This window comes from Xiphophorus hellerii, chromosome 2, assembly GCF_003331165.1.
Source record: "Xiphophorus hellerii strain 12219 chromosome 2, Xiphophorus_hellerii-4.1, whole genome shotgun sequence".
Classification (NCBI taxonomy): Eukaryota; Metazoa; Chordata; class Actinopteri; order Cyprinodontiformes; family Poeciliidae; genus Xiphophorus; species Xiphophorus hellerii.
In genome coordinates, this window is record NC_045673.1 from 22,346,013 (window position 1) to 22,490,191 (window position 144,179).

General features: G+C 39.4%; 1 protein-coding gene across 6 annotated transcripts; it reads left to right on the forward strand.

The window, feature by feature from the left end:
- The first annotated feature begins 4,250 nt into the window (after positions 1-4,250).
- cntn1a (contactin 1a) lies at positions 4,251-80,564 on the forward strand. Of its 6 annotated transcripts, none has more exons than XM_032588542.1 (25): positions 4,251-4,393; positions 8,372-8,464; positions 46,297-46,425; positions 48,001-48,039; positions 56,648-56,777; positions 57,884-58,062; positions 58,311-58,406; positions 60,244-60,450; positions 60,915-61,014; positions 61,872-62,053; positions 62,188-62,312; positions 62,719-62,836; positions 63,986-64,133; positions 65,118-65,245; positions 66,948-67,120; positions 67,778-67,901; positions 70,981-71,142; positions 71,544-71,693; positions 72,234-72,304; positions 73,633-73,867; positions 75,194-75,297; positions 76,106-76,295; positions 76,436-76,548; positions 76,642-76,837; positions 78,316-80,564. In XM_032588542.1, exons 3-25 carry the CDS (start codon positions 46,377-46,379, stop codon positions 78,390-78,392), a joined length of 3,096 nt encoding a protein of 1,031 aa, XP_032444433.1. In that variant the 5' UTR covers positions 4,251-4,393; positions 8,372-8,464; positions 46,297-46,376; the 3' UTR covers positions 78,393-80,564. The 6 variants fall into 6 exon arrangements, with proteins under 6 accessions (XP_032444433.1, XP_032444423.1, XP_032444415.1 ...); XM_032588524.1 differs by lacking the exons at positions 4,251-4,393; positions 8,372-8,464 and adding an exon at positions 13,998-14,040 and having other exon boundaries at positions 76,642-76,789; positions 76,823-76,837; XM_032588532.1 differs by lacking the exon at positions 8,372-8,464.
- Positions 80,565-144,179: the final 63,615 nt, after the last annotated feature.

Below are 144,179 nucleotides of genomic sequence, written 5' to 3' on the forward strand. Positions count from 1 at the left end.
CAAAGTGATTATTGCAACATGCAACAAGTAACAATAAAACTAGAACGGAAGCGGGCCACAGCAAAAATTGATGCAGAAAAATCTTTGAAAGAAAAGACTGAAAGACTGCTGTGGCTTACTAGGGAGAACGACGAATTGAATAAGGAGATCGTGTCTTTAAAAATCAAGATAGACAGAATGGAATCCAGGGTGGAAAAACACAAGATTGAGCCACAAATTCAGGAGGAAGAAACCCCAAAACTGAACGTATTCCAGAGAGTTGGGCTTGTTCTTCTTCACATGTATAATTCGGGACCGCTGGGGTACTGGGTGCCACCCTGGATTTTTTAATTAATGAAAAAAAGAGCAGAGAGGGGAGCTTGGGGGGTTGCTGGTACCAGAATGTTTGGGGATAGCGACAGCAGAGAGGGGAGCTTGGGGGGTTGCTGGTACCAGGATGTTTGGGGATAGCGACAGCAGAGAGGGGAGCTTGGGGGGTTGCTGGTACCAGGATGTTTGGGGATAGCACCAGCAGAGAGGGGAGCTTGGGGGGTTGCTGGTACCAGGATGTTTGGGGATAGCGACAGCAGAGAGGGAAGCTTGGGGGGTTGCTGGTACCAGGATGTTTGGGGATAGCGCCAGCAGAGAGGGGAGCTTGGGGGGTTGCTGGTACCAGGATGTTTGGGGATAGCGACAGCAGAGAGGGAAGCTTGGGGGGTTGCTGGTACCAGGATGTTTGGGGATAGCGCCAGCAGAGAGGGGAGCTTGGGGGGTTGCTGGTACCAGGATGTTTGGGGATAGCGACAGCAGAGAGGGGAGCTTGGGGGGTTGCTGGTACCAGGATGTTTGGGGATAGCGCCAGCAGAGAGGGGAGCTTGGGGGGTTGCTGGTACCAGGATGTTTGGGGATAGCGCCAGCAGAGAGGGGAGCTTGGGGGGTTGCTGGTACCAGGATGTTTGGGGATAGCGCCAGCAGAGAGGGGAGCTTGGGGGGTTGCTGGTACCAGGATGTTTGGGGATAGCGCCAGCAGAGAGGGGAGCTTGGGGGGTTGCTGGTACCAGGATGTTTGGGGATAGCGACAGCAGAGAGGGGAGCTTGGGGGGTTGCTGGTACCAGGATGTTTGGGGATAGCGACAGCAGAGAGGGAAGCTTGGGGGGTTGCTGGTACCAGGATGTTTGGGGATAGCGACAGCAGAGAGGGGAGCTTGGGGGGTTGCTGGTACCAGGATGTTTGGGGATAGCGCCAGCAGAGAGGGGAGCTTGGGGGGTTGCTGGTACCAGGATGTTTGGGGATAGCGCCAGCAGAGAGGGGAGCTTGGGGGGTTGCTGGTACCAGGATGTTTGGGGATAGCGACAGCAGAGAGGGGAGCTTGGGGGGTTGCTGGTACCAGGATGTTTGGGGATAGCGACAGCAGAGAGGGGAACTATCATTGTTTCCTCAAGAAATGCTTTACAAATGTCACAGTTAAGACTTTTAAGACATGCATATTAAATGTGCAGCTATTCACATGAAGTATTTAAAATAAGTTATGCTTTATGATATTTTCTTTGCAGAAAAGACAATAGAACAATAGTTAATTGAGAACTTTCTAAGCTCTTCTGGATGCCATATTTACCATATATTTATTTCTCTGTTTTCTTAATTAAGTAAGTGGGAGGAGACATTAGAGAAGGAAAAGTGGAAAAGACAGAATTATTAAAGTAGAAGTTTAAAGTATACCGTTGTCTTTCTCATTCACCCAGATTTCTTAGATCAGGGGTCACCAACCTTTTAGAGACTGGGAGCTACTTCACGGGTCCAGAGTAACACGAAGGGCTACTTGTGTGATACAGACATAAATTTTCTTATATATATATATATATGATATTCTGTGCAGAATATGGACTGGAATCCCGAGATCAAAGTGGGAAACACCCCCAAAGGTGGCGGAGAACGCCAGAGCTAAGATCTTGTGGGACTTCCAGATCCAGACAGACAAAATGGTAATGGCGAACCAACCAGACATTGTCGTAGTGGATAAACAACAGAGGAAAGCCGTTGTGGTAGATGTAGCAATACCAAGCGACTGCAACATCAGGAAAAAGGAGCACGAGAAACTAGAGAAATACCAGGGCCTCAGGGAGGAACTGGAGAGGGCCTGGAAGGTGAAGACCACAGTGGTGCCTGTGGTCATCGGGGCCCTCAGGGCAGTCACCCCCAAACTGGACCAATGGCTACAACAGATCCCAGGAACAACATCAGACATCTCAGTCCAAAAATGTGCAGTCCTTGGCACAGCCAAGATACTGCGCAGAACCCTTAAGCTCCCAGGCCTCTGGTAGAGGACCCGAGCTCAGAGGATAAGAACCACCCGCGGTGGGTGAGAAGGGAATTTTTTTTTTTTTTATGATTACATGCTGCCTGATCATGTTAATGTTAGGGACTACTGACAGTAGTTATCAGTAATAATTTACCATGGTAGCTATGGTTAATTGCTATTATATGATCAGAAGTTCTTAGTTCAGAGTTTTGAGTTTGATTCCCTTTTGGAGATTTTCTGTGTGATTCTAAATTGCCCACAAGTGACTGAGAGTTTGGATTGTTGCAGCAGCAGCTGTACAGCTGGACGCACTGAGAGATTTTCCTTTAAATTAAAAAAAGAAAAGTTATTGTATTTCTATTATCCAACCCTGTTTACTATTAACAAAATTATGGAGAAGAAAAAGTTCTTTTGTCCCAAAACATCTTGTATGTAGCGCACGTCAGTGTGAGTCTGTGGGGGTCAAAGGGCACCCAAAGCCTAAATCTTATTGGTCAGTTTGCTTTTTCTGTGAGCTAAAAATGATGAGTGGAGTTTGAACCTCCCGTAGTTCTAAGATCCCGCCAATCCTCCTCTTTCCGTGGATCTCACTGCTTCGCTTCAATGTCTTTATTATTTAGCATCGTTTGTGTAAAAAACAAGAAAAAAAAGGGTGCGCTGCTTTAGTGGTTTAGTTTTGTGCCGACGTTGGAGAGGTGGTTGTGCTCCTGCAGGTCAGGTGCAGTGATAGTTTTGTACCTTCCAGTCTGTCAGACATTTTTTTTTCGACATCTGCTTGTGTCAGCCCGCAGGTGACCCGTCAGCTGTTCAGTTCGCAAAATCACAAAAAAGCTAATAAACCGACAACCTGCCAGAACCGCGCACTGTAAAAAGCTCAAGCAGAACCTGAGGTTCAAATGATGAGTGGTTCAAACTCCAGTCATTCCCCACCTCACCAACTTAAAACTCTGAACTAAGAACGTCTGACCACAATATAGCAATTAACCATAGCTGTCCTTACTGATAACTATTGTGCATAGTCCCTAACATTAATATGATCAGGCAGCATGTAATCATATTTACTTAAATGAATTTTTGTTGTAAAGAAAATTTATGTCTGTATCAAACAAGTAGCCCTTCGTGTTACTCTGAACCTGTGAAGTAGCTCCCAGTCTCAAAAAGGTTGTGACCCCTGGTCTAAAAATAGCCAGACTTACCATGATTTTATGTAAAAAGAAATCAACTGTTAAGTACTATTTTAAAAAAAAAATGGTTTCCACTGGTATTTTAACCATTTTCTTTCTTTCCAACAAGAATCCAAACAAGTGTTTGTAGTTGGAAGTTCTCTTTTCCATGACATCATCTTCATTCCAAATTTCTAAAATCTTCAACTTTTCAAGGTTAGAAAATTTGCATCCCTAACCTTCTTGAAAACACTGACTTGCAAAGCAAGTCAGTCACTGCCTCCATGCATTGCATGGAAAGCACCTATTGTTCCACACCCAATAGAACGTCTCTTTATTGGGGCCTAATATTAGCCTGCATTATCTTGTTATGTCAGGTTAAGGCACTGGCTTGCGCAGATAATGCCTATCTATTAGCTTTAGCCTTTGACCTAATGCTAATAGATAGGACTACAAAAACGCCATATCTCCAGTTCTAACTAACACTCAGTTAAAACAGAGGGCTGAGCTGCCATTTAGAACTACTGGCTGTTTTGCCAGTAAATAACTCATTTAAACGACAACCATGGAGTAAAATCTGCTGATAGGACACAAAAGCATATTTTACTTGCAAGACGAATAAAAATCAACACTAATGTGTTATTGACAGGGACATCAAAAGCCGAAGCAGAACTGAACTGAATGAGAACTCATATCACAGTTAATGAGGAAAAACCCTGTGAGGCGCGCCGGACCCCACAGCGGGGACCGCAGCTCCGTGACCATGTGGGCGCAAGCGGGTCTAGCGCCCCCTAAGTTAACAAGCACAGCCCCTTCATCCAATCCGCTGGGACTGGACCGCGGCTCCGTCAGTCTCTCTGCCTGCTCCTGCTACTTAGCGCCCGGAGATGCGATGCCGTGCTGAGCAGGTGCGAGCATCGTGAAGGACACGCAGACGGACGCAGGAAGAAGGTAAGGACAAGGGGCTCCGAGGGCAGACCCGGGGAAAAACAATAACAGGAAAAAAAAAGATGTATTATTTCAGATTATTTCGGGGGAAGCTGGGCGCTATAATTTGAAAGCTGGGAGATCAGCGTTGTTTACTTTCGGGCTGAGTGGGAAGGAGCTTCATGCGACCCCTTCCGCATTGCAGATTTATATAAACGTTTAAGACGGGAAATAAACTAAAAATGATCATTTTCCGTGGGTCGTGTCGGATGCAGAGTGATGCGATTGCTGCCTTATAGTTGTAGCGTCAGATGCTGCACCTGCACATCCTGGAAGGCATTATCGGATTATTGGCTGTGCATGTTTAATCTGTCCATATGTTTCGTAGTTATATACTTTGATTTTTTTTAAAAATATATAGCAATAATCAAAACAAGCCGGAGGCCACCGTCTCACAGCGGCGCAAATACCGACGATGAATCAAAGTGCTGCCTGCCTTGCAGCCAGGAGATGAAGACGTCTGTAAACACTCGCATACGGAGGAACTAAAAATGCGTCTTCCTGCTCTCCTGCTGCTGAGTGATGCATAAGGTTCGACTCTGCTGTCATGTTTCCCCTCACACTGAGCTGTGATGTCTGGGGACGGGCCCTTTGCATCGGGGGTTCAGTCATAATATGAGGTTCTGCTGATAGGGGGTTTATGGGCGCGTCCTGTCTCGCAGCTTCAGTGGGAAGAGAAGCTGCTCCTGCTACGTGTTGGTCAAGTCATTCCCGGCCGGAGATGTCCGGTGGTCCTTGTAAGAATTTGGACTCAACTTGGATGTGATTTCAAATCAGAATCAGTGTAGTGACTGAGGTTTTCAACATGGATCCCCACTCCAGGGAAACGGCATGCTTAGAGTGTCTCTAAAAAGTTAATTTATGCCAGTAGCTCAGCTGAAAAACTCTTAGATTCATTTATGTGGAGCCTTCAGCTGTTTACGTTGAGCATTGCTCACAGATAACCAAATTACAGTAGACCAAGTGAATTTTTTTTTACAGAAATGTTTGCCTGCATAATGCACGGTAAATGCATACGGCGCTTAGTCAGGACTTGTTTCCATGAACCACAGCCTGAAGGTGTTGATCAGTTGATATGTCTGTGAATCGGAGCTCATAAAGAATATAAACACCCAGCCGCGGCGAACATCCCCAAAGAAAACATAAGTAATCATACTTTTCTCCTCATCATCTCAACGTCTCATTCCTTTTACTTGTGCATGTTTTTTTTTTCTACCACACTTCTTCCTTCCACTCAACTTTCCGTTAATGTGTTGGGGAAACGACAGTTTCTTTAGCAATTACTCTTTTGTGCTTTACACTCCTTGTGGAGGGTGTCGATGACCATTTGGTTTGAAAGTTGTCAAGTTAGGGGTCGTCTCCATGCTTCATAATTTAATAATTCTATGTAAAGCCTCTTTACTTGACTTGTGCAATATCCTAATTGAATATTCATAGAAACAGATTTGAAGGTTTTAATTAGTTGTGAGCCATAATATATATATATATATATATATATATATATATATATATATATATATATACGATATCTACTGAGAAAAGGACATTTTCTATAATTTCCTAACATTTTGAGAATCACCTGAATTGTATTTTATCTTTTGCATTTAAAGCTAAATTAATGGATCCCACTTCTGATTATACGTGATTTGTTCTTTTGTTCTGTTTACAAAAATGATTTTAAAACGAGCATCGTGTGACATTTTCTTGATCTTTTTTTTTTTTTTGTGGTTTCTCTGATACATTCAGGAAAGGGCAGTCTATGCAAATTCAAGTGCATTATGTGCTTTCAATTCTCAACCTTCCCGCCTTCAAAAATAGCACAAACTCTCATCATATTTTTATATTCGGCTCATATTCTAAGCAGCTGTGGATCACGTGGGAATTCAAGTAAAGAATGTGTCTAAAGCAGAAAAAAGGCTACTTGGTGCTAACAAAACATTGCCTGATAGATTCATTTTAACTTTGTGATGTAAATGTTTTACTATGCAGCTGAATGTGCAAGTTGTTGATCTTGGTGGGAAATTGTTCAGAAGATGATATTTAACAAAGAGATCTCTAAAAAAAATAGAGATTATACTTTTGTTTAATCAACATATGCCTGCCTGACTGTTCAGCTCAGGAGCGGCTACAGTATTCCACATGCTTGTGATGCAGTCAGTGGTGTGCAACACAAGCATGTAGCACAAGAAGATGTAACTTCTTCTAGTGATAGAAATGGAAGAAGTTAAACCTTGACTGTTTAACATATTCTTATACCCTCAGTGACCGCTTTCCTATACGTTCCTAGAATAGGGTTGGACCCGTTCTTGCCTTCAGAACTGCTTTAATTCTTCACAGCATAGATTCATCATAACTGTTGGAAATATTCCGGTCCATGTTTACAAGGCAGCTTCATAGATTAGATAGCATTTGCAGATTTGTTGTTTGGATATCAGACAATTTACATCCTAAAGATGACCTAGAGGCTTGAGAACTGGTGAATGTGGATTAGTTTGGAGTACAGTTGCTGTATATGCTACGTGTGTACTATGTTTGTACTATGTATGTAATAACTCAAAGGAATGGACATGGTCAACAAGAAAACCTGGACATGCTGTGGAAGTTTACCTCAGCTGGATCTTAGAGTCTTGAAATGGTCTAGGAAAATATCCCTCACACCATTTCACCACGGCAACCAGCTGAAATCATTGATGCAAGGCAGAACCAAGCTGTCTGTTTCAAAATTTGACTACTCCTACATCTAGAAGTAGTCAAAGTAGTAGCAGTTACAACCAACAATCTTGGTTACAATGATTGTTGTTGACACGTTGTTTTTAAAGTCACTTTAATCCCCTTCCTTCCCCGTTTCGATGGCTTGGTTTGAACCTCAGTCGTTTTCCACCTACACTACGATTAGGTGACTAAATGCGCTGAGCTGCAGCCCTGTGAATGATTTATAAGAAACTCAGCAGATGTAACCAATAAAGTGTCCATAGAGGATTCAAAATGTTTAATGAAGCAATATTATGTTCCTCTTATCTGCATAACATTGACGAAGTAATATCATCCTTAAAGTGTAGGAAGTCAAACAGCACTTAGGAGGGCAGAACCATCTGTCACACTTCTTGAGCCCAGGCTCCCAGCAGGGAGACTTGTCTGAAATATGAGTGCAACTTCTTTGTCAGCAATGTCGTCCACCCACCTGCATGCTCTTCCCGTCGTAGCCAGCTGCTGTAGTGGCAGGAATCCCAACCACCTCTCTACAAATACTTAAAAAGACATCCCGCATTATCCCCTGAATTGAAAGATATTAGTTGCCAACACCATTACCGTGTCCAGTTGGATTTAGAAAATGTATTGCGTAACTGGTCAAAAACCACCAGTTTCCCATTTGCAGGTTCAGATGTTACTGGCTGAAGTGGCTGGCTGCGTCCATCCTGTTAGCCACGGAGTGAACATTGGCAGGATAAAGCAATGACGTGGTCACTTCGTGCAAGTCAACAGTGCTGTAATTCCCGATCTCAGTAAAAAGCAGCTTTGGCTCTGGTCAGTTAGATACTCTGAAGTGGGATTTTTGCCAGTGAGGCTTATACATCCTCAGAAACTGATACTGAGATGAAGTACAGTCTTAGTTGTTGTGATGAGTGTTATTACAGAGCAGAGAGCTGACATTTAAACCGACAGAACTTCCTGCTGGGGGGTAATGAGCGATTCTTGGTGATTTTCTTCATGTAATCAGTCAGAACTAATCAGCGTCTGTCTGCCGTGTAGAGTTCCACAGGTATTTTCCTGTGGTGATGAGGGAGATGTTACATTTTTTCACACATTTCATCACATTTGTTTGACTGTCAGCCTCTAGCAGCAACTCTTAGCAGTTTCGCTGAGAGAATGAAGTGCCTTTCAACCCGGTGCACTTTTTGATTTCTGACCCAGATTTTCATGTTGGTTTTGTTTTCCCTTCAGAGCGGGTGTGAGATTTATGGCTGTGTAGGTTCTGGCTGAGTCTCCGCCCGAATGTTGCAGAAACGCCAGAGGAATTCCATCGTTGTCTGTCAGGTGAAGCGCTTTTATAAATCTTGTAAGCTCAGCGACGGCTAATGCATCCGCGTGCCGGGCTGTGTGCACCCTGAGGACAGAAACACTGCTAAGTGAATGAAATTACCTTTCTAAGAAACAAGCTAACCCTCCACGTGCAGGCTAGCTTTCTGCATCTTATCTCCTTAGTGTGCTTTAAACTGTGGCCTCATTTATAATTTCTTTTCTGAACGATGAGAACATTTTTATCCAACAAGTTGACATGAGGATGAAATGGCTAGTGATATAGTCTACATGCATCGCGTATTGGTGAACTCAAGTGTGCCTAACTGCACTCTTTGACCGTCTCTGGCAGAGATTGTGTTTTTCTTTTATCAGTTTGAAGATTTTTACTGCTGCTACCCTCTTTTCCATTTCGCCGAGACCTTTATTGACATTCTTAATTTAAGTTACAAGCCTTGGATGATTGCCCCCACGGGATTACAGCAATTTTAAACTCATTACAGCAGATTAGATTGATTTCCAGATGTCCTTCCAAGCGTTGGGTGAGGAATATCTTGTACAAAGAGTCAAAGCAAAATAGCCGGCTCGAGTGAGATGAATGTTTGAGATTTGAAAATGGTTGGCATCAGTTTGGAAAGTTTGTTAGGCATTCTCTTACCGTTACACTAAATGCACTGCATTCACACGGGAAGGAGTATAAGCACTTGCTTTGAGACAACCTCTGCAGATGAACTACCTTATGCAGAAACACATGCAGAAGGATGGGCTTTTATTACCGAAACACACTTGGCTGTCTGTGGAGGAGCTTCTTTGTGCCTTGCTTACAAAAAGTGTGTGTGTGTGGGGGGAAATAGCAGTTCTCTTGTGTTGATGCTTTAGATTGATTGCTCAGCAATTTACACACCAGCAATCAATAGCGAGATGCACTTATGGTACGGCTGAGAGACATGACGTCTATGGTGTTTGCCCAGAGACAGACCCTCCCCCCCTCTTCCTCTGTTCATGCCTGAGAAGGAGAAAGAATCCCAGTTCTTAGTTGCCATTTGTGAGTAGAGTTTTCCAGCAGTCATGCCATTGATTCTCCCACTGTGCACAGCTTTATGCTGTGTACATGCGCGCTTCTGCACGGTTCCCGAAGGCCAACAGAACTAATAGACAAAATCCTGATCAATTTGCATTTGTGTGTCCAACCTGCTCTGATCTGAGCGGTGGTATGAATTTAGCAATGTAAATAATAGGGTTGTAAGGGTACGTTCAACTCAGGAGGCAAGATAATGGACAATATTGGGTTCACAAGAAAGAGAAGAGGCAGGATTTTAGCTAAAATTTATGAAAAACTAAAAATCCCCATTACTTTTAAAAGTATAGTTTTCATAAACTGGGAAATGTGTTGTTGAAAGAATCTCTGCTCAGCGTATAAAACTGCAGTCCCAGTTTAACTAATCCACAGCTTCAAACAGGGTCCTACTGACTGAAATAGTTGAAAATCCGGACGTTTTGATTGCATATGAAGGTATGACATCATTAGTTGATAACAGTTAGCAGGAGTTTTTCCACATGGTTTGAATATTTTCCGTTAAATTTTCTTTTCTACCCGAAATGTTGCAACACACAGCTTAAACGTTGCTCGGTTCTGCGTCAAAGCATTTGTAACCTGGTGTTGTCAGCCGGGCGGTTCAGTCTGTTCAGTTGACTTTGTCAGCAAAACAGAGCGATTCAAAGAGGCCCACTTCCTCTCTTATATCAAAATTAGACGCCAGACAAAGTTTGAACTCCTGTAAGGGCTAACTGATGTCGTGGCATGCTACCTTGCCGAACCGGACGAGTCAATCTGCAGCGTGCCGAGAACTGATCGTATAAAACTGGTGGCTTTCATTGTGTACCTTAGAGACCTTCAAGCACTCATTTTCCACCCGGTGCTATCCTGCACAGTTCCCCTCTAGGCATGCTTTAGTGTTGCACTGCAGTCTGGATTTTTGAAAGCTCATTTGCGTGCAGGATATTGCTAATAATGTTGACTGATGAACTGCTAAAGGCAGCTGAAATAATGGAGCCATCTTTGGGGGTTTATGACAAAACTGTTTTGCGAAACAGACTTTGGATACAACTGGGGTCTCATAATAAGTTACTGGATGACCTTCACACTAAATACTGTGACTTTTAAAATTGTAGGATATTGTGCCACATGTTCTTTATTACTCGGTTAGTAAAAACTGTTATTATTCACGGAATACACAAATAGTTATTGCTCTAATCTGGACATCAGCAGTATCTATTGTGGGAGTCCAAACTGTTTACTAAACATCTTTTTTGTGCGCTGACTTTCATAATTTTTTAAATTGTACATACTCCGTACCTGGTTTATCAACCATCGCTTTGCGTGTGTCAAATAAATGCATGGATGTTGATCTTATCTGTCATCCGGTTCAAATAAAAAACAGCATGTATGAAAACAGCACATGGCCAAGAATAGATTTCTTTGATATCAGCTGCTGTTTTTTTTGTCTATTTATAGTATTAAAGGTTTCAGGTACAAAGAATAATAAAAAATGAATCTTTTTACTTGTAAAAACATTTTAAAAAATCCAACCAACATTCTAGAGGTAACCAGAAATCTGATGTACATTTTTATTTTTGCCTTTGCTAAGTCAGAGTGATTTAATCTCTTTAATACAGTGATAAGGATCCTCTGCGACTCATTCTGCTTCTCTGGTTTGTCTGTCTGCCAAAATGATGTCCCCTTGAAAACCAGGTTACTCGTTCTACATCACGATAAAGAGGTCAGGACAAGCAGTGATGTCTACCTCTGCCACTTAGAGAAGAAACAGAATGACATGGATCAATGTTATCAACGAGATATCAAAGATGGGGCAGAAGGTTCGGGGGCGAGAGCAAGGATTTGACTGCTGAAGAGCTCTATTGTTGCAAAAGAATAACTCAGATGAAGCTGAAAATGAGATTTACCTTCTTGAAAAAGTGATAGTGGTGAGTTTTATACAGTAATGCTATCTACAATGCATTATTATGAGCAGCCAGTGTACGGTCCCTCTAGCCTAACAAAAAAACATTGATGCCAGAAGGGAATAAATGTAAGACATAAAATGTCAGTGCTGAAACATCTGGGGCAATTTGAGTTTAATTGTTTCAATCTAAACCATCTTCATTTTTTAAAGTCTTTAATAAGATTTTAGTTGTTGATTGCGGCTGAATTTGAGTCCCAGGAAGGATTGGATTCCGGTGTCAGTCGAATTTCTCTCTTTTTTTCTTTAGACTTTATAATCAAAGTAAATCCTCTGGGATTTGTGGTCTCAGTTAAAAGGACATACAGATGTGTGGTTTTTCATGTTGGTATTAGGAATATCGGTCTTTAACTATCTGAGAATATTAGTATTTTATTTATCGTGGTGCCAGCCCAGTCTGGTTTGTAGAGCAGCAACAAAATCCTCTTTTAGCTGCACTATGAATCTAAAAGTTAAAGCAAGAGTTACTTGCTCATCAAATAACCAGTTGCAATTTAGTTATTGTTAGTTGGTGCTTAAGAAGCTAGTAATAAATGGCGATACCAAGCAGAAATGAAAGCACTTCTCCTTATTGAGGTTCACAAGTTCTTAGGACAATAACCCCTAATTAAATACTCAGTTTTAAGCATCCAAATGTGATTGGGTCTTAATTAAACTACCCGTCCAAGTGTTGGATTGCCTCTTGAGCATTTATTTACCGTTTCACTGAGCAGAGATGTTGTGTCGCACCAAATGGACCAATTTCTTAGGTGGGAGACTGTAGAACCATCTGTTTTTGCACCTCTGCAGGTGTGCTGATTCAGTACTTTCACTATGATGTTATTTGAAAATTAGCAAACTGTGTCTAATATAATTCCAAGGTTGGGGATGTAAATGCATACAGTTGTTTCACAAAGGACTTCCGAGTGTAAACTCTAGTTACAGTGTAAAAAGAATAGCTGTGGAATCTGTGAAATCTAGATTCAATGTTGTCTAACTTTGAAAACGTATCTTAACGTAGCTTTGGTTTGTCTATTTGTAGTACACTGACAAATTTGTATGAGTTGCGTTTTGGTAGAAAGAGAAAAATAATAAGTTATGCAAATAGAAATGACTGAGCTTGTTTTAATTTATCATGCGATTCGTTGATTTATTGTTTATTGTGTGATGGTGACCAATACAGGGTGTACGATTCGTCCGGTGAGCGGTGTCAGATACGGCTCTGACGCAAAGTCAGATTTCTTTTAAGTCAAGTTAGATATTTAGAGCATTTTCAACTGAAGGTAAAAGTTGTTTGATTGTGCTAGAAAATGACACCATATTCCTGGAAAATACAGGAATGTCTCAGAGAACCTTTCCCCCCCCCCATCTCTCTGGTTCCTCTGAACCAACTTTTAAACACATCACTAGTACAGAAAATAGTTTTTTTCACACAGTAGCAACTTTCCCACTGAGGAGTGTCGTTCGCAGTGTGACCTTGTAGCACCTTCCTACGGTGTGTTCAGTGATTAAAGAGAGGTGACCAGATGCTGAGACACTCAAAATGTAGATCTCTCTTTCGGTCCCATTTAAGCAAAAGAAAAAAGAAAAAAAACCCGGCTTCTTTCGAACCTGTCTAGGTTGTCATGATTTTTTCTCCAAGGTATTCTGGTGATGACGTTCATACGAAATGATATACATGTTTTTGACAGCTCAACTGTTGGGACATGCATTTATGTTACCAGTAACCTTTTGAATACAATACTGTTGCCTTCTATGTAAGTTTTAATATTTAATCAATCTAGAAAAGCTGTAGGTACTAAAATGTTTTGAGAAAATTCCTTATTGGTACGTCTCATTATAAGCTCATAAAAGCCGCTGCTGCCTTTGCTATTACCTTTTAGTGCTTCGGGCGGATGGGCAGCCAGATAATAAAAGGAACTATTACTTCTTGGCTACTTCTTTACCCTTCTTTTAAAAGGAATATAGGTTCTAAAGAGAGTTTCGAAGTGGATTCAGGCTTTTTAATGGTGACTTCGCTCGTAACCTGTTGCTATGGATCTGGGAGCATCTATAGATCTTAAAAACAGGCATTTATCCAGATATTTTTTTCTTATTCTAACTGACTATGCGTCTCCTCGCGGTAACGACAGATTCTGTTTTAGAGCTTTCTCAGGCCTGCTACCTTCATAGCATATAAAGCATAGTTATAAAGTCTCCAGCAGGGGGATGCTAAATAATATAACAGGATAAGAGTCCACGGGGATTGTTCCATTAATGAAAAGCGTCCTTGGTGAAAAGTGTAGTTGCGCCTTAGCAGACTGATCCCTGCACTTCTGGGTGAGGACGGTGGAAGTGTGTGAGGGGCTAATTGCCCAGAGGCGAAGTCTTCCTGCACATGGACGGAATACTGAGGAAGCAGGGCTCTTGGGAAGCTTCGTTATACATTTAGGGGAGTCCTGTTTTCCCTCTCTCTGGACAGCTGGGCAACTAAATTGTTTGTGGATCAATAGTTGAGCTTCCTATTTGCCTCCGTGCAGTAAGTGAAGTGCATTTAAGCCCGAGAAATCCCATTACCTTTGACAGAGATGCGGAAACAAAGCACTAAGACCCTCAGTAAGTGCCGCAGCGATGACCATTATGCCGTGTTTACCTGCATTGTCTCTCTGTGGACCACCATAAACTTGGTTGGATCTGACGTTGCATGTTGACATTTTGTTGTTGCTGTGTATTTGCGAATATCCCACGACGATTGTAGCTGTGGTATTTCTTAAATTCCTATTTGATTGCTGTCATTTCCTTCAGGCTGGACATGGCAGCAATATGCGACAGGATCAATTAAACATTATTAGTTTATGGTGTGATTGCCGGACGAGCTGATTGTATATTAATGCAGCTTGATGACTGGAGTCTGGCTGAAGCTCTTGCGTATTGAGCCAACTCTTCATAGAAAAAAAACAAAAAAACATAAACTTTTGTTTTTCGTTAGCAATGAAGCAAAGGGAAGAAAGAGGAGGAAAATGGGGGCGGGAAAGGGGGGATGGAGGCTTTACTAAAACAAAACTTTTGGAGCGCTCCCTTCATTCTTTAGATCAGTGTAACCACAAATAAAAGCCGGTGGTGCTGTAGGGCTCGTTCTGGCCGTGAGCCGCCGCTGTCCTCTCCTGGCTCCTCCACCGTTCTAACGGTGAATTCGTGTTTCGGTGGTCAGCCACTGAGCTCCTGGCTGCATCTTGACATGAAGAGAGACCATTGAGGTGGTCAGCATTAGCATTCAGCTGAAGCAGGCATGACAAACAGGTTGGGTTTCAATCAGCAAACATGTTCTTACTGGATCTTTTCAAATGGGCTCAACTCGGTCCTTTTATTGCGTCGCTAATGAGTGTTGGGGGGGAAAAAAAAAAAAGAGGTCGAAGAGCATTTAGTGTACGCTTCCTCTGTAACAGTTTATAGCCTGCTTTGTAAAAAGGAAAAGTGTAAGAAGAAAGGGAATGCTTTGGCAGCTGGTGTGTCAGAAAAGGGCTAAAAACGAGCCAAAAAATAAAATTTCTATAGTTAATTAAAACCTTTTTTAGCATTAAATCAAGAATTTTTATTTTTTTATAAAAGGTCAGTTTATGACCTAAAAGTGACCAATTGAAATTTTGGACTGAAAACCTGTTGTCACTGCCATGTTCTCAAATACCTGAATACTTTGACAACTTTGTGAAATTTTGTAATCTCATTAATTGTGAAACATTTGAGCTCCTCTGGTGCTCAGTGACCTTGTGGTTCCTCTTAGACCTGGAGATTTAGTAACTGGTTCACTGTTGTCAGTTTTTGTCATGAGGTGGTGTGGTGGAGTGGTGAGGCAGATGCAGCGGACCCAGGTATCATGAATATGATGATTTTAATTATAAATAAATCCAACAACGAGCAGCAGGCACAAGGAAACACTGACCACGACTAGACTGAACATTGACAAACATTGACGAAAAATTGACGAGGACCCGACGAGGAACAAAGAACACAGGTGTAGTTAAATACACGGGAGGGTAATCACAGAGACGAGACACACCTGGGAACAATCAAGGGGAGGACAGGACAACGAAGAGACGCAAGGACACAAAAAACTCTAAATGAACACAGAAAACACAGATCCTGACAGTACCCCCCCCTCAAGGGCGGCTACCAGACGCCCAAAAAAAAAAAACCACAACAAGGGTGGGCGGAGGGGCGCCGGATGGGGGGCCAGAGTCCAGAAAAAACAAAAACACAACAAGGGTGGGCGGAGGGGCGCTGGACGGGGGGCCAGAGTCCAGAAAAACAAAAAACAACCCACCATCGTGGGCGGAAACACAAGAAGGGCCAAGAGTCCGAAAACAAACAAAAAACTACCCACAGGGTGGGCGGAGGCAAAGGAGGCAGGAACCACGGAGGTGGTCCGGCGGTCGTCCGCGGCGGCGGGAACCACGGAGGCGGTCCGGCGGCCGTCCGCGGCGTTGGAGGCGGGAACCACGGAGGCGGTCCGGCGGCCGTCCGCGGCGCTGGAGGCGGGAACCACGGAGGCGGTCCGGCGGCCGTCCGCGGCGCTGGAGGTGGCGATGAGTCCCGGGGGCCGCCCACAGACGGCGACGACGAGCCCCCCGAGGCAGGGTCTCTGGTGGAGCACAGGGGGTCTCGGTCGGAACGCAGGGAGTCTCGGTCTCGGGTGGAACGCAGGGAGTCTCGGTCTCGGGTGGAACGCAGGGGGTCTCGGGTGGAACGCAGGGGGTCTCGGTCTCGGGTGGAACGCAGGGAGTCTCGGTCTCGGGTGGAACGCAGGAGGTCAGGGTCTCAGGAGGAACGCAGGAGGTCAGGGTCTCAGGAGGAACGCAGGAGGTCAGGGTCTCAGGAGGAACGCAGGAGGTCAGGGTCTCAGGAGGAACGCAGAGGGTCTCGGGAGTCGGGGTCTCGGAAGGAACACAGGGAGTCTCTGGAGGAACACAGGGAGTCTGAGTCGGAGCGCTGGGGGTCTGGGTCTCGGAAGGAACACTGGGAGTCTCGGAAGGAACACTGGGAGTCTCTGGAGGAACACAGGGAGTCTGAGTCGGAGCGCTGGGGGTCTGGGTCTCGGAAGGAACACTGGGAGTCTCGGAAGGAACACTGGGAGTCTCGGAAGGAACACTGGGAGTCTCGGAAGGAACGCCGGCTGGAACGCCGGCTGACTCGGCCTCGGGTGCGCCGGCTGGAACGCCGGCTGACTCGGCTTCGGGTGTTCCGGCTGGAACGCCGGCTGACTCGGCCTCGGGTGCGCCGGAGCGAAGCCTTGGAACCGGCCGCGGAGGCGAGCCGCAGCGAAGCCTTGGAACCGGCCGCGGGGGCGAGCCGCAGCGAAGCCTTGGAACCGGCCGCGGGGGCGAGCCGCAGCGAAGCCTTGGAACCGGCCGCGGGGGCGAGCCGCAGCGAAGCCTTGGAACCGGCCGCGGGGGCGAGCCGCAGCGAAGCCTTGGAAACGGCTGCGGAGGTGAGCCGGAGCGAAGCCTGGGAAACGGCTGCGGGTCCGGAAAGCGACGAGGGGCCGGGTGCACCGGCGGCTCACGTCGTTGTCTCCGAGCGGGCAGCGGAGGTGGCGGCTCCGGAAAGCGACGAGGGGCCGGGTGCACCGGCGGCTCACGTCGCTGTCTCCGATATGGCAGCGGAGGTGACGGATCCGGAAGGCGACGAGGGGCCGGGTCCACCGGCGGCTCACGTCGCTGTCTCCGGGCTGACCGTGGAGGTGGCGGCTCCGGAAAGCGACGAGGGACCGGGTCTGCCGGCGGCTCACGTCGCTGTCTCCGAGCGGGCAGCGGAGGTGGCGGCTCCGGAAAGCGACGAGGGGCCGGCTCCACCGGCGGCTCAGGTCGCTGGCTTCCCGGACGGAGGTATCGACGGGGGCCATATCCGGGGGGTGCCAACACCAGTCTTGTCCCCCGGAATAGCTCCCGCTGCAGGTCGGCGAGGGCTTCAGCCAGCTCCCTGTCCTCCCTGCCGGACCTCCGCCTCGGGCCGCTCTGCCCTTTAGGAGGTAACCTCCTGAATGCTGGGTCCATGTTAGCAGCCTCACCGATCGGTATGGTCGGGTCCTTCTGTCATGAGGTGGTGTGGTGGAGTGGTGAGGCAGATGCAGCGGACCCAGGTATCATGAATATGATGATTTTAATTATAAATAAATCCAACAACGAGCAGCAGGCACAAGGAAACACTGACCACGACTAGACTGAACATTGACAAACATTGACGAAAAATTGACGAGGACCCGACGAGGAACAAAGAACACAGGTGTAGTTAAATACACGGGAGGGTAATCACAGAGACGAGACACACCTGGGAACAATCAAGGGGAGGACAGGACAACGAAGAGACGCAAGGACACAAAAAACTCTAAATGAACACAGAAAACACAGATCCTGACAGTTTTAACATAAATTTAGGATTTATGTTATGTGTGATATTTTATTTTACTGTCTTATAAAATGTTTTATGTTGTTAAAGACATATCTGTGGGTGTGCATTGCAAATGAGCTATGAGGATTAATGTCATTATTGTTTAATATTTGCTTATACTTAACACTTGTCTCAATAAAACAATAAAGAAGAGGAAAAAGATGGAGACACCTGAAAGGTGGGGCTATTCAAGGAACCGTTACTCTTTTAAAAACAAAACAAAAAAACCCAACAACTTCTTCAATTATGAGTTAAAGGAAGACATACTGTAATTCTCCTAATTCATTTTATGCTTTGCTCAAAATCCAACACACCCGCCAAGTTCCTCAGGAGTCATCATCCATTATATGCGTGTCGGTCGGTAAAAGTACCGCCAGCGCTCACATCACGGTCCCTAGGCTTGCAATTAAAAAGAAATCGGTCGATAGACCAATTTTCTTTGCTGGCTCTATGGAATATTTGGAAAAGTACCTTAATGCTGTTATTGTATAGACGACAATGCATGAGACAGCAGCTTTGTTGATACTGTGCAAATAAGCCCTTGTCAACTTTTATCAACATCTCACACACCTTCCTGGAAAAGAGCGCCTCCACCACCATCAGCTTTTCTGATGATGTCATAACCTGCAGACGAAGCAAACACACACGAAAAAAAGTTCTTTAGACAAAAAAGAAAAAAATATGCAGATGCAGGTTTTTCATATAGTTTCGGTACTTTGATACAACAATGTAGTTTCATTATCAGTCTGGGACTCTGCAACTTAACTGACTTATTTTAATGTGCTGTGCAATTTACAGTGAAAAATCTGTAAAACAATGTACAGTAAATCATATTTAACAATTTACGCTACAAAGCAATTTAGTTACATAAGAGAAAGTGTTGGACACCACAATTTATGTTGTATTGTATATGCAAAGTATTTTGCAACTTATAGAACAATAGCCTCTTAAGCAAAAGAGAAAAATGTGTTTATTCAAGTTTTATGTCATTTTGTGAAATAAAACTAATTTAAAAAAAACAACTCCGGTAAGGACAAATTATTACAGTGATTTTACATTATTTCCATGCACTTAACAATTTTTCAGAAAAAAATTGGACAACAAACAAAAAAATTCTCTTTCACAATATGCTGTAACTTTAAAGCGTCACATTTTCTGCTCATTTGTCTCAGAGGCACACGAGGTGATGTAACGACCTACGTCATGTTTTCACCGACGCGACTGATAAACTCCGTCGAAAAATGTCCCTGGACTAGAAGTTCATGTTTTGTGTGGCCGGTTCATTTGTCCGGCCTACGCTGAGCGTTCTGTCGGGGCGAAAACTGCCTGACTTATGCATGAGAAGGGAGCTCTAATTAGGACCCAGATTTGGATGAGTTCATGGCTGCAGGAGCTTCTATTGCAGTCCGCTAATTCATGTTGCTGACATTGTTCTCGTGATTTCACTTCGCAACAACACTACGCCCTAATAAAGGGTCGGCTGTTCTTGAAAGGCATGAGAAAACACAACATGCTGCCTTTGTGTTCATTATCTTTTTTTGTTGCAATTGTCGTGAGTCAGACTGCTCGCTTTTGCAAGTAATCAGTGTGACGGGAAAAACAGGGAGGACTGTGGACGCCAGCTACCTAATCTTACGGTTTTTTTCTCCTCTTTGTCTTGTGGAGGAATTTATAAAAGCATAATAAAGACACGAGGAAAGGTTGCTCCTATTAGAGCTCGTCTAGACCGGCGGAGGTGCCAGCGATTACAACACGTTCCCTTGTCAAGCTGACAATTGCAGGGCACGGTGGCGGAGGCTGCACGTTTAGAGCTCCTGCACTGTAACCGTGCCAGTTATCCAGACTGGTGTCACTGGATGGATTATTTATAAGCAGAGGGCATCCAGAGGTGAATGTGACGGAGGGGAGAAGGAGCACTGAATCCTTTTCTTTCCTCTTGCTCTTTGTACACATGGCCATCCCCCTCCCTACTCGTCCGCCATGTATACACAGACTCTTATCTGCGACCCACAGCTCCACTCGTGCTGCACACACAGAGGACCACTGAGTGGAGGACAGTCAGAGTGAAGAGCAGAGTGTCACAGGACAGCAGGCAACCCCTCCCACTCCCCATAACATACTCACAAAAACACTCTCATATGCACAATGGATGAAAAAAGGAGGAGGGAGTGAAGCTACTCTTAAATCTTTGGAAATTGTGAACAAAAAATAATGCGAAACCAGAGGGAGGGAGGGGGGATGGGAGTAATTCTTTTTTGATGGACAGTAAAAGCGCACTGTGATCCATGACTATAATTTGCCCAAGTAGAATCATGCAACCATAATCTTCAAAAATCTATTATAAAAAATATTGTCTTTTGTTTTTACATAACCTTACAGTCTTAAGGTCGACTTTTGTCAACAGCTTTTCTTTTTTAGAAATGTTGTGCTTCATGGCGTATGTTTTCCTTCCGTTTTGCAATGATTTTAAAGTTATTTATTTTCTAAAGTCATAAGATGTTGCAACAATTTGACATATTTGAGACATTCTATCCACCTTATACCTCTAGCCATGTGTCACTATCAGTATGATTGGTATGCTGTGTTCACTGGTCAAAATAAAACAGGATTTTTGAGTTTCTGAACTGGTCCGATAAAGCTAAAAATCGGCCACTTTCCATTACCAACGTCTCACCACTGTACCTCCGGTTTGGAAAATTTCTGGCAAATTCTCGAAGATTGTAACTACGGAGAAGTCACGCTAACGTGTTAGTTTGAAGAGTAAACACATAAAAACACTTTCTACCATTTTCCTTTGCTACTGGAGGGAATCGTGCAGCCAAGAAGCGTGGGCTGTCTGAGTCGTAGCAACCCTTGAACTGTGTCCAAGCAGCTTCCCGGCAGTGAAGAGATGATTTTCTTATGCAAAGTGATAATCTTGTTATCCCAAATCCAGAGAGCTTCCAAACATCAGCGGGTCCTTAAATGACTTCGCTGAGTAATGTCATATTGAAGAGATTTATTTTCCCCTGCCAGCATTTGTTTTCGGTGCGACGCTCTGCTTTTCTTCCCCACTGTGGTTCTAACTGGGTCACCTGTTCTGTGTTCAGAGCCATGATCACAGTGTGGGACTTGGCCAGGAGACATGAGATGACTCAGGTCTTTGCTCAGACTGTTCTCATTGTGAGGCGGAGCACACGCTGCCGTTCAATAGGCCACCTGACTGTGGCCATGTGCTCGCTGCTAAACACAAGTGACTCGTTGGGCTTACATGGACACCCTGTTCCAGACGAGAATGTCAGTGGCGGACGGCCTGCAGTTACTGCTCCCATGCAGAGATGTAATACTGTTTTGGATATTAACAAAAAAAACAAAAACCAAGAAATCCAAAAAAAGCTTAAAATTCATATGTTTATGGAGTGTCATTAAAGGTTTCTAAGACCATATTCATGACTTTAGTAGCCTAGGTAAACCACAGTGAAGAGTGAAAACATGGAACAGGGGTGAAAATTGCTCCAGGAGAGCCTCAAAGGGAGATCACAAAAGAACCCAGAGCAACATCTGAAGCACTGACTTACCTCAGTCAGAGGCAAATCAGCAAAGAGACTGGCTAAAAAAAAAAAGGGGGGGGGGGGGGGGGGCTCAAGCTGGTACAGCTAAAACTAACACTGCATTTCAGAAAAATAGCATCATAATAACAGTAAAACTGTAGATGTAGTATAATAGTCTGGTCCTGCTAGGGTGCATTGACGAAAATCCTGCAGAAAAAAATCCCACAAGTAGTTTGTGACATTAAGCTAAATCACTCTTGGGTGACGCGGGTGGACAATAACCCAAAGCTGACCTCTGAATGACTCAGAAACCCTCCAGTGTGTGTAAATTTGACTTTTCTTTTCAATTTTTTTCTCCAAAGAGTTTTTGCGGCGCTAGTGGCTCGTATTTTTTAGACAGTAGGCAGACAGGAAGACATGCGGCAAAGGTCATCGGGACCGGGAGTCGAACCCGCGACGTCCGCGTCTAGGACTAAGGCCTCCAAACGTGGGCTGTGCTAACCCCCTGCGTCACCACAGCACACCCCTAAATTTGACTTTTCTACTGAAATATATATATCTTTTAATTCCCCTCAAGTATAGGACACGTAAATAACTGATTGCCACAGTTTGCTAATTTGTGTCAGTATCAGAAGAAATCTGTTAGGAAGCAAATCCTTTTTCACAGCGCTGCATAGTAACAAGATTGGGTTTCTAGCATTTAGAATAAGAACCTACGCTGACAGCAAAATTCTTCTCAAACGATATAAGAGCCAAATAAAAGGCGATTATTATTTTACACATAAATGCACCCAAATGAAATGACTGCTGAGCCTGCAGGGCCAAAAGTAAGAGTGAGGCCTCCTGATGGGTAACGCATGAATATGCATGCGGCTGCTTAAAAGCACGACACGCACTAATACAGTGTGTCAGTCGATTGGTTCACGAAGCTGAGCTTTGTCATGTCGGCTTTAAACTTTGGAGGCGGTGTCTCTTGTTTGAACTCCTCGGTCTTAAAGTGCCTCTGGAGAGATTTCAGAGATCTCTGATCTTCTTATACGAGGAGCGATATTTTGTGTTGAATACATTTGCTCACACGCCGCTTAATTACTTATTTATCAGTAAGATCATAGGGTGTCTGGAATCCTGCTTACCCTGGAAATGTGATATTTCATTTGGGATTCACTGAGCTGGAGTTACTGTAATGGTGCAGTTAGTAATAAGTTAGAAAAGTAAACAACTCAGCGCCTGCCATGTGCTTCAATGATTCTTAAAGCTCCATTTAAAGTCTCCTTCCGATTCTCTCGTAGTGCTTCAGACGTAGCAGGCAGTGCGTCTCCGTGCCAGTGCTGTTTCGCAAGAGGCAAGGGATTCGTTTCTCTTTTTTCATGCTCTGAAATGAGTTTTCACCCTATTCACTTCTGCCTAGCAGGGAATTATTGAAATATAAAACGGAGGCAAGCAAACCTCTGCGGGGCTTGGTATGTATTGAACTTAAAAACTGGTCAACACTGCTCTTGGCGAACAGGGCCGCTGCCGGATTGAAGAAATGGCATAACGAGGAGCCACAAAGGATTCGTCAAGTTAAAATATTCCTCAGAGCGTGAGCAGATCAGGACGCTGCTCTCTGTTCAACTAAAACTGCAAGGTTTCCATTCAAATCTACAAGTGAGGCAGTGCGGCGGGTTCCAGTTTATATAGGAAATAAACCGAAAGGGCAATGTTTATTTTGAGTCCTAATCAGATTCAAAAGGGCAGCATTCCCTGCAGTCAAACGCACCTTGATTAGACTATTAGCCTACTAAGTTTATTTGCAATGGCAAATTTGCCCTCATATCTGCTTGAAGGGCATTATTTTTTTTCTTGCTTGTGCTTGTACTACATAAGTAATAAGTATAAGATGCAATTTAGTGTTTTGTTACATTACAAACACCTTCCTGAACGTTTTATATGAATTTTAAGTGATTGGCCAACAGAAATGAGTGTATATTTGTAAAGAGGCAGGGGAATGACATGGGACTTTCATTATTTATCTATTTAGTTTTTAAATCTGTATAGATTGAAAGCTGTATGGGATGATACACCAGTGACTGGAACATGACTAGAGTTACATACATGACAGTTCTTGAAGCACACCTGTTACAGACTGCTAAACACTTGGGACTGCAACGCTAAACAGAAAGCCGTAGCGAAGCTCTTATGTTACAATGAACTTGTCAAAATCCAGACTAAAAATGTGGCAATATTTGAAAACTTGTTCTTATAGACGCCTTCCGTCGTTCAGGTCGACTGCTCTTGAGTTATTTACCAAGAAGAAAGACCTGCAATTTCAATGTCTGGATGTGTAAGTGTGTTGGAGGCATTTACGCTGGTAACGCATTGATCCAGGGAGTTTAAATACAAATGCACACGACACTTGTTTTTGTTTAGTTTCATATTTCTGTATTGCTTAGTTTGGGGATTTTATAAAATTCCATTGAGACACATTGATGTTTGTATAAGTGGACAAAAAAGGGGCAAAAGTACTTCCGCGCTTCGCTTTCAGCAGGCTTCTCTTTCATATCTTTCATTCTGTCTTATTCTGCTACATCCGCCCACACAGCTTCCCTTTCCCTGATTTGCTGGCTTTCAATGGGAAGAAGAAAAAAAGCTGGACTGTTTGTTTGACTGTGTGTCAAACCGCATCAGGGGGATGTACAGAATAAAGGTGTTACACACACACACACGTAAGGCTGGTAAATGTCCCTGTTAAAGACTCGTCTGCTCAAACGACGCCTGCAGTCTGTTCAAACAGTCCTCTGAGCGGATAATGAAGACAGCGCAGCCCAACGCAGAGATGTTGCCTGTGAAGAGGAAAAGAACGCTGCGTTCAGGCAGCTGGCAAAAGGCAGCATTTTCTGACACGAAGCTTTATTTCTCGGAAATAATTATCACTCTGCAGTTCTCCTTCCTGTTAGTTGTTGAGAGGAGATATTAAGGTACTTAAATACACCGGAGCAAAAAAAGAAAGAAAGGAAAAATGTCAAATTGTCTAAGGACGTAGTAACGAAAACACGAGTCCTGGGTCACGTTGTGTGACCTTGTTTGGAAACGAACTGTCAGAGCTATTTTTTTCCACTCCACAAAGAAAAAAACCCCCCTGGGTCTCTGGACTCTAGATTGCCACAAGACATGGAAACATTTATTATGTTGCACTTGCTCCGGGTTTCCGTTGTTTCATTTCAGAGCGGGGGGTGTGTGTGCGTGTGTGAACTCTGTTGTATCAGAAATGTGGCAGTTGCCATCGGGAATGCAGCCATATTGGTGATCAATTCTCATGAATACTGCATAAAGCTGAGGATATAGATGCAACCTGCAAAGATAAAAAACATTTAAAAAATGTTTATCTCTTGCTCAACAACAAAGAAAATGTGCAGTTTCAACAAAATCTCATTAATTTAGTTAATCATGTCTCCTATAAGAATGCCTGTGCAGAGTTTATTCTTTTTAATGTAAATGAATTTTGAAACAGATTGCATACAGTTCTTGTAAAGAAGAAATTTAAGCTATTTGCCTTTATGTTATGATTTAAAAAAAAAAAAATCATAATAGCTTGAAGTTTTCGTTTCCAGACATATTTCATCTTGTCTCTTCGCATCAAGTTTCCCTCTTTACATTCCGTTTTGTTCAGCGAGCATGAAATTTGTCCCATTTAACGATGCTCTCCCACGTCTTTCAGGATGCAACATCTCTGCAAGCGCCGCAAAACAACCTACTGACCCGTCCTTCAATAGCTGCTAACTCTATTAAAGGTGCCGCTTTAAGTGAGCAGCAGATTCCAACTCGCATTCCTGGTTCATCTCTATTGTGCTGAGCATTGTGATGTGCTATAACCCTGAAGGGGAAAATCAATTGTTGACCTGTCCTAAAAAGTACAGCATTATGAGCACGACATATATCAGTCATTGTAAGGCCGGTCTGACCTATAAGTAAAGGAATGGGTCAAAGGAGGTCAGAGCAAAGTGTGGCTATCTTTTTCAATTAGCCTAAATGTGGCATCCAGAGACGAGACATGAGTCAGACTGTTGCAGACTAAACCAAGCAGAAGGCGCTTCATGGTATCAAAGCCTTTTAGCTCTTGCACATTCTTGTCATGTTCACAACCAAAAACTGAATTTATGGCGCTATGATATCAGGAACTAGAACATTTGTGAAGAAATTTAAACAGGGCCTGCCAAAGTGTGCCCTTTGTTTGGAACCAAACGTTCCGATGCTAAAAATTAGCATCAATGCTAAAGTAAACTACGATGTACTCAATAGCATGTGGGCTAAACATGGCTAATAAATAAACAAAATAGCTAAAAAGCTTATTTTAGGGAAAATAACACATTAGCTATGTTTGTGCTAATGTTAATGCACTGCCTTCTGATTTTTACTTTTGCAAAAGTAAAAATCAGATGTTTATTTCGTGGCACTTGGTTACCAGAAAATGCGTTCATCTCTTAGCAACAGATTAACAACAAATATTGTTATTGTTCAAAAAACATAAGATTTCTTCTGCTCTTTTGAAATGCTACTTATCTTACACTATTTACTACTTAACAAGAACTGTACAGTTGGGGTGGTAAATACCAGAGGTGTGACCAAGTCACTGTGTTGCAAGTCTCAAGTAAGTCTCAAGTCTCTGTCCTCAAGTCCGAGTCAAGTCTCAAGTCAGGAACCTTTAATTTCAAGTCATTTCGAGTCGTTTTTATTTTATTTTTTTTTTATAATTTGCAATTATATATAAAATTCAAATATTAGACCATTTGTTCTTTTTAAAATATATATTTGAGGTTCATTTGTGATCCTCTTATTCATCTGGTATTCTTCAAATCTGTCAGAAGATTTCAGAAATAGATGTCAGAAAATAAATTACAGCCATTCATGAATTACATTTGACTTCAGTTTACTCCTTCTATTCATAAATAAACATCAACACTACAACAATCATAGTTTTCAAAAAATGAAACAAGTATAAATGAAGTTATCACAAGTAAACTCAGGAAGGTCTGGTGCATTTATTTTTCTGCTTTTATTTCTAAGTATGTTAGTTTCAGTCCTCCGTAAATATGGGACAGATATTCTAAACACAAAATTTATTTGGGACAGTCACTGTATTTGGTCTTTTTTTTTTTTTTTTTCCCAGCAAAGCTATACTACTTGGAAATGGGTTCTGTGCGACATGTGACAGTCACGCCGGTCAGTGCATTAAGTCAAAAACAGTTGACTTAATGCACTGACTGCAGTAAACAATATATTGTCAATATAATTTCCCAACGTAGATGTCTTCAAATACACCAACCATCCTTAGATGATACTAGACCCGGCTCATCATCATGATGGGACAGAGAGACTCTGTTCCCTGTGTTCAGGTCCAGAATCTGCTTTCTGTTCCGGAGCCCCGCTCACTATCCACCGGCTTCCTGAGCTAACACGGTGCACATTATTTGTGGAGGCATTTGAAGGACCGGATTTATGGTAAATCATCACCAATTTAACCCGGAGTACACATGCTAACACGAAGTTAGCTAAAGTCAACTATCTTACAGCAAAAGAAAAGTGCCACCTACCGATCTTTGTGAAGCTTCAAATGCCGGACAAAGTTGGACGTCGTGGCATCTCCATCCGATATTCTCTTCTTGCATGTTTTACAAGTTGCAGTTCGTTTTTTAGTCGAAAGTTCATAACCTATGTAGCCAAAAGAAATTACTCGCGGAAGCATATTCGAGCGGTTATTTCATATTTCGTTCCCTGAGCTCTGTAGCTTTGCCGCGTTTTTTTTAAACGTCCAAATCCTGTTAATTTGATTGGTTGTGCTGCAGCTACGTACACATACATACATAAGGAGAGAGGAAAACCATAGTGACGGTCTGCGCATATTGATACGGAATGAGTGAAATTAATTAATGACGCCACTTTATAAATAATGTGTTTTAAATTTTAAGACTTTGAGTAAAAAATATCAAGTCTTTTCAAGTAAACAGCTTCAAGTCGAGTCAAGTCCCAAGTCAATGGCATGAAAGTCAAAGTCAAGTCCGAGTCTTTGAGCATTTTTTCAAGTCAAGTCTCAAGTCGTGATTTTAACGACTCGAGTCTGACTGGAGTCCAAGTCATGTGACTCGAGTCCCCACCTCTGGTAAATACATTATAAAACAGACATTCAACACAAAAGTGAAAATCTGATTTATACTTTGTGGCAGTTTGTTACCAGTAAAAAAACAAAACAAAATGCTAATTTCTTAACAACGAATTAATAACAAGTAATATTATTGTTTACAAAACATAAGCTATTCTGAAATACTGCTTGTCTGCTTAGACACAAGACATTTACCGCTGGTAAATTTAGCAAAAGTAAAAATCAGATGTTTACTTCGTGGCACTTTGTTACCAGAAAACACGTTCATCTCTTAGCAACAGATTAACAACAAATATTGTTATTGTTCAAAAAAACATAAGATCTCTTCTGCTCTTTGAAATGCTACTTAACTTATACTGCTTACTACTTAACAAGAACTGTGCTGTTGGTGAATTTGGCAGAAAAGATTTATTTATTTTTTGTCATAGGTTGTAAATAGGTTATAAAACAGACATTCAACACAAAAGTAAAAATCTGATTTATACTTCGTGGCACTTGGCTACCAGAAAATGCGTTCATCTCTTAGCAACAGATTAACAACAAATATTATTGTTCAAAAACATAAGATTTCTTCTGCTCTTTTGAAACTTGCAGAAAAGTGTTTTTTTTTGGTCATAGGTGGTAAATACATTATAAAACAGACATTCAACACAAAAGTAAAAATCTGATTTATACTTTGTGGCAGTTCGTTATCAGAAAAAAACAACAACGGTCATGAAATTAATAACAAGTAAGATTATTGTTTACAAAACATAAGCTATTCTGAAATACTGCTTGTCTGCTTAGACACAAAAAATGTATAGTTGGTAAATTTAGCAAAAGTAAAAATCAGATGTTTACTTCGTGGCACTTGGGTACCAGAAAACATGCTCATCTCTTAGCAACAGATTAACAACAAATATTGTTGTTGTTCAAAAAACATAAGATTTCTTTTGCTTTTTTGAAATGCTACTTTATGGGGCCTGTCAGAGGGATGCATGGAGGGCACCTGTTGTTCTCCTCCCTTGTCCCTTTATTTTTCTGCCACTGCCGTTAATGCGGCTCGTACTGCTGCGTGCCCGCCCACAAAAGTATCAAAACGTGCTGCTTGATCCCGAGAAGGATGCTATTATTTTTATTGGGAATCAGAGTTACCATGGCAACGTAAATAGCGAAAAATGAGCGAAATTTCCAAATTCATCAATCACTCAACCAATGTTTGTCCTGTCGAAAGATTCATCCTCTCAAGCTGAATCATTGCAGCTCCTCCAGAGTTGCCGTTGTCCTCTGGACTGCTTTACTGATTTTTGTTTTGTTTTGCTTGTCAGTTTTTGTGCATCTCTTGGCAGGTTTGCAGTTGTGCGACACCCTGTGCTATTATGGTTCTTGATCTTCATGATGCTTTTTTATTTACAATCTTCCGAGGTCTTCGTAGATAAGCTAAATGAGTTTGTGGATTTTATTTAAGAGCATCAGAGTAAAGGTGGGCAGGAATCAAATGCCTGTCACAATTTTCAGAATTTTACTTACAAATCTAAAAACTATTCACACTACATTGTGTTGTTCTGTCACCCAGTTTCCTCATAAAATATTCTGAGGTTTGCGGGTTACAAAATGTGACTGGGACTGTACGGAGATCTTTAGTGAGTTGTTTGATCCAAAACAAGGGTGTTGTTGACTTGTGATTTTTAAATTCATACCATGCTCTTCTGAATGACATTGATATGCAACCAAACTACTCGCACAACCTGCTGTTCTAGCCCTTTTCGTTGCTTACCGTTTCACGATGGCTGGCAGATAAACGTCTGGACATCATTCAGCTCTAAATCAACAAATCCAGTTGGACAGGGCAGACAGCAGATGACAGAAAAAGATGGACCAGCTTCCTGAGGGGGGAAGGAGAAGATGCAGAAAGTCCAGTGAGACTCCAAACTCCCATTATCTATGCCTTGATGACTCCTCTGGTGCGGAAATCAATACGGCGTGACTGGCTCTGGGGGCACATGCCTCGGCAAGAGGATGACACCGTTTCCAAAATATCCATTGTGGGCGAAAGGATGGAAAATCAGTATAAAGAGAGATAACGGAAAAAGTAAGGGATATAACGAGTGACAGATATGTGCCACATTTTTCTATTTCAACTTCATCCTTTTTGTTTTTTCTGGCAGAGTTTATACTCCAATATTTCCAGCTGTGGAAACACAACTTTCATCCTTACTTGTTTTTTTTTTTTTTTAATGTGCAGCTCATTCCCATGTCAGTATCTTTGTGTCCTCCCAGGTCACTGCTGCTCTTTAAGTCAATATCTTATTATCACTCTTCATGTCTCTGTAAACACTCATGTGTCGCCCCCTCCCCCTCTTGCTGTTCCCATGCTTTCTTTCATCCTCCTGTTTCTTCTGCGTTTTGTGAGGTCACAGCTGGGAAGCCCTGTGATTTGACAGCCCCGTGTTTACATGAACTTGCATTAGTGTGTGCGCGTATGTGCAAACGTGACAGAAGGGCGCAGGATGCCATGGCAGAGGCTGCTAACAGTTTATCCTCAGGCACGCTCGTGTGGAGAGAAATGCAGCTGATCTGAACGCCGTCGACACAACGCTAAGGAGACTGCAGATGCTTGTGGGCGGGTTCACCTCAGGTTTGTAGGAGCTTTTGTTGGGCGGGCGTGTGTGTGTGTGCAGAGAGCAGCCAGAGTTGAGGGGAAAGTTGAGAAGTTTGCTTGCTGTTCTGCGGTTATTGTCGGCGTGTATGTTTGTGTGTTTCGCTCCACTCAGCCCTGCTGGCTCTGGGATTCTGTCCTCTTCAGAGAGAGAAGCTCATTATCTGTCCCAGAATGAAGCATCCTACCTAAAACTGCAGAGCTGCACATTCGGAGGAAGGATAAACCTACTGAAGCATTATGTGTGTCCAGCTGCAGCTGTGTAAATTGTTCGCTCTCAGAAAATGTCAAAATTGTATCGCAGTGTCTGTAATCAAATGACTCATCTCGAGTGAGCCTGCAAAAACTTGCTGCAAGTCTTGGCACAATTTTATTTTTTTTCTTGTGTTGGGTTGAGCTTTGAGATTCAGAAATTCAGGGATTTTAGCCTGGTTGAAAGCTCATTTAGACCCTTAGTTATGAATCACTGAAATCCATTTTAGAGAAAGACATTTTCACCACATTACCTAAGACACACAAAGGAAGCAGAAAAAAACAAAACAAACTCAAACAGAGCAATTTTACAGAGGCGAAGAATCTAAAGACAAAAATATATTGAAGTTGAATTTTAGAGATCGGCCAAGTCAAAGTCCTGAACATAATCCCGGTTTCTGAGCAAGAACCCAACATTCATGAAGGAAACCTATAAAACCTGATGGCTGAAAGTGTTCTGTATGAAGCAATGTGCAGCTGACCAACTAAAGTTTATTTAGATGATGTTTCTAGTGGAATAAATGATTGGGGGTTGCTGATATCTAAGCTTCAATAACTTAGATGTCTGATTTGTGCATGTTGGATGAAGGATTTTCAAACTTCCTTTGCCAAGGCAGAGTCGTGCCTTCCAGCCTGTTTAACAGTGAAGCCAGTGTGATATGAATGGATGAATGTACCTGCCTCTCTTACCAGCAGTGGTATTGTGACAAAGTGAATGTGATTGTTAATGTCAGCAACTCGCCCAGCCAACTTTCTGAAGCGTCAGTTGTTACTGACCTTCCATTAACATGGACTTCAGAACCAGAACGATGAATATACGTACATCATACGATTCAGGAGCGTTTAATGCTCTTAACTGTTTGGCAAACAGGAAGAGTTTTCTCAGAACTGCTTAGCTGTAATAAGAGCGATATTCCACAACCACGGGACTATTTTGTTTTCGTAAAAAGTTTAATGACAGTTGCTAAACCTGAAACTACTTGGCTATTGATTTGTTGAATTATTTTCACTTGACCGCATAATTACACATTTGGAGTAAGTGGAATCGGGGAAAATAGAATAGAATAGAAGTACTTTATTTATCCCAGCAGGGAAATTACTTTAAAACTTTAAAAGGGAAAAAAACTTTAAACGGATTTCTCAGGGACGCGCTTGTGAATGGAAGGAAGTCGGCATTTGTGAGAGACTGAGAGGAATATGGAGATGTCCGTCTCTTACGACCAACAAACAACTTAATCACCATGCCTTTCTTGAGATAGCATCATTTCACACTCGTCTGGGCACAGCAACATTTCTGCTCGGCTGTTTTCACAGAGACTTAAAATCTAATTACTCTAAACACTCAAATGATCATTGAAGCAGATTTGCATTGTGATGCGTTTTGAAGAATGATACAACAAACTGTGATATGTCCAGCCTTAAAGCCTTCATCCCCCCACACTCCTGTCTTTGCGCTAATCATTTGCCATGTTGTTCAGCCAGCTGTGCAGAGGTTGGAGACGAACAAGGCTTTGTACTCTCCCTTCCCCCTTTATGTGGCCCTTCAGGGTTTTCTGTAACCACACTCGGCCTCCAGATGGACATCACGTCTCCAACCCACCTCACAATGTATGCAACAGCAGTATCTAGATTGATATTGAATATTTTGTTGCCACACATTGCTAATAGTTAGTGAAATTGGTGAAAAATTACCTGTAATTTTGTCTGTTATCTTTTCTTTTTGCACCTCTTTTCTAAAAACAAGTCTCCCAACGGGAGCTAAATGCCGTTCAGGGTGCCTGCTTTTACCGAAACCTCTCAGCACAGCCCACATGAATATGCACACAAGAGCTCTTTTGGGCGCCTTGGGTGCAATTTGGTCTCTTCTCTTAAGTCAAACCCTCGGCTCATTGTGCCTCTGCTCTCTTCAGCTGACTCACTGAGCAGTAATAAAAGGCTGAAGGAACAATCGGCTCGACACTATCAAGAGCCATTTACTCTTCTCTTAATCAACGCATTTCAAGAAAGTTTTTTCTTTATATACTTTTATTTGGAAAAACAAAAGAAAGCAAAAGGAAAAACATGTTATTTATATAAAATGACGCAAATGTTAATGAAAGGTAAAAGAAGGAGGAATGAAGCCGTTTTTGTAAGTGTTACTCATAAACATGAGTCACTGGGTGCTTTTTATGTTCCTCATTTTTTATGCATCCAGCCACCTTATTATGCTGCTGATGTGGAGAATCGTATCAAGCATGATCAAAGCGAACAGAAACCGTGAGTTTGGCAGGTTTGAGAAGGCAACAGCACAAATCAGAAATTAGACGAGACACTGACGGCATCACCAGAGCTACTTCCTGCTTCTTATGTGGAATTAGTTTGGAGTAATTTGCTAAGTTGTCTGCATGATCAGTCATCTGCCGATTATAATGAGCAGAAAAAAAAAAAAAAAACCTCAAGAAAACTGATTTTTAAATTACTATTCTATTCCTAATTTCACTCCTCAGTCACAATTAGAATACTATTAGTCTATTGAACTAAAAAACATGAAGACACAAGAAACATGTCTTTTGCATTAAGTGGTTGGCAGCCTTTCCAAAGGAAGTAGTTGACTGAAAGACCTGTTTTTAAATTAATAAAAAAACAAAAAACATCTTCAGCTTTGATATGTTGGAGCTTCAGCTGAAGCGTCTTCTCTTTCTTTGGGAAAACAGTTTTTTTTTTTGTTTGTTTGTTTTACTTTTCATCAAATACGGCTGATTAAGACGCACCCACAATTACAAACATGTAAACAGAGGTCAGACTGACCATAGTGTAACTGTACTGCAGCTCTTACTTCAGATTAAAACGAGAGATCTAAGTTTTTACTTGAGGATTAGAGGAGTTGTGCTGAGTCTGAAATCCTGAATACCTCAGGAAGAAGTAAAATGAAAAATAAAGCCAGTTATTCTCTCATGCTCTATCCTTACACGCTTTGACCCGCTACTTGCTGTTAGCTTCCTGAGCGTTTGCTTTGGTTTTGATTAGCCAGGAAGCTCATAGTCTATGAATAACAGCAGAGTGCCTGATAAAAGGGATAATTTTCTACTTCTTTGCATAATTCTGCTGCCTGCTTGATCTAAGTTGAAGCCATCAGATTAGATTTGTTCCCGAGCACCAACTGCAAATCTCTTGACCTCATCCATTAGCCTAAATGACTCAAAGGTTAAGTGCGGACATTTGGAGGCGGCTGTTTTTATTGAGTACGTCCTGGCATCAGTCCAGTCTTTACTTCCTCACAAAAATGCTCTTCCCGTAACCTCTTAATGTCTGCTGATATTATTTGAAATCACTTTGTGGTGAATGACCAATGACTCTAAATCCTCACCTAAAAATGTTGTTATTAACTTCTCACATTCTGTCGGTTTTACATGATGTAATCAGGCGTCATCGGTGTATCAAGGCCAGTTAGGATTCCTGTCTTCCATGGTTGCAATGACAATTAGAAAAGAGCTGTGAACTTCACTGTCTTATTATACATCCAGATCTTACTTACTTCCCCCGTCCTCAATCTGTGCTGCACCTATTCAGCATCTTCTTTGTTTCTGCAGCCCAGAGGCTCCCAAACAGAGTGGAAGCCTCCTGCATCTGATTCCCTGCCATAGACTCAGTAACACCCCCCCCCCCCCCCCCAAAAAAAAACCAAACACCTTTCACCTGGGAATAACTGAATAAAATCATATTTTGCTGTTTACTCCTGGGTAACTCATGCTGAGAAGCTTTACGCATGCCGTCCTCCGTACTCCTTGTTTTCCGCTGTTCTCATCCTCTTGCATGTGGAGAAAGTGCTGCACGACTTGACGAACTTTTCAGGGAGCTGCAGTGTTTACTGTAAGTTTAACAGCAGCCTTTCTCCAAGCCTGGATATGGGCCAAAGCTGACGTCAATTCAGACCCAGTCTGAGGAAAATACAGATGGAAAAACTTGGAGGAGACAGCCAAGTGAGAAGAGACCTGAATGTAAAGCAGCACACTTGTATAAAACTGGTCGTTTTGATATTCAGGGAAGTTCAGCTTATGAACAGTCCGGTTTAGTTTTGTGCGCAAATTATCTATTTGAACCGGAAGAAAGACAATTGGTGACAAGATATCTCACACGAGTCATGGTGTAAAATTATGGAACAAGTTAAATGAGGAGTTAAAAGAAAGTCAAAATTTAACACAATTTAAAAGGAAATATAAGGAGGTTATTTTTGCAAGATATAGAAATATGGGTGAGAGTTAGCACCAATGTGTATATGTAAATTGAGGCCAACGCTTATGAGTGTGTGTGGGTATGGAGGTATGGATGCATGTATTTAGACATATGTAAATCCAGATAAAATTGAAAATTAATAAAGCTAGTTTTTAAAATTTATTATTTAATAATGAGAGTCCATCTGAAAATATTACATGAGTATGTGGGGTAGGAGTTCATAAATTTCTTACTTCTTCCTACTCCTTTTCGAACATGTTCAGATTATTGTGGTTGCAAAAATATGTGTCTTTTGCAGTCCTTGTTCATGTGTCTGATTTTATACTTCTATCATGTTCGATATAAATAAATTAAGAAATTAATTAATGATAATAGAGGATGAGACCTAATGTTTGACTTATTGCTTTCTGTGCAAATTCCTCCTTTGGCAAAAATCCTTAGCAGATCTTTAGCATCTTTAGCAGACTTTAGCCATGCACTGAGTGAGATACCTCCTCAGAAATGAACAATAAAGCCACATGTGTTTTAGGCAAACTGATATAGCAGCGCGAAACATAAAAACGCAAAAAAGCCCAAGCAGCAACCCCTTCCAATAACCCCTTGTTATTGACGGATTGCCAATAACAAGGCAATCCGTGTGAAATTCTAGGTAACATCTGACGGTTGTTAATTTCAAGGGAATTGCTTCTTAATTTTGAACAAATATGTCTTCTACTATTTTAGTTCAAGCAAGCTCAGAGACAACTGAATGATTTTTTTAATACCCTTGCATTAAATATTCTTTTGTATTTTAGAGTGCGAGAAATTCAGCCTGCTTAAACAACTCTTGTACAACGATACCATATTATGCTTCTTATCAATGGAGGAACTCTGCTGGACAGAAGGTTTTTATGCAACATAAGCCCTCTTTGCAGAAATAAGGGTGATGACGATATAGCTGATAATATGGGCTTAAGTCTAGGATGAAGGGGAGAGATGGTGAGAGTGGAGAAACCGTGTATGTGCCCCCCGTGTTTTCAATTTGGTTGGGGGTGTCCCTGGGTGTGTGTGTGTATGAGTAGGACAGAAGGATTTAAGAGATTAAACCTCGGCCACAGCGAGACGACCCCTCTCTGGGGCATTCCCACTGCAGGGAGGCTCGCTTACTGGTGTCCTATTTGCATGGCTCCCTGTCCTGCTCAGGGAATTGGCCTTTTTCCTTTCCCATCGTCCCTCCCTCCTGCTTTGCACCTTGAGAGATTGCTCCCATCCAGCAGCACGGCTTTTTTTTCTTAGGCAGACAATAGAGAGGAGTATTTAGGACACTTGGCAGGGTCGGCGTATTGGAGGGGATGGAGGACACGGGCCGCTAAGGGCCTTTGCATGGTTTCCACGTCCATCTGCGCGAGACCGCCGGGACTTTGCCGATGCAAATTCACTTTAGCTGTTTTGGGTCAGGACCTCACAAGAGTCTCTATTTGGTGATGACGAAGAAAAACTCTGATGATACATAGAGTCTTGCTGGACTATTCACACCCTCAATCTTTTTTTTGGAAGAATCACAAGGAACACAGCAGACAGGTCACGGATAAAGCTTTGGAGAGGTTTTAAACAAAGTTTGGTTGTCAAACAAAAATCTTAAGCTTTTAAAAACCAAACGAAATGTGTTCAATTTGTTAAATCATAAACAAAAGTTAATAAATTTAGAATATTACATCAGACCAATAGGAAAACATTTAGAATGGCAAAAAACACACTTAATGCCTGATTAAAAGCTGTTATTTTGATTAACTCTGCATAATTGATTGAATATGACCCTATAATCTGGTTCTACAAAGTATTGACTCTGGGGTCCGAACATTAATTTGTGATTTTCAGATTTTTATTTGAAAAAGCTATCAAAGACTTTGGCTAATTTCCATTTCTCTCTTGTTGCTCAGCCAAGAATATCCATCAAAAACATATTGTGTCACAATTCTTGTGTGTTTAGATTTAGATTTTTGTTTGTATGTGATCATTTCTGTGGAGGGTTTCTTATCTTTCATAGTTTTTTGTAATATTATGCAAATGTCCCTATTTATTGGTTTTGAAGGTGTTGCCATAGTAGTTCGTACCTTTATATTTTGTTTCTTAACTTATTCTTGTGTTATGTTTCTTGTATATTTGTGTTTTTTTCTCTTAAACTATTGTCTATTGGCTTCCCATTTTGAATTCTTGATTCCTTGAGTCCCAGTTCGATTCCTTTTGTAATAAATAGTCTCTCTGCCTCAGTTTTTCTGCTTCCTCCCTGCCATAGCTGTATCACATTTGTCACTTTCCACCCCTGCCTGATTATTTAGGCTCCTGATTTGTCATTCTTCTTGGCTGGATTCTCCTGTTTCATGCTCCACGCTCCTTGTTTACGCTGAGAAAAGACCTGGAAGTCTTCTTTTTATTAAACTTCCTAATATGCATCTTTCGAGGTGGCTGTTTGCGTCTTGGCTCTGCTTCAACCAAGTTCACTGGAGTTTGTAATGTGACAAAGTGCGAATAAGCTAAATTGAATTTGTTGTTTTCCAGGACGTTTTTGGACTCAATTAGTAATAAACGGTGCAAATTAGGACCATAACAAATCCTATTTCATAGTATCATCCTTAAAAACACAAACAACAATTTTGCTTTTTTTTTTATTCTGGCTTTCTCTTTATTGACCCCTTCATATTCAGCACACAAAGTCTGCTAGAACTAATACGATTGGTCAATAATAACCTTGATATTTACCTCTTATTTTTCACATTTAGTTGGTCAAAATAGTTCATGTTTGCATTAATGAATATAACAGTCTTCATGTTTCAAAGTGAAGTCGTGCCACACTCATTTTTTGTCTTATTACTAGAAAATTTGGTCTGGTTAATCTGTGATGTAGGACTTATACACTCTAATCTAGTAAGGAGGATAAAGAGAAAAGCCATTAAACCTTTCAATTAAATGCATACCGTTGTTGCTACCCAACAAAGCGTGGTGCATAAATAACATAGATTGTCTATCTAAAACCTGACTGTGTGTAAAATCTGTGGTTATTGATTGTTGTTTTTTCTTTGCGTGTGTGTAAATCTAGCTGCGTTAATTGGATCCCTTCAGCTTCCTGTTTCGTCAGTGCAGCTTTGCCTTTAAGAGTGAGCTGAACTCTGTCGTCTAGTAATAACTGATTTATGGGAGTTTACCGTAATGGTTATTGAGGACCGTGACATAAAGGTTTCAAAGCATGTTATTGGTTTTTCTGAAGAAACATCTTCCTTAAAGTCTTTTATTAGCCAGATGTGAAAGGATGTCATTACGCAGAGCCCTCTTCTCCTGATTGAGAGCAAGTTTTTTTTTTCCAGACCTTTGACCTTTATGATACAATAGATCATACCTAATGTGACACACTTTAAATAGCTTGACGCACATGTGGCGCATTTTGCTGAGCAGGATCATGTGGGTAAGTGTAAATCAGTCTTCCCTTCCTGCGCTGTGATAGAATAAAAAGGGTTTCTCCTGTGAAAAATGATTATTACCTGCAGGAGAAATTGTGTAGCGTTTGCAAAATGAAATGAAAGCTTTCCAGATCACCTCACATTTATTTATGTGCGGTACTCTTTTTCGGAATGTGGGAATTTGAAAATTGAAGAAATATTTCAAATATTCTTACTTGATGAATTGGGTACCCCTCTTGTCGGTTTGCTTAGTTAGAAAAGCTGACATATTTTTTGATTTAATAATTGTCTTTAATTTTAAGGCTGGATGTCCTTGTTTTGTTTCTTAGTTTTAGAAAGTGGAGAGAAAAAAAGCAAGTGATATTGACATAGACAGTTAATTATTGCAGAGTTTATTGTTGTAATTTAAAAAAAGAATTTTCACTATAGCAATAAACCAATGTTTTTAAATTTTTTTTGCAAAGCCCCCAAAAATGTGTGGCTGGAATCGGTACATTTTCTGTTTAACTACGTTTCCACTGTGGAGTTTATTAGAGCATGGAGTTATCATAGTACAAAACATTCCCCACCAATATTAAGAAAAAATATTTTCACTTTATACCATTTTTAATAAGAGCATATACTGTAGGTATTTCTAATAAAGACCAGAAAAATATAACAAATTCAAGTGTAACTTTGTTTTCATTACATTAATTAGTGCTAATGTTCCTTATATTCAGGTGTAGAACTAATTGGGAAAACGATGTGAGCAAAAAAACGGTCAATACAAAAGCTTCCCTGCTGTGTATTGCTGATAAGTTTGCATAAATGTTTTAGTGTGATTAGTCTATACTACCGGTAACTACTGGTTCTGACTAGTTTCTGCTGCTGCTGTCAGCCACAGTCTGGGTCCACCCTTTAAGACCATTTACCTGCTTTTGAGTTAGCCATGTTAGCTGCTAATTCCTTTACTACTTATGGAAAGGTAATTCATGGGGCTATTGCTAATCATTTTAGTAGAAGCCTCTACTAATCAGAGCATCAGCATCTAAATAAACTGAGTTAAGTGCAATTATTATGTGATGTAATCTTTTCACTAAGTTGATTTATTGTGGCTCCCTAGCCATCTTGTTGCTTGCCAAGAAAAAGGTTACGGCAATAACAATTTTTCAGAATGAGTGCTTGGCATCAAGCTTTTACGCTCGGTTACAGACACCGCCTGGTTTAAAGCTTAATGACATGCATGCAGAGGACCCAGCTTTGCTGTTCATGGACTGAATGACTGAGGTCATTGATATTCAAACCAGCTGAGGGTAGTGAAGCATTGTGGCCCTGGGTGGCATGGCGATAACAGCAGGGGTTTGGATAAATAGCTTATTTTAGTGTAGCTCCTTCTAGCAGGTGAAATGCAGAGAAAATGAGGCAGAAGGAAGTAGGAGGAGGAGGAGGAGATGGGCGAACCACTGAGCAATAACTGGGTGGTTTTGAGAATGATTACATCATGAATAACATTGATTTTGAAGCAGTGGGGAATATTTGCAGTAGATGTAATATCTTTTAGTTGAGACAGTCGCGCTACTAAATCCTTCAACATATCGAAACAAATCAGGGGCTGTGTTAGTAATCATATCCTGTGTGCTGCAATATCAGAGAGGTATGTACTTACAGCTGCATATGTAGTTTAGTAACTCATGTATCAAGCATGATTTGTGTATGAATTACAGGGAGCAAGAAAAACAAAAATCTATATTTCAGTTTGTAATACATATTGCAGAACTGCATGTTTTTACTCCCATTCCTGCTGCTTTCTTAACTGGAAAAGAACGTTTTAAATCACTAATGCTCACCATGCTGTTACTATTCATCATGATATAACTTAAAACCTTAAAGTTACTGCAGTGTAAAGGTGCGTTATTTAAAATTAAACTGACTTTCTCCAACATGAAGAACAAGGAAGAGCTGTAGAGATCCACAGCTCAGGATGGACGTTTAGCTGTGGGCTTTACGAACCTGAACGTCATGGTACAATGCAAAGAGAAAAGCCGTTTAGAAGCAACAGCAAACTTAGAAGAAGGTACTCGGATCACATAAAACCAAAATGTAACTTTTATGCATACATATAATCTTCACATCGTCCCTAAACACACTATCCACACATTAACAACTGGTAGTGGGAGCATCATGCTGTTGGAAAGCTTTACTTCAACATGCAGTCGAAGCTCCAATAGACTGATTTAGACCAAATAATATCTTAACTGATATGTGAAACTTTTAAAGGAAAAAAATCTGACTTTGTGTATGTAAGGATAATAACACGCCTATCGTCTTGAAATACATATTTTTATATGTTTTAATATGATATCTTTTGGACACACAATGCCATTTAAGGCAAACCTAATTTCTGATGGCATCTAAATAACATACAAGTACCTTTAGTGATCTATACAGGCAAGGTCTCTAATGTAATAAAATGTTTTTGCTGCAAGAAAAAAAAATAGCTGGTTAGTTTAGGTCATTTTCTTTTTTTCTGAACTGCTCAACAATTTCCTGTCTATGCAGCTCAGATTATTTTTCAAATGTTGTGTCTGTCCTGGTTTTAATGCTTTGTTCACTGTCCAATAGGCTAAGGTAACTGATGTGCATATCTTGTTCTTTACTGAATCACAGTGTTTTGGGAGATAAACATTACTTCCTGTAGAGTGTTTAGTCTTATTTCCCCTGGATACAGATCATCTTGGCTGCATGTTTCAGAGCAGGGAGTTCAAGTGACTAGCAGGCTGAGTGTGGCCTTTTTTGAAGCTTAAGATCAATAGTTTTTGCCATAAATAATTAATTATTTGTGGGAAAATAGGATTGATTCAGCATCAGTAAGGAATCCATCACAGCTAGTGTCTCATTCTGGAACATATGTACTCATATCAAGTGTATGAGGTCATGTTGGGTGAAATGGGTTTTTTTTCTCCCTCTGTCTCCATTTAGCAAAACAATGGGACAAAATACATTTCTCAGTAATTTTGACATTTTTGAATGAGAATATACTGGAAACTAATAAGCTGTCATTCTCTTTAACATTGATGAAATCACTGTTTCTCCAAACAGATCATGTCAGACTGAATATAGCTCTGTTTCATCTTAATTTCATCTTAGTCAATGCTGTTCTTTATCTTTGCTTCCAGTATGTTTGTCTAATGACATTGTCGGCTGAAATCTAAAAATAGATAATGTAATTTTATGGGCAGGCCCTATAGTCTGCAATGTCCTCCCTGTTTCAGTAACGCATGGCTCTGTATAATGCTGCTTGTAGCGCTAATTCAGTTTAAAAAGAAATTTCACATTGACCAGTTGTCCCAGTTACCTGCTTTCCTAGTTACCAGAGGAAGTAGGTAACCAGGGAAATGCATGTCTGGTGTTTTTTCTGAGAAAAAGATTAGAGGATCAATAATGCTCACAATAAGTAAATTAGAGCCTGGGGCCTGCCACAAAGCTGAACACAAAGACATGGAGCAGGGTTTGTTTTTGGACTTTAGCTGACTGCAATGATGAGGGAAAATAGGAAGGTTTGATTATTGACGTGCTGATGCAAGATGAAAGTATATTAAAGAAATTATTTGCATTCAGACACAAAAGAGCATCATGGAAATAATTAAATTGTTTAATCAAATACCAATATGCTCACGATCAGTAAAGTGTATTTTTCATTTAGTAATGAGACTTTTAAATCATGCATTTTTTTAAATGTAAGAATTTTTAATTGCTGAATTTTAATTGCTTGATTACCGAATGTCTCTATTACATCACATGGGCCACCTCTTCTTGCTTCTTTTTTTTTTCCAAGCTTTTTTTTAAATTATAATCCTAAGTTTTAGTGCACATGGGCTTTATGTCTGCCCTTTGTCCTTAATCCTGTTCATGCATCTAAAAGCATAGTTGTGAAAACAATGCTTTTATATCTTTGCTCTCTGAGTCTCTGCTTCAAACCAGGGGCTCCAATGTCATAGAAGGATGGAGAAAGAGATGAATTGATGGATTGAGTTTTCCTCCATAGTACGAAGCCCCAAATCTAATCTGTCATGGATTTAAAGTTCTTGATTTGCCGTCTTGTCTCCAAATCTCACCTGTAGTCATGACATATACAGTAGATGAGGAAAGCAACAATTTATAATGTTTTTTTATCTCCCAAAACTAAAGCTTCTTCTTATATTGTTCATTTTGAAATAGGCCACAACAAAAGTCACTTTTTTTTTGGACTCCTTGTGAGGTGGATGAAGTGGAAGGGGGGATGGTGTGGTTAGATTGACATTTTGGCAATATTTTCAAATCCAGACCCCTTATATTTCAGAATGATTAAAAAAACCAATTTCTAGCCACTTAGTTATGCTGTTCCCACCGGGACGAACACCGGAAGGCCTTTAGGAAACTTGTAGTCATAAAACAATCACTAATGACACTATCGATCCTCAGACTGCAGTTAAATTGTAAAATTAGCTCCCAAAGGCTTCTTCTGTCGGTAACACGTACAAAGCTTTCAGAGCAGTGAGGCTGAGCTTTGAAAGTGACGTAAGGACACAGAAGAACATTAAAATTCAGGGGGCAAAGCAAAGCTCAGGGTACATAGCCTGACAAAACCTTTGCTAAAATCAAGCTAACAGCAGTAATAGCTCTGCCGTCATCATGGGTATGATTTATGAAGAGAAGAAATGGCCTTGTTGAAGGGCTTTCATGTCCAGGGCCTGTAATACCTGGTGATAGATGGAGTATTTCCATCCCAGGCATTCAGGCCACTAAGTTAGCACGGAGGAAGTGCAAGGCGGCATTAATACTGATTATATAGACCTGCTATTTACTGGCCTGATGTGTTATCACTTATCAATCCAGTGACCATTCTTAATGGCATAGATGGGATTGATTCCTTCAACGCTCCAAGACTTTAATGGCGCTTCTTTTGTTTGCCCATAATTTCTTTAGAGTGGGGCCATTTAGGATTCACGAGAGACAGAAATAATAGCTACAGTGAGGCTATTTTTAAGTAGATGACCAGCTCACCATTGGCAGTCTTTCTACATCCATAGCATGTTTTTCTTCTTCAGATTAAAATGAGTTTTTGCATAGTATCATTGCTGGCTACAAAAGCGTCCCCCACCCCTGCAGCCACCAAACTGCTGCTTTTGAAAGGTTGGTTGCTAAGATACAGCCCCTCGTAGAGATGAAATCCCCACTGTATGGCTGTCTTACAGCTGTACAGCTTAGCCGTTACTCTATGTTCAGCATGGCGGACCCGTGGTGTGGGTTACGGTGTGTCTGCCTGTGTGCAGCTTATGCTGCAGTTCTTCTGCTGGTGTTATGCAAACTGCCAATTACACGTGCTCCCCTTCTTGTAATCTATTGTTGGCAAAATGACTCTATTTTTCCTGAGAGCTCTGAGATCTCACTCCTTCTGTCACACCTCTAAATCTCTCCCAGCTGACGCCTCAAAGGCGCTCATGGAGAATCAATAGTTTTTGCCTCATGTTCAATTACACTCCAATCAGGAGTCGCCAATCCAGCGTGAGCGGGGGGAACGAATGGACAGGTGCGGCGTTACTGATCTGATGCTCAGCGCTCAGAAACCAGAAAATAGCTAAATGTGAGTCTGACAACAGGCTGGTGAGAAAAATAGATGTTCAGATTGGGGTTTCTGACACAGACAGAAATCGCACCACAAACGAGAAAGCCGAGATGGAGTCGTTAAGGTTTGGAAAACGCATCTGCGTTGACTCTCAGGCTTTCATTTTCTGGTTAATTTCCCCTGAGATTTTGTTAAGAGGATGTTGGGTTGAAAAAAAAGTTCATGAATATGACTTTAAAGTTTTGGTCTGTCTGCCAGGTACCTTTTGCACCTCTGCTGCTGAAGCAGTAGAGATTATTATTTCAGTCTAAATATCTATATCTGAGCTTTAATTATATATCTTTCAGAAATTAGCTTTTTTAAAGCAAGCAGTCTGCCCTAATGCATTCAGTTTTACAGTTAATGTTGTTAATGCACCATGAAAAACTGTTATTCATTTTCTTGCTCTTCTGTTTTATCATTTCAATGAACTATTCAATTCTCACCGTATACATTTGATTAAAAAAAAACCCCCATAGTTTCACTGTGTTAGAATATTAACATGAAGGCAGAAAACAAAAATGCATGCAGCGGACCCAAAATTATTCTGCCACAGACGTGGCCGATTAAGATTTTACATTATTTTTATTCAATCAAGAAGTTTGTTTCTGATAGGAAATGAGATTGAAATATCCAAAAAGATAATAATGCAATGTAATAAGTGAATCAGTTATATAAAAACAATTTTCTATCTCTTTTCACTTAAATATTACAAACGGCGTGTCAAATCAGTCATACCATTTTAAGTAATCACGAAAAAATGTTTTTATTGACATCACAGCAATCAAATCCTTCTTCTTAGAATAGCTGAGTAGGTTTTTCTAATTTTCCACTGGTATGACAATGTATGTTTCACATTTCTTTGAGGTTGGAAGGTCTCCTTACCATCACCCTAATGATTAGGGTGATGGAGATGGAATCTGTGGAGAAAGTTAAAGAAAACGATCGTTTTCTTTAACTTTCTCCACAGATTCTCTATAAGATTCAAGTCAGGACTCTGGCTAGATAAGTCCAAATCTTTACTGCCATTTTAAGACAGAGAACAAATATTAGTAAAATTGAAAAATGATTAAAACCTAGATTTGTTATAAATAGTTTTGGACTTAGTTGTGGCATGATTTAAGTGATTTCATTTAAAAGACTAAAGTAAACGTTAGTTGAATTGTTGCTAAAATAACATTAAATATTCATTATGTTACCTAAATCATCTATGTATTGTTGCTTAGAGTTTGATACGTAGATTACAAATAAATGTACTCTATATTAGTTTTTGTTTTCAAATGCTTAGTGTGTAGTGTCTTACTTTAGCTCAATATCATGGCTGTCCATATATTAAGAAAAGGAAAATCTGTCAGATTTGTCTTTCTTGTGAGGAAAAGTGTAGGAGGCTTCTTTCAGTCAGCTATCCAGCAGTCAGCAGAGATGGTTTGAGTGAAAGTGGTGCTAAGCCCAGAAAACCTTTGGTACACTAGGCACTTTTTAATGTCATTTCAATAAAAGGACTTTCACAGAAAAATGTAGCACTTCTGAGACCCTCTGAAACCTGTGCACTGGTCACACGCTAAAGCCTACTTCAAACTGAAACAGCGTTTTGTTTCCAAACTGAGCTGCTGGGAGTGAGTGAGAGATTGTGCTATCATCTTTGGAAATGTAATTGTGCCCAGTCTGGGAATGTTCAACCAATTAGCCAAAAGTCAGTCATCAAACGTCAATCCATCACGAGACTGTGCCTTTGAGGCCGACAGGAAGCAGAGGCGTGTGTGTGCTAATGTGTGCCGAGAGACAGAGATTGGCTGCTGAAGCTTGATGAAAGATGCTGTTTGGTCCTGATATCATCCCCTGTCACAATGGTGGGCAAGTGATGGATGGATGGATGATAAATATAAAGGAAATACAGTTCATTGAATGTCTTCTAACTGTAGCGTAAGCATAGTCAGGAACTCCCAGCTTTTGAATTCTGTTTCTACTGCAAGGATAAATGGTCTAATATTAAGTCCACTATTCTTTTTTTAGCTTCATACTTTTCTTTTTTGCTATGAAAAACTGGAGCATGGCTCGTCAAAAGCCTGTATAAATGACACTGAATGCTTTCCTATAATTTGAGCAGAGGAAGATCACACAGTTCAAGGGTAATACAGACTCTGCAAGAACAGAGAAATGTGGTTTTCTCTCTCTCTCTCTCTCCTGGGGGTCCGAGAGCAAAATGACATCATTCTGTTCTTGCAGCTTGTTCCTGACACATATTCTGGGCAGTAGGGTTTTGTGTGGTGTCTGAAAGAAGAAAGTGGGTGAGAGAGACATATGAAGACTTCCCAGGAATCCTACACTCGAGTTCTTGGGAAGTATGAAATGTCCTGCATGTCTGCAGCTCTGGAAGAGAAAACATATTTGTTCTTGTGGAATATCTCCTGGCCTTTATTGGTGAACTGGTTAAAAAAAAAAAACTTTTACTAAGCAGCTAGCTAGTAAGATTTCTTTTCTTTTCAAAGCCCAATAGATTTTTCCCAAGAAAAAACAGCAAAGGCTATTAACTAAAGGTTCTTCTGCAGAGACTTTCTTAGAGGACTAAACAGTCTTTCTTTCTGTTTTCTTATCTCATTTAGGAAAACCAGGGGGTCCTGCTCATGTTTCATCCACCAGGTTTCTAGCTGTGACCCCACCAGGTGGTTCTCGCTTCAACACCATGCTGCACCTCGCCCTGCTCCTTCATCTCCTGGCCTTCTCGCTCGCAGGTTTCTATCAAAATTAAGTTTCAGGGGAAAAGCAATAAAAATAAATCACAGAAAAAGTAAAAAAAAACAAAACAAAGTGCTATAATGATCAAGCTTTTTTTGGGAAATTGAATTCTAAGTTTCTATTTGCTGTTGGCCATAATTAAAATCATAGGCAATAAACACATCGTTCTGTCTGTTATTGAGCTACCTAAAGTTTTTAATTTCTGAGATGATTTTTACTTTCTGAGTTGTCTCGTCTCAGAGATGGTCATTGAAATTGCAGCTATGAATTTGGCTTTGACGAGACGTAGAAATATGATGCCTAGATCAGAAGAAGTTTTCACAGTTATAGTTGCCTCTTTAAATGCTTTCGAGAAAGATGTAGAATTTTAAAGTATTTTGCTTATTTAGCTTCAGCTTGCTTTTTGCCCGTATCCCATCAAGTCAAAACATCCAACAACCAGCCATCTATTTGACCAAAAAAGAAAAAACATAGTGTCCTTCAGCAACTCCGCAAACAGGCTTATGAACGACTCTGTCAACAAAGCATGAAAATCCAACAGGTGGCTTGGATAGTCGCATACTTTTTTCTTCACAGCTGTCAGTTTATCCCTGAGCTGAAGATTGGGGAAGACAAAGTGTGAACAAGCAGCTGAAAAAGTGTTTGGTTTAGAAAATGAGATGCGGGGGAGGGGGATATGAATCAGGGAATAATTTGAGCTGCGTGGAAACGAGGAAAATCTGATGTTAATGAAACAGAAAAGTTACTTTTTTTTAAAGTTATGCTGTCATTTTTTTTGGTCAGTTTAAGGTAAATAAACATTCAATGGGTGACTAAGGAAGAATAAATAAAAAAAGCTTGAAATGTCCAAATTAGCGAGATTGATTATATTCCCACTCCATAAGTAATTCACAATAATTTTAGACTTATTTCACATGAAACAATAAAAGACAAACATGTGAATCTTCAAGATTTGGCTCTTGTTTCTCTTGATTTTTAATCATGACTTTAAGGCAGCACACTTCTTTTATATTTCTGATTACAATATAAAGACAGTGCATTCTTCACTTCTTTTACATTTTTAGGAACTTAAAAAAAAATCACTGCTGCAGTAAGAAAGACAGCAGTCAGTCAGCTCACTCTGGTCTTCACTTTAGCGAGGGGACATCGGCTTGACATGTTTGTTTAGCCGCAGCATATACAAAGTGTGATGTGACATTAACGCTATGACAGCTTGGGAAATGTCAAGCTCACTCTACACTACAGCCACAATATAAGGAGTGTGCATGTTTTCTGCGTTTGGTCCTTGGGAATAATTACTCTGCAACCTATTTGTGGTGCAACTCGCAGTAGCAGTCTTTAACATCACTCATCTTCCACAAAAGACAGAAACATTATAAATTGTATTTTTAATTTATGGTTTACAAATTTAATATTGTGTAGGTGGTTGGGAAGTTCTTAAGCCAAATGTACAGTATATGTATTTGTATCATTTTAAGCGTCGTTCTTTTATAAATGTAAAAGATCGGAGTCTTCTGCTATAACAGTGCAGAATATTGATTTGATGATTAACATTGAATTCTCTGCTGCAGATTCATCAGAGCAAGGGACTGTACTGGACCCTTTGGAAGGTAAGACTAATAATGCTCCTCGCAATTTGCACTTTAATCTACTTCTAATCGTACCGTATATTTTTTTTTAATTGTCATGCTAATTAAGGTCTGTGGTGTCTAAAATATGACTCTTTTAGTGTTCTTCTTTCTGTGGGAAGATGCCGAGATATCCACTCACCTGTGAATGATCTTTCTTACTGTGGAGTGATAAACTTTAAATTGTTTGGAAAAAGACAACAGTTTTTTTTTTTCCTCTACTGTCAATGCTGGTATTACTTCCTCTTGGCATTGTGTTGCACACACCCGTCATGTTCAGAGTAACAAACCACTAAAACTCCTGCTTTAGTACTAAAAGTCACTTCCTTAGATAACCAGTTGTCTACCAGCACTTTACTGCTTTCCCCCCTGTTAGATCCTAAGGCAGCACCCAGGATGTATTTATAGTCAGGAACAGTTCCCTTTTACCATGAATAAATTACCGTACATGCAGCCATTCCTTTCAACAATCAACAGACTGTTTTTTGTTTTTTTTTTCATTCGAAGCCTAGTGAATTATTTCTAGTAAACAGACTTCACTCTTCCCTACTGTTCATATGCAGAGAGGATTCACACACCCTAAAATCCTAAAACAATTTTGGTTTTCAAGATTTATGTTTAGCCAAAAAATGATTTCCAATGTCATTTCCTCTCACCTTAATACCTGGAAGACAATAAAACATGTCTCTTAAAAAGTTAGTAAGCTGAGTAGCAACCAACTATCATCCAATCTTTTATTTAATAAAAGAAATCTTCATAAAAAAGTTTTAAAGACAATGTTAGTGTGTTTATAACATAAACTAGAACCCTTCTCACTTTGTTGTCTGTTTTAGTAGCGTAAGTAAACATATATGAGAATAGCACTGCCTTACTATGAATTGGATTTATAAACAAGTCACAATATATAAAGAAACAGAATTACAGTGTTATACCTTATTGGCATTCCTACTCCCTCATTTCAAATAACCATGAAGAAAAACAGCTGCATTTTGAGGTTTTCTTCCGCTGGGTTTACCAGTTTTAAAGAAAGCACAGGGCTGGAGTCTCCTCATGTTTTCTGTGATGAGGTGGCCTTGGAAGAAGCCGTTATTTATAGTGAAGCCTCTGGGTGTTGACAGAGCTCCTCTTTAAGTGTATTATAGGTAATAATTGTTTAGCTCCAAGCATTATTCCTGTAGTTCTTGCATTAAAACCGGATATTTAAAAGAAAAAGCTTCAAATTTTGCTTGTTTATGTTCCTCATCATAGAATACTCTTTGAAACCAAGACTAGAAATATGTAAACTACTTATAGAGTTTATCACCACAGGGGATTAATAATTACAAACCCAGCAGAGGATATAGCTACACTGATAGCTAACAACATAACTGGATAATGGTATTTTGTGGCTACATTGACTGCCCAGTATTAGGAGGATGTGCTTAATAAAGTGGCTGAGGATTGTATGTTTATGATAGAATAATGAAAGAAAATATATTCATACAGTGCTATGACGTATGCAATATTTTTACGATGACAGTTGTTTCAGCGTTCAGATGATGAATCTCGTCGATATACTGTAATAATCCACAGCACTGAAGATATCACCACATTTGAAACTAATTGAAAACAATTATTGCTGTTATTGTTCTGTGTTTGTGTGCAGATAATATTCTTCAAACAGGCAATATAATGGCCACAAACATGCTTTATCAAGACAATCTCATCTGAAAGAAACCACAGTTGTCTCAGTTGCCCAGAGACAGCACCAACTCTGTCTGTGGGCAAGACAGAATTGGTGCTGTCTTGCCCAACTCTGTTGAAGTTTATGAAGTTAACTTCAACAGAGCACGGACAAGGAAGGAGGTTGCGGTCATTAAAATACTTCACGACAGCTTATTTAATTATGATTATATCTTAGACCATGCTAAGTTATTTGATGTTAAATATATTCAGCAAGCCACAAATATGGCAGCGGTTCGGCCATGTAAAAGCCAAATGAGTAAACAACCTGCTGTGGTCTCAGACTGACTCATTTGAGCTCGCTATGTTGCAAGCTGCACTCTGTGGAGGTTGCTGTGGCTACTTGAGGAATAACTGCGACTGGGCAAGAGATGGGCCAAAAATAACACTTATTGATTTTCCTCAAATTAACAGAAGAAATGTGTAAAAATAAAATAACTAAATAAAATTTGCAGGAGCATGTCAGAAATCAATTGCATTCTGTAAATATGTACTTTAACTCCAAGATGTATCATCTCATTTTACATTGTTAAGTTATTTTGTGTATTATTAAATGGGTATATCCATACAATTTCCAGCCTCAGTATGCATTACTTTTTCTGAAAAAAGAACAAAATGAATGCAATGTCATCAGGCTGAACTGGACGGTGTCAGGATCTGTGTTTTCTGTGTTCATTTAGAGTTTTTTGTGTCCTTGCGTCTCTTCGTTGTCCTGTCCTCCCCTTGATTGTTCCCAGGTGTGTCTCGTTCTGTCATTACCCTCCCATGTATTTAACTCCACCTGTGTTCCTTGTTCCTCGTCGGGTCCTCGTCAATGTTACGTCAATGTCCAGTCTAGTCGTCGTCAATGTTAGCGTCTATGTCTAGTCTATTCGTTGTCAGTGTGTCCTTGTGCCTGCTGCTCGTTGTTTGGACTGTGCTGTTCGTTGTTGGATTTATTTATAATTAAAATCATCATATTCATCTTACCTGGGTCCGCTGCCTCTGCCTCACCACCAACACCACACCGCTTCATGACAGACGGAGAAAATAAGTTGAGTTGTTGCCTGGGAACAAGCTAAGATCCTGGATGTAGGCTAATTAGTTGATGGGATGAATGATTGTCCTCTTTGATGGTCTTCTTTGTTGCCTGCTCAACCCCCACATTCATTTCTTTTTCCTTTACCAGGAAGCATTGGTTGTGTTTTTCCTTTGTAGAACAAAATAAATATGATGCTTGGGATCTATTTTTGAATCATATCTCACTTTGACAGGCAGTAGCTTTGGGCTTTTAAAGTTCCTGAGCCGTGGATGATCTCTGTGAGGTCTCGGTCAGATTTCCTAGGGTGCACCAAGCATACATTGTGATTACAAGTGAGCATCAGATTCTCCCAACGGTTCTGACGAGGCAGAAAAAATTTGCGTTGAGATCGCTATAGTTCATGATTGTGTTGCCAGGGTGTATGAGTCGTGGGTGCTGCGTGGAGTCAGCTGGTTGTCACGGCATTAGCTTATCTGTGCTGTCTTGCCCATGGTCAGATATGAGGCTTAGTCATTCTAGATATATATCACTGCTACTATTGCTACATTTGGCTGGACTTTCTCAAAGTAATATACTAGAATCACTTTGGTGCCATATTTGTACTGGATACAACAAAATTTATTTCACAAAAACATAAATAAGCTATTCTCTTCCTGCTTTCCACCCAAAAAATTGGATTGGTATTTTCTGTGCCATCTGTGGTACACGTCTCCAAATTGTGCAAATCTAAAATGTATTTGTTTGGCATTGTATTTGTGCTGAGGAGGGATTCGGAAGATAAAAATCAGGGAAAAGGAGAGAGGATGTCACTATGTGAAAATATCAGATGAGTATTTATTTGGTGCATGGCAGAGCACTTAAGTCATGCTCTGCATTATGATACATTTGTGTTAAAACCTTAACCTTTAATTCTGCTAAGCTGTGTAATATTTTTTTTTTCCTGTAACTGAAACTGATGGTGGAGGTTCAGAAACCTCCCACAGGAAAATTACACAGATTATCATAAAACATTTTACTGACTCGTGCCTGATTTCTGAAGACACAAGGAGTTTTGGCTCTTTTACTATACAAAAGTGAAAATCCATTGAGGACACTGATGTGGTTTTAGTTGTCAATGAATCATTTTATGCAAACTGATGCAGCATATTTGCACAGGAGTTGTGGTATGTTATGAGGCAGGTTATCACGCAGACAGTACAACATACAGAGCCCTTCCTTAATATCAATAATACTAACCACAAAGCAGAATATTTCACACTATGATAGACTATTATTATCATAATCCATTGTGGACTGTTTATCGCAATAAACAGTCCACAAATACATATAGCTACATGTTTTTGAAATTACAGTGATGCAGTGACTGACTGGGTTTTCTTAACCAAAGCAAATAGGTTTCAGTAGATTTAGTACAAGTAGAATTATTAATTGTTATATAAACAGAATAATAAAGTGGATCATCCCTACAGAGACAATTTTGGTTTGTTATTATGCCTCATTACATGGCTCAGGGGTATGTGGGTAATTATTACTACATTGTGTCTGTTTTGCCTCAAGGACACAATATGCTATCTGTCCCACTTGGACTCTCAGTTGGTCATGCAAAAAAAAAAAAAAAGAAATCATGCACAGATGTGAGAAATCACCCTCTGCACATAGAACGAATTAAAATTTAATTCACCAGAGAATTACACTGCTGTGGGATTTTAATAATCATGATTCCATGGGGATATTAAAACAAACCATGTGAACAAACAAATTTAGAAAGACACTTGACAATTAAACAAAGACATACTAAAATATTCAATAATAATGAATGTATGCTGCGTTAGTACTCAATGTCACTATGGAAAAAACCCTCTGAAAATAAACAAGTGCTGTATAAACTTCAATGCCATTGAGCTGCACAGGGCCGCCTGTGTTTGATAAAGAAGTATGTCCACTTCCAGCCGGCCCTGGTGACACACATTACACATTTGTTTTGCAGTTGTGGCATTCTCTGCTAGAGAGACTGTCCGGCTTCCTTTCTTTTTCTGTTAGGGGGACTCACAGTTGACTATTGTGTAATAATTACTCGCCTGTTAAGAAAGTCAAAGCCAAGTATCCACAGGCAAGAAACGCCAAAATAGGGAACAGAGGAAATCTTTGATGCATGGTAAAAAAAGAGAAACGAAGACTCAGAGATTAGAGAAAAATAGGGTGATTGAAAGAGCTGTTGAAAAGAGATTTTCTCTGTTTTGTGGAAAGCTCTATTTTAGGAAGTAGAGTGGGAGGTTTTGAGAAAAAGAGTAGGATGATTTGAGATGTGTATATGCAATCCTGCAAATGCTTCTGGGAAGCCGCATTGAGCACTGTGATTCTTTAAGCTAAAGGTTAAAACTTGTTCCTATTTCCTAAGATAAATGTCTTTATGTGCTATGTGATTTCATGCTGTAGCGCATGCATTTTAGATTTTACACTGAGTGCAACATATTAACGTGTTGTTGAATCTTAATATCATGTGAGACCGCAGTATGTTTTTCAAATGAGTCGTCAAAGTTGGACTGTAAGACGTATCAAAATTGGGGTTTAAAATAGAGACTAAGTAAATCAAGGAACATAAAACCCGTCAAACATCCAGTGACCAGTAACAGGGTGGGAACTGAAGCAATCAAGGAGCAAGCGACCTGCTGAACAGACTGATTACTAGAGTGGCAGCAGGTGAAAAAAATGGAACAGAACATGTGAAGGGCCAGGGACGGATCAGGAAGGCTGCAGGAAAACTAGGTACTATGACAATGTCCACAACTTTATTACACTATCTTGCTTGCATGTTTATTTTTGTGAATAGTGCATTTCATTTCAAAGAAGTGAAATGCATATTTAATTGTCATTATCTTGTCACAGAATTATGTTTAAATGGTAAATGGACTGAACCTATATAGCGCTTTTCCGATCATTTTGACCACTCAAAGCGTTTTACACTAGAGTCACATTCACCCATTCGTACTCACAAACGCTCACACATTTATACACAGATATGCAGATCGGTAGGCAATTTGGGGTTAAGTGCCTTGCCCAGGGGCACACCGACATGGGGCAGGAGGAAGCTGGAATTGAACTTACAACCTTCCGAACACAAGACAGAGCCACAATTTTGTTTATTTTTATGATGGCCGCTGTTGCATATGTGTATACATGTGCATTTGGAACACAGAGCATCTGTAGAGCACAGTATAAAATTAAATAATGTTGTTGTTGGTTCCTTTGTACGATATTTGCATCAAACTCGAATAAGTTGATACTTTGACTAGGCCACATTAAACGGTATTTATTTAAATTCCCTGTAGCTATTTACAGGTGGACTTGCTGTTGTGTTTTGTGTCATTGTCCTGCAGCATAACCCATCTGTGCGTTGATGGCTGCTAGTGGCAGCTTGTGATTTTCTGATATGTCACTTACTTTGATTCTCATATGCTATTGAGTTCTTCAGTTTAGGGCATGATCGTGTTGCCTTTTGCAGTCATTTTGTTCTGTGGTTCTTATGACCCACTGTTCTACACGTTGTATGCACTTCCCTGTTGCCAATTTCCTGGCGTAAACAAATTGCTGATGACTGGGATTTACAGCACTCAGCTTGAAAAACAATGTTTTAGTTTACTTCATGTACAGTTTCTTTGGAAGTGATTACCTGATTAGGTCAGGTAATCATGCCTACTGTCTAGTGAAATTGAACCAAAAAATAATTTTCAATGCTAATTCAGTGGGCACTTTTGTTTTCACACATGGACAGGTTGGTTCGGATAGTTTTTTTTGTTGTTTATTTTCCTCCATTATTTAAGTCATCGTTTGAAAGCTGCTTTATGGTTTTACTCTTCCTATCATTCTATTGCTGTAGTGTTGACATCGCAAGTGGAGAAAGTGACACACTTTTGATGGAGAACAACAAGAGTAAAGAGATCTTGGAGGGAAATTAGTTTTGGAACGCTGTTGATTGGATCTAACAAGCTTGGGTGATAAAGAAATAACAGGGTGAAGACTGGAAGAGTTGGAGACTCCCTCGAGCTTATAGGGAAAGTAAAACAAACTGGAGATAACGTTAAAGGCCCTATGTGTGTCTCCAGGCAGTATATGTGGCCTGCTTTAACACCCTCGCCACCATCTGTCACATCCCACGTAACATGGAGAAGTCGCGAACGGCACCAGAGCTCATTACATTTCAACTGCTACTTCAACATTTTACCAAAGACCACCAATGCCATCAGGCTGTCTAACATTTATAATTTATATTTATGTGTTAAGAATTTATTCCACATTTTATATGGTTTCAGCTTAAGTCAACAGAAAATAGGGTCACAGTAGTCTCTTTGCTCTTCAGTGAGAGCTTTCAGTTTTTCCTTGCTCGCACTTCTTTCTACTCCCTTGCTCCCCAAACACAGATTCTCACCTAATTTTAATCTTATCAACCGCTCAACGGCCCATTTTTAGCATTTTTTAATTTCGCTCACAGCCAGCAGTAATTCGGAGTCCTTGGGATTTCCATCAATGTCAAGCGCTCTTATGTGGCAGGCTGCCGTAGTGTTTGAGTGGAAGTTGATCCCGTCTTTCAATGTCTTTACGCGGACCGCCTGCTTGGCTGTTCAGAGTGTAACAAACTTCTTAATGTGACTGTCGATGTGTCCTCGTGCTTTTTAGGCTTATTAGATTTTCAAGACCTTGAGCCCCTGACATCCAAGGCAGAAAAAGTAATTTAAATTGTAGATGTGCACCTAGACAGCCGGTTTCAGAGATTACTCTACATGCACGTCAAGAGCCAACACACGTTGGGCTATAGCAATATGTGCATGATTCTTCTCATGACTTGTCTTTAAATCCCTGCTCTTGTGATAGTTTATTTTACTATGATACTCTGATAACCTTACAAAAAACCCAATCCTACCAGTTGCTCTGAGAACTCTTCTGACAAGTAAACAGTGTTATTTAAGCTCAATATCTGCACACTGGTTGCGCTAAGTTTGTGAGGAAACGTTTCAGAACAAAGAATTGATTTAGATCAAGAGAATCTCACCAGAAAGGTGAAAAGTTTAAGCTGCAATGATGTGGTTCAATGTACTGCATTGAATATAAATAAAAACAATGCTTGTCAGATTTAAATCTGTAAAAATGTTGAACTCGCATCATATTAATTCAATTTTGCACCAACTTAGTAAAATCAGTTGACGTTTATGGTTGTGATGTAACAGAATGAATCAGTAGGAGTAGATTAGCAAGGCGCTACACGAGATTGTTGTGGTCAGTCGATTCCTAGCATTGGCCTGGTTCCATGAACTAAAGCAGAGCAGCATATTACTGCCTGAAATAGCATATATCCCCCTTTGAGGTATCAGCTGTGCATTCTTAGAACACAGAAACACAGGGGGGAATAACACCCATTTGCGCTCGCATTCAGACACACGCATCCCATTTGCAATCCATTCAGCCACCTACACAGTCTTGATCTTTGAGAATAATCAGCGTTTGGGAACATTCTGCCTCATTGCCTATTCATGGCCCAGTATTGTGTTTATGTCTTATTCATGCCACTGCTCGGGATGTCTGTCTCCTTTAATGAGTAATTGGGGGTGATTGCATGTGTGTGTTGCTATTGCAAATGCCAGATTGAACAAAAAGATAAATAAAAAAAGGCGTTCTCATCAAGTGGGCTCTTGCACATCTGCAACACACAGCTAAACATGACGCAAGATTTAGTAGTTGCTGGGATAATTTCTGTTTTTCCGATCAAACTTAGTGACTGAACTTCCTGATCTTACCAGCTTGCAAATCTACTTCATACCATTTTTCGTCCTATTCTGCCTTGTTTCTTTTCAGCAGATGATGCCACAGGTTTCGGCCCGGTGTTTGAGGAGCAGCCGGTGGACACTATCTACCCCGAGGAGGCGCCCGAGGCCAGAATTGTCATGACCTGCCAGGCGAGAGCCAATCCACCTGCCACATACAGGTAATGTTTCCATAAACCCAACCTCATTACTATGCACTTTAAATTTCGCCTCCGTTGTTTCAAGGTCTGTCTGTAAAATGCTGGCTGACATACTTTTTTTTCTGAATAATTATTAATATACCAGCAGATGAAGATTTATGTTTAAAGTCATCTTATAATTTTACCAGCAAGTAAACTGAGATACAACTGGTCAACAAATTCTTACTTTTTAAAAAAGTTGTTTTAAAAGTTTAAAGAAAACTTTTTTGCAAAATATAGCAAAAAAGTTTGCTACACTTTTGCTATGTAGCAAAAGTTATATTGTAAAATATAGGTTTTGCAATATTTTAGTTTTGATAAATATAGCAAAAAATGTGGCAGACGGAGCACAAGAGAGAAACCCATTGATGGAAATAGAGGGTGTGGCATGTCTGTGTTCCAGAAGAGTTTGACAAAAAACCGTAGGACCTGTCGCAATGATAGTCATAGTTCCTTAAAGTAGACATACGCGGCTACGTTTTGATGCATAAATTATGTCTGTACAGTTAAATATGTATGAACAGCATCATTTTGTATGTCGAAAAGCATGACATGTTAAAAAAATGTCAGTTATTAGAGTGTAATTGACAACAGTTAGAGAATTCCACCATAGGATATAATATATGACAAACCTACATATATATATATATAATATATATAAACCTGAAAACAATCAAAAATCTACATAAAACTTAAATCGCAATCGTGGAAAAACCGTAAGAGATATTCAAAAGCCCGACAATTTGAAGATAGTTTACAGTCTTGTGACTTGTTTAAGAGTTGAATGGAGTTTCTATGTTGAAGTGGAAGTAGTAAGCAGTGAAAAAGCAGAAGATTTTGGCAAAATCTTGTGGAAATTCATAGAATTTCACTGTATTTCATTGGGGCTGAAATTAGCACAAAAGCGCAAATATTTCAAAAAGTACAATGATAAAATTTAGAAAAAGAAATAGCAGAAATCTCCAGAAGAAGCAGAACGTTTTGATATATGAATTAGTAAAATTGCTTAAAGTTAGCAGAAGTAGTTAAAGACCCAAAAACATAAACAGGATAAACAAGTATACTCACCCAGGTTGCTTTCCACGCAGATGGAAGCTGAACAACACGGATGTTGACCTGAGCAAACCTGGCAGCAGCTACAGTTTATCGGGAGGCAACCTGATTATCAGCAACCCCGTTAGATCGGAACACGTGGGGAAATACTCCTGCTTGGCTACCAACATGTACGGCACGGTCGTCAGCCAAGAGGCGTCTGTCCAGTTCGGATGTGAGTTGTTTGGATTGGAGTTAGACATTTCTGTAGGCAGCAATGTGCAGTGCCATCCAGATGTTGAACAGCTTCCCCAGAGTTGTTAATTCATGCATAACATGCATATGAAATATGCAGCAACATTTCATTAGGAAGTTCATGTTCAGACAAGCCTTATGTTTAGTGTGTAATGATAACATTTAGATACGCGGGAGTCTCCGATTCATGTAAAACGATGATCTTGTTTCCGCCTCTGCCTTTCTCAGATCTCGATCTTTTTTCACCGGAAGAGAGGCAGGCAGTGCATGTTAAGGAGGGCCAGGGGGCCGTTCTGCTCTGCGCCCCCCCTCCACATTATCCAGGTAAATGAGCATGCAATACCAGAGTCTATTTCTCTGATGAAAGGATTTTTCTAATTTGGTAAAATCTGGAACTAATCAGACTAATGCCCCCTGAAAAAAATGTATGGAAGTGGTGCTAGAACCCTGAACTATATGTGGAGCTCTGTCCTGGGAGGGACAAGGGACATTTATTCTTGGTAAAATATTAACAGGATGTTTGAACTCCACTAAATAAAGATGCATATTTGTGTTTGCAAACACATTTGTATTTTCAAACACAGTACCTCATGACATACAGTATATCAGTGTGTTTTGGCAAGCTTAACATGTGTGACATCAGCAATCCTGTTTATTTCCTTATCTAAACATAAAAGCCCTCTGTAAACAAAGAAGCCTCCAATTTACTGTAAAATACTAGCAGCTGTGGTTGCCAGAACTTTACCATATTTATATGGTAAAATGTTATTTTACTTTTATTTTTAGATAATGAAATGAATAGGTTAGCTAGGTGAATTAGAAATGGATTGTTTTTTTTACAGTGTATAAGAAATCATAATTAAAAACATTAAAATAAGTCATAGTCATGTGGGGGATTTTAGCCAGTAAGATTAGAATATTTTTTAGCCTTTTGTTTCTGAAATTTAAAGTAAAGCAACCAGATGTATTAGTTGTTTTTATTTGCAGCTGGATTTCTTTTATTACACCGTGGAGTCAGAATCAGTCCCATTCATTTAAAACACAGTTTAGTTACACATTTCCACAAAGTTTAGTCTGACTTTCTTTATCCTTTAAACCAGTGGTGCCCAAAGTTGGTCCTCGAGGGCCGGCATCCTGCACGTTTTAGTTCTCTCCCTGGTGGTAGTATCAATCTTTGTAGCATGTCAATGTTCTTCTTAGCCTCTCTAATGAGCCATCATTGGATCCAGGTGTGTTAAAACCAGGGAGCGAACTAAAACATGCAGGATGCCGGCCCTCGAGGACCGACTGCAAACCATAACCACTATGAGATTAATACTGAATTGCACTAATTTCTTTGTAAATTGCTTTCTGGATTCTACCTGCGAGGAAATTTGCATCCCCAGAAACATGAATACTTTGCCAGTCGGATGTAATTTAGGCAAAGGATCTGGTTTGAGACCCAACAGTGTAACCTCACATCTGTAGTCTGGGTAAAATAAAAGTCTCCGGTGTTGTCCAACCATTTCTTTTTCAGTGACTGTTGCCAACACATTTTCCGTTGGATGGGTAATAATTTTTGGTCTTACCATTTATGCAAACAGTTTTTTTTTTATGTCATCCAGCCATGCAGATTGTCCCCAACTAGTAGAGACTTTGCCCAACTGGAAATTGTGAGTAAAATCTGGCCAAAAAAAAACTTTCCAGTGCATCCTCAGCTTTAGTTGTTGTTTCCAGTCTCTTAATGTGGCTGACCAAACTGTTTCCCTCTTTCATTAGCAATGCTAATGTAACCGTAACCATCCGCTAAATAAAACGGCACTGACATTTATGATATTCATACTGAATGGTAGTCTATAGACATACATTTATTATGGAATTACCAACTCCAACAGCATCATAGTTACTACAACAAGCAGGGCTTCCCCACAGCTCCCTCCGTTAAGCCTTTCAGCTGAAAGAATCCTGCAAATCCATCTGCAAGGTCAAAACACAAAACATGTGTGAATTATAATTACTCTCAGCACGGCATAGCTGTTCATGACTATTCATACGTTTCATATAGTTGAGCCCATGCTCGTATCCAGATTCCTCGTCTGTTTCCATAGACGTTGCCTTGAGTCCGAACCGTTGATTGACAGGCAGCATTTCAACGTGTGTCTCTCTCTCTCTCGCTGTGTAGGCGAGCTGTCGTTTCGATGGATCCTCAATGAATTCCCCACTTTCATCCCACTGGACAAGCGGCGCTTTGTCTCCCAGATAACCGGCAACCTTTACATCTCCAAGGTGGAATCGTCGGACAGGGGCAACTATTCCTGCTTCACGTCCAGCCCATCCATCTCCAAGAGCGTGTTTTCCAAATTTATTCCCCTAAAGCCTCTTGCTGAACGTTAGTACTTTTTTTTTTTTGTCTTAATTAATTATTGTGTTGTCTTTATTATTACTTACTCTCCAAGAGAGTGTCAATGTAAGAACATTGTTGGTTTGGGGGGAAAAAAGGAGCAACTTATTAATAAGTTTTCTTTAATAGAGTCCAGTACATCTTACAGTTTTTTTTGACATGTTGAAGCACTGAAATGAGCACACAGCCACTCCACAGTTATTTTATTCAGATTTTCTTCAAGGATGCTCTAAAATCCTCAGGAAGCTCCATGTTTAATCACAGAAGTGCATTTTCAAAAAAAAATAGTGGTTTGAATACAAAGAATATTTAGCTTAGGTAAACTAAAGGTGTAAAAAAAAAACAACATTATACATCTTCTATCCCTTTAAGTATGGTTAATTTTTGTGGCATGTGTTTAAGTATGGTTAATTTTTGTGGCATGTGTTTGTACCTGTTGCTTTTCGGTTTAGGTTCCATCAGAAAATATCCTGCTGACCTCAGTGTAAAGTTCCCACACTCCACTGCATTGGTGGGACAGGACATCATCTTGGAATGCTTTGCATTGGGGAAGTAAGTGAGAAAGGTTTGACATTTCCTGTTTGCTTGAGTGCATGAAGTAATTGTACGTTTATGGTAAGGCTTATAGCAAAATGCAATCAGCTATTGCTTCATCTTCTTCTTGAAGCCTCTTTAATGACTTCTGCAGCGCACGTTTGAATGGGATAATACAGTGTGGAAATGGCACGGGGAATATTTTCTCCTGCATTGACTGAAAAGCTGGGCTGAGTCGAGGAGTGGATGAGTGGAATGAGCTAAATACAAATCAAACGTAGACCTGTTAGCGGGTTAAGGCTGGCGCAAAGGGCCACAATCTACAACAACAAAGGAATGGGACATTGATGTGTTAGGGCTAGGAATATGCAGTAAGTCTTAAAAACTGATGTTCATAGATGGTCCCTATTCAATCTACCTGGCTTTAAGATATTTTGCAAACTAAAGTGAGTACAAGTTCAGTCTGTAGTTGTGTAAAAGACGTGTAGAAATAAATGGAACCAAACCAAAGTTTTGAATATGAGGGTGTTAAATGTATGACTTGTGAAATATGGAGATTTTAAAGCTCAACTAAATAATTGTGCTCTTATTTCTAGAATAAGAACACCAGTACAGATACGTTGATATAGTCTGAGTTTTAAAACAAACTTTTGTAGGAGCCGCGATAAAATCAATGTGTTCCGCTCTTTAGATTTTTGTGCACAAAAATCTATATATCATTTTACCTCCACCTAACAATTACTCTCTAATACTGACATATAATGTTCTAATGTGAATACGTGTGGCAAATGTTTTACTTTTGCAAAGCAGTGCATGTGTTACAAGCTGAATCCTGTCTGGTGTGTGACTTTGCTTCATCTCCCTGTGCCTCCCAGCCCCGTACCTGAGATTCACTGGAGGAGGAAGGGCAAAATTTTACCACATAATCATGAGGTGCGGATGGCAGGTGCTCAGCTGTTCATCCCAAATGTCCAATTCAATGACAGCGGCGTCTATATTTGTGAAGCGGCTAACCACAAGGGAAAGGACTCTCACCATGCTAACGTATCTGTGGAGGGTAAGAGGAATGTTGAATGACATGTCAGCCCTCAGCATTGAAAGCTAAAACACACTTTCAATAAATTGAAAAGTCCCTATCCAGTGAGTTAATTGTCTGTAGACTTCTTTAACTCTTAACTGCTCTCATTGCAGCACATCCAGAGTGGGTGGAGCACATTGTCAACACAGAGAAAGACCTGTTCAGCGAATACACCATGTCTTGCATTGCCAAAGGTGTTCCGAAACCTCAAATCCGCTGGTTGAAAAATGGAGAACCGGTAAAATTCTGGCATGGAAATCTTTGTTGTTCTGTTTGTAGTATAGTAAGCATCCTTTGTGTAGTTCCTCTGAGTTGTGTGTGCAGCCATGTGTTGTTAATGTAGTTCAGAGAACATGTGTGTACATCATGACAGGGGAAAGTACTTGTTGTTAATCAGCTGTTGTGCAACGCTTCCCCAGAAACGGCTGTCGTCAGCCTGAGATCCCCCACGGGAACAGCAGCTAGTGACAGAAAATGTGCAAAGAAATATTAAGATGTGCTGTATCAAAATACATAATGTAAAATGCTGGGTAGAGAAGGCATGTAAGTGTGGAGCATTTACTTTTTCATCAAGTTGTTCTAGATGTCATTTCTACTGCTTAAATTGGATGAAAATAGTCTAACTTCTCTATTCTTTCCTACAGCTTGATGGGACCGAGTTGAGATTCAGCAGGCTGACATCAGACGATGCTGGAATGTACCAGTGCAGAGCAGAGAATCGCCACGGAGTCATTTATGCCAACGCAGAGCTAAGAGTGTTTTGTGAGTCAAACCCTGGCACAAGTTGTTGCTTCAGAAACTGCTGTGCTAAAATGTAGAGGACTACATTCTAAAATCTGCTGAGCTAAAAATGGTTTTTTTGGGTTTTTTTTTTTTGCTAACCCCGTCCCGATCTACCAGAACAGGATGGGTTATAGGTAGATCAGTTCTACTGGGTTAAGTCTGCAACATGAAATACCTGGTTGAAGTCACTTCTATCGGATATTAGGGCTTAATCAGGTTGATAATCAGGTTGATAATCAGGTTGCCTCCCGATAATCTTCTGGAGGTTCAGGCCGTGTCCTGGACGAGTTTTATTTTTACATTAATTTTGCATTAAAAAATTAATTATTATAAATGCATAAAAAGCTCATAATGTCACAGAAGAATTTACTTCACAAGCAAGTGAATTGGGAGAACAAAATTCATACCTAATGTATTATACTGTTTAAAATATTGCCTTTCTAGCATGTCGACGTTATGACTATTTCTGTGGTCAAAACAAAAATGCTAAACATAGAGGATATGGACTTGAATGACACAATATTCTTACCTCATAGGATTTAATATGATTCTGTATTAGAAGTGTAGTGTTCATGGCAAATTTGGACCATTCTTTCTTCCGGAAGTTCATTTTTAGGTCAGACATTGATGTTGGACAAGAGGCTCAAGAGGTTGAAGCTTTGTGAAGACCAAATTTTTCTATGCCAAACTGGTATATCTATGTCTTTATAGACCTTGCTTTGTGCTCAGATGCTTACTCATGTTGGAACAGGAAGGTGATATTTTCAAAACTGTTCTCACAAAGTTGGGAGGATGAAAATTTCCAAAATGTCTTATGTGGAAGCAGTAAATAAGGGACAAGCCCTACTGTCAAGAAGGATGACTTCCCTTCATAGTCACTTCTCTGGGATTCCAACTTAAAAAGGACAATAAAACCCCCAAAAAATAAAATACCGGGACACATTTTTCAACCAAATGGTTAATTAGAATCACCAGATTTTTGTCTACCAATCATAACTCCAGCTTTTGGGTTAAAATAAGAACTCAGCAGTTTTTTGTGTGGAAATTGTGCTTTGTAGGACATATTGACTCTCAGAGTAGTGTATATACGGCTAGTTTGGGAAGATTCATAAATTCTGTCATCCACAGTTGGGGCTCCAAAGTTTCCCCATAACCATGTAAGAAGAGTGCTGGCACCAAAAAATGGCCGGGTGGTTATTGAATGCAAAGCCAAAGCCGCCCCAAAGCCCACCATAACCTGGAGCAAAGACACGGAGCTGCTCTCCAACTCCTCCAGGTCAGTCGTCCCTTAGTAAGAATGAAACACTCGTTTTGTTCCCACTCAAATGAGTGAACATTTGATGTGTTTTTTTTTTTTCACTAAAAATACATTTGAATAACAATCTAATAAATATGAATAAATAAATATTCATATTCAGTTATTTCTATTCATATTATTCCGTCTGGTTTGTAAAGGTTGAGTTGTCCTTTGTTGTTTCTAATGCCAATATTATTCAACTGCGTACCGTCATCTGTCATTTAGACACATCTGGGCTGCAAGGACCAGAATCTGTCATTCTGCTTTGAAGGCAAGCTAAAGTTCCCAGAGAAAACGCTTTACAAAATGTTGATCTAAATAAGCTCCAGATCTATGAGACCCACAATAATCGGAGGAAAAGTCTTAAATGTTTTTGATTGCTAAGCAGAGCTGCTCTGTCTGTCATTGGTTGACGTTAAGCTCGTAACGCAGCACCGTTTGGGCAGAGTAAAGCCCCATCTCATGCTCTTCACTTGGCAAACAAGTGTAATCTGAGTGCAGTGAGACGCCCCCCACAGGACCCCCAATTCTGATCTCTGATGCTACTCCCTAACCCGCCCACCTCCGAGTCCCAATGCTGACACTCACATATTGTGGAGGAGGAGCAGCAAGTCATTTACTATGCAGCATATGCACATTAATTCTCTCTACGGCTTCTGTCTGAGCAGGAGAGGGTGTGCGGGGGGTAATGGGGATGGGAGTGGGCTTCTGGCATGCCTTCCGTCATGCATGAATATGAGCGCAGAAAAAATTAATCCGTATCTTACTTTTGAAGCAAAGTGAGGCGACTTCTTGCAGAGTTGTGCACATAGTTGTTTTTCTCATGAAAACTAACAGTGATATTGAATATTTTCACTATTTTTCATCATCCCCTAGTCCGTGGAATACCAAACGGTGCACTTTCGACCTTTTAAAATTTCTGGAATCTTCAGTGTGTGAATATTTGGCCTGCTCCCTCCTCAGGATGTTCATCTGGGAGGATGGCAGCCTGGAGATCCTTAATGTGACGCCCCAAGATGAGGGAAGGTACACCTGTTTTGCGGAGAACGACTGGGGAAAGGCCAACAGCACGCGCCCTCTGGTGGTCACAGGCAAGTTGCAGCCAATCTCAAACAAAGCTTAAAACAAGCAGCCCTCGGTTACCATTGATGCTTCTTGGATGGTAGAATTTGCTTTGACGGATCCCAATGTTAGCTGGCAATCAATCTCGTCTTTCTCAGTTCTACCAAAGAGGGCCGACCTCCAAATGTCAACTGATGTTAAATAACGGCCCACAGAGCAAAGTGACAGGATACAGGCTTCTGCTGGATATTCACTCATTCCCCCAAGGCCAGATTCATGAGGGAGTTGCTTTGGATCCAATGTTCACAGACAGGGGATTAGGCCTTGCAGTTCTTTGAGAGAAAAACACGAGTTCTTGGTTCAAGATCAGCCAAGTAATACGTGAAAATGAAAGATTGTAGTTATTTTACCTGTCATTTATATAATTTGAGCTGTAAAGCATCTACTTTGTTCACAGTTGAGATTCAGTGTTCCTGCATACAAAGCTCTTTTCTGCCCTCTCCTGGAAATTTGTGTTTATTGCACTTCAAAAAAAAACAAAGTTCATACATGACAAGGTCCTTAGATAAGGTCCTCCAATACAAACCGATTCATGTAAATGTATTAGATAAATGAATGCTGGCATGTTTTTTTTTTGTTTTTGTTTCATTATTGTACAGTTTTTATTTCTAACATTCAATTGTGTTTGAATTGTAAATATATTTAACATCCCTTTTTGTGTTTGTTCTGCAAACCTTTTATCATGTAAATAATTAATATTATTTATTAATTGTAGTTATCGAAGGTGCCATCTTCAATGCCTTGTTCCACAAGTACTCATTTGAAGCTTGTGTTGGCACTAAAATTGTCAGAAATCAAGCTAATTTACTTTGTAAAATGTTTTATTACACAACATCTGTTTGATAGATATGTGTGGTTGGGGGAAAAATACTGAGACGTGTAATATTAATTTTTATAGATAGGAATGGAAAGGGCTATCAGACAGGCATCCTGCCACATGCATGTTTATGGGGTTTAGTTGATGCAGCTTCCCATTCTGTAATATTTAGGTGGACAGTCACCAAAAATAAAATTAATCAAAATATATTAAGAGGAACAGTTTTGCATCAAAATGTAAAACATTAAATAGATCAGATTTTTTTTTAAAGTGGTAAGAAGAAGTAAACATCTTACCTGCATTAGATTTTGTTTGTGAAATTTTAGAGAATTGTGATTATTAATATAACAAGGAAAGTGATGAGAAAATCATATAACTCCTTTTTTTTTAAAAGATTTATCATTGTTCAATGGGAGTACAGACAGCAGATCTGGAAGGCTCATCATCTTTCATTGAGCCCAGGATTTTTTCATACTGAATTCAATTTTCGATTTGTCGTAGATTTTTAATATTTTTGATTTTTTTTTCAAAGGAATTTACAAATGACATAAATATTCTTTTTTTTAAAACTTGCTTTTATTTCGACCGTCTCTACTCGGGGTTGACCTGGATTCAAAGTTCAACAAGCTATAAAATATGCTTAAAAAACAAGATGATTGGTGCTGGGTAGCCTGACATCACTACACATTGGTAAAACAAAACAAAACAACAGATTTAACAGAAAATTTGATTCATGGATAAAATCGATTTATCGCCCACTCCTAACAGCTCATGCTATCAAAACTGTTTCAGCTTTGAGATTTGACTCTTGCTTATTCTTGTCATTGATTTCTATTTTTCTTTTATTTCTCAAGAGTCCACAAAGATCACGCTGGCTCCCTCGAACGCTGATGTTCACATTGGAGACAACACCTGGATGGAGTGTGCAGCATCGTATGACCCAATGGTGGACATCACCTTTGTCTGGTCCCTGAATGGACAAGAAATTGATTTGGACAAAGATAGCACACATTATGAAAGCACCCTGGTGAGTATTCGCCACAATCATTTTGTTTGTCTGTTTTCTCTTATTAGAACTAAATGTCGGTTCATTCAAGTCAAGAATCATGCTTTAAAGTCTGATGCTAGCGTTGTTTTCACTGGAATATCTGAAATGGAAAAGTACAGTCTATTCTAAGTGGACTTTATGGCTCCAAAATTAATCCCCCATATTTTCTTGAAAAGAGCATTGAGTCATCTCCCAGTTGTAATTATAACTGCCATTATGTCCTATCATGTGGACATGACCTCCTCTCTCTCTAAGTGCATTTCTTACCATAAACTGGTGGTTTCTCGTTTGTTTCTCCACTCGCTCAGCAACCACCAGATTACGACTGTGAATGATGATCTCCTATTTTTGTGAGCAGGAATTTTCCCTTTTTAAAAGGGGAGTTCAGTTTCACTTCTGTTTGTGTTGCTAGCAAAGCCAATTTCAGTCTTTAGTGCAGTGGTTCGGTTCTGTGGGATGATTTTGCTTTTATTTAGGTCGAGTGTTGACCTAATAATGCAACTAAGGAAGAAAAAGGTGAAGTTTGGTGTAAATCTCTTTACATTTTTGGACTGAAAAACAGAATGTATCAGTCACTTTTTTCCCCTTAGATAAATTTCTCAAAGTAATGAATTGTTTTCCTTGCGTTTGATGCAGAATGGAAGTTCAAACGCTAAACTACTCATCAAAAATGCTCAACTGAAACATGCTGGACGCTACACCTGCACTGCAAAAACCCATGTGGACAACACCTCCGCTTCAGCCCACCTGGTTGTCAGGGGTGAGTTGTGAGCCATTGGTAGAATTTAATTTAAAAGCCCTGAAAACAGCTTCATCCTTAACACTTTTGATTTAATAGTTTTAGTTTGCACAGGTTGTTGTTTTTTTTTGAGTCATTGGATTTTGGTGAACAAGCAACATTTTTATGCATTTGTAGGTTTAAACCTAAGCTGACGCTTTGGTGAACTTTTAGGTTAATTCTGTAGAGTTTGTTTACATCTGTAAATAATTTTTACTTGAGTTGTTGTGTTGCAGACTTTTCCATCAGAAGTTTTACTTCAATGAACCGTTTGTAGTTTCCCAAGCAGGATTAATAAGCTTTCTTACTTTAAATCATAAGATAGTGTTTGGATAATCAACCTCAACAATTTTGAGACTGGAGCTGTTAAAAAATGTTAATCCACTTTGGTCTTGATCCCCAATAGACTGGCCATTAGCTTCAGTCAGAACCTTCAACTATTCTGGATCTATGCTTAAAGAAAAAAAAGCAAACTACAAAATAATCTACTGCGCATCAGACATTAACCAAACCATGTGCAATATGGTTTTAAAAAATTGCTTTTCATAAGATTTATCCAAAGGGTTAGAGATACAGAACAATAGTTTGAATTTTAAACTTATAATGAAATACATCTATTATTCTAAATATAAAGGCTTAAGTGTGAACATTATTTTAGAGATGAACTGAAAAGTGAATATATCAGACAGTTTATAGCTAGAGAGCTTGTTAAGCAACTGGGACGACAAAACTGTTCTACGGCTCATCAGCCACATGCTTGTGCAGTTCTCATTAAAGCAATTCAGACTGTTAATTACCATGAAGGGGTCGAGTATATGCCTGTGTTTAAAAAGGGGAAAAAAATCACACACACTGACATTACAAAAGCACTGTGAGAAACTCTTTCTAGAAACAACTGAATCAGAATCTTTTTCGCCAACTAATCTGGCCATCTCTGAGATAACGTGCGATCAAACAAACGTTGGGAGCAACGTTTTGTTTTCTGAATATTGCTACTGGAACCACAGTAGACCTGTTTGTAACAAGAACCTGACCTGACTTAGGAAAAAAGCATGGGAAATGTTTTTTTTTTTTTATTGTTAGGAACTGTGATAAGTCGTTGCTCCGGTTGCAGAGTCACAGTAGCTGAATAAACTGAATGGGACACGAAATGCTTCTGTGACCGTAAAACATGTTTTGAAAAGTGTCAGCTCCCAGCCGGCCACTTTATGAATGAATCAAGTGTGACGTGATGTGATGAGGACATGATGACTCACAGAGTTCTGTCTGTCTTCACTTTATTTTGACAGACAGCTGCTGATTTTTATCACTTCATAAGAGTACACATGAAGTAAACACTGGCAACTTTCAGTGCTTTATCTCTCCTTTTGCTGCGAGTTCAGCTCCTGGATGATTCACCAAGCTTTGCTTTTTCTCTCTCCCCCACTCAACAACTGGGAGTCTGCCTTACTGCTCCTCTTCTCTGGTCATGAAACCAGCTCGGTCTTACAGGACAAAAGGCTTTCTGTAGATTTCCACTCAGGAATTCTAGCAGTGATCCAGAGTGCCAATGATCCCTGCAGTGTCCTGGCTGGGCTGCTGTGGCTTTCAGAGCGAGCGCTGACAGACGGCCAGGTGAACGCACAGCGTCTGAGCGTGACGGTTCCCCAAACTGTAACCAAAGCAGACATCCTGGGTCGCTCCTAATGGAAATCAAGCTGGCAGCCTATTCGTCAAGGCAGATGAGGAAATACAGAGCCTATAAATGCACTCGCCTCCTTGGATGTTTAACCGTTTCCATTGCTTTTGCAAATCGATTATGTTCAACTAAATATGTTGTTGTCTGTAGAGTCTCTCCCATCTCCAGTGCTGAAGTTTGCAACTCCTTGAGCGTAGTCATGGTGACCTGGTGTCCTCTCTCACTATAGTCTCCTTCTTGTACTGCCACTCATCCAGGCAAATTTACACATGGGTCATATTCCTTAAATGCCATGATGATGGATTTAACTGAACTACAAAGGATATTTAATACCTTAGAGAGTTTTTTTTTTGCATCTATTCCCTGACTTGAACTTTTTAACAACCTTTATTCCGATTTGTTTGGAGTGTTCTTTTGTCTTCATGCTGTAATGGTAGCCATGAATACTTATTGACAATCACTTGAGACCCAGTCACTGAACTCGGGTGATCCATTCCATTCATTTTGAGACAACTGGCACCATTTGATTGGGCCTCTGTTGAATTAGGTCACTCACTTTAAAAGGAGCCCGTGTTTATGTAACTGCTTATTTTATGTTAACTATTTTTATTTAACTGCCATTATTTTGGTAGAAATCAGGTTTTTTTTAACATAAGGGTTTATTTTTGTATACATTTTTTGTCAAAAAGCCAAATTTTGATCACAGTTGATTTGTTCAATAAATGAAAATGGCAAAACATCCATTTTTTACAGGCGTTGTAAATATTGACAATGCTTAATATCCAAAACTAAGTTATTTTCTTGTACAAGTACAGAATGTAAATGTCTTTTCTTTCTTTGTGGTTCTATTGGGGCAGTTAAACAGTGAATATATTGTCTTTGCTTAGATGATTTTTTTTCTAATAGGGAATTTTGGCTTTCTCGGGCTGCGGGTTGGGATTTGCAACCCAGACATTTTTTTTGGTTCCAATGGAAGAATTAAGAGTTACATCAGGACCAAGAGAAACATTGGATTAAAAAGCCTTTGACTAAGTTTGGTTAACATATTCCACTGCACTCTAAAAATTTAATGCCCTAAAGTAAAAGTTTTTCTCGGTCTTTCAAATGAAAAAGCTTGAAAATGCAAAAGGCTGTGATGTGCTGTGCTTTATGGAAGTTTTGTTATTTATGGTTTTTTTTATGCATGTCAAATAGATCAGAGTTAATGCCAGGAATTTCCCTAAGAGACTGAAAGGCTCCCAGAATCATCACTCTTCCTGTCTACAGTTTATTCACAGCTGTGTGATTCACCTTCGCTGGGCTTTTCTGCCACATCTGCATTTTCACCTGTGACTTTAACTTTTAAAACCTGTCTATTAATCTCCTCTGATATATTTACCCCAGGGCCCCCTGGTGCACCAGGTGGGGTGCGAATAGTTGACAGATCGGACAAGAGCGTCACGCTGCAGTGGAGCCGTGGAGCAGACAACCACAGCCCCATCTCCAAATACACCATCCAGTACCGAGACGAGTTCTTGAAAGACATCTGGAAGAATGCCACAACATGTGAGTAAGACATATCACTACAGAATTATGTGTGATAACGATAATGTAGGATTTATGGCTTTTATTTTGATAACAGCCTTCTTCTTGTCACTCTATCATTAAAACTTGTGTTGTGTATCACTAATAAAGAAGCTGTCAAAAAGGTTTGCCCACCTGAGCTGTGGGTACCTGCAGCTCCTTCAGAGTCACCTCTGAACTGTCGGGCAGCACTGTTTTACTATTAAGTTCACAGCTATCAGTACTTTATCTTGTTCTCTCATAAAAGTCCAATAAGTTCAGAGTTTTTGTTTACAACTTGGCAAATATAATGTCAAAACTTTTAAAAGATACTTTTACTATCAATTTGATCAAAATGTACTTCAAACCAAAGTTGTGAATTTTTTTTATATTTTTTTTTGCAGCTCCTGCTGATGTTGAGGGGAATGCAGAATCAGCCAAAGTGGTGGATTTGTTCCCTTGGACAGAATATGAGTTCAGGGTCACGGCCACCAACACTCTGGGGACAGGAGAGCCAAGCAGGCCGTCAAGCAAAGAGAAAACCCTGGAATCAGGTAGGACCACGTCCAGATCTGTTTACTGTCGTTTACACAACTGGAAAGCAAACCGTTTACAGTAATGTTAAAGAAGGAAGAAAATTGAGTTACCACAATCCAGCTTTCCATTTGTTAGTTAGACCTTGTCTTTCTATTGTTGCCTGCTTGAATATATAAAGTATCACTGCAGAAGTGAATCAGCAGTATTGACATCAGGCTCAGCTTCCAAAAAAACATTGTGCCAGACTCACCACATGAGCCTTTACAAATAAGCACTTTAGTGAAACTTGACACTGGAATTCAGACCTGCTATGACCTCTTTAAAAAAAATTATCTCTAAATGAAGGTGAGCTCTGAACTCACTGGCTGGCAGGCTTCCTATGAGTAGATTAAGGATTGTGTTTGACGCAGTAGCAGATATTGATACTGCGTTTGAGGAGGAAATATGTCTCATTCGTAAATCCAGAGCTAGGTTGCAGGCTGTGTGGGTTTGGCTTTGTTCTTTTGTGGATTCATAGTATGTGGGCTCAAAGTTTTGCCACTGCTGTCTTTTTGTAGTTCCTGTGGTGGCGCCCTCAGATGTCGGCGGGGGCGGCGGGGCCAGCAGAGAGCTGACCATCACATGGACGGTAGGTCAGCTGTTTCCAACCTAGAAATCTCTTTGTAAGAGCTGACGAAGCATTTTCTATTCAGTCAGTTTGGAATAACGGCTATATATTTTACTCAATAGGTACCTAGAGCTTGTTGTAAAGTTACTTTCTGTTTAAGTTAGAATAACAGTCAAGATACTAGTCTATATCAGGGGTGGGCACTCCTGGTCCTCGAGGGCCGGTGTCCTGCAACTTTTAGATGCATCTCTACTTCAACACACCTGAGTCAAATAATGAGGTCGTTAGCAGGACTCTGGAGAACTTGACTGCACTTAGGAGGTGATTCAGCTGTTGGATTCAGGTGTGTTGGACCAGGGAGACATTTAAGAGTTGCAGGACACCGGCCCTCGAGGACCAGGATTGCCCACCCCTGCTCTATATTGTGCTTTTCATGCTTAATATAAAAAAACAATTTCACAAATTGAAGGCTTAGTAAACCCAAACTGTGTTTTAGAGACTCTGTTTGGCGATGTTTCATCCAGCTCAGATTTAATCAGTTCCAGTAGTAGAAGTAGCAACTTCAGCTGCAGTGTATATTTGCATTTGTTTACAATTGCTTAAATCGTGTCTGACTGTTATGGTTTTCACTGAAAGCCTGCCACAAAAATAATTAAAACATCTTCAATGCTGACTGAGCGTTAGATCGATATTCATCAGTCTAGTTCATCAGTACAACGGGGCAACTCAAGAATTGCTTCCATTAATACCTCAAAATAAAAGTACCAAACCAAATAAAAGTACCAAACATATATAAAAGGGGTTTTTCACATCTGGGGTTCTTAATAACAGCTTATTTCAACAGATGAAGTCAGAACCTCCCAGCACAGTCTATATTTTACAAGAACTACCCGACCAATAGTTGTTACACCTCTACTCATTATTTTTATGTTTGACCATTTGGCAACGGCTTCATGCTTTAGCCTCATCTCCTTCAACTCGGGAAACCCTAATATTTGGCAGAGTTTTATTTTGTAAACCACTGAGTCCTATTTTTCTTTTAAGTATAAAAAAGGACTTGCATTAGTTGTAGATGTTTTTAGAGATCTTTGTTGTGAATTCTGATAAAAAGAAGTACTGTCACCTTGTAAATCTGAGCTTTAATAGTTGAGTTCAATGCTTCTGATATTAAAACCTTGAAAAAAAATAGATGGACAGAACACCAAGGGGTCTTACTAGACTTTGAGAAAGCAAAATATAACATTATTTTATTTCTTAGTGGTTGTTTCCTGGTTAAAAAACAGAAAATATTTAAATTAAAAACTCTATATCCCTGATCATTTCTGTTTTCTTTCTTTCTTTGTGTTTAGCCAGTGCAGCCACAGTACTATTATGGACCCAATTTTGGCTACATTGTGGCCTTTAAACCCCATGAAGAAAAGCAGTGGAACAGGGTGGCAGTACCGGGACCGGAGGCCAAGCATTATGTTCACAAAGACCCCAACCTCGCTCCTATGACACAGTTCGAAGTCAAAGTTAAAGCCTTCAACAGGCAAGGAGAAGGACCCTACAGCTTAACAACCATCATTTACTCCTCACAGGATGGTAAGTACCGAGTCATGGCTCTCAGTGCCACTTGCAAAAAGAGAAAACATGAAAAAGTGATTTCCAAAGCAATGAGAACCAGAAACTGCTTTCTAGTCTGTCAGCCCTGCTCTATAGAGTGAGACCTTTTTAAGGTTGGGGGTTCTCATGTCTGGTGAGGAATTTAAATGCACACTGAAAGTGAAACCCTCCCCCTATCTTTCGTTGGAGGCGGATTATAATGATCCTTGCGGCATGAACGAGAAGGCCGATCATTTGAGCCGGGATGTGAAATGTTTGGATCAGTTATTAACTTTCAGTGACAGGAACTTGAGATAACCACTGGCATCGCAGACATGATAACTTCCTGCCTTCCAGCCAGCGTAAACATTCTTAGGAAGCGCCTGCCTTTGGAGGAAGTGCATATGACTAAAGTCATCCTGACAAAGGGCTTTTCCTCCAGATTATGTGTATGCATAGGAAAAGTGCTTGTGCGGTACTTTGTGCAGTATCTAGTGTTATTGGTTCAATCCCCAGTGGAACCATGTAGCACTTCAGGCCCTACACAGGACTCTTCATAGCATTAGCTAAAAATGATATCAAACCGAATAGCATTCTTAAATTGAAAGCAAAAGCATCTAGTTTGACAATTGTGATTTATTTTCCTTCAGTATTTGTACAGAATTTTCATTAAAGGTACAATGAATGAGATTTTTTTTATTTCATTCTGATTACTAACCACCAATTAGGTATTTTTTGGTGTTTTTATTTTATTTCCGTCAATATGATATATTTTTAAAAATGTGTTTTTTCCTGTTATTTTTTTCGAAGGTATAAAATCTTAAAAATTCTAAGAAATGTTTTAGAAATGTAAAAGTTATTATGTAGTTACAAGGGCAAAAAAAGTTATTTGGATTGCAAATGTTGAACTCTGGTCCAGGTACTGTACAGCTGTTGAGAACAGTCTGATAATCTTAAAAAGGAATGTAAAGCAAAGATAATGTTACTGCTATAGCAAAATAAAACAAGTCATTAAATTTTATGTATGGGAAAAAATTTGGATTTTCCATCATTAAATATTAAATTCTTTATTTAGAAATGTTTTCATATCTAATTTATGTTGACCTTCACATTTTATTTAGAAAGCAAGGTTTCCTCTTTGAATAAAAATAATAAAAGGTGAGCATGAAATGTCTGATTTCCAAATTATTTTGGAAACTTTAAATAGTTGACTCTGAGCTGTCCAAATCTTTTTTTTCTTCATGCTCTCATTAAGCATTCTTCAACATGACACATGTTTCTTCTGTGACTGTTACTTTTGACAACTTTTGCATTCTCCCCCTTTAGCTCCATCTGAACCTCCGGTGATTCTTGAAGCGAAAGCACTTTCTGCCACAGCGGCCTCTGTCTCCTGGATGCTTCTGTCAGAGAACAATACCGATGGATACCAGGTCAATAAAAAAAAAAATCTAATTTTGGTACTGTGCATTCCAAATATTACTAGGTTATTATTATTATTATTACTTGTAATCTCTGCATAAACAGGCGTAGCGCTTTTGACTCAGATGCAGAACAAAAAGAGAAGCTTAATTCAGCCAGTGTGAAAGGAATTGATTTTGTGACATTTTGTCAAACTGTAGTGCAGTAAGCTATTCCATGCATTTGTGTAAAGAAAATTTGCTGTAAATTATGATTTGATATTACCCTGAAACAAACAAAAATCAACACAGAGTTAACATTTGAAACTGTTTCAGTCTCATAAGCAGTGAGTGCAGAGCTTTCATAATTGTAAATAGTCTGTATTTAGAGATGTGTGAGATCAGTCACATTCATGAAAGAGTTGTCTCTGTATCATATGTTTTATATGAAATCAAGCTTGTTCTTTTAGAGACAGAGGTTGAAAGCTAAAAAAGTTAGCAACGATGCAGTTCTCTATTCAATCTTCCTATCTGTTAAAAATCTTGCACTCCTGTTGCTCTTACAGCCTCAACACACTGTTGAAGATCTTTTCCATTTAAATACATTTTCTACTTTTTCTGACTTTATTTTAAAACCCTCTCATTCTAAAAATGGAAGAAAAATATATTTGAGTTTTCTTAATTTAGTTACTGCATCCACATCAAAAAGTGTTAGTGCAATCAGCCAGCATGTAGTATAGTGTTTACAAATTAGAAAAAGGATCGCATTGCTTCTCTGAAATGTTTTGTTTTTTTTCCAATGAATTATTATTGTCAGAACTTAATATCTTGTTTGCCATAGGTGAAGTACTGGAGACCTAATGAAGACAGTGAAGGTGGAGCGCTCTGGGTCGGGGTGTCAGGGAAGGAAAACCACACCAGGCTGGAGGGTCTGAAGCCCAGCTCAGACTACATGATTGAGATTCGAGGCTACAACTCTGCGGGTTATGGACCACCCAGCAACCACATCAAGATCCACACCAAGAAACCCCGTAAGTTTCAACATCGACTCGTGATCTAAGTAAACACATATTTAGATGAGTGTTTATTTAGGGATAAAGTGTCAAAATAAACACAACAAATGAGAAAGTTCTCTGATTTGACCTGGTATTGCTCTAATTAACTTAACCAGCTCCGGATCGACCTCCGAAGATATTAGATGCAAAGATAAAAGGCGAGTATGTGAATGTTGCCTGGGAACCAGTGGTACCACTTTCTAATGAATCCCTAATAGAAAACTACAAGGTAAGAAAAACTTGATGCGTTCCCATTTCTGGGATGAAAAACTGAAACCTCTCTGGACTTGATGCTTTTTATTTACATTTGTTGCATACCCAGGTCCTGTACAAGCAGAAAGGCATGCCAACAGGCACGCTGTACTCAACCAACAAGCGCTTCATTGAACTTCCCCTGCGTACAGATGGGGAATATGTGGTGGAAGTCCGCGCGCACACAGAGGGAGGAGACGGCGCTGTGGCTCAAATCAGCGCCCCCCCTGGAAACAGCCAGACCCGGGGTCGCACTCAGAACTACAGTAAGTCTCTGTTGTCGATTATCGTCCAACACTTACAAGAACTTATTTATATCTTTTGAATTTCCAGAGAATATGTGTTAATGTCCCAAAGATTCAAGAAAAGAAAAAAAAGGGAAATGAGGCTTCCCTTAATTTGATCAGCGAGCTCACTGATCAAATTAAATGTATTGATTGAGCATAATCTCCTTCGGGAAATCTCACACCGTCTTGACGAAGATTAAGTTTAGCACCAGTGGAATAGAAATAAAGGCTTTAGTCATCAAGTGACATTTTAAATCTACACTGTTGAGGTAAAACAATGCCACTATTCAATCCGGTCTAGCATCAGCTTGTGAGATTATACTGGGCTTAAAGTCAGCATTAAGTTATCATTAGTCAAAGCCGGGGAGGGTTCCCATGGGGGCCGAGTTGAGCTGTCACTTCTGCTTTCATATCTTAGATTGGAGGGGTGAGATGGTCTGTGACTAAAGCCTCGACGGCCCCCTGACTGATCTGCTGGCTGCATGGGTGACCGGCTGGCAGGCCGCCTGAATGGAGGAGAACTTAAGCCTCTGTAATTGATCTTGATGAGAAGAGGAAACCCCTCCTGTGGTTCTCCTCCTTCCTTATCATTCAGACCCAGACTCCACCTGGCAGCTCGACTTCACAGACTCAGGAATTTAAGTCGTGATGGATTTCGAATGCGAGGAACTGACGAAAACAGAGCTATCTAGGGTCATCTCAGTCCTCTCAATCTTGTAATTTGCTGAACGTGGTCAGAGAGAGATGAACTCTAAATGTAGCGCTTTTTATGTGATGGCACTGCGTGGATAAATGTGTACGGTATTTAGCCATTGTTTGGTTGTTATGTGGTTTGCCCAGAGTGAAGGACGGGTCAAGATATGTCCAGAAAATATCTGCTGGTGTATTGTGTTTGGACAACCTTCCAACCATATGTTTATCAGGGGCATAGCTGTTCCACACTGCGTAGGTTGTCCCTCAGCAAATTGGACCTTGACCATACACTTTCAGTTGTTTAATCAAGAGAGTTTCTTCATACATATGTTGCTTCTCAGATTTACTCGATGTATTTTCTTTTGGGTTGAGGTCTGGGACTCGAGAGGCTCATTCTAAAAGCTTAATGTTAACCTGCTTTTTCAATTTTATGTGTTTTTGTGGTCATTGTCCTGGTGGAACTGCCAATTTTTTTAAGTTTCCGCCATCCGATCCAAAATGTCATGCTTAAAACAAAGGAACTTTGTTACTGCATTAAGGGATAACAAAACAAAACAATAAAGCACCTTTATTTAAAATAACAGCATTGGATAAAGTGCAAATTGCACTCTGAGCGCTTTTCAAAATTTGTTTGGTTTTTTTTAGATGATTTTGATGCGTCAATGGGACATTTAGGTAGCAGATTTTTTTTAATTATTATTATTATTTTCCATCAACTTAGGCTTTAAATTCTGCTTTAATTTGCCTGTATTCATCTGTTTCAGGTGGAGCAATCATGTCCTCTTCATCTCTCAACGTCCTCCCAATGCTCCTCGTGGCTCTCCTCCTTCTGAACCTCTGAATGTAGCGCCATCTTTGTCTTCTCTGAGTTGGGATGAAGACTGGTTGTGATTGCTAAAGGTTCACACCTGTAAAAGATCTGAGACTCTTTCCACAATATTCTAATCCAGAGTGTCACATTCCAGCTCTTCCCCTAAGGGAATTGTTTGTGGGAAATGGATATGGAAATGGATTAACAATTGGAAAATGGACAAAGGTTTTCCTTATTTATCCACGAAAGGCCTCTCTGAAGGAATCTCAAAGGAGTTCTGTCAACTTAAAATGCCTTACATAAATGATTACTCTTGTCTTTCACAGTGATTTGTTTCCAAATGGGTCAGGACCGAAATTTTAAATTCCAGATTTGCGTATGTTGTCTCTTCTGTTTTGTTCCCTCCCCTCCTTTGTTTCACATCTCAAACCAGACTTTTCTGATATAAAAATGCTGCATTTCATTTTCTTACCTCTTTTTAACTATTGCGTTTTCAGTTCATTCCCTTGCAAAAGGTCAACAACTGGCTGTGAAGGGCAGGTGTATGCGTTTATAAAAAATAAAAAAAAATCTTTTTTTTTCTCCCCCCTTTTCAGTTCAGTGACTTTTTTTTTTTAATAATCACTGTCTTACAGCGATACAGTCAAAGCAATCTCAACCGCTTGTATTGTGGATTTTATTCAGAGAAAGCACAATTAATTTCATGCAGAATTAATATATTGGATGATTGATATTGTATTGTTACACTAAATTTACTTTACTGTATTTATAAGACACGAAGGTCACAGCTTCTGATTTAGAACATAGCATAAACTCTGGTAATCCCAATTTCAAAGAGTGAACATTATTGCTACATGGAAGTAAAATAATAAAATAAATGGTTAGTACATGCAGTTATCACCCCAGAAACAGGAAATGTGTTTAAATGTACAGTTTTAAATGCATATCATCATCCAACACTAATTATTTCTAGCTGTACTGGTCCAACTGTGCAGTGATCTCAGATTTGCCAGAAATGTTGGCTAACATTGAGAAAAATGACTGAGAAAAACTAAAGAGAGCAAACAAAAAAAAAAAATCTGAACCTACTTTGTTTTGACTGTATCATTAGATCCTCAGTGGTGCCAGCTGGTACTTTGTAAAGAATGCTAGCACTTCATTTGATGTAAGCAATTTCATTTCATGTCGCTCATCGTCGGCTAAAAACAGTAAAAGTGAAACAGTAGCGCACCTCATGCCCTTCTGTAAATGTGCAATGTCTGATAGAACTGTGGCAACTTCATGTTTTCTAACAGGACTCTTTGCTGAGCTTCTGTAACAGGAGTCTTATTTAATGCATTTTCAATTATCCGATATAAGTAAAAGGTAAGCAAAGCCATCTCTATCAGCGGTAAGAGCTCATCCGAAGCTCAGGACGTTGTTTTAAATGCATTAGTTTAGTGTTTTTATTAACATATGATCAGAGTTTTATGGACATTATCACTTGTCTTTTTTATTGTTATATTTGTACATTTTGACCCGAGTCCGGTCGGTCAAATTTTAAAGTTTATGTCCCTCAAATGGAGGAACAAATGCTGCATTTTGAGTTCCTCTGAATCATTTTGTTGTATGACAGATGCTGGTCATGCTTCTACATTGTGACAGTATCGGTGTCCACCACAAAGTGCTTTTTCCTGGTTTTCTCTTCATGCCACAATTCATTAAAGTACAAAAAAAAAATTGCCAAATGCATGAATGCCTTGAACTTCTACATTTCGGACGGAGCTGTGGCTCCGCATACTACCATGCATGAGATTGGAGACAGCGTATCGACATCGTGGAAACTTCTGAAACTATTGTAAAACGCATTCCAATCCCGAGTGGCATCCTTTACGTCAGAGACCGTAGAGATCTTAGACTAATATGTGCATTAGCTGCTAAGCTTCAATAGACCAGTCATCTCGTCTGAGGCCCTTAGGAGAAGTCATTTAGTCCTTTAGAGGAAATGTAAACTGACTAAAGGTATGTCACTCTGCTGACTAACGGTCCTGCAGTCCCCTGCATACTTAATGCTTGGAGTTTTGGTTGCATTATTGGTGGTTCTGGCAGCATGTGTGGCTATCTGCTGGAAATTAATACTTTGATATGAATGGCATATATGAGGGATGAAATAAAAAGCTCTCATTGACTGGACAAGGAACAATAAAGGTGTAGTTAACTATATTGTGGTGCTGTTGTTTTTGTGTCTTGTGAATACAAACAATTTACTTGCATTGGCATTTTTAAGTTTACAATTTTAGGGTAAAGAACAGTCGCCAGAAAAGCCACTGAAGTAATAGTAAATAAAGAGAAAAAATGGTTGTCCAGCAGGGAGTGGAAGAGAATGAGGAACTTAAATACTAAGGAAGAGGTGAAAATGACAGAGGAACCAGAGGAGCTAATCACAGGTAACTGGATGCAGCAGGGAGGTGGAGGCAAATGAGGAAGAAAAACAAACCATGGTTGGTTGAGGGTAAGGTGAAGAATATACAAAGCCAGGATATAAGAACAAAAGGGGAAAGAAACCTGAAAAAATCAACAATAAACAGAAGGAAGTACTGATGTAAAGAAACAAATTCAAAGCACAAACAATGTGGAAAAAAATTACTTACATAAAAGACTGAAATGGCAAGATGTCATGAAGTAAGCAATAAAGAAAAAATCAAAACTGAAGCACAAATAAACTAAGTCCAAACAGCTGTGGATCAGAACAGAATTACAGTGCTGGACCAAAAGAAAATGATTGCAAAAGCTGTTGTCAAGGGTCTTTCTGTTATTCATTCTAAAAAAAAGTATTGCTTGCTGTCAGGGGCGCTGCCAGGAATCTTGGGCCGCCTGACAAAAAATTAACCCCCCCCTCTACCCACCCAGCTGCTGTTACAATTTTTTGAGTCTTTCTGACCCATGAAAAGCGTCACAATTTTAAAAGCTTGCAACTGCCTTGCTGTCTTTGGTCCAATACTGATAACTAGCACAATATTTACTGCTCATGAATTTTACATACAACAGTCCGCATACAGTATGCAAGTAGGTTGCTTACATTTTTTCTATTAGTTTTAGATTACTGAAATGTCTCTCCCCACGAGCAACAGTCACAGGCAACATGCAAAATACACATAAAGCAATCCAGACTTCTCAAAAAAATGCTATGTAGTTGCATTTTATTCAAGCTGCAGTATAGAACTTTAATAAGAAATATGTTTTCTCCATATGTGTTAAAGCTGTCACCATGTTGTGACAGTTTGTTATGAGACAGAAAATCTGTGAAAACAATCAATCTCCTCCACCTCGTCCTTGAACTACTATTACTGGCTAAAATGATGCAACATTCTGGCAAAAACAACCAATCAGAACCAGTAGGAGGGTCTTAGTGCTGTCAATCAACTTCATTCACTCACTGCTAAATGTGCTAATGGTGGAGAAACAACATGTCATTACAGGAAAAATGTTTATCTGCTGTCACTGGTAGCTATGCTAACTAAACTAAATATTTACTACAGGCTATGCTAGCTACAGGATAGGGATGAGCAGCAACATGAGATTGTGATTGACAGCGCTAAAACTCTCCTACCACTGACTGGTTGTTTCTGTTTTAGGATATAAATGTTATACATCATTTATACAACTAAATTAAACAAACAAAAGTAGAATTGAAGTAAAAACCAACAAACAAGAGAAAAAAATTAAGCTGAAAATGGGGTCTGTTTACGAATTGAATAACTTTCAAAGGAAACTGAATGCACTTGATTTATTTAAGGTTTGAAAAGAAAAGTGGTTAAATACAAATACTTGTTAAAAGTTCCAAACTTTATTTTTTCAATTTCACAGTTTCATTTGTAAGTGATCAAAGGTTTAACAAGGCACTGTATGTATTAAGAGTGTATAGTATTTTAAAGTGCCTTCCATTACATATGAGAATAGCTCCAATTTTTCATTATGAACCAGCTGAGAGTTTTGCCTCTTATTAGATATCATGAAAGGCAAATAGTTAACACTTCTCTTTGTAAATTAAGTTAAAACACATTAATCTGATTTATATCTACAGGTTATTCAGGCCATTGTTGTTATTTAGTGAGTTAGCTCGCAAAGAGAACAAAACAAGGGCAGGACCATTTTTTCAGTGCTATTATTTTGAAGCTTATCAGTACAAACATATGGCCTGTGTGATAAGTCTGATACCCGGTGGTTGCTTGTAATTGGGTTTTTTCTCTGAAACAAGCAATGCACAACTCCAAAACCCTAGAAGTAAAAGTCAACATGCTCTTTGACTAATCAGCTTCTGTGAAGTTATGCAGCAGCTTTCTTTTTGCAAGAGTGATTGAGTTGCAAGAAATGTTTCAGACCTCTCACCTTCTAGCACCTGTTTTGTGGAACTGTACCTCAGCAGATTGTATTGTGCTTTTTTAAAAAAACCCACACCTGTTCTCTGACAGCCCAGATGACACAAAACTCACTCTGAACTGGTGCACAGAGCAGACCATAACCAGACCGTTTGAAGTGGGACCTGATATCTGAGAATCTGTCATGCTGTTCAATCAGATTAACCGGGTTGGGTATTTAGCTACTGAAGAGCCCCATTGAGACGTGCTTCATGTGTGCAGAACAAAAGTTGTATAAGAAGCAAGGCAAATACCTGGCAACAATGTCAATTTTATGAAGGCTTAAAATACTCTTACAAAGGTTAAGGGGTTTGTTTTTGTAACATTTGATTTTGCCAGAGAGAGAGGCGACCTCTGGTGGAGAAGATTGTAACAAACATCAAATTCCCAAAACAAACTCGTTTAAATTATTCCTAGCTGGGATGTTGGATAAATAAATAAATAAATAAATAAATGTAAAAAAATGATAATTTTTAGAAATAGTGATCTGTTGATCTGAGGAAAGTCAGTTTTCTTTTTTCATTTTTTTAGATAAGATTCCATTAACTCCTTTTCATTGTCATGTGGTGCCTATACGAGTACGGAAGGCCAGAGAGTCAAATACACTTTACTTTTATACATATTTGACATGCTATTGCTTGTCCTCAAACAACATATGTGGACATTTCAAATTTTCACACAGACACATGAAAATTACATGTGAAGAATGCATCTACTGTGCATGTTTTATGTACAAACAAAATTGAAAAAATGATTTTGTTTTTTTTCATTTGAAATTTTGTTTGCTCATTTTCTAATCTGTCCTATTTCATAAAGTAGGTCCAGACGTACTTTTGAACATAAATAGTTGAAAAATGTATGATGTAAACCCTTTTGAGAGTAACATACAATTAAATTCTTCATTTGGAGATTAGATTAGGTATTTTAATGGGGAAAAAAATTATGAAAAAAGACCTTAATAAAATACAGGAAGTCAGAGCAAAGCAAAACAGGAACTGGGCACAGACAATGGGAGAATCCAACAAAGGGTGAGCGAAGGAGAGGAGGTCAAGTACCGAAAGAGTAAAAGCTGGACTGATTGGCTAACAGGCTGCAGGTGTGAGAATAGAGAGAGGGCGAGGGAAAGTACACCAACAGGGGAAGAGGAAAAATTAATCAAACCGCATCAAAAAACAACTAACTAAGAAAGGACTGAACTAAAGTAAAGCGGAAATAAGGATTGTCTGATCAAAAATAAGAGACCTAGGAATACAGACCAAAATATAACTACAAACAAAACCCAAGGGAAAAAAAATTAAATAAATAATCCAGCATCCTGACAGTCCAAGTATAAACGTCATTCCTCCTCCCCACTCCGACGGACGCACCGGCGAAACGTAAACTGCGCAGAACATTAACACTTTGTTTTCTCACTGCCCCCAACTAGTTTGATTATTTTAAATGCAAAATTTCTCTTTAATAAATCCGTACTCGAACGCCAAAGTTTCTTTCGCAAACCGTGTGCGTGATCGGACTCAAAAACCCGACGCAGAGGGGTGAAACCTTTGGACTCCGACGCTCGGTGGAGACGAAAAGAGCAAAAACGCGTCACTGCGCTCCCAAGTTTTTGTCAGAAGTTGACGCCGACTTCTGCTGTCCGGTCACAGCATGAACAGCACGGAGGAGGAGCGCTGCTGCGTGGACTCGCTCCGGTCAGTGAAACGTGCGTTGGAGGAGAGGGGCGCAGGTTTGGAGCGGGCATCCCGGATGGCGCGGCTCAGGTGGAACAGGAGAGAGCAGCTCCTGGTGGCTCAGGTGGCGACGCTGCAGAACGAAGCTCAGCTCGCTGCCTTCACGTATCAGCAGAGATTGAAGCGACACTTGTTGCACATCAGCAGCATCGCAGAACAGATCGCCGGATACTGTAAGGTAGGAGGATGAGTGATAAAACATTTTTTTAAATAAATTGCTATTGTTTGCATACAAAGCAAAACTAAACAGGTGTCTGTTTGTTGCTTGAATCAGAGTGATTCCAGTACAGCCGCTGACATGCAGACACACACATCAGACCATTCAACTACAGGAAAGCTGCAGAAAACTGTTGAGGAACGTCAGGTAAGGAAACTTTTTTTTGTGTGTCCATTTTCTTTCTCACTCTTGTGAAGATTTAGCTCAAGTTCCTGAATGCAACCTAGAGCTTTTTTTTTAGACATCTTCTGAGACACTGCTGGTGCTGCAGATAGAGGAGTTGAGACAAAAAGGTTTGCAGACTCATCGTGCAGCTTGATGTTGCTTCCTCCTTCTCTTTCACATACAGCTCACTTGTTTTCTTCTGTATGTTGACTCTGATATCCCAGTCTGAGGGTTTTAGCAATCTCTCCTCACATCCCGTCGTTTATTATTTTCAGTGGTGTTTCCAGTGTATGGGGGTTGTGAATACCAAGTTGTTTCTTCATTCTACAACCAGTTAATTGTCAGAAAATCTGTCAGTATAAGATATTGTCTTGCTGGAACTGTTTGAGACTTTTTGGGCGACTGTGGCTGTATGGTAGAGTAGTCGTCTTGCGATCGGAAGGTTGTAGGTTCGATTCCAGCTTCCTCCTGCCACATGTCGATGTGCCAAGGATTGGCACATCAATTGCCTACCGATCTGCGTATCGGTGTATAAATGTGTGTGTGTTTGGGTGTGTGAATGGGTGAATGTGACTCTAGTGTAAAGCGCTTTGAGTGGTCAAAATGATTGGAAAAGCACTATAGAAGTTCTGTCCATTTGCCATTTGCTCCGTTTAAACAACTTCAGCTTAATCCATTTGACTTGAGTTCTTTGCCACTCTCCCAATGGTCTGGCATTGCATGTTTTGGCATTAGAACGCAATGTTACAAGTAATCAATGACTGCAGAGCGATATGCTTTAGAAGTTTAGTTTTGTTCATTCTGTCAGAAGCAAAGCAGACTGAAAATGTGGTTTCTCAACAAATAAGTATTACTAAGAAAACTTATTACAGAAATCTCTCATATCCATGTTACAGCCTTCATTATAATAGGGATGTATGCTGACTTTAAAGGTGTTCAGGATACATTACAAGAAGGTACAAAAAGGTCAAATGTGGTTGAAAATTTGTTTTCTGAGCATATTCATGGAAAGTCAAGTGGAAGAAAAATGTGTCTTAAGTTCTGTGACTTAAATTTGTATTTATTGAGGTCCACATGTATGAAAAACTGATATTAGTTGATTACTTGGGGTGGCTATATTAGTAGTTAGCCTGTGGGTTGGTGTTTTACAGATACAGCTTACCAAATGTACTGTCTTTACAGTTATATGAGTGACTGACGTCGTTACTAATTTCTATACCATGCTGTCCCTATTATCATAGAAAGGCTTTCCTCAAACTATGTAGAAAACATTACTTTTAAATTTAAATTAAAGCTTTCTAAACAACTTCAGAATCCACAAGGATCCATATGTGCAGAGCAGAAGAAACAAAGTAAAAATATTACATTTTAAGTAAAAAATTATTTCAAACTGTTGATATAATATGCTAAGATATTATTGTGGACATCTTCATGTTTTAGGTTTGAGAACAAAATAGTCACACTCATTGTTACCAACGATGACATTTAGTTTGTTCTTTTGGTTTTGAAAACAAGTTTCCTAACTCCATTGTGAACTTTTTTTGTGATTGCATAAAACCTCTCTACTTTTGCCATGCAATTAAAAGGTGAGACAGACGTAATTGCTGTGATTTTTGGTTGTTACAGAAATGTATTAAACCTCCCACTCTGGTAGCCAAATCTAATCTTAGCTCCTACTTTAGAAAGCCAAAAGGTTTCCATTATTATTCTCTGGCTAGGATCGGTGTTATGTTTGGGCTGCTGTCGAGGGTGAATAAGTTTAATTGTGGTAATGCTCACTTAAAGTGCTCCACTAATTACCTACAGCGTGCTGTGAGTGCAACTGACTCAGTTTTGATTAATGTGAAAAACCGTTCTCTTTCCTGCCTAACGTGGGCATTAAAACCCACTATCTATTTTCAGCATTCCTGTTACTCAACTGTAAACTCTTTTCTAATGCATCTTTAATGGCTTTGTCACTCCCTTCTGCTTCCCAGATTGACTTTCCAGTTCTTAGCAAAGCTGTCTTGGAAAGAATAAAACAAAATTGCAATGTTTGCTGGAGAAGTTATTAGTCCGGACAACAGAAATCAATCACTTGTCCAGATTCCTAAGATAGTTATGGATTATCAGAATTGTGCCAAACCACTGAGGGAGTGGCAGATATACCCTGGTCCACCATACTGCAGCACACAGACACCATGCTAATGTGCAGTCATATGGTGCTTTTTTTCACGTGGCTGTATGTTAATGCATGGTTGCATGTCAGTGATCACAGAACGGTACATACCTGATACCGTATTTTTGTTTTGTTTTCAGTGTTTGTGCTTGTTGAAAGCAATTTATTTTAATAAAAACTAATTATAGTTTTTTAAAAGTTCTTTCATAGTTTCTCGGAATTTTGTTTTCCTCCCATCTTCCACCCCTAATAAAACCCCATCTATATTAGGCAAATTTGTAGTTATTTTAAATGTGTGAATGGGATGTTTAATGCCATGTGCCTTTATAGTGACGCTATAGTTAACGCTTTTCCAGCTTTTTTTAGAGTCCACTTGTCCTGCCTGATACCAGCTATTTGTTATTCTATACTGTATATTATTCTATACAGTATGGAATTTAAAATCCATACTGTAAACGCATAAATGTTAATATCTAAAGGTAAAAATGCATTAAAACCCATAAACATGTCCTTTTAACCAGCAACCCTAACCATTTCCTGGTCAAATTGAATCAAACCTGGGTAAGTGGTAGACAAGTCTGAACTGGAGAACAATTTGTTTTGAATTACTAGCTTCCTCTCCCTCCTACCTTCAAGAACTTTAGCCAAGTCATTGGTGTAAGGTCTTTACATAACCACTTTGTCAGATATATTACAAAATGGTATCATACTGTGATTAGTACATTGCAGTAAAGTTATTAGAAAACACAAATTTTTGCCTGTACTATGACACTTCTGTGTTTTTTACTTTTGACCAGTGGTTTTCCTCCATGCTCAATCAAGAAAATGGGCTGTAGAAAAAAATTAAGCAACCAATAAATCTGTGTAAATTGCTCTCTTCGTATCTATTTTCCTTGAATGTTCCTATTATCGATGAGCTATGATGGCAATAAATGCCATCATCAAAGGTTGCTTAGCGTTTCCATCTGAAACATGGTGGGTAAACTCTAGAGAGCGGGCTAACATTAAGACCAACCCGGTGTGAGTCTGTGTATTTTTCCATGTGCCTCAGAGATGCACTGACCTAGATGCCAATGATTGTGTGACAGAATTTGCAGAAGCTGTGTCAGGTCGACGGTTCTGCCTCGCTGAAAAGGGATAATGGCGGTAAGATGCAGCACTGCATTGGCGACGAGATTATTCAGCCCTGCAAAAACACACTGCCCTTCGCTTGCCATGCAACCGGCCCATATGCTTGTTTAAAACCAGATCCATACACAAATGAAACCACAGATGAGGTAGAGCTGTTCCACGGCTCCACTTGTCCGCAGCCAAAACCACATTCTTTCCGTAGAGCTCAAAGGTTTGGAAACTAACAAAGTGGTCATGTTATTCAGAGACGGCTCCTATTATTCTTTACTTCTAAGGTTGAAGACAGTAAGGAGAAATATGTGCTCACTGAGACGTCTTGCGTGATTAGAAGCAAAAGAGTGAGAATACTCGCATCATGGGTTTGATCAAATTCTAATCTGGTGAAATGGCAGAGATGAAAGCAGTTCAGTTAGCCTCCATAACAAAACAAAAGAATAAGGGTCTGATTCACTACAGGAATGCACAATTTTTCAAGGCTTGTGCATCCCTAAAATCACAAAGCCCTGAAAAAGAGACTTTGGTCTTTGCTTTAATGTTTTCTGCTTCTTGTATATGAAGTAGGACCATAGCTGTGACTGTAAATAGAGCAAGTTATGTACTTTCATCTGTTGTGTATCTGAACATGTTTATAATTCAATATTAAGGAGAAGATAACAGATTTAACTTGTCAGACGCCCCCTCAAACACATGAAAACATTCATGGTCAGGAGTTGTGAATTGGTCAGGTGAGGGAAGTACCTGTAACTTCCTGACACCCGTAGGAACCCCCCCGCCCCCCCCAAAAAAACGTAAGTGAGGCCTTTTCAATAAACAAAACAACAACTTCATTTGATAGTTTAGCACATCTTTTTATTGCCTGTCTCGATGTGCAAGCCATTTCTTTGTACTCTCTTTGTTCTTTGTTGACATTAAAAGAGAATGCCAGCACTGAAGAAAGATCATTAAAACTTTGGTTTTAGATTTCAAATGTATAAAACAAACCAATAAAGAAAAATCTTTGCTGCGGCTCTCACAGCCAAGGTGGTAGCATGGGTTTTGTGTGTTCTGTTTGCCTCAGCTTCCTGGAGGTGTTTTCTGTACCTGTTCTGCTCTGTTTGGAGTGCCACTTACCCAGAATTTACGCCATGTAAACTGTTTGTCTTTTGCCTGCAAGAGAGGGACCGCCCTGCTCACCATTTCCCTTTTCCTCTCCAATTTGACTGCCTCACACACTCACACCAAGTTGCTAAAACAAACTTCTGCTTGCAATAATTTAGAATGAACAGTTAAGGAAAACTTAAGCACTCTGATTATTCCATGTGACTATCATAAGCTTTGTTTAATATCTGATTCTCATCTTATTGTTTATGCATAGATTTTTTTATTTTAATAATGGGGTCTGTAATGTTTTAGTAGGTGTTGGTTTGGCAAACAAGGTGTTTTTCCAGAGCTAGGATTTGAATGTTTCACCTTCTACAGCTATGGAATGGGACCAAACCAAAGAGCAGTAAAGGCAGTTTGTTTATGGCCCTGTATGTGTGTTTCGATATGTCGCTGCAGGCATGATTTGTGAGAAGGAAAACCGTTTCACTAAAGACCACCCTGCTTGTAAGAATGAAATGTACCCAGAGTAAGTTTTTCTCCATAGGAAAGCTGCTTTATAAATGTACCTCAGTTTCATCCACAGGATGCTGAAGACTGATGCAAACTTTGTATTTAAAGATACATCTGGATGAACACATCAAGCATACTGCTTCTTTGTGTGACTGCATGGGAAGATCAAAACATATCAGCTCCATCCTATGTGAATTATTGTGTATTAATAATGGCTAGAAGGGGTCTGGACTAGAACAGCAAGGTTCTCTACCAACTTCTTTCCTCAGGCTGTCAGAGCCCTTAACCTTCTCACAAACATGCACATCCTGCTGCCTTCACATCCACAGATAAACACACCTCTAGGCACACTCGCATCTTGGACTGACTGGATAATCTAAATGTGTGAATTCTTGTGCTGCTGCTTGCTAATTTACTTGTTCTCAGGTTCATTCATGGTCCTGGACTGTTACTGTCTCTCATGCCTGTCTTGCACATTGCTTGTTTTTACTGGCAGAAGAGAGGCTGACATACAACCTGTGCCGTCGGGCCCTCTGTCAATCAGAACTGACAGGCAGACAGTAGATTTTAGGTTAAAAGAAGTTAAGAAGTCTTCTTTGTTTCTATAAAACAAAACTACAGTCATGACCAAAAATGTTTTCATATATTTAAGGGGGTGGCTGACAAGATACATACTCTATCTTTTCCTTAATAAAAGACAGAAAAGAGTGTGAACATTTGAAGTTTAACCATAAAACTAACAATGAAAAATAATGGGCAGGATCTTAAGGCATAGAGTTAGAGAGAAGGATGTCCGATTTGGGAATCTCAGGGTCTCATCCATATTTTTTAGCAGATGATCTGGTTCTTCTGGTCATGATATTCAGTCTGTACTGAATGGGTGCGTAGTAAGGATCAATTCTACCTTTGGTTGGAGATGATGGTTTTCAACCAAAAAAAGGGACTGTTCAGTGCTAAAAGTAGAGAAGTTCAATTATCTTTGTTTTTTGTTCACTAATCAAGATAGTGTAAAGTTGGAGATGGATAGCTGGTTTGGGGTTTCAAGGTCAGTCATCGTCTGTCGTAGTGAAGTCACAGCTGAACCAAAAACAAAACGTCTGAAATTCATCGCTCCAACCTCCAAACCTCACTTAAGGGCACGAGGTAAGGGTCATGACCGTCCATCCATCAATCCATCCATCCCGCGGTCAGGAGGGGTGCTAGTGCCTATGTCCAGCGAGACATTTTGGCCGAGAGGCGGGGTACACCCTGGACAGGGCGCCAGTCCATTGCAGGGGTCATGACCAAAAGAAAGATATCCTGGATACACAAAGCTAAAATTAGTGTCTCGATTTAGAGAGTGTCAGTTAAGTTGGTTCAGGCATCTTTGGAGATTTGCCGTCCCAATGCGAGGAGGGGCCCAGACCATTCGCAAAAATCACCAAGGGGACGATGTATCAGTTCAGAATGAGGTGGAGAGTTTTGATGTGGAAAGAGATGTTTGAGTTTTCTTTTTGAACCAAGCAACCTAAAGTCAGATAAATGGAAAACAATATTTCATCCACAAAGCTTTTAAGCTATGCATGCAAAGCCAATATTTCCTGCTGGGTCATATGTGAACCACAACATCACAAATATCACTGGTATTTTGGAAACTTGGAGAATTTTTTAAATTGTTGGAAATGCTTTTTTGCAAAAATATAAATTTCTCATGCTATCATAAAACCTTGTGCCAATAATATGAAGCACACGATGCATTTTGCATACCAAAAGTTGGAAAAGGATTAAAGTTGACCTACACAAAAAACATAATGGTTAAAATCCTTTTGACAGTATACCACTAGCGTCTACCATCTTTCAACAGCCAACATCTGGAAAAGACACACAAGTCCACAGGCTTTAAATTAGGAGACCGAAAAGAAACTGATGACATTTCCAGGTGACCTCCTGCTGGTACGCTGAGGTGCTTCCTTATGGTCAGGAATGTGAACAAACAGAACGGCCATGCTTCCTGCATATACATGTTCTGACACACTACTGTGTGGCCAGCACAGCAGAAAACCTGCTTACAGCTGGATTCAAAACCACCGATGTCATGTAAAACCTGCCTGTGCAGCAGAGCACTCATGCCATCAAACGGTGGAGAACATGGCTTGAGTTTGTGGAAAATCCAAGTTCATTCGCCCCCTCTGTTCCCAGCTTTACTAACAGTAGGAGTTTTGGTTAGTCACTAACCTGATACCTTTGGAGCTCACGCACACCTACTGATCTCTCAGAGCTGGGTAAACATGTGGCCTAACGTGCAGCTGTTACAAAGAAATTACGGTTAAGGGCTTGAGTCAGAGTGTTCACATGAGAACATGGCCAGCTGTTTGTGTACATAGCGTGACATAAACACTACAGTGGTCACTTTATCAAAACCGAACGTGCAAATTGTGGTTGGACCTACCGTGAGGGGTGTTGTGTAGGAGACTGTCCTCCTCGACTGAGTCATTTACATTGTTTTGCCATGATGTTGTTAAAATGATTTTTGATTGTTGTTGTTGGTTATCTCAGGATGTTCTGTTTAGTTTGAGAAATGAGTGCACATGGCCCTCATTGAAGGGTTTCTTCAATGTAGGCCATCACTTTGTTGTTAAAATGCCTGCTGAACAATCCTGAACTAACATGTATTGTCAGCTAATGAAACTGAAGTGACATCAGACCTTTTAGTAGGACACTCAAAGACACTTAACATGAAATCAGACATTTCCATTCATGCACACGTTCACACGGCGATCATGGCAAGCTACTGGATGGTAGCCACAGCTGCCCTGGGGCGGTCTGACAAATATTGAAGAATAGAGGAAAGAAAAATGTCCAGACTTCACAGCAGTAGGGTGAATATATCAGACAAAACCCCAGTGTTACTCCTAACCTTTTAGTGGCTATCCATCAGGCATTCTCAGCTGCAAAATGAATGAATGCTACCTCTGCTTTTGTCAGCAGGAGGATTAGGATTTAATTACTCCTGGGCAGAGACTGCCATACAGTCTGAGAAAGGACTATACAATAGGAGACTGGATCAGCACATTTGTGAGGTGTTGAGGAGCAGGATATAAGCCTGTGTAATATGCCAGGTGTGCTCAGAGTATTAGCAGATGCTGGCAGAGTCTATAGTGAAGATGTAGGATCAAAACAAACATGCCTCTTTGGTTTCCTGCTCTCATTCCACTTCATAGGTAAAAATGAGGAAGGAAAGGCAGGCAGCACAGGCATAAGATCAAACAACCAGAGGTGGGTAGTAACTAGTTGCATTTACTTGAGTAATTTTTCAGACAAAGATGTGATATTGTTATTGTTAGGGATATTATTTTGAAGTATCGCCACTTATACTTAACCCATTTAAACCCACCGGTCACAATGGTGACAAAGAAATTAATTTCACTTTCAAGGACTCCAAAAAGCTTACTGATTAAATTTTCAGTTAATGTTCAGCAAATATTGAAAGTTCAGAGTGTTTGGATAATACTTATGGAGTATCACATGTTTAGAGTAAATTATCACATGACCAGAGCTGTTTATAGCTTGGTTTCACCTTGGCGAGAGGAAGACTTCCACAAACCTCCCAAAGAAGAGGCTAGCAATGTATGTTTAAATAAACATTCAACAAAGATGTTTGGTGCACATGATCTTTAAAGTGTCTAGTTATGATATATACCTTTGCATTTACAAAATTTGGTTTGGTGTGTGAGCAGGATGTGTAAACATGTTGACAGTCACAATAGAAACCCATTACTTAACCCATTTTGGGATTAAATGGGGTAAGTAAAATTTCTGGTAGCTTGACTAAATGAAGAACAGACTTATTTTAATCAAACTTTTATGAAATACAGACACACCTACAGTCTATGTTATAATGAGACTTTTTTTTTTTTTACATAAGCTTTGTTGTCTTCTGAGCCTTCTGGGATATTTGGAGGCCAAAAAGCAAACACCTCTACATTGGCAGTGAATATGTCAGCCATCAACTCTTTAATATATCTTTAAATCAGAAAAGCTTTTTTTAATCATTAGCTAAGCAACTTTAGAGAAAAAATAAGGACAAAATTTTTTTCTGGTGGTTGATGTTCAATGGACATAGGTGAGATTTAACCTTTATGGTTTTAAAATCTTGGTGGAAGAATTACAATTTCAGGCAGCCATTGAACATTCCTGTTTCAAAGTGGAATAAAAATGATGCTTTCATTATCACAAGTCATTGGCATACATAAGATATAAACTATAATGCATCTTTTCTTTTTAAGTGCTCCTTTTTTTTGGACTAATACTTGAGCATAGCTCTACATCTTCATGTCTACATCTGACTGCATTGTTGTAACCCATTTATTTAAAATTCATATCAGTGATTGCTAACCAACTCCAAACCACAGTGACCAACAATAAATAGACATTTGGGACATACACTGTATGTCTGCTTTGTCCTACTGTGGACAGGTGTTGTTGGGCTATGACTATTTTAGTAATTGATGATAATTGCAGTGAATGGTGCTGCCTCATCGTGGTTTTATAGTCAGCTGTGCTATATTGCACATTATATAATGATGCAATCCTTGGGAGTTGAATAAATATTATTTTGGATTACGTGGAATAACTCATAAACGCTATGAGAGAAAATTATTTAAGTGTGAATTTGCTGCAGAGGTGGATTATGGTTTGGGGCTGTTTTCTATTGCATCAGCTCCTTCTTGTTCCAACATGGATCAGTGCACAAAACAAGGTCCACAAGGACACGGATGAGCGCATAAGAACTTGATTGGTTTGCACAGATTCCCGACCTTAACCCAATAAAACACCACTGGCTTGAATTGGAGCAAAGACTGTGAGCCAGGCCTTGTCATCTAACATCAATGTCTGACTTCACAATTTTGCCTTGTGCAATATCATGTAAAGTCATCTGCATCAAGATTAGGATGTTTCTCAAGTCCATGTTTTTGACTTAAGATGTTTGGCAATGTTATTTACTTGGGGAATAAAAACCTGAACATAAACAAAGCTTACTGAGTTGCCAGCAATAGAAACAGCTAAAAAGCTGGAACATTTGTTGACTAGTATTTTAGTCAAGAAGCAGCTTTTAAAGACAGGTATCTCACTCCACGGGGTTATCCCTGCCATTATACTTCATCTACAACACTTACTAATGGGTATAGAACCATGTGAAAGTGCAACATGTTGTTTCGCCGTCTTTCACCCGCCACATACGTCAATGTTTCTCCGCCTCATTTCCTGCTAATTGATCTCCATCATGTACAGCAGGAGGCTCGGAACAGCCTGCACGTATGTTTGGATAGCTATCACCGAAAACGAGCCAGATGTGTTGGCCCACCGTGCAAGTGTAGAGTCAGCACGCTGAGGTCACGGCACCAGGTGCTGGCAGCAGACTTTCATCTGCCTGTGCTATAAAAGAGCTGCAACAAAAGATCGATCTGGTTTAACTCAGTTTCAGGTTTACACTTGCTGTAGCTTCCCCACTAGTACAGTAAATAATGAAGATATTAAAAAAATTTGAAAAAATTCAGAATTTCAAAGCATTTGAATTCTTTTTTTTTTTTTTTTTTAGCAATTTAAGCATTAATATTTTCTTAATGTTACATGCTTGATTCAATCTTTATAACTCTTTATAGTTTTTTTTACTTTTTTAACCTGGGTAATGGTACTGAGAGACAGCACAGCTTATTATTTATAAAGCCCACACTGACAGTTTTCTACTTTATTTAACATGCTAACTACTTGTAGTCATCTTGCAAGACATTGATTGACTGATATTGAAAATGTCTTTGAGATGTCTATTTGGATAAAGTTATACAAATTTTCAATAACTTTCTCCCTGACCCTTCTGGTGTGTTCCTTGGTGTTCATGATTTTGTTTTTTCACTGATATTCTCAAACAACTGGTTATATGCTAAGTACAAAGTACACTCAAATGGACTATTTTAAAATTAGGTCACTTCTGTGGGCAATTATTCACATTGGATTTTCTTTAGGACAGACGAAATGAAATAAATAACCCCCAAAAAACAAAGAATGAAATATAAATGTTTTACTAAAAGGAATTAGTAAAACATTAGAATTAGTAAATCCCTACTGATTTGAACTTTAAACTATTTAAACTCCACACCACAGTGACATGTACAGCTGAAAGGGACATGCGACACCGGTTTCTGACCACCAGATGGCAATGAATACACATACTTATCAGGTGTCTACTACGCGCTACTGCCTACAGATCTGGTTGGGTTCTGAATATTTTAGTAGCTGGTAATAATTGTAATGAATGATGCTATAATAATAATAACAATAATAATAATTAATAATAATTGTAATGAATAACGCTGCTTCATGTTGAATTTATTTCTGGCTGTGACTGCTGCAAGTATCCAAACTTCTTTCTTTTCTTTTTTTTTTCTTTTTTTGCACATTAGCTGGCCAAGTCGCTTAGGAATTAAATCAATTTAGTAATTTAAATACTACATATATGTTTCAATGCGTCTTTGAAAGTATATTTTAATAATTTTATGTATATTTATCTAAAATATGACACATTGTGTTCTTTGTATAGCAAATTAATCTTTTGAATGGTGATGCTTAATCTTTTTTCTGCTGCATTGAAAAGTGGCAACACATTAGTTCTGGAGATGCAGCTTCACCTATTATAAGTCTGTTATGCATTTGTATGAACTAGAATCAGACAGCAGTAGCTCCATACTGTCATGCACCATCTCTGTTTTTGCATCAGTTTGACAACACTAAACATAAAGAAGCCATGCTGGGGCTGCTGCTATGTTGTGTAGTATTGAGGATAGATAGAAACACTTTGCAGTGTTGATTTTTACTTCCCCGACAACTTCCTGCGGCTACACCGACCCGCAGGGAGAGCCAAGACAAACTCGCCATTAGCCTGCACCACTTCTTGATTAAGTTTCAATAGACTCTAGTTGGTTTCCTCCGGTTGGCCTCCTAATGAATGCCAGGGATAATTTGGCCAAGATTGTCTTCCCTCATCACTGCAAATGACCGCTGAATGCTGCGGCGCTGCAAAATCAATAGCCTTGGACCAGCAAAGCCTCAAACACTCCTGTGGATTACTGATGAGAGTGATTTGAAGTGTTTGGCTGGGAGTGTGTTTGAGCTGTGTGGGTGAGAATGGGAGACAGAGCAAGTTTTTAATTTTTTTTTCTTTAATGTTTGTGTGCAACAAAAGCGGGTGAGGAAATAATGTGAAAACCAAGGGCAAAATCAGGAAAATGGTTTGATTTTGATTACATTGATGGTTTTTGCCTTTGAACAGACAGTGTGATTCATCATTTTAGTAACTGCTGGAGTTTTTTTTTTCTTCCATTTTCACCCTGTTTGCCTGTTTCTGCTTTGCAAAGCTGCATTATTTCAAGGGTCTTTACATCTTCTCCATTCATGTGTTTGTACACAATGAACAGCCCATAAATCAGCAGCGCATTTGCACTCCGCATAATGTAGCTCATGTTTCAATGAGGAAATGTGGGTGATCTTATGAATAATACAAGCTGCTTGGTCTTTGATGCCAGTGCAGATAGTAATAAAACCGGTTTTTGTCAGTGTGGGCCAATCATTTTGAGCCAGAGAACCTGGTACATTAGCTGTGGAAGGGTGATGATAAATCAGGTGATCACAGAGAGGATTGCTTGGCACAGGGGGCCCCTGCTGGAGGCCTCCCTGAGCTTTGGCATAAGGTGAGGCGAGGCAGGCAGAATGCCCTCCTTACCCCGTGTACCACAGGTCTCCAGGGTTGCTTTTAATAGCTACAAATGGGTGGCAATAACAACTAGTTGTATTTCACATTCTGCCCGATAGTTACGGCTTCCTGTAGCTTTTACGACAAGGAGATGTCAGGTTCTGGCTATAATTGGCTCTTCTATGTGGATTTTATGAGTCTGTTTACTCTGCCTGTACTTGTATCTGGGTATGCTGCTGTCCTAAGAGTCCCCTGGGCTGGCTACTGGATATACTTCCAGCTCATCACTGTGTAGGGACAGGATGCCTAATGATCACATATTGATTGATGCTTCTAAAGTCAGGCATGCTTTTTTTGTTAGTTTTTATTTTATCTAGCCATCTTTGTTCTATGTGGTACTATCACATCATCTTATGTAGAGATGTTTGAGAATTGGTTGTCCTTTACAAGTACAGATTCTCAAAAATTGTGACGTGCAATTGCCTTTGTCTTCTGTTGATCTTATAATACTGAATACAATCCAGTGTGACCAATTACCTTCAAAAGTCAACCAAAGTGCACCTAATCTAGCTGTTCTGTGGAGGCTATAGAGATTTGACATTAGTGAACATACAGCGGAGAGGTCAGGGATAACATTGTGGCAAATTTTAAGGTATGATTAGTTTATAAAGCAGTATCACAAGCTTTGGTGATCTCTCAGAGGACAATTGAGTTAATCATCAAAACAATGGAAAATCTAAGGAACAACTGTCAACCAACCAATATATGACCACAATATAAGGCCACCTAATGTGACAGGCAGGGTAAGGAGAGTGTTGATCAACCAAGAGACTCTTGATATCTCTGGAGCTCTTACTGGAACATTTGTAGACAAACAACTTAACAAATCTGGACTTTGTGGAATCCTCAGGGGAATTGATGTATTGAGAATAAACACTATGGTTAATATGGAAGACATTGTGTGTATACTGTACTACAGTATGCTTTCAGTCAAAGGTCAAGTCATTGCTAATGTGATAAAATTACCACTTCATTATTATTGACACATTATATAAATTTTGATCATGTTTATATATATATATATACAGTACAGACCAAAAGTTTGGACACACCTTCTCATTGAATTCAATGAGAAAGTGTGTCCAAACTTTTGGTCTGTACTGTATATATATATATATATATATATATATATATATATCCCTGAGGTGCTAAAACCAAGACTCCACATGCTGACGGTGGCTTTAACTAATCTCCTATTTTTGTGCCGTTTCAAAACATGGTTTAAAGAGGGCATTATTCGATCACCGGATTATCTGTTGCAGACTTTCTGTTCTCTCAATTGAGAAGAAAAGTAACTGACAATCACAAGGTCACCACCGAGGGCAGACATTTTTTTCCCACTGATAAGCTACAGTGAGGTGTTGGTGTTTTCTGTCCACTTAACCTGATGAATTGGTTCAATGCACGTTTAAACGAATTTGCTTTTTTGTTGTTGGGTTAGAAAGCCCACAGCGAAACCCAGCACTGCTCTTTCCTCTAATCACCAGGGTGGTATCTGAGCTGCAGCACAAATCCATATTAATTATTTAGGATGACAAATGTTGGAGGGGAAAAAAAGTTTGGGTATGTGTTGGTGTAATTGTGTGTATGCATGAGTAGCAAAATAAATTAGGAAAGTGGAGCCATACCACTCCTCCAGCAGTCTCCCCATTGTCTTCTCAGATTCTCAAAGTCGCTTCACGACACAATCAAACTGATATTGTTTTGTTTTATAACCCACAGCTGGCTATGGGTGACGTGCATGTAATTACCCCACTGTGCGTGTTTGTGTTTGTGTGTGCTTTTCTGTGTTCGGCCACATGCTGTGCGTCGCCGCCACTGCACCTGTTTCATGTGTCATATCATGCTCATCTTTTCACAAAGCCTCCAAGGCCTCAGCACCCCAGACATGAGCACATACACATGCATTCACACCTTGATGAATAATTAAGAAGCTGCCATGTTGATAAGAGACCATTGTACCTCCAGGAGTGTCGCGCTCGCCACCTTCATGTGAAACATGCCTGGATTAAACGTTCTTTGTTTCCTCAGTCAGACTTTGTGTCTGTCATTCCTGTCACGGTTCAGGAGGAGAGACATATTTCATGAGCACACATACGTAAACACGCCATGGAATGACTGAAAACATCTAACTTTAGAGATGACATGCACCGAGCAATTCTGCTTATAAAAATTTCGATGTTTTAACTGCAGATATTTACCAGATATTTCATAGTGGTGTTGATCTCAGTTGTCCCAGTTTTGCAGTTTTAGAAATTTCACCTGAAACTACGTTATTGTTCTCACCAGACATTAGCAATCCAATGATGCTATCAGAAAAAGACTTAAATATTCAATTATTTTCAGAAATGACTTTTGCATCACATAACGTTCACCTGCACATAGAGAAAGACACCCATTTCTAATCTTCCCTTGCAAAGTCTCTTCAATACCTACATCAGTCCTCCCTGTAAAATTACACCAGCTTCAACTCTTCTGGTAGATTTTTCCACAAGACCTGACCAGTCTTCAAGAAGTACATTTATGAGGTCAGACACTGATGTTGGATGAGAAGACCTTGCTCTTGGAATGAAACAAGGGAGTCATTGGAGAACAATGAAACCAGAAAAACTTACTGATGAGGGAGTGGAAAAGGCTAATTACAGATGAGTGGATGCAGGTGGGGAAGAAGCAGGTAGAGAAAATGAGAACACTTTTAGCAGCTGGGAAGAAGAACAAAATGGCAGACTGAAGGTGAAATTAAAGATAAACAAGCAAATAATACGAAAAGGGGGAAAAAAACCTGAACCTACCCTAAACAATAAACGGAACAAAACACTTATGTAAAGAAACAAATCTAAAGCACAATGATACTAAATGAACTGACAAGTGCTAAACCAAAATGGCAAGATATTAGTAAATGAACAATAAAGAATGATCAGAATAGAAACACAAATGAAACTGGGAGTCAAAACAATTACAGATTAAGGCTCACTTTGGAGAACCTAATGCTTCAGCAGCAGAGTGTACATCAAAATGTATCAGCCTTGTCAAAACTGAGCCTTGCTGGGATTAGCTTCCATTTTCTCCAAAATCAAAAAGCCTTTACTCATATTTAATAATTTATTTAGTTGAAGTTCAATGGAAACAACTGCAGTGCAAACTGCAAAGTGAAACAAGTAGATAAAAACAAATGAGGAAAATGAGCATCTATGTAATTATTTCTAACATTCTCTGGATATTCTGTCCAGATTTAAACACAACAAACTTTGTTTTCAGGCTTAACAACAATCTTTGTTGTGATTCAGAAAGAGGATGCACACATATTTTCTAAAGTTGCAACTGGCTAATTTTGGTTTTTAAATTTCTTGTTTGTTTTGTTTTTTTACTGGTATATCAATCAAGGTCACAAGGTTATTATCCCTGAAGGGACGTTTAAAAGGTTTTGTCCTTGTAAAGCCAGTTAGGGTGTGGCTGTTTCCTCACTTTTCATCTTGAAATATGCTTTGAATTACATTTTTCAATGTGTGGGTTGTGTTTGTATTTTTTTAAATTTAATTTATTTTTTTTTTGTCATTTCAGTGTCACAGTAATCATTATTGCCTGGAAAGTGGGAAAAATACTTGGTACAGTAACAACACATTACGACAATGTTGTTAGCTGTGTGTTACTATCCGATGCTGGTGTAAAGAACCACACATTGTTTGAATTTACACAAAATAATGACTTTTAGTTTGTTTTTTTGCTGTTCCAAAAAGCAGAGATGAAATTAACAAATTAAAACTGATCATTCAGTGCAAGAGTAAAACAAATAGCAACAGACCAAATATACAGTACATGTTGAATGATATAATAATCATTGTTATTCTTTACTATCTCTACAGTAATATTATCACATTGCTCACTCCTACAATCTGCTGTCTGCTAACAGAAAATAATTCATAGGCCACCTTAAGACCTATTGTACTTCTATTTTATTTTCTATGCACACAAAACAGAAACTTACAATGTCTCCTTACAGACACTATCAATTCGATCCTCAACTGAGAGCATCTTTGACCATATCCCTCTTTCAGGCATAACACAGACGGACAACAAAGGGTCAATAGGTCTGATTTGAAAGTGCTGAGTGAAAAAGGAGACAGTGGATTATTCTTGACAGCTCCAACCCCTAAGTGTAAACAGGAAGTAGAAGGAATGTAACACTTCTGGGCACCACAAAAATAAAACTTTGGTTTGGTGGTGTTCGAAATCATTAAGATGAGTAAAATCAGATATACCTTTGTCTTGCAACCTGACATACCTTTTGCTTTTTGTGATTACTGGCTGTTGCTTAATACCTTAATAAAAACATATCTTACATAATTACAATCACTAATCAATGCAGACCTGCTGTGCTAAGGATGGCAAACATTTCAAAAGAAATATCTCTGTGTTTGCATTTCTAGTTGTAGCACATCATCAGTGTGTAATTGAGGATGCTCTTATCAAGGCAGTCAGAGCACTGAGAGCCATTAACTGGCCAGTCTTTTATGACATTCTGTATTATGGATGCCTTGTGTGTGCAGTTTCATCAGAGGCCATAAACATCAGCCCAGTCAGCAAAGTCGGTTCATTAAGAGACATTTAAATGTAATTATTTATTGATGCCTGCCATGATCTATTGTCTTGGCAGCATCAGCGTGGTTATTTATCTTTCATACCATAGCGCCTGGTCGACTTTGAGCCTGTCCAGATCAACAGCTGTTTTAACTGTTGAACCAATAAACGGGTCATTTTGGTGATGTTAAAAAGGTAGAAGGAAGAACCAACGGTAGTGTTTATGGGTCGAAGTTACTGTAGCAATTTTGAGCGTGTGATGCAGGTCAAGTCCCAATAAAAAAGCTAAAACTCACGTTTCGCTAAAGCCCCCAAAGGACGAGTTGCTCCGTAATCCTTCAACAGTTTGGAAACCCAACACATTTGACCAGTGTAACTGCAGTTTCTACAACGGTAACCAATAGATGATTTCATGGACCATGTAAAATTATATTGGCCATTTTACGACAGACTTTCATAAAGTGCCAATGAAACTCTCCTGTTTGACATTTGCTTAAAGCCAGAATGATAAAACTATTGAACCGAGACATTTTATGAAAGACGTTTTTGCTCACTTAAGGTTTTATTAGTCCACAGAAAGCCTCAAAGTGCTGTGAACTGGAGCTGAGAAAAAGTCATTAGGAGTTCAAGAGCTATCCAGGGGATAAATTAGTCTGTTCTCTGAAAAGTGCTTATATTCCTTCAGAACTGTCATGGTTACTGTCATGCCAAACCGTACCCTTGACATTTCATTTGGCAGTGGTGTTACTGTATCTGTGGACAGAGATGTTGATGCTGGTGAGGACATGTCTGCAGATGACATACTGAGATTGATTTTTGTGTGTGGACTGCAGCACATTATCTCTTTTTTGAGCAGTCTTTGTGTGGTTAGATTTATTCAAAAGATGATTAAAATTCTACTGCCACTTTGCTGTGTGGGGACTTATTGTGCAATATATTGGTTTCTTTTAGATGTTATTAAAACTAGAAAGCAGATGTTCCTCGTGGCTATTGACTGTACTCCCAACAATTTTACTTCTAGCAATTGGCTTAATCGCATTTTTCCAGACCAAACGCACCCTTAACACAACATCAGTCCTTCACTATAGATCAGCCTGCTCCTTGTTTCCTATTTTCCTTAAAAAATGTTGTCGGACAACAGCAAAGTTGATGGATTTTGAATAAAGTTAAGTGTTTAGATGAACTCTGGATTACTTCAATCTTTCGTGTTAGTTTTATCCCAGCCTTCTTCCATTTTGTGCCAAAGTCCTTGGCATGTATTCAGACAAAAGATTACACAAAATACTCAATTCAGGAGCATTGAATAAGCGATGTTTTTGGGAAAACAAAGATTCAATAATATCAATATTCTTGTAATCCTTTTAGAGTAATACAGGTTTTGAACAGTGAACTCCGGGTATTGCGAATAACTGAATTCAATGAATGGTTGAGAAGCCCCCTAAAACCGTTATAACTGCCTGTTTTTAATAGTTCATAAACATCATAAAACTTTCATGTGCAGTGATACCCACAGTGGAATCCATCTTGATACCATCACAGAAGCTAACATCTCCATCTGCAAGTTTTATAGTCTGCTATAAACTATTGATGGATGATATATATTGTCTGCTTATGGCTGGTTACATAAGCAGACAATGCCTGCGTATGTAACCAGCCATTGTCTGGATGCCCAGTAAGAAGTCATAATTGTTAAATCAACAAAACACATTAAAAAGAATGCGTTTTTCTCACTGTAAACAAGCAAGCAACTTTATATTCAGTGCTCACAATATTAATTTACACTTCACCAGAATGTGTAAATGATATGCAGCTTGCTTATTTTGCTTGGTAGGTAAGCATTCACAATGGATATACATTTTGAGACTTAATGCTGAAATCTGACTTATAATTTGATTTAATTAATTTTCTCATATTTTTAATGACCTACTGGTTTATATCCCAACTTTGACCAGCTTCCCTTTCAGACATATGAAGCATTAGGACCTACAGTCAAATCTCCTGTTGGTATAACATTTAGAGGAGTTACAAAATCTAATTTAATATGAGATTATGACTAGATAAATGTGGATTACTTTAAATTGCTGTCTGAAAGCTATTTTCTATTCGCATGAATGTCTGCGGGCAAACAGATTGAAACTCCAAATCTGTGAAAAGGGGAAGGAAAGAGTTAAGCACCATCTGTTTTGATTTCATTTTGCTGGTTGAGATAATTATACAGAAGTTTCATGATTTTATTATCTCGCAATTTCCTACCACCTCTTCACAATACCATGTTTCACACTCCTTGCTATCAGTCTATTTATTGTTTTTGTCATTTTCAACTCGGTGTTTCCCTGCTGCCTCTATCAAGGTTATATGAGCAATCAAATTAATCAAAAAGCTATCAATAAAAAAAGGAAAGAAAAACACGCTGAACCTGATTGGAGACTTGTAATTTTTCACAAGAACCACCTATAAATTGCACAGACAATTCTTTATCTGACATTGCTCATGAATAGATGTGGGGTTGGGGCTCTTGTTGAGGATCAGAGAGGGTCTAACTGATTATAGGGGGATCTGAAGGGATTGGCCTGCCTCAGCAGATAAAAGAGGTTGGCAGTACAGTGACAGGCTCCATCCATCAGACACAAAGGTGGCATGTCAGCCACTTTTACACAGCACTCCAAGCTGATGGATGACTCTGTTGCTGACATTAAGACATCTGAGGAGCTGTCATTACCGAGGTTGCTTCTGCAGTCAAATCTAGGAGCAGTGACTACTCAAAAGAACTGCGAAAAAAGTCAGGGATCCTTTTTTTTTTTTTTTAAATGAGGCAAAGTTACTTTAAAGTTTACTCCCTTTGGGGAGGTTTGAGAATACAAATAACAAATTACACAGGAAAAAGAATAATGACTTATAATCCAGAGACAACAGGGGAGCATAAGAAGATTCTCATGTTATGTTGGAGCTCATATTAATAAGACTGTCAGTCTCTAACAATAAACATTTTGTGCTGTGGAGTGTGAGCATCATTACCTTAGAGCGCAACATTTATTTACAACTCTGAATAGGAAAGTAGGTTTGCAAAATCCTCATATTGGATAATGTGGCTGCACTTTCTAATTGAGATGGATATGTTTTTAACGAGTGGGACCATTCTGTCGTTGCCTTAAGTGACATTAGAGCTGGAGGAGAGACGGGGAACATGCTGTGCTAATAGGAAAACTGTGGCCAAAGGTTACGGCTAAAGCTCGTATTTGTATTTCATATCATTTCTGCGGCTGAGTCACAGGACATTTTTCTTTCTTTTTAATGGAGGTGGCAGTAATTGCGGTTCTAATGAAAGTTCACTTCCCCACCAGTTAGCTTGGCAGCTGCGGTTTGCTGCTCATTTCCAGAGTGAAGGAAGGGCAAAGGTGCTCATAGCAAGACAGCCTTGACATTACATGCATTGCTACTGGATACTATGTGACAGAGGAGTAGCCTGTCTAATTACTGACAGAGCTGGAAGCCCAGGAGTGTGTGTCTCGCTTATTTAGCAGTATGTTCCCAGCTCTATTTGAGGAAAGATGAGCATAATAAATTCCTCTTGATTTTTATCAACTGGAATATTGTTGTTAATTGTAGACAGAGGGCTAAACGTTGTATAAAATGTAGGTTTTCTCATAATTAGGCAAGTGTGTTCATATTGTTGTAATATTATATTGAGCTTATGATACAAAACAGTTTTAAGCAAAATAGAAAAAAACTAGAAACTGGGGAACTTTCACAATTAGGAGAAAACATTTCACTACTTTGTTTCAAAGAAATGAATCAATATAAACTATTTCAGTCCAGATTGAACTGGTTTGACTTGTTCATGCAATGTTGTGATATATTGCTGTACCTATGCTTATTAAGACAACATCTGTGTTATATCAGTTCATGCTTTTATATCTGGGTTATTGCTTATTCTTGTGTTCTGTTCTCTGTAGTGGTTTTAGACTCTTTTTCATTTTGATTTGCAGTTAATTTAGCTCACTCTGTGTTTATCCCGTATATGAGTAAACCCTTCAAATCTTTTCAGTAGTTAAGCTTCATGGTTTCTAAAGTTCTCTGATGTTTTTTCTTGTGCTGCTCTAGCCCCTGTCCCATAGCTGCCCTTTTAAAATTAGCATCCAAATACTAGCCAGGTGCATTAGTCTCACAAACCTTTCGCACTGTTGCAACGAATATTGCAACGAACAATGTGATTGTGATGCCATTGCTGAAATTAGTAGTTCATCTCCTTTTTTCCCCTTTCATTGCAATGTCCCTACCACACTTTGTGAGCTTTAGCATTTCAGTCATAAAAAACACACCTGGGCCGTGAGGGCTGTGAATGTTATCCAACAGACTAAAAATATCGTTAGGACACAGCACTTGCATACAATTTACTTAAATCTTATTATTGTGTAATTATTGCATCCCGTATGTCTTTTTTTGATTGTACTATTGCACATTGGCATTGCAATGGTGACTGATTCGATTTATTGTGCTGGTCTAGGCCATGTTTTTGTCTGTCTCTTTTCTGTTTTCTGTGGTGTGTTCAATATGCTGCCACACAAACGGTTCTTCTTCTGTGCTTTTAAAATTCAGTATTGTCATCCAACCAAAAGATTATGAATTTCAGCACACGCTCCCATTACATCAGGGCAACAGCTCTGGAATACCATATTACAAGGAATACCTTTTTATTTTTTGATCATATTACAAGGAATACCTTGTAATATGATCAAAAAATAAAAATCACAAATATGGAAACAAGTTGAGAAGTTGGGTATTGGTTCGTCAGGCAAATTTTAATTTCTTTCAATATTGCATGAACAAGATTGTGCTATACCTCTAGTTAGGTTTTTACAATATCTATTTTTTCTGAAGATTGTGACCTGCAGGAAAAAATATGGCTCTACAGCATATTGTTCTGACCAAAAGAGCAGTGCACTCAGTCTGTCACAGGGCCTCATGTACCACAAGAGATATGGCAGTGTGACGGCTGCAGATCATTAAGATCATGCAGCCGGGAGAATAGCCTTCAGTCAAACATTTATCTCTTGTTGTAGACTCCACAGCTGAAAAGTCTTTGTTCGTCCTCACTACCACTGATGGAGGCCATTTCTTTCCCCGTGTCCTTTGAAATCAATGTAAAGAATGGTTCTGTCTGCCATTCTTCATCTCCTGCCATGGTTGGGGAAAAAAATTGACGTAGGTTTGGTCTGCCCGCTTCAAAATGATCCAATCTTCTCTGAATGCGTTTCACCGTGTTTTCATTACAGATTCACACACCCTGTCACTTCATTTTTTGGCCATACGATATCCCTCCTCTTTTTCACAAGCTACCCTTTAATTAGCTCTCTTATCAGGAGTCTGGGGTTTAACCTTAGATAGTGAATAGCCACGGCTTGTCCATCATCTCATAGACCCTGCTGCAAATGAGAAGACAAACTACAGAAGTAAAACTTGTATGTTATCGTATTGGTTTGGAAATAAAAGTAAGAAATATATGTAACCTTGTACAGAAAACTGAACGATGGTGCACTGTTGCCTTGCCAAGAAAGTCATAAGGGAGAAAAGTTAGGGCGGCATCATGAAGGGAAGGGCAGGAAGACTCAACAAAGTAAGAACAGGAAGGGAGGAAGAACCAAGGGAAGAAAAGACAGAGTAAAGCAAGCAGGGAAGGAGAAAGGAAGTAAAAAAATAAAATAAGAAAGGAGAGAAGGACTCAAGGAGGGACATGTAACAACATGTTCAAGGTAGAAGCGCCGGTGGAGTTGGAAGTAAAATGTAATTTGTCCAAAATTATTCATACCCCTTCCAGATTTAGATTTAAAGTTTGTTTCACCTAACAAAGAAGTCTGACTGGAAAGGATTTAGGTATCACACATGAATTGGAAGCACAAGTTTGAAAATAAAAAAACATAGGACAATTGTGGGTTTTGTTATTTATCAATAAAAAATGGCATGTCAATAACGATTTACTCTTCTCAATAATTTGCTTAAAATTATTTTTTTTCACATTATAGTCATAAATCTAATCTTTCTCTTCCCTATGCAAATTCTTCATCAGATTCAAGTCGGGCCTCTAGCTGAACCCCTCCAAAACATTAAGAAATACTTGTAAAATAAATGGATTATTATCAGGGATATGAATAATTTTGGACATAGCTATAAATCTGAAAATATATTCATCGTACTTAAAGCTGCTTTAGTAAATTAATGTCATAGTGAGCTGTCTGACAAATGTTTAACCGTATTATATCGGCGCTGCAACATGTACAGTGCTAAGTAAAAGAAAGCATTGCAACCCTTGAGTTAAGTCCAAAGCTACATTTCGAATATATGTGGCTGTACATTAAAACTGATCACATCTTTCCTGTTCCAATAACCCCACAGCTTTGGTACTGCAGGGTTGCTTACGCATCAGGTTGCAAAGTTGCAACAAAGCAGAAATTTCTCGATAAGTAACTCAGCATTTACATTCATGGGTATATTCAACAGTGCGGCTGTGATGGGTTCAGTGCTCCATTTCTGCACAAGCTGCAAAACCACCCACATATCTGATAGCTGAACAAAATCTGATGATTGATGGCTGACCTTTTAGGATGATAAGAAATCGCCTGAGGTCTTAATTGAGCCCCCCCCCCACCACCACTCTCCTCGTATTCTGCACTAGCTTCTTCATGTGAAACTGCAAAAAGTTGCATCAACGGCCTACCTGCCCATTGATTCATTTAATTTTGAATCTCATTTTCCTAAGTGGGCTGGTTTCGAGGGTGAGCATCATTAGATATAAATTAGATTGCTGAAGGTTGCCATGGAGGAGGATCTGTCTGTGGGGTTACAAGGCAGGGGAAAGCAGGGCGCGATGGTGCCAGGTGGGGGAGTGGGTGGATGAGCAGGAAGGTTAGAGGATACGGAGTTGATTACTTTGGGTTGCTATGACGGAGAACACTAATTCAGCAATATCCAGCTGGTTTTCCTTGGCTCCTGCTTGAATAGGAGAATGATGAGGATCTTAAAACGAAGATTAGATTGGATTCATTTTCCATGAGTACAAATCCATCTGTTGGCATTTGATAGGAGTTAATAAGCAAGCTTTTTGCTTGTTTGGGTCTTCCTTGATTTTCAGTTTAACCCCCCGACTTACCCCTCACCAGTTAGACAGATAACAGAACAATAATCTATTCTCCAAATGAGATTCTCCACTTGTCTCCCATTTCTGAGTTTCTGAGTTCTTCTCTGCCCCAGCTCTCCATCAAATGCCTAATTTCTCGCAGTCTCACTCTGCCTCTTCGTGTTTACCCATGGTGCTGTTCAGTCTGATTGTCTCTGTGAGCGCTGATTGAGGGTGTCGAAGGTGGTCCACTCGATGGGGTCGGGGTGTCTGGCACTGTGCCATCCTGTCTCACTGTGGCAAGAGAACAAGAAGGAGCCAGTGTGGTTGCTTACGTCTTGTCAGGGCTGACAAATGCAGACACCGAAACACCTACACACCCACACACACGGCTACACACTCTGTCTTTCATTACCGTTTGAACTCACGAAAACCGAGCTGGAAATAAACCGAAAGGCTGAGCGAAGAGAACGGGTAGTAGAACGAGATTCTAGTGGAAAAAATACAATTTGCCTGTGGAAGAAAGAGAATATCTAAAAAGAAGAAATATGAAATGGAGTGTTGCAGTGTGAAAATATTAAATATTTGGGTTTTTTGAATAGTGCCTTGCTTTCCTGATGTTCACAGAGACAAAACCAACTCGCAGGCACAACAAGACACAGATTCTATCATCTCTTGTCCAGCTGTGTAATTAAACATTATCAGTAATAATGTTACCTTTGCAATCAATGCTGAGGCTTCATTTCCCTGATATGGGTAGCGAGAGAAACAAACATTGGCCATCTGTTTGCGTCCCTCGCTCCTCCTTTATCACAATCTAATCCAGTGACTGGAAGAAAAGTGACGAATGGAGCTCCGTGTTATCAATCAGACCGAGGAGGGAGGCTATTAGCATAAAGAAGTGATGTTAATCAGAGGCAGTGTTTCTGCTTGCCGCAGTTGTTGTGGATTGGTCTATGCTCTCAGCGTGGGATCTGTTCTGAAGATCAGCGCTGACAGTTAATTACAGGTGCAGGTAGGGAGGTGTCTGCCAGGTGATGCTAAGGCGCTGCTGTCGACCCGATCTGAGAATGCACTTCCAAAACAATTACAAGGATGTTGTTGTAGTGTGCCTGTTTTGGACTTGCCTTTTTTTTTTATTATTTACCTCAGCTTGAGGTTTTTTAGGAGATTTTGAGAGTTTATGTGCTGATAGAATCAAGTTCATTGGCAGCGGCAGGACGAGTCTGTTGGCCTTTTCTGGTTAGCGTCAATCAAATGTGATTGATATTCTGGATGAAAGGTATGGAGGGTTAGCCTGTGTTAAAGAGACCCTGTTGGTTATCATTAACCTTTGAATGCTGCTTCCAGACTATTATTATTATTATTATTAAGTTTATTCGATAGGGACAGACACACATCGACATAGACAAACTGAGCAAAACAGCAGTCATGTTTGCGTCATAGAGCAATAGCAACAGCTAATTTGCAGCACTTGTCCCTAGATGGGCTTTTAAACAGTACCTTAATGGTTAATGTCCACAAAAATTTCACTGTAACACATTAACGCACCGTCTGATTATCTGTCCATTTATATCCTCAGTATGTAGAAGCTCTGCAGAGGCCTGCTGATGAACCAGGTGAATTCAGGTGTGTTGAATTCGCCTGAATTCAACAGTCCATGAGGACTGACTTTGATTTAAAACAAATGGAAAAAAAAGACTCTTTAAATTAGTCGTGTATTGCACAAAAATGCCAGATTCCCTTTCTTAATATTTACATTTAGGTTGTTCAGTGCCTGAGTTAAAAAGTGGATTGTATGCTTAATAAAGCATGGATGCTCTGTTTTATTACAGTGGGTAATAGCTGCAGGTCAGCAAATAGACCTAATGGTGCACAAAAAAAATCAACATAAAGCAGGGAGCATATGCAGTGTCCTGTGCCTGGATGTTTATGAGCCCTGAGCTGGGCATACAGTAAATCACCCTTTATAATCAGGGCCATTGCAATTGGTGGTGTATAAGATGAGTAATATGAGTTATATCCCCATATTGCTTAGCTGTCATCCCCTTCATTCAGCCGCCCCTCAGAAACCGATGCGAGGCTATCAGCTGCGACCTTGCCACAGCGCAGCAGCTCCAGGTGGAAGTGATAGATATTCACTCTCCGTGACAGCCGGGCCTTTCTCTACAAGAAAAACCATATTGATTCATGGACCAATAAATAAAAGCGCACACAAGTAGTTTTAGTTCAGTTCCTCCTCCCCCCCGTTTGGCTTTTTTTTTTAAAAAATGTATTTCTTTCTTTGCGTCATCTTGGCGAGAAACACAGCAGCTAAGTTGTGTCTTATCAAGTGATCGGGGCCTGTGCCAGGCTCGATGGGAGAGACAAAGCGGGGTCAGTGGGCCACGAGCGCCGGGGTCTTATCACGGCGGGGCTCATCAGGGGCTGCAGCTCCCTGGCCACCCGCACAAATAATGGCCTCCTCCTTGCAGTTCTGAGATAACAGGACAACCAGCCTCCTCCGTCCTCAAGGCTGCCTCGGCTCCATGGATTAAAAATTGATCATAACAATCTTGAAAATGGAGTTGTTATTTTCTCCATGTGTCATTATATAGGAGTCACCTCCCCTCGTCATGCCGCAGATGACCACTTGTGGCAAATTTATATTGGTGTCATCAGTCAAAAAGAAGAAGAGAAACGGTTTAAACCTGAAGACCTTCTCTTATAGAACAATCTTATTGATTATTCTAAAAACAAACATTTTTCATGGTGTGTCCGTGGTAGCAACACATTTAGAAACGGATTTTTATTTCAACAAAAGAGGGGATTTTCATTTTCATTCATTTTTTTTTCACTTTTACCACAAAACTGTTATGTAAATAACAGAATTGGGATCCATTAAATATGCAAAATACATTCTTTCTCGTATCAGCCACAACTCTGTATGAGACGCAATCCAAAGTGCGTTGCCGACATACAGCATAGTTGTTAAAATGAATAACAAATGAAATTGAAACTCAATTCATTTTGTCCATTCATGTGGTTCACAAATATTTTTAAGAGTCTGGACGATCCCATGCAGTTACCCAGATATTCACTGGACAGAAATAAACATTTTTTCAAATCATGAATGAATTTATTGCCATTGAAGAAAATCATATTGTGAGACTGTAATGACTGTCCCCATGAAACAAGTAACCCTTGAAATAAAAGCAAAGTAAATGAAGCATGAAGTCGAAGAGGATGTTTGTTTGTTAAATCTTCTGAGTCTCGCAATGAATCATTTTCAGGCATAAAATATAATCGCCAGAGTCGAGGTCCTCATCTCCAAAACCCACATTTAAGGAATCTGTGTTGACTTAGTTGTGGTGTCAGAAAGATCCACTGTGTGACAAGACAACATATGAAGATGGATAGTACCCATTCCCTGTGTTTGTGCTTGTATGGTGATGTTTGATTTAAACGCCACAACAGCTGAAGCGAGTGATTTCAGTAGAAACCAATACAGTAGCATCCAATATTCATGGATCATTGAGCACCTGCAAGGATTTATTTATACGGCTTGACTACATCTGGATCTTGATTTGGGACAGCCTCGCCAATTTAAAGGCAACAGAGTGTTTATGTCTAAGTAAAAAATATTGCAAATTGGGTCTTCCACTGTCATATGCCATTGAACTTGCATTTTTCTCAGCGAGCAAGCAATCTGTAGTATGTCTGAAATGCCAGGTCTAGTTTTGGGTTTGCCTGATGGCACCGTGGTTATGAATAAACTATAGATTTTTTCCTATCAGATTTTAAAATACACCTGACAGGTAATGCATCACATTCCACATTCTCACAAAAGACCTTTTATCCACCAGCACAGATAATAGATAGTAGCCATATCTAGAATCTGCATTGATTAGAATTAGATGTTGCTGAGTATAAACAGTTCTCTTGTGGAATATTTATTTATTTTCCCCCTGCAAAGCTCTTCCTCATCGGTTTATTCCAATAACGCCGCTTGACACTATCTCAGCTGGGTAACTGTAACGTTCCACGCCTGCTGTAGCTTCAAAATTGAATTATGGCTTAACTGTGGCTAACCTTAACACAAAGGAAGCATATCCAATCACATTTGTGTGAAAAATGAGACCAACCATATTTTCAATTACATTTCAGCATAAAGGGATTGTTAATCCTGTCTCCCAAGGTGCCAGAAGCTGTTAATGAATTAGCTTATCCCTGAAGACACTGACGGGACTTACCTCCACTTGGGGAACAAACACAGAAAGCTGCCTCTCTTTGTCCTCCTCACACTGTATTGTTTCTTATCGTAACGGGTGCAAATATATTAGCGGCAAGGTTTAATAGTTTTTTTATTCACTGATACTGCTTCTGTTTGTCTGCAAAGTTTTATTCTATGACATCATACTATTTTAAGGCCCATAGCCATGATGTGCAGCGTCCTCCGATGGCTCTGTCTGTTTAGTGATTTGCTTGATAGGGAACATTTTTAGCCAAACATTTCTTTGCTCCCTGAAACATAAATCAAAGCTCTGACAGCAACATAAAGACTGCTTGTTTGTGTGTTTGAAGGCTGGTTGGGTTTTCTGGGTGGCTACTGGAGTCACATATGCAGCACTATTTTTATTGGGTAATTTTATGTTTATAATAGAAAAAAAAAATACATCATACATAGTTTTGTTGACAGGAGAAAACAGTTGCTTATGTTTTTGTTCTACATAGAAGTTCCAGATCTGAACGGTTGACACTTCAGATGAGAGAAGGCAAAAGATCTCAGCACATTTTAACACGAGGCTGGTTGTCATCCCAGCATTTGTTAAATAAAAAAAAATACTAACAATACAGAAAAGGCTTACAGTGCTGTGACAAACTACCTGTACGCTTAAAGATTTGTTGTTATTGCTACTTGGTGTTGTTTAATTTGTGTCAAATTTTCAAACAGCATTCTCTGATAACCAGCAAAATGTCTTCTTGAAATTATAATGCAGCTTTTTAAATGGGGGCAAAAAAGCTATTGAAATCATCCCGGAAATAATGGAAAATGAAGACATCATAAGTGCCACCCGTGTTTTTCAATAACTGGCAACAAGTCTTTCAAATTGCTTCAGAGGAATTTTAACCCCCTCTTCTTGGCAACAACAGCAACAAAAAAATAACTGCAAACAGTTTTTGAGCATAAATATTTCAGTCAACATCATTGCAACATTCTCACAACCAGATTTAAGTTCAGACTTTAACTTCTCCAAAATCTTGCATTTTTGTGCGTCATTTTTGGACAAACTAGTTGGCAATTTTAAAGAAGAGTTATTGATTTAGCACTTTCAACTAACACGCTCAACTTTTGATCAACTGTGGAATGCTGAGAGAGGCAGCTGTGCATTGTCCAGTGAGGATAGTGCCTGCAAATAAGTGTTTGCTCTTGTATACAGACTTTTGTGACCCGTGTGGTGCGAAAGAAAAAAAGTGTTTCGATTGCAGTTTTGCAAAATACACAAATTTCAATATGGATGAAGAACCACATGTTCATATAATGCAATTTTTTTCAAAACTGTGTTTCCACTAAGCATTTACTTTTTTTCATAATTCCAATTTGCACAATTTTATGGTCAATGGAGACGCAGCTAATGTCCTGCTGCAGAACCTAAACTCATTGTGTCACAAATAATTAGTTATAGGCCAGAAACAAAAGGGATGAGTTTTTAGCTGACATTTAAACAATCCAAGTGCTACAGACAGGTAGAGGTAAGCTGTTCCACAATCTTGAGGCAGCAATTGCAAACGCTTGATCACCTCTACATTTTAGCTTTGATCTCGGAAGATCGAGGAGAAAACTGTCTGGTTTTTATCTTCGCTATAATCTTGTCATAACTTTCCGGAATATATCCGTTAATGAACAAGCTGACGTATATTTCTAAATCTCTAAGCCAAACTCCTATTTGAGCTTAAATCATTCTTGTTGAAGCTGAATTTTCCACTACATTATTCAAACCCTTTGAAAAGTAAACAGTTGTTGTTTTCTTTAATCTGCGTCACGGCCAGCTGACGCAAAGGCTGCTTTGATGTGCTTCCCGTTAAGAAGCAGGTTTTGGCCTATCAAAGGTCTGACGTTGTCAACAGTTAGCCTAATGATGTATGCAGCATTAAGGCAGCCAGGCCCTTTCCACTGTCACTGCGCATTACACAAATGAGAAAAAAGAAATGCCCACCCCCTCAACCTCTCCACCTCCTTCAGACACACACAAGTATTTCTCCTACTTCACATTGCCTTTGCTAATATTGCTAATGGGCTTTCTGTGTGTGCATGTTACCTTGATGACTGCCAAAGTTCTATTAAATTAACTGCAGTGAACATACAGATGGATTACATCAGCACGTCTGGCTCATGTCACCAGGCCTTTACATTTCTCTGAAATGACAAGCGCAGTTTGACTGTCGGCCCACTTCTCCCTTCGCTTTCCTTGCGCCCGCAGAGCAATGTGTCATTTTAAAGTGCGAGGGGCTACATGATTCATGTCTGTGGTAAAGGTGTGCTGTGGGCGGTCTGTTGCGTACAGGCGGTGGGGCCGCAGTGGTCGTCTGTTTTAGAGCTTTGTGGAGACATGCGTGGACCATGCACAAGCACACATGCATGCACTGACACAGAGGTGACACAGTCACCGTCGTTAGACCTTCACGGGCATCTGCTCATTCCCGCAGTATGACGTGATCCTTCACCTTCTACATGACAGTTGCCCATTTAGCACTAAATTTATGCCGCCTGTGCCCTTTATCAGTGCATTCTGGGGGTGGAACTGGGGGGAGCAGATAGAGGGCGTCACTCTGTGTCCTAGCTTTGATTTGTGTTCACTCTTTAACTCAGCCAGCACTAACACGATAGCCTTTCGGGACAATAAATGGATGTCCAGGTAACATAGATGCAATATACGTGTGTGTACATTGGATAACTGAAAAAAATCTGCCAATTTCTATGTCCTCAGATGAAAAGTAAGATAAAAAGGAGATGGTTCTTAAAAAAAAAAAAAATCCTGATGCTTGCAGGGTGGTGAGGGGGGCTGGTGGTGCCCATCTCCAGCTGTCATGAGATAAGAGGCGGCGTTCACCCTGGACAGGTCAGCAGTCCATCACAGGCCCCGAAAGCTGACAATGAATAAAATGTATGAAAGAGGAATGGTAGATTAACAAGCGGAATAAATTCTGTCCAATTATTTTCAAATTAAATCATGTTTATTAAGCACTTAGTGTTGGTAACACACCAGTTTAAGCTGTTAAAACTGTGGCCAGCTGCTCAGAAAAAAAAGAAAGCCTTCCACCAGGAAGACAATGTAGAGGTTCATCCTCAGAACTGGTTGGTGATCTGGTGGAGCCACAGCCTCTTCTGAGTCTTTAGGTTTTCTAATTCCTGACCCCTGGCTTCCTCTTTCATCTTCATTTGCTTAGACTGCAAGAATATGTTGACGATAAAAACAATGATGAACAAGTTATAACAACAGCCTCACAATATCAAAGTCTCCTTGGCATACTGAGCTTAATTAAAACCAGGTTAAGTTTATGAAGAAAACTATGTTAAGTTGCAACAAACAGAAACTCCATACAGTTATAACATGAAGCTGAATGATTGTTATAGTAATAATTATAAAAGTCACAATAAAATTGATAAAATAACTATTTCTTAAACCAACGTAAGTTTGTTTATGTGTATACTGCACTGTTTATAAATAAAAAAGATAATTAGCATTTTGAAGCAAACTTACCACCAGCTAGCAACACGTTAGCAGCCTTCGTCCCTTCGGGCTTCTTTCGTGACCCACATTTAATTTCCATCGGTTCTTGTCCTGTTGTGTTGTCGTCTAACTCGGACTATGACGTCAGCAGCTTGAATTTACCAAAACTACTAACTATTATCAAGGCCCTCTCTACTTTTAAGGCAATATTATGCGAGTAAAAATGGTGAATTTGAACAGCGTCTGTCATCTTCTCTGGCTTCTTGGCTTTTCTTCGTTTTATGGCGCTTTTCCAAAAAAACTGAAAGTGTGCAATACCGCCACCATCTGGTCTGGAGTGTGAACTGGAGCTAATGCCGTTCAATAATAGATCTTCCATCATACATCTGAAAATGGATTGGGTAAAGACAGCTTCCGTGTTTTGGTTAAAAAGCTGAAAACTACAGATCATATTCGGAGCTATGTAAAATTGAAGATACCTGCTACATTTATTGTTAAGGACAAGTATTGTTTTTGTTGTAGCACCTCTGTCACCAAAGTGTCAATGTTTGATATTTTGGCATGAACACGTTAGTTTATTAAACATTACATCAAGTTCCACTATAAGGATTTTTTTTTCTATTATTCTTTGCCATTTTAACAAAAATAGTAAAAGATTATTAAGGCACCTAAAAACGCATACTTTATTTGCCTAAAATATACACTGAGATGTAATTTAAAAACATACTGAAATTAATCATTTAAAGTAAGCGTTAAATTAATTTTAAAAAATTCTATTTTGAGCATATATTTTAAAATATACACAAAATATCTTTGACAGATATTTTTAAGATATTTTAAATAGCTTTTAAATATACACTTGCGCAAGTGTATATTTAGACTTGGGCAAATACACATTTTGTTCACTTAAAGTATACTTTTATTTAATATATTTCTTAAAAGTGTATTTTGGTACAATTATATTTAAGTGTGTTTAAAGTTATAATGTCAAAATTGGTGCAAGCATACTTTTAGTATACTTTGTATATATTTATAGGTAGTACACTTAATACTTAGTATACTTATAATGTACTTACACAAATGTAAGTATATTTGAAATATACTAAAGTTTGTTTTTTTTTCACTGGGGGCAAACTAAATAATTCTAGTTAAAATCCCAAGCCCAATGTAAGTTCCAGACCTCCAACTTTACACTGCTGGCTTAAGCTTCTCTTATTTTTAGCTTATAAAATATTCCAGCTGCTTGTTGTGATGCTTATTGTAACCACAGGGTGAGTCAAGTGCAAATCTCCTGGGATGTGTGATTGATGGGAGCAGAGCAGGATAAATTAAGTAGATTAACACAACTTTATATAGTGCATTCTCATTCAGTTTTCTATAACACACACAAACCCTTTTTTCCCTGATTTGCCATTTCAGTATTAAATCAGTGCTCAGGGTGACGCACATCTTGATGGAATAATGACCAACACTTATCTTTATGGATAACGTGGTTTGGATTTGTTTTGCTTCTCTGGGAATTAAAAACCTGATCATTATTCAGGGAAATAAAAGTCTGCGATGTGGTTTGGAGATGAGAATAAAAGGAAAACAAACACCTGGTGAGGCGGGTTATTATATTGTATTACTGCTGCATGAAGTCTGTGGGGACCTCCTGAGCCCTGCGTTTTGTTCAAAGTCTTTGTCAGTGAATAGGTACTTTTTATATTTCCCTGGTGGCTGGAAAAACTTCCAGACGTCAAAGAACAGTTTGTGAATAATTTAATAGACAGCTGACTTGGAGAAGGTCACCTCTTTGTAGCTTTAAAAACCTTCCTTCCCACATCCTTAGACAGCCGGTGTACTCTAAGTCACACTAGAATCCGATGTTTGTTGTTTTTTCACACATTTCTCGTGAAATTTAAACATCCGGTTTATAAAATAACTTTAATTGGGTTGTCTTTGTCTAGATCTGTTTTGGAGTAGCTGATTTTCAATATATTTGTCTATGCTCCTCATTTATCACCCATTTTCACCTCTTTTTTGTTGATACTTTTTATCCCCTTAGAAAAAACTCCATCAGCTCATTTTAAAAGAAATGCCTGACTTAATGGTAGCTATGTAAGGTTGTATAGCCCTTTGTAGCACAAACCCGTCTTTGCTTTTTCTTCATCCGTTCCATCTGTTTGGTGCCCTCTTCGCCTCTTCTCTAAGGGGGGGCAGTATGAACGGTAATGGAGGCTGAAGATCATGGCAGGGCAACTCTGCCATTATCCAACCTTTGGCAGAAGAAGCCATCACAGGGTGTTATCAGAGCCAGCTGTGAGGACTGAGGGTATGCATTAAACATGGGTAGCAAAAGTCTGACAGTGTGCGAACAGAGAGTTGCAGACGTGTGTGACACAGACTGTAAAGGCAGGTAAGTGTGCAGGATGAAGCTCAGATTAAATCCCCTCAGCCCGACACGCGGGCAGGCAGTAAGCTGGTGTAGTGGAACGCTGTCGCTGCAGAAAAAAGATCTTTTGGTTTTGTTCTCAATTCAGGTGAGATTGGTTGCACATTCTGAAGATGCATTCATGGAAGCTTTGACTATTGTCTTAAGAAGTGCTAAGAAGTAACCTTGACCATAGGTCTGCCTGCCATAGGTTGGTGCCTTGAGTTATTTCAATCAGATGCGTAGTTATGGAATGGATGCAGTGTATGAGGGTTTCTCTTAAGTTTGTGAACTTCAGCAGCAGCGTACACATTTGTACCGAAAACATACGGCACAACTGTTTTGTTGTTTTACATGCATGTAGAATGTTTGAGTGGAACTAAGTATGCAATGAGATGTTCTGGAGTGCAGCTTTGAGACGTGACACCAACACAAAATGAAGTCCCCTCTGCTATTTGGCAACATCAAGTTTTTCCAGGCCGCTTCAGTGGAAAAACACTGGTGGACTTAGTTCTCACCTGTTTTATTCCAGACAGTTTTGTCTGTCCTGCTGTGGGGATATGACATTTGTGAAGAAAAATATTATCTAACCTTTCAGTATCTGCTTCAGTTTTATGCTCCTCGTATTGTTAATGGTGCCTCACTGTCACACTGTCAATTTTAACTGAGTGCGAGAGTCAGAGCTGGTGCTAATTGTAATTATTGTATGTCAATTGTCACCTATTTATAGCCAAATTGCTGCTATTTTATTATAAACTACGATTACTGCTGTCGACGCACATCGAATATGTGAATGGGTATTCACCATTGTGCCTAGGGAACATTTGGTAGGATTGCTATCATAAATTACAGGGCAACTTTCCTATGTGTGACATGATAAACTGTGGGATAACTGCCGTGCTTAATAGTCAGTCAACCTTGGTAAAGATGAATCATTGCGCACTGTTTTAATGCCTTTTGCCAGAGAGATAAATGTGTAAACAAAACAAAAGATTCCATACACTGCTCTTTATATAGTGGACTTGGTGTCAAACATTTGAGATTTCTTTAAAGAGTGTGAAGTTAAGACCAGGAGGAAAGATCTGAAGGAATCAAGAAACATTGTTATATTTTGACATTCCTTGATGGATATTCTGTATACCTTAAAGCAGGGGTGTCAAACTCATTTTGATTTTGGGCCAAATCAAGATCTTGGATGCTCTTAAAGGGCCGACTGTGCCAGAATGTATTGATACAACCTGTTCACAAACTGTTAAAATATCAATGAATCCTTAAAATCTTTTCAGTCCCTCCAGGATTCTCTGATTCTTTTTGCTATAAAAATCAAAGTGTTTGGAAATATTTGCGATATTTGAGCTAATTTATGATGGTAAATGTGACTTTTTATTCCTGGCTGTACAGATCATGGACTATAATCTGACATCAATTAAGGCTGAGGCAGCTGTTCAGTACAACTAAGAAAGCTTTTGACAATTTTTGAGAAAAATCGAATAAACTCCCAGTTTTTGCCGCAATTTGTTGATTTATCATGAATTTACACGATAATTCTCCAGAAACTGGAGGGACTGATAGATATAATTTGGCTGTAAACTGTTAAAAACTGCATTAATTTGTTTGATAACATAATATTTAAACACACTTAGTGTCTAGTCTCGAATCTACAGGGCCACATAAAACATTGTGGCGGGCCGGATTTGGCCCACAGGCCTTGAGTTTGACACATGTGCCTTAAAGAACTGGAACATGCATGTATATAAATGTCTGGTTTCACTTGATAATGTTTCTAAACCCTCTGGAAAATTCGACTCTGCTTTGATGAGCCTCTTCTGGATTTAATTTCCACCAAATCCTTCTTTTGCTCTTGCATATTTATGTACACCCAATATACATACTAAACACGTACAAGTCTCAACCAATGAAATGCTATTTTGAGCTATACCGGAGTTATTTAAAAATGCTTAGGTAATAACTATGTAATGCAATATTAATCAAACACTGACAAGGAAATACAAAGGGTTTCAAATCATCAGTTAAAATATCCCAATATCCTGCAAGTAAAAATATTTAGTCTTCATCTCAACATTTTGTGTTCCCCGCCGAGAGCTCTCAGCCTCCAATGCTGCTTCTGAAGAATGGCACGGTGAGCTGGGATCAGTGATATTCAAATCGCAGCTAGCAGAGCGCAAAATGGAAATGAAGTCTTGTAATTGACAGGAACTCATAACCAGGCAACACACACCCGGTGATATCCAGCAATTCTCGCTGTACGTGAACATGTAAGCAAGACGTATGTATTAAGAGCGGTAATCAGCTCTAGCAATATATAACTCAATAGACAAAGCATTTCCTTGTTTGCATTCAGTGCACAGATTTTATTTTATTTTTTCCTGTAGAAATAACATTATCGTAATGTGTAGGTCATATGAATTTGTAATGAGATTCTGAACATGACCTTAGAAAAAAATAAAACACGGTTTGATCTGCCAGGTCAACAATGCTATACGAATGTATGACTTTTTAAAATATTTTATTATCATGAGCTAATACTGCAAAAGCCATGGGGTAAAAAAAAAGTCTTAGAACCTCACATTAAAATCAGGCATGTTGGCCTGATCAAACGCAAAACTTGCCTACACTGCATTTAGGCAATAAATGCCTACAATATCTTCAAATAATATTGAAGATTATTTCTTCAATATGTAGAAAGAATACTTTTAGTTAGTCATTTTATAATGAACATAAATGATCATCTTCATTATACATCACTCAAACTAGACAACTAGTCATGTGTTATGGCATGACTGCAGGTTCAGGCAGAAACATCTCAGTAAATTAAACTCCACAAACCTCATAGAAGTTGTCATTGTTTCTCAGACGGAAGAGCATTTCATGTCACTAAGACCATATTAAGAAAAAACACATTAATGTTGCATAATAAAAAATTAGATATTTAAATAATTGTTAAATTTCTACCTGTCTTTTCACCCTTCATCCACCCTCTAAAGGTGTAGCGGATGCTGCCATCTCTGTGATCTGCTAATGTCACACTGATCTGTGAACACAGATACAGCTAGATTATTTAATAATCTAAAAAAAAAACTGAACTGAAAAAACTAGGCAACGACGAGTACAATATTAAAGCATATTTTTTCTTATCAAAGCATATTTGTCTTTCAAAGCACTACTCCCTGGCTGCTTGCATGTTACTTCGACGATGTAACGTTGAGCTACATCACCAGACATGGAGTGACGTCTTTGAGCACAGATGTCACATTCATAAAACTTAATCTCCTCTTTGAACCTGTCGTTTTATTCCAATAACCAACAGCTTTAGTTGGTCTTTTCAGTACCATTTTTGTAACAAAATGTTTCACCCAAATGATGTGTCTGCTCCAACACGTTCTGTTATTCTTCACCCGAATTTTGAGTCAACCAAATTTCTTTGTTACTTTCTTCCTTATCAGTTCTCATTTGTCTGCTTTTAACACCATACTTCAGGAACAACGAAGTATTAAAGCTTTACCACAACGTTGTCTTCCAGCCGGAGGGTACATAAGACCACAACATAGCTGAGGAATTTATTGTCATTGGCCATTGTGGAAATGAGACTCATTGGAGCCTGGCATATTGCTTCTTTCAGAGAAACTATTCAACAGTGAAACTGTGTATGAGAGCAAAGAATAGATCACTTTAAAGGAAAATGTCAACTAAAATGTGCTGAAATTGTCTCTCCAGACAAGGAAAGGAAAAGAAAACCAGACGGACAAAAATTAGAGGATACATTCTATCTGCATTGTAATTCAAGGACCTATTCAGCAAGTTTATGCTTCACTAAATCGGTAAATTAGTCTGAGATAAAGTGGTCCGAGTGGAATGCCCCAAATCTAGTCTTTAAGTGCATTAATTAACCGTTAACCGTCCACAGATCTTACTAAAGTAGTGCAAACTCTTCAAGGCCTACACACTTTGACAAGGAAAAAAGGTCAATTTTAATTTCAGCTAACGGAAATCGTTTATTTATTTTAACTTCCCATATTTATTTATTTTTTTTTAATTTTGTGTCAAAACAATGAAGTGCTTTATGTCATCTAGCCTTTGGTTGTCTCCTTTCAAACAATACAAGCAGTAACGTAGGATCTGTACCATCATGGACTGCCTTTACTGGGCCATTACTAAATAAAAATAAAGAAATAGAAATTAAACTAAATGTGTAGCTGTTTAAAAACCATAATGTTAAGGATTTTTAAAACAAACCCAAGGAAATTAACGAAGTGTAGTACAACATTACATCAGTAACACAGACAGGTGAACTGAAAATCCTTTATTATCCCACAGTTGGAGAACGTATAACCTGTGACTTTTCACATGAAGAAACATGTTTCTGTCTTCAACTATAATGAAAAACATTACATTTCTCAAACACACTGCTACCTTGTGTGTCATTATGTGAAAATCAAAGGTAATCAGGCAGGATATCATTTTGTACCTCCACAAGTCTTTGGATAATATTTCCACATACTGAAGGTGACGTATAATCATTTGCCAACATTTATATTGTGATTTTTGTCACCAATGACATTCAAAATGCTGCTTTGTCATTTATGGTAAGCTAAATTTAGCAATGTTTGTTCTCTGTCAGGATGAGTCATTGGTAATTCAGGTAGCATTATTCAGTGCCTTTCTACCCAGTCATGTGGGGACAAACTTAGAGGGAAAGCAGTTCTCCTGCTTTATATAATATGTATGTTGCTTAAGGCATTTCAAAATGTGGTGAATAATCTTTCAGCTGTGCTTTGTGCACCACTCTGGGGATATCTAAGCAAACAAACAAAGCAAATCCGATGCCACAGACAAATAGGACCAGGAGCAATTCCACTTTTTGTCATTGTGAAGGGTGGAAGACAATTTGGTCTGAGAAACATTATGTTTATTTTCACAAAAGTACACCTGGCGTACAGTTTTGTGTGGCATTCATATGTAAAGTTATAGACTGGTGAAAACAAAAGGCATTTCTTGCAAAATCACAGAGAATACATCGACCGCAGGTATTGAGAGGTGAGTTTTGTGAGGTCAGGACACGACGAAGAGGAAATTGCGAGGAAGAATGGTTTTGAAAAAAAACAACGAACAAAATATGTGTGAAATGTACATACTTAGTCATCATAATGCGTCTTTTTTTAAAGCTAAATCTATACCATTTTGATTTCACAAAAATCTGAGTTTTATTGATCAGGAAAAAGTTACAGTGATAAAAGTATCATAAAGATACCTCTCATGAGATTCCATTGCTGATGCAAGATCACCAGATGGGGGGGAAAAAACTGAGAACCTGCAGTCTGTAATAATCTGCATGTTGTGTGAGTTTCTCTCTGAAAACAGACATCTGTCTGACGTGACTTACTGATTTCATTACACAACCAGTAAACCCAGAATTGAAGCTCTGCAAACAAACACAGATGCTAAACACTTTTAGTGATGCTCCATCCCATTATGCTCCATGGAAAATTAATTTTACATTGGCCGTAATTGAAATTTAGCAATAGCAAGCCCATACAATTTCATCTGCTCTGTGTCTTCCTCGTACACAGATACAGGGGCTGTTAAAAAAAAAAGGATTCACCTCCTTATCGATTTCAGATCATCATACAAATTCACAAATTTGTAATTTGGTAACCAGAGTCTTGTTGCCACTCCTGGAAGCAACAATCGTCTTCAGTCGGGTTTTAGAGGTCATCATAGCAACAGCGTATGTTAAATGATATTCTCAGGGTCTCGGCTAATAAAGACACTGTGAATATCATTCACTGTGGCTTAGATCTCAGTGCTGCACTTAATCCAGTTGTACAGTATGCAGGTCTAATATTCTCTAAAATTAGCTTGAGTATGTTGCAGTGATCAAAGAAACAGCATTAGCTTAATGTTGTTTTCAATGAGGATTCTTTTAACTAATTTGTTAATGACGGTGTTAACTTTTTCTGTTTTTACGTGAATGTTCTGTAAACTTTGTGTGCTGTGGTCAGTCCTGGCCAGGAGTCTCTTGTGAAAGAGATCTCTAATTGCCAGTGGTATTTTCCTGGTGAATTAAAGGTTAATAAATAATAATAATAATAACAAAGATGATGATGATAATAATAACTAGCACTGAACGATGAATCTTTTGCACAAACCAGTGTCTATCATAGAGTTCCTCAGGGTTTAATGCTTGAACACAGTATCAATTTCCATTGTTATGCTGATGATACTCAGGTACTTTTTATCCAAGAGTCCCAATTAATTTAATCAGTTAATTAAAGTACAAGTTTTCTTGAATGCATTAAAACCTGGATGACCTAATGTTCTCCTGCTGAATTCAGATAAGAAAGATGTTTTCTTTAGACCAAGGCGTCTAAATAATAAATAGCTTAGTCCATCAATTACTCTGGATAAATTTGCCTTGCATTACTAGAATGCAGAACAGACTAGAACGTTTCCCTTCAAAATCTCGCATGAATTGTGTTTCTTGAACCTTTATCATCTACGTGCTTCCAGAATAATAATAAAAAAAAAACATAGAAACTTGCTTTTTGGAGGAGAAAGTCGTGTGTGTGTGTGTGTGTGTGCGTGTGTGTGTGTGTATGTGTGTGTCCAGACTGCTTCCTTTCTCTTGGTCTAATTGAGACTTGAGGCTCCTGTGTGCGTTTAGTGACTCCCTGCTAAAGTATGTAGGTATTTGACAGGTGGGCTCATAATATCTGGCCCCTGAGGGGATACACAGGCATGTGAAGTTGTTGCTGTAATTGCTCATGCATTAAGGTTGTCTTCCCTTTTGCTTGTGCAGGTCCACCAGACACAATGGGGTGAGGGGATGCTAGTTTCTTTGTCTGTGGTAATACAGCAACTTGACGCTGAAGTCATTGTTCTCCTCTTCACAATGTCTTGTTGCACAACTACGTTCAAATATACCGGCATCTCTGTTTTGCACATCTGCTTAGATTTCGAGTTGATCGACTTTCTCCGAAATTTACTCATCTGATTTTTTAAGCGACAAAGAATATGAGATTGCTGCTACTACTACATTGTGCACACGTTTAATTTAATCGTCCAAGACAAGTGGCATGCTTGTGCACGTGTTTGTCCGTGTGATTTATGCTTGTGTGTGTCTATATATGCATGTGTTTGTGAGCAGCAGCTCAGTTCTAACATCTGGCACTGCCATGATTGGTGTGGTGAGCCCTCAGGCCTTTTCATAGGTGATAGATGACACCTATCACAACCTGTCAGCGGGGACTCAGCCAACCAATTTGCCAGCCAACCAGAAGCCTGCTGTCCTTTATCTTTGTTGCAGAGATGAGCACAGAGACGGCCAGGGCGTTGCTGTTTGTAAATGTGAAAATATAATCTGTGCCCTTCTCACTCCAATTTAAAACTTTAAAACTCCAGCGAAACTAATTCCCCTTTGCTAAAATAACTTTTCAGAAAGTTGCACAGGAGATTTACTGGGCAAAGTCTGAAATACTTTGTTTGGTGGGAGATGACAAAGGAGGAAGTACTTTGTTCAATAATAATTTCATATTTCAGTTGTAAAGGGTCCTGTGCTGTATATACTTTCCTAAGCTGCTGTTTGTAAATCAGCATCACAGTGAATGAGAATGAGGATGATGAAGAGATTTGTTTTATGTCCAGATGAGGTGTTTCAGTGGCGTTCAGGAGCGGGTTATGGTTTAGCACCGGCAGAAAGCCTGCCAAACATCTTCTTTTCTGACTCTGTAGGCGGTGAAAACAATTGGAAGCCATCTGTTGTAGCATTTGCTTTTGTTTTATTTATTTGTCGTTCATCAAAGTCAGTAGATCTGATAGGAAAGCAGACAAGTTTTGATTTACCCAATGTCAAGATCTGTAAAGGTGGTATAATTTGCAACATATACTTCGCATAAAGGGTGATAATTATGGAAAGGGGAAACAAAATCACTATATGTTTTGTTTTAATGGTGTAGCTAGACTGTAGCTGAGGCAGCTATTTCAGATAATTGATCTTCAATTGTTAGTGGGCGTACTTTTTATTTAACTAGAAAAGTTGATGCTATTAAAGTACTGTACTTAGCAAAGGTGTTAAATGTTTTTAATAATGGAAGTTCTTTGTCTCTAAATGAATTGTAAATAAGAACTGGTTTAATATATAAAATGTTCTCCAAATGCACCATTTAACTTCTCTTTCCCTTAGTATCTCGGTTGAGAATCAATACATCAATCAAATGTTAATTGAATAGCACATTTCAGCAACAAGGCATTTCAAAGTGCTTTACATCATAAAAACACAAAGTCATGCAACATGGAATCAACAATCAAAACATTACATTCAATCAAGTGCAATTGTTGAATTCTTAATCTATTATGCTTCAAAGGCAACTCTAACCAGGTGGGTTTTTAGTCTAGATTTAAAGGCACTCAGTGTTTCAACAGTGTTGCAGATTTGTGGTGCATAGAAGCTGAATGCTGCCTCTCTAATTCCCTAATTGAACCTAAAGGTTAAAACCCAGTTTTCAAATGTTCTCTGCTTTTCCAAATTTTGTCTAAAACACTGGCAGAAGGTCCTGGACCAAAGTGATATGGCCGTTTAATTAAAAAAAGTGTTAGTTTTTAAAAAATATCCCTATGAGCTCATAAACCTGCACTGAAAAATCATGCATTACTTGTAAGTTGCATTACTGTTCATATATATAGTGCAATTTCTGTCTACTGTTGCTTCTCTAATCAACAGATAGCGACATTTTAAAGGCCTCATTACTTTCTGTAGGTGAAGGTGCCCCAAAGACATTGTAATATCAAATACCTTATCGACACACTCACTGAAGCAGATACATAGAAACGTACTCTGCTCAGACTCTCACATGTTAATGGATTAACCATGGTGCCCTGGATGAGGTTTGACAAAGTGCCGGCTCAGGGCCGTGGTGGCTTTCCTCGTGCCTGGTAATAATTGATGGATGACTGTGGTGCAGGACACTGACAGCCTGGTTGCCTGGCCTTTACCCTCTGCCAGCTCAACCCTTACATGTGTGAAATAGCCAATTACTTTGACGCCTATTGAAAGTAATAAGCTGATGAGCAAATGGCTACTGTGGGACATCGGAGAACCTTGTAGATGGAGGAAGAATGCGCTCTCTTGGAAACGGCTGCCTTTGCCACAACTGGTAGTGCTGTCTACTGAACACACGAAAAGCAGGGGTCAGCTAGCTATTTTCTTCCTCAAACTATACTGTCCCCCATGCTTAAAGTTTATGGTCCATGATACGGTCATGTTATACAGGAGCTAATTTATCGAAATAAATCCCCCTGTTAGAAGCTGTTAAACGGATAATGGAAACGGCAACAGCCATACATTCTCAGAAAAGCATTAAACGCCATTTTTGCTGGGGTATGAAAAGTCATAAGCTGCGTGGCGAGCTAACGCTAGCCAGCCAGAGGATATTGACAGAACAATCCATCTTTATAAAAGACGGCAAACAATTCCAATCTATTTTCTGGGACTGCATTATCAGAGGCAATATACGACTACGGCTAAATATACAGGAGGCTTAAAAGTGGACATAGATAGGAGGAATCCAATGGGGTGTTATTCTACGGTGGAACATCCTAGATAAAAAGGTGAGCAGTCTCTCTTCATAAGTGGACAGGTTATTTTTACTTCATGCTGATGTCTAGGAGTGCTTGTTGATATGTGCAGCAATATCTTGAATAAACATTGTGCCTAGTTCTCTTTCAATATCGAATACTCCCGTCTTAATTAAACTCCTTGAAAAATATTGTTGCTAATTAATTATGTGATCTTTTAACCCTCCTGTTATGTTCGTTTCTGAGGTACAGCAATAATGTTCGTGGGTCAATTTGACCCGGGGACTGTTTAATCATGCAATAGTGTCAGAAACCAAAAAATTCCTCCTAAACATTTTTGTATCCGATTATTAACTCCAATACTAACCATTTCAATCAATATTTGTGCAATGATGTTTTTTTTATTTCTCACAAATAAGGGATCAAGAACGAAAACTTACTCATTTACTCATTTGGACATAAAAAATGTAAATTCCATTTTTATGTCCACTGAAAAAAACCTATAAACAAAAATTTTAAAATGTATATTTTGTCATTTTTTTTTATATTACATTTATATTTTTTTTCAATGGGTGATCTTTATAATTGAACTTGAGACACACATACTATTCAGGGTCAAATTGACCTGGTGATTAAAATCAAGATAAATGAGTCATGCAGAGAGTATTTATGTTTTCCTCCACTTCTGCTGAGTGTCACTCAGTGTGGGTGAAGATTGTCCACGGGAACAGAAAAGATTCCTTTCAAAAGTTTTATGAACACCTGCTTTCACTCAGTTTTCTAGTGGAGTAAAGAGAGTAGTGAGAAAGTGGGCTTGTGTGTGTCGGCGTGTGCATGTGGGGGGTGTGGTGGCGCGTGTTGGGGTGTGTGTGTGGTGAAATATGGTTCATAGTTGCAAGGAAACATATAGAAATGGACATTTGTTTAATCTTTTTTTGCACTTCAACTTGACTGCCCGGTCAAATTGACCCGAACAGTATCTATATAAAAAGTAGACGCGGGGAGGGTTACAAATGTGTAATGAAATAATGTGTAAATGTGTAATGTAAATGAATACATTTTTAATTTATATGTAGAGTGCACCTATTAAGACAAATAGAAAAAGTTTCGTGTAAAAAAAATACTTCCAACTATTTAAAAAAAAAAAGTAAACTTTAAAACGGATCAATTTGACCGGGAACTAGGCCTGTCGCGATAAACGGTAAATCAATTAATCGTACGATAAATTAAAACTATAGACGTCATTTTAATTATCGGCACTATCGTCTCTTCCGACCTTTTTCTCTTTCAGCTAAAGACACTGAATGAAAAAAGGCTCAACTCCAGCTCTCCACTGACCCTCCCTTCCTTATTTTACTTAGTGTAAAGCCCAGCGCACACAAGCTGTCAGCCGATTGTCGGCCCATTTTCAAAACCTGACAGATCACACATTAGCCGACAGAAATCCTAGGTATAACTGTTCCATCGGTTCGTTCCTGCGGTGTGGTGTCCAACAATGGGCACAAAATAATGGCTACAAGTCCAGTGAACTCATTGTAAACCAGGCATTAATCAATGCTTTACTACAATCTACCTGCAATGCATGTGGCTAGTGTCAGCGTAAAGTCCTGACTGAATGAAAATCATTAGAACCTATTTATGTCACGTTAACGAAGAACAGCTGAAAATTTACCGGGTTTATCAACTGCGGTAGCAATTGCGCTCCAACTCCTCCTCTTGTCATTTCTATATTCTTTGCATGTTGAATAAACATTAATGTTGTTTCCACGTATCATCTCCAATGTCCGCTGGACTTCGGGTTGCGCCGTGTCAGCTGTTTGGGATTCCCCGACGTAATTTCCCCTCAGAAAACACGGAGGAGAATCCGTGCTTTCTGATTGGCTACCTGTCACATTCAACAGGCTGCGTTAAAGCGCCCAGTCGGGGAAAAACCCTGATTTGGATCGGAGCGGCAACGACGATCTACCATAACACACCACACAATCTTAGAAAGACCAACGTTTTAAGATTGTTGTAAGGGGAAAAATAGGAGCAAAAAATCATGTAGTGTGAACTATTGCATCAGGTAGTCGATGTGCCCATCTTCTCTATTTAAATCTAATTATTACTGAAGGGCAACATAATATACAGGCTTCATAATCTGCACTCTTTTGGTTGAATGCAGTATTTATTTCCACTTTGGCTTTATGTTTAGTTTTTTTTTTCAAGTGAGTTTTTTGTTAATGGAGACTGAGAATCCATTTTATTTTTGTTTTTGGTTGTTTTGTTTATCAGCTCAAGTGTTAAGTGTTCTTTTGAAAATAAAGTGTATCTAACTTTGGCAGGAAATTGCATGCATTATTACGTCATTTACATTAAATCAGTGTAAAAAAGTCTTCAAACAATATTATCGTTTATCGCAATAATTTTTGAGACAATTAATCGTTGAGCAAAATTTGCTATCGTGACAGGCCTACCCAGCCCCATGATTTACCCTGTTACCTCATTAGGTTGGATATTTATTGGCTTGGCTAAGTCTGTGTTTTGATTTCATAAAGTATAAATGGGGCTTAGCTAACATGGAAATTAATCATTAATAACGTAGTGATTCCTTTAAGGTATGTGTGAAACGTAAAACAGATGGAGCTTATAAAGTCAAGCACTTCTGCGTGCTGAGAACAATTTTCTCTTTAATTTGTCAAAATTTGGCTCTTAAACTGGTGAAATGCTGAGTCTTTGATGGGACTTTCCAAAGTGTAAATACAGATGCTGCTGCTGCTCTGACTGTGGAGCAATTCCTATCCTGGCCATTAGGGGGCGCGGCCGTTTTGTGAGCAATGTTTTGTTTTGGGTGTAGCAGTGTAAATCGGCAGTAGCCATGTTTGGAGGCATTTTATGTAGTTTCTACAAGTGTGTGTCCATAATACAATATATTTTGTGTTTTAGAAAGATAATTTGTGTATTTTGTAACTTTGAACATTTTTTGTTTTCTCACTTTGTAAAAGCTATGGTTAAACTAAGCTCAGTTTTCGGTTAAACTAGTGATTTTTATCATGTTGCTATCTTTTACTTTAATTAACATTACAAGTAACTGAAACACAAGACTGGAGTAATGGGAAGAATGTTACCCAATATGGCTTAGGCCTAGTAAAGCCTTTTGGGTCTGGAAGACAAGAATGTGACTAATATGTTATGTAGCCTGCTAATATGATGTATACTTTGGATTGTAATTTGTATTATGTTTGTTTACTTTGTTTTGTAGAACCACACACACACTCAAACCCTCCTAAATCTACCAAAATGTACATAAATCTGCCAATTAAAGAACCAGACAATGTTCTGTCCTTGTCACTTTGGTCATTAAATTTCAATGACAATTGTATTTATTCTTAATAGGAAATGTTAAGCACAAAGTATTTTTCTTATAATTTTAATTTCATCGTGAGCAGAGCTATAGACATCTATAGACATTTTTGACTCAAACTCATGTATTTGTTTTATTTTAGAACATTTATGATTTTTTTTCTAGCAAGTTTTGGACTTTTCAAATTCAGAGATTTTGAAAAGTCATGTTTTGTTTTCTTGCATCCTGCATCCAGGCACTGTGGCATTTTGATTCACCTTAGTTTCTTCTCTTATTTTGAAAAACTGAAGGCATGTGGAGACAGATTTGTTAGCACACCCGGTGAAGACGTGTGAAAAGCCATTTTATGTGTTGGAATCAATCAGTAGTTTATTGCAGCAGCAACGTCTCACTCTGCACTGCAAAAACTTCTTACCAAGCATTTTTGTTTAGGTTCTAGTGCAAATATCTTAGTTTTATCTTATTTCAAGTGCACCAACTTACAAGTAGCAGAGGCGGGTCCTTACTCGGAGGCAGGTCCTGACTCTGAGCCCGGTCCTGACTCGGAGCCCGGTCCTGACTCGGAGCCCGGTCCTGACTCGGAGCCCGGTCCTGACTCGGAGCCCGGTCCTGACTCGGAGCCCGGTCCTGACTCAGAGGCAGGTCCTGACTCGGAGGCAGGTCCTGACTCGGAGCCCGGTAATGACTCTGAGGTAGGTCCTGACTCTGAGACAGGTCCTGACTCGGAGCCCGGTCCTGACTCGGAGCCCGGTCCTGACTCAGAGGCAGGTCCTGACTCGGAGCCCGGTAATGACTCGGAGGCAGGTCCTGACTCAAAGCCCGGCCCTGACTCTGAGACAGGTCCTGACTCTGAGACAGGTCCCGACTCTGAGGCAGGTCCTGCCTCGGAGCCCGGTCCCGACTCTGAGACGGGACCTGTCTCCGGTCCTGACTCGGAGACAGGTCCCGACTCTGAGGCAGGTCCCGCCTCGGAGCCCGGTCCCGACTCGGAGACAGGTCCTGACTCGGAGGCAGGTTCTGACTCAAAGCCCGGCCCTGACTCAAAGCCCGGCCCTGACTCAAAGCCCGGTCCTGACTCTGAGGCAGGTCCCGACTCTGAGGCAGGTCCCGACTCTGAGACAGGTCCCGACTCGGAGGCAGGTCCCGACTCTGAGGCAGGTCCCGACTCTGAGACAGGTCCCGACTCTGAGGCAGGACGAGGCTCAATGTTTGGTTCCCTCTGAGACGGTTTTTGCCTCTGATAATCGTCTGTATCCTCTAAATCCTCCCCACAACAGACAACATATTGAAAGCCCTTCCATGCTTTTCTAAGATAGTCTTTTTGAAGGATAACTTTCCTGGGATGTGCTAGGGTTCTTTTGAAACACTCTATGACCTTGTAATTCACTATTGGGTTGTCACTTCTTATCATTTTGAATAGCAGTTCTCGAACAACATCATCATTGCCACAGAGAAGTTGAAAAATGTCTTGGCAGTGTTTCCTTTCCATCTCGTCAAAAAAAACAAAATCGATGTCCTTTACTTCTTCCCACAATCTTGGAGCAAGCTTTCTTTGGACCGGTTCGGTGTGCTTCCTTTTGTAATGTCCATAACTCGATCTATAACTAGACTTATAAATTAATCTCCAAAGAATTTTCTGTACCTTATATTTTCTTTCTTCTTCGGTGCCACGTTTGAAACCCATCTTCTTGGCATCCCTCAAAAACTGCTCAGGGTCCATGTCTGCCTTCGTATAATCTTCACTGAGGCACTTTTCATCTGAGTACATGTCCTCAGTAGGAAAAAATGTCTTTATGAACTTTTCTTTTGCAAAAGAAAATCTTTTCTTTGGAGGAACAGGATTCTCCAGGTGACATTTGAAATTTTCCACGATAACTTCATGTCCCTCCGGGTAATCAAGCAGTGCAATGAAATGCAGCCCAGAAGCAAAGTGGAAAGAATCACTGGCAATACTTTGAAAAATTTGTTCACTGAGTTCTTCCGACACCTGAGAGAGCACGTCCACATTTAACTCTCCGGTTCTTTTCAAAAGCAAGAGCAAAATTCTCCTATGTTCTTGCTGAAATGTCTCTTTGACGAGATGCAGAGTTGGTTCGTCCGCAGATTTTTCGATCACTTTCCAAAGCAGTTGGCTGAGAAAATCTTTCTTCCTGTAGTCGGAGCTTCTTGGACAAGGATGGACTCTTCTGGAGAAGTTTTTTTTTATTTTTGTCCAGAAAGAGTCCTTAGGTCTCAAATAAACCTCAGTCTGTGCGCTTTCTTCAGTCATCTTTGTTGAGCTGTTTTAAGACCAAATGAATTTTGTTTACTGACCAGAGAATTAGCTGATCAGCTGGTCGTGTCACGGACTCTATGACATCACAAAGTCATCCTTAGAAGGTCCTCCTGACACAGACATCATTTGAAGTCATGCTGATGACATCATTGTCAGCAGCATGGCAACTGTTGCTAGGGGTAATAATAGCACACAGCGAGCATTATTATGAAATAAAAGAGAATCTGTGGGCACTAAATCATTATTCCCACAAGTCTGAACTGGAAGTGATCCGCTGGAACAGGGGGGGCCAGGGAACCACTGGTCCCTCCACTTTACCGCCCGACCCATTTTTATTTGTTATTTGGGTTCTATCTCCTAACAGGTATAGGGCAAGTGTCAATGGGACCGCTACATCCAACCAGTTACTCAGCAAATCCACCACTTTAACCCAGAAGAGTTTCACCATTTTGTAGTCCAATATTCAGTGTAAAACTTTTCATCTGCTCCCCTGCAGGAATCCGCTGCTAATGAACTGTAGATGTTCCGCTCGGTTCGGTTTGATCGCAGTCACGAGGTCATATTTATATATTTTTCTGTATATTTTACAAAGTGCTTCTCTGCCACCTAGTCATCCAGACGAAGTCGTGAAAATGTATATTTTCTCATGGTGACTCGCTAGTCTCAACACCTTAGGCACTTTCAACACCACGCAGGCGCACAGCAGATCGGACAGCGACACCAATCGAGTCTATCAACGTCAGCTCAGGTCCTGGGAGTAGATCTAATTTTTAATACAGATTTTATAGTTAGAGGAACTTAAAACAAAATTCAGCATCAATGTAAAATTCCAAAGATATTGAAGGGGTCATGAAATGTTTTTTAAAAAATTTACTACCAAGTCAAATTGTATTGGTTACCTTCTACTACCTGGTCTTAATTTGAGCTAATTTAATTTACTACCTTTTACCCAGAAACCCTGTTACATGAGGCAAGAAGCTTCTGACCCACTGTAACAGTTTATAAACCACTGACCTACTTTAACACGCCTGATTAGCGCACCATTCTGTCCTAACATGCAACAAATTTAACGCTGGCGGAAACACGAGCTAAAATGAAACAAAGACCAAAATTAAAAAAGAAACAAAGGAGTAAAGCGATGTTGGGGAGGTCAGGGGATCTGTAAATGAAGTTTTTTATCTCCCTCGCCCCCTCTTATTATTTTCCCGTAAATAATAAATATCCGGAGGAGGAGGAGAATCCCTACCTGTCACATTCAACAGGCTGCGCTAACGCTCCCAGTCGGGGAAATCCCCTGATTTGGATCGGAGCGGCAACGACGATCTACCATAACACACCACACAATCTTAGAAAGACCAACGTTCTAAGATTGTTGTAAGGGGAAAATAGGAGCAAAAAATCATGTAGTGTGAACTATTGCATCAGGTAGTCGATGTGCCCATCTTCTCTATTTAAATCTAATGATTACTGAAGGGCAACATAATATACAGACTTCATAATCTGCACTCTTTTGGTTGAATGTAGTATTTATTTCCACTTTGCTTTATGTTTAGTTTTTTTACCAGTACATTTTTTGTTCATGGAGACTGAGAATCCATTTTATTTTTGTTTTTGGTTGTTTTGTTTATTTTGTTTATCAGTTCCAGTGTTTAGTGTTCTTTTGAAAATAAAGTGTATCTATCTTTGGCAGGAAATCGCATGCATTATTACGTCATTTTCAGTGTAAAAAGGTCTTCAAACAATATTATCGTTTATCGCAATAATTTTTGAGACAATTAATCGTTCAGCAAAATTTGCTATCGTGACAGGCCTACCCGGAACATAACAGGAGGGTTAAACTGCAATATTCTAAATGAAGAGTTTTAGTCAGGTTTCAGAGCTCATCATACTGAAAGCACTGTCACTAATGACATCCTCATGGCCTCATAGAACGAGCATCTATCTGAACTTCTCCTGCTCTCAATGCTGCATTTAATACAAATGATCTGAACATTATGCTGTAAGGAATCAGTGCAACAGCACTTGGCTGGTTTACATAATTTTTCTTTTTAAGAAGCCAATTTGTTTAGAAGTCAAGCCAGACGGAGACTCAGCTGACCTGCTGGGGGCAATGTGGAGGACTCCCAGATGATCATGCCGGTACTTTATGGTCCTGTCGATTCATCCAGCTACTTTGGAAAGATGGGGCTGCAATTATTTTGCATAACCTGAAGTTCCGTTAGTATAACCTTTCGCCTAGGGAATATTACTAAAAACATCTTTAAATAAATATACTTCCTACCTTCTGAAAGTCACACTGGGATAAAGTAACAGAATTAAACATCTTCTGGTTGAGCATGTGGCCATTTGTTCACAAAAGGATTTAAGATGAGGTCGACCGAAAAAAATGCTGCTCTAATTTTACCAATATGACAGGTCATTAGTGAATCTTCCACGATACACAGAGACTTATAGTAGTTGCTGCTACTGTACAGTTTGAGTTTTTATGTATTTTATTTTATATTTTTGTAATCCATCCATCCATCCATCCATTGTCTGTTCACCCTTGTCCCTAATGGGGTCGGGAGGGTTGCTGGTGCCCATCTCCAGCTACGTTCCAGGCGGGAGGCGGGGTACGCCCTGGACAGGTCGCCAGTCTGTCGCAGGGCAACACAAAGACATACAGGACAAACAACCATTCACACACACACACACACCTAGGGAGAATTTAGATAGACCAATTAACCTAACAGTCATGTTTTTGGACTGTGGGAGGAAGCCGGAGTACCCGGAGAGAACCCACGCATGCACAGGGAGAACATGCAAACTCCATGCAGAAAGACCCCGGCCGGGAATCGAACCCAGGACCTTCTTGCTGCAAGGCAACAGTGCTACCAACTGCGCCACTGTGCAGCCCTATTTTTGTAATCTAAACATGAAACCATACACTGTTTAAAATAGCTGGTTCCATTATGTTTAAGTTAATGGCGATTATGTCTTATTGATTATTATTTCATTAGTTATGGAGTCCCCCAGAGCTAAATGCATCTATATATTTACACCTGTTTGGGAAAATTATTGGACAGCATGTGATAAATTTTCTTTTTTCATTTGAATGATACTCACTTGCATGTATCCACAAAGTCTGATAAATCTATTGGCGAACAAGCATTTTTATTAAGCTCAGTTGTTACTACCGGTACTTCTCTCTAGATTTTATTTAATTTTGGCCGTGTTTCACTCATGAACAAAGCTACAAAAGAAGTTATTGTTGTCATAAACTCTGTGTATTGTGACTTTCTAGAAAGTACTTCTGAACAATGGCTTTTTTTGTGTGTGTGTGCCTGCTCTGCTCCCTTAGTCTCATGTGAGGTGCAGGTTATTCATTATGGAAAAAATACTGCAAAGTCAACGTCTGGGTGTAATGGACTGTGCTTCCATAGTTACACAACCTTTTCTTTTACCAAGTGTAATTTCATTGTATTGTTGGTTGGATAGAACTAGAATGTATTACTGAATTTCAATCTAACATTTGATTAGGCTTTACTTGAGTGACTTGATTATCAGTCATACTATGAAAAACTGGATGTAATTTTCTTGTAAAGTTCCTTGAGAAGACGTTTGACGTTATTGCTACTATGTAAATAATTAGACAAAATAGAGTTGGATTGAAAATTTCTGTGTGGTACTTATGTTTTCTCAACTCGGTTTCCCACAGATAAATGGGTCTTTCTTTCATCGGCAGGTCGTACTTTTTCCATCTCTACATCTGACTCTTTCCAAAGTAGTATTGTCTGATGTTATGGAGCATCTCAGCATAGAAGAGAGAGACTGGGCAAAGCTTTTCTCTGTGTATCTGCTAATTAAATCCAGCAGGACTCCAATCTACAGGAGATGCTTCAACTGGAGGCAAACAAAAATTAGATCTGGACATAGACGCAAAGCTACTTCTCGTAGCTTTTATGTCTGTGCTCTTGGAATTCAGTCATAGTGGGGGGAAAAAAAGCTAATTGCCGTCCATCTCTCAGCATGACAGTCATTTTGTTTCTTTAGCGTTTTGTTATATTCTGATCAGCTCATAAGACACACTCACACATAATGCTCAGTAAAGCGTGCGTCGTAATTTTATTTCCTATGTGCACAAAACTCTTGAAGGCTTCTCAAGTCTAATTCAATCCACTTGAAAGTTCAAAGATAAACTTGCCCTCGGCATCTGTCTATCAAATGAACAGCTTTGGTCCCCTGCTGCTTCACACAAGCGTTGCGTGATACACCGATGAATTAGTATTGACTAACACTTTAGAGTGCTTCTAAAAATAATTAATAATTGAAATTACAGAACAGCCATGAAAAGAGGGAAAGATGACGTAATGAATTCCTACATGCAAATATTTTACTGGCCAAATGTCAATCAGCTGCTGTAACTATATTAAGCTGCTGGTGTGTATAAGTAGATCCTGAACCTTCACTGAAATAAACTCTGACTTGTTTTCTGGCTACAGGGGCCATTGTTTATTTACTGCTTAGTTCAGTTTACTTAAATGTACACTGCATGATTATCTTAATTAAAAGTGTAACACGAGTTTTGATCAACTTTGTGTAGCATCGACCAGTCTGCCCCTCCCCAACTTATTGCCCCCTGCTGCTGAATTTAGACCCCAACACATTACCCTATTGGATTGCATGTATAATCATAAGATTATAATTTTCTGACAAAACATAACACATCATTTATACTTTTGGACATTTTAGCAAGTCTTAAAAAGATTTCTTTCAAGCACAAATGATGTTTCATAAATATCTTGGAGTATTTAAGAACTGAAGTGACTGTCAGACAGTCTTTAACTCCAAAGATTTTGAAGCAAAACAAAATTTAGTTTAGCTTCTAAACATTTAATTTAGATAAAAAAATACAATAGAAAGCTTGAAGAAAAGGAGATAAGTTAATGTCAAGTGTTTCCTCTGGGTCATAGAATGACCGTGGACAAAATCTGCTTTTTAGAAATGATCACAATCAGTCCGATTCCTACAACTAGGCTTTGCCTTGTTACCAGCATGAGGTTAAACCAAAATTATTAAATTACGCAATTTCAAAACTGCCAAAGTTCTTGAGTGATCAATGTTTTCTCTGACTACATATAAAGAGAATAGTTGCTGCCTGGGACTCTGACACCCACTGCTACATATTGTTATAACCAGGTGGCTGAATTATGATCCCATGTTTTTTTTCTTGCCCACAAGAGAGACAGATTCGCTCTAAATGATAATTGTTGTTGTAAAACTCGAGATGTTACATTGTGTTTTTGTAGCAGTAGAAATATTTGTGGTCTCAATAGGATCATTGACATTATCTTATACATTGATTTTTGTGTGTGTTTGTGTGTGTGTAATATTTTGTGACTCAATACAGCCTAATCCCTCATCAGTCACCCTGTAAATAAAGTTCTTTAATAAATGCACCTTATTGTATTCAGTATTGCTGTTGTCCTGATTGACTTTTTACTGATATAGACTTATACGTGTCCTTTTGATAAAGTAAATAAACACACTTCAGCGTCTTAGTTAAGGTATGCTCTTTCTGCAATAGTGCAAATAGTAATGGGCTTCTTGCAATGCAAGGTTGGCCAACACATCAGCCGCTGATGGAGTGATTGACATGGGCAATGGGGCCTGGCATTGGAGATGGCTGTGCAGAGTATTGGTGCAGAGTGAGTTGTGCTCCCTTCATTAGACAGGCTGGGGGAATGCCCTGTTGACCCTACACTGACCCCTCCAACACAATTACAACCCACAGGCCTGGCGCCGGTTATTGATGCCCATTACTGACATGAGCAGCTGCTCTGGGTTACGCTCTAACTCATAATATTAGCTGCACTGTGTCAGACTCGGTGAACTACAAAAACACGCATGTGTCCTTGTGACTAAATGGTTATGATTCCATTTTGGAAAAGAGAGACAGATTTTACTGCATGCATTTCCTTCACCGGCTTATTGTCTGAGCTCTACTGGATTCTAAGAACAAAAATTACATCTGTATTTCCCCCATTACGAGCTAATGGCAAAAATTAGAAGGTCACTTTGGCTACACTGCCAAGACTAATGCAAATATATCATCCAAGAGTCCTAAAGAATATGATCATGTGCCTAAAATGTTTATAAATATTGGCCATACTCTAACTGATCAATGTAATATAGAAAGATTGATCACACTAAGCTCTATAAAACAATTTGTTCCAGTAAGAAACAACACAACAAACCAAAGTGATGGCAAAGACACAAACGTAAAAAATACATCAGGCTGAGATGAGCTGTAATACCATCAAAACCAGTTATTTCAAAGCAATTGGGACAAATTGGTATGAATGTTTTTTTTAAATTTTAATTACAATTTTATTTTGTTCATATGTATAGCACCCTGAGATGTCATCTCAGGGTACTTTACAAGACAAACAGGTGTAAATCATCAATTATAGAAATGAATTTAATCCACTTTCAACTCAAATCAAACCAGTTAATTTAAATATAGTTCAATCATACAGTCACATTCAGAAGAAAGTGACATTTCCAGGACAATAAATGCAACTACACAAAAAAGGTTTGATCCGGGAGTATAAAATATTGACCTTATTGAAGAATGAAAAGCAGATTAATTTGCAGTTGTAAAGCTGTAATTGTCCTTTGGTTGTCTAAATCAGCAAACTAAAATTCATAGAATTTTATTTGAAATATAGAAGAATAAAACATGTTTTCACATGCTGCACCCTAAAACTTGAGTATGGAAAGATTTTAATGTTGCTTTTATGAACACGATTAGACACACCTCTGGATATTGGAGTTTTGCAGACCTCAAGAAGAGATTTAGTGGATATTGCAGCAAGAATTGGACCAAACACCAGAGAAAGCATCATCTACAACTAGTACAAGTGGTCTTTGGTGGATTTCATCTTCTGGGCTTCTGTTTTTCTCTACTGTGTGTGTGTGTGTGTGCATTGAACTTTATGTGTGTGTGTGTGTGTGTGGCTTACTCCTAAACTGTGCTTCGCTGTTGTATTTGTGACGTAATTACGATGCAACCCGAAGCTTTTCTTTAACTTCTTATTACCCCCAGCAAGTCGGCAATAAGATAAAGTTCAGCCCATCGATTTTTCTTCACCTCTTCTTATGAAAACTGAAATTGTGCCCTTCTTCTTTTCTCACTTCAGAGTTTGTGTTTTCTGATAAACTTTGCAGCTTGTGATTCATGTGATGCTTCTCTTATTAAGCCTTAGGCTATTTCGTTATATATTATTCATCATATTTATATATTTTGGTTAATTTTGTTTCATGCCAAATTATAGCAAACACAGAACTAATTGGAAACAAATACAGAAGTCGACAACAAAATAAATGTAGGAACATCAAAAACTTGAAAGCGTCTAGGCTGAAGCTTCAGTTAATATAAATTTGATTGAATTGTTGCAGTGTCTGAGCTGAACAGGTTTTCAGTGCAACAAATCATTGAAGACAGTATTGATAATGAATCATGAATTTTAGACAGTTTGAGGGTGTCACTGCTTTTTTTTTTTTTTATTATATCTACCATTCCAAAAACATTTCCAATTTTAAACAGCTTCTGGAAATTTAAGGGCAGGTTGTTTATTACATATGTTGTCAATGATTTGTATTATTTTATGAAGTAATAAGTTATATTACAAGGCTATTATTAAAATGTACAGCTGGGTGAGCTTTCTGCAAGGTCATTAATATTATTTCCTGCAAATATTTTTAGCGGTAAAACTAATGCTTTAATATTGGTCTTATATGTTTCCCTAGACCTCAACACATTGAAATGGGGAACAATTAGTAAATTATACAAAATAGCAAGTATTTTTTGGCCGTAATAATCCATTACTATGAAAAGTATCACAACCCATTTAGATCTACATTTAGTTTTACCAAGGTAAAGACATAACTCAACGTATTTCATGTCAAATATTCCAATACTCCTCAGTTTGGTGAAAGATTACAGGAATAACTGGTTCCATCTGTAGATAAAATACACTTCAGATGTTTTAAACTCATTCATAAATCATTCACATTTAATAAAATGTAATGGGTCTAATATCAAACCGTGTGATACACCACGTGTGACTTTTAATTACAAAGAATTTGTGGGATTTATTTTCACACATAAAGTCTGGATACTAAATGGGTGAAGCGCGAGGCACGGCAGAGTTCTGTAACAATATTCTTTTGTGTGTGTTTGTTTTTCAAAGCAACTTGTGATCAAAGGTGTCAAAAAGCTTTTTCAAAGTTCCAGAAAATGCAACTGCATCTTGCATTTTGAAGAAAAGGTTTTTCTATTTGTAGTGTCGTATCTGGCTCAGTACCATCAAACAAGCCCAGACTGCAGCACCTTTGTATTTCCTTTGGTTCTTGAATTGAAGCAGATACTAGGAATCCCTACATTCCACTTCTCAACATTAATAGAGGGGAGACCCCATTAATGAGCCTTTGTTCCTGCTCAGTGATGGAGGACGCTCATGACTGTGAAAGTAGCCTCTGAGATCACTAAATTATGGATAATTAGATAAATGGGAGGGTCACCAGCAATGAGAAAGTCAAGAGAATCACTGAGTACTGGTAGTGTCTGTTAAAATCATTAAGTGGAGAGTGCTCAGAATAGACCAGAAACTTCAGACGGCAATTAAGAGCAATTAAAAATGATCAGACAAAGACAAAACTATTCTTATTTGTCATTTAGACCCCAGAACTACTTCTGGCTTTGTAGTAAATTCTGACTACTGTTAAGATCAATGAGGTGAACGGTTTGATGTATTCATATCTGTGTGATTGGTTCAACCGTTGCTGAACCGTTAATGTTGGCGTAACGATTAAGTAGCAAGGCTGGACGATGCACTGTATGTGTTGGAAGATAAAAGGTCGATGTTGTGGGCAGAGAGGAAGGAGAAGATGAATCACAAATAAAATCCAAACTGAAGCGATTAGACCCATATCAAGTGAGGCACCCAGCAGATTTATCTTCCCCATCAGACATTCTCTCTTATCTGACTTTTATTTATCTTCCAGCAACATCCAGTCAGTGAGAAGAAAAATGATAAGACTCTTGATTATAACCTAACAATGGAGTAAAGTGTGAACAGCTATATAAAGTCTTTCCTTGACATGTCAGGAGATTTGTGGTACACTGCATCCTGCTGCTGTTGTCCAGCTTCAAGCTTTGGCTGCAGCTGACCTCCGTGCTCTAGCATTGGGCAACTATGCTAGAGCACCTAGCAACTCCACAAAATGTCCACAAAATGTCCCACTGCAAATTTCCTGCTGGAAGTGTTTATCAGGGCCACAGCAAGGTGAGATTCACAATGAGGAATTAAACACGCATTGTCTGTTAACTGCAGCTTCATGATGTGAGGAGAGGAAGCAGGACGGGTATCACTTAGGGAGCGGTGGTGTCGAGATTGTTGATGGAGGAAATGTTTCACACTGTGAGGTTCATTATGAAAGTGGCAGAAACCAGTGAGCCATGTGAATAAATAAATGCAAGGCAGAAAAGTGCCAGATACAGCGCTTTTATTATTATTTATTTATTTATTTATTAAGGGTAAAGACATCCAAAACTATGCAGTATACAAAATATC

Bases quoted from the DNA above. Each gene is read 5' to 3' on its own strand.
- cntn1a (XM_032588498.1), top strand. From the start codon at position 14,013: ATGCGGAAACAAAGCACTAAGACCCTCA. The intron at 58,063-58,310 runs GTGAGTTGTTTG...TGCCTTTCTCAG, and splicing joins GGCGTCTGTCCAGTTCGGAT to ATCTCGATCTTTTTTCACCG. The intron at 61,015-61,871 runs GTAAGTGAGAAA...TGTGCCTCCCAG, and splicing joins GAATGCTTTGCATTGGGGAA to CCCCGTACCTGAGATTCACT.